General features: G+C 45.9%; 1 protein-coding gene across 9 annotated transcripts; it reads right to left on the bottom strand.

Annotated features, from left to right (window-relative positions):
- Positions 1-50,863: 50,863 nt before the first annotated feature.
- SLC37A1 (solute carrier family 37 member 1) lies at positions 50,864-122,841 on the bottom strand. 9 transcript variants are annotated; one of them, XM_023559131.2, is made up of 21 exons: positions 122,413-122,841; positions 121,823-121,925; positions 115,601-115,833; positions 109,020-109,101; positions 97,238-97,370; positions 96,446-96,524; positions 92,752-92,887; positions 91,118-91,194; positions 89,769-89,935; positions 88,798-88,835; positions 85,066-85,143; positions 80,143-80,274; positions 77,351-77,441; positions 75,472-75,534; positions 74,948-75,033; positions 73,008-73,056; positions 71,563-71,636; positions 64,126-64,204; positions 56,723-56,820; positions 52,393-52,457; positions 50,864-51,896 (listed from the first exon to the last, which is right to left on the bottom strand). In XM_023559131.2, exons 3-21 carry the CDS (start codon positions 115,654-115,656, stop codon positions 51,881-51,883), a joined length of 1,599 nt encoding a protein of 532 aa, XP_023414899.1. In that variant the 5' UTR covers positions 115,657-115,833; positions 121,823-121,925; positions 122,413-122,841; the 3' UTR covers positions 50,864-51,880. The 9 variants fall into 9 exon arrangements, with proteins under 9 accessions (XP_023414899.1, XP_064135573.1, XP_064135574.1 ...); XM_064279503.1 differs by having other exon boundaries at positions 121,823-122,841; XM_064279504.1 differs by lacking the exons at positions 121,823-121,925; positions 122,413-122,841 and adding an exon at positions 121,744-121,767.
- Positions 122,842-144,179: the final 21,338 nt, after the last annotated feature.

Genomic DNA, 144,179 nt, shown 5'->3' with positions numbered 1-144,179 from the left:
AATAAAACAAAAAAGGAATAAATGAGTAAATAATTCAAGGATTTAAGAAAGCAAAGTGTAGCTCAGATGGTGTAAAAACGGCTGGGGGGCCATGTCTGACCTCTTCTAACCCTGCAAGGGGGAAGGAGAACCAAGCTCAACACCGCACAGTTGACTCCCATGAGGCAGAGGCCAGATAAGCCTCCTCTCTCCACCATGTTTACCAACTCTGACACTAGCTGCCCCTCGCACAGCACTCTTTACTGGGTTCAATAACTCACTGCAGTGGCCATACAGAACTCACAGACCATATTCACAATTATGGGGTTTATCAGGGAAGTAACAGTTACAATTCAGGCTCAGGAACACTCAGGATACGGTTGTTTCATCAGGACAATTTCTTCCCAGCTGTGCTCACAGGCATGGCTCTCCCTGGCCCTCAGTCTCTGGCCAAAGTACTCAACTTTCTCTCTCTGTGGGCTGGGAAGCCCACCGAGCCACCTCCTGCTGCCGGGTCTCTGCTACTGGGTCTCCCCTGCTGGTCTCTCCTTCCTTAGTGGTGGTGGGCTCCTCCTTTCTGCTCTGGGATTGGCTCTCCTTTAAGGCAAAACTGACCAAACCCCTTGGTAGGCCACAATTACCCTATTACACAATCACCTGGGCTAGAGTTACAAGACACTAGCTGGAAAGGCCACACACAAAAGTAATTGATAGCACTGCAAATGGAAACCTGAAATTCGTAGACTGGAGAATGATTTCCAATATGTCCCTCATTAGGGACTCTACAGTGTAGAGTCCCTGGTTAGTGCAAACAGTTAATGCACCTGAATGCTGACTTAAAGATTGGAGATTTGTGTCCCCTCAGGGGTGCCTCCGAAAAAAGGCTGGCAATTTACTGAAAAATCAGCCATTGAAAACTGTATGGCGCACTGTTCTGCTTTAACACACATGGGGTCACCATGAGTTGGAATCAACTTGATGGCAACTGGTTTTAGTATAAAGAGAGCCATTGACCACGAGAGAGTAAAGTGGTCAGAGTAGTAATTTAGGAAAATCCACTGGGGCAGCAGCGTGGGGGAGCTAGTAGAAATGGAAACAAACATTTACTGAATACCTATTATGTACCAGTCATTGTTGGGGACTTTGTATTCCTTTTAAACATAACCCTCATTGATTATTCTCCTTTTACAACTAGGGAAACCGAGGCCAGGGAAATGAAATAACTGTCCAGAGACATATAGCTTGTAAGCGGCAGAAATGAGAGTTGAACCTAGGGTTGTCCTAACAAAGCCTGGGCTCTCTCAGATGGTGGAGTGAACGGTGATTGGAAGAGGAAATGGCTAGAGGCAGATATACTGACTTGAAGATATTTTAGCTGGGCAGCCTGAGTCACAAGAAACAGAAAATCTTAGCTCGGGGCTAGATTATTATAAGGGTCCACATATGGAGCCCTGTTGGCCCAGTAGCTCAGTATGGCTGCTAACCAAAAGTCAGCAGTTTGAATCCACCAGCCACTCCTTGGAAACCCTATGGGGCAGTTCTACTCTGTTACATAGGGTCACTATGAGTTGGAATTGACTTGATGGCAATGGGGTATGGTACATAGGATATGTAAAAGGGGACTGTAGGAGAGTCAGGTCTCACATAGAGAGGGCTGGAGAGCAGGTCTGGACTGAATCTGTCAGCAAATGCTATGGAACAAACAGTGCCCAATCACAGAGCCATACAAAGATAGGCATTTATTTCTCATGTGTCTACAAGTTGGCTGGGGTGGCTCTACTGAGCTTAGCTCCTTGCTGCCTGTTGGGCTGAGGTCTGTGCCACCTGTGTTCAACTGCAAACCAGCTCAAGCAAACCAGCAACAGCCACGTGGGAGGCAGCTCCTTCCACAAAAATGGCAGATGTGCAAAAGGGCAAGCCTCACTGCCCAAGCACATCCCAAGGCCCCGCTGACATAATGTCTACCAACGTTCCACGGGGCAAACCAGTCACATGGCTGAACTCAACAAGGACATGTATACCTCCCATGGTGGTAATGGAGTGGTTATGGATTGAATTGTGTCCCCCCCGCCAAGTATGTATTGGAGCCCTAATATCTATACCTGTGGATATAATCCCATTTAGGAATAGGGTTTTCTTTGTGATGTTAATGGGGCCATATCAGTAAACAGTATATCTTAAGTCTAATTACTTTTGAGATATAAAAAGAGCTATCAGGCACAGAGACAAGCAACCTCAAACTGGGGAAGACAGAAGCACATGTGAAGATCACTGTGATGGTTAAAGTTGTGTGTCCACGTGGGTGGGCCACGATTCTGAGTGGATTGGCAGGCATGTAATCATGCAGTTTGGCAGTTACACAATGATGTATGTCTTAGTCATCTAGTGCTGCCGTAATGGAAAATCACAAGTGGATGGCCTTAACAAAGAGGAATTCGTTTTCTCACAGTCTAGTAGGTTACGAGTCCAAATTCAGGGTCTCTGCTCCAAGGGAAGGCTTTCTCTCTCTGTCAGCTCTGAAGGAAGGTCCTTGTTCTCAATATTCCCCTGGTCAAGGAGCTTCTCAGGCGCAGGGGCCCTGTGTCCAAAGAATGCACTCTGCTTCTGGCACTGCTTTCTTGGTGGTATGAGGTCCCCAACTCTCTGCTTGCTTCCCTTTCCTTTTATCTCTTGAGAGGTAAAAGGTGGAGCAGACCACACCCCAGGGAAACTCCCTTTACCTTGGATCAGGGAGGTGACTGGAGCAAGGGTGGTGTTATAATCCCACCCTAATCCTCTCAACATAAAATTACAATCACAAAATGGAGGACAACCACACAATACTGGGAATCATGGCCTAACCAAGTTGATACACACATTTTTGGGGAGACATAATTCAATCCAAGTCAACGTAGTCATTCTCCATGATGTGATCTAATATGATTAGTCAATTAGTTGTAAGATGAGTTTCCTTGAGAGTGTAGCCTTCATCCAGTATGTATACAGACATTCTGGCAAAGCTAACTTGCTTGCTCTGGATCCCACATCTGGCTTGTCATCATCTGACCTCTAGTCCTTGGAATTTGAGCCAGCTGCCTGTTGTGTTGCCTGCTGATGTTGGATTCATCAGCATCACAGCCAGTGAGCCAGCAGCTTACCATCTGGCCTTTGAATCTTGGCTTCCTCAGCCCCTGCAGCTGCATGAGTCAGGAGAAACTTCCACCCTGATGTCTGACCCGCGGACTTAGGACTACCAGCTTCTACAACCGCATGACATATTTCCTTGAGACAAATCTCTCTGTCTCTCTCTGTATCTGTCTGTCTCTCTCTATATATGTTTCACTGGTTTTGCTTCTCCAGAGAACCCAGCCTAAGATATTTGGTACAGAAAGTGGTTCTAGAGAAACAAAATCGTAAGGATGAGGTTTCTAAATTGGTTTTCAAGTCTGACTAGTCTTAAAGGGGCTGATGACTCTGCCTCCAGTAGTAAAGAGAGTACTGCTAATCCATGGTGTGAGGTAGAAATATTAATATGCAAAATATCACTACAATAGATCAAGTATTGGTGGGAAGTGAGGCGCTGGGTAATAGCATGTTGGATACCTTTTACAATTCTGTCAGAATAAGAAGTATAGTGAAGATGATTGGATGGTCCTACTTTCACTAGACAAAGTGATGAAAGAAAGAGTTCAGTGCTCAAGTGCTGCATAAAAGACCTCAAAGTTGCCACTCATGCTCTGAAAAAAAGCCTTAATTCTTTTAGTAACAGAGTTGATATTGCCGAAAACCAAATCCAGAGTCTTCTAGTAAGAGTGGCTGAATGATAATGCCCATTGAATTTGCAACCTTGAATGGTGTCTGTAGTTAAAATGAGGGTATTAATTGGAAATAAATGGGATCATGAAACTTGAGATGGGGACATATGGGCAGATAATCAGGAAGATGAGGACACTGAGCCCCTAATTTCCATGGAATCCCTCCTGCCAACAGAACCAGCCCTCTTACTCCCATCTGAAGAGATCACTCCATCTTTGTCTGCTAAGCCACCCTCCCCAGTAAGACCATTATCCCTTCTACCCCCATCTAATGAGATTAACCCAGAAGTGCCTGAAGAGTCTTTGCCTGAGATATCACCTGAGGTCCCACCTGGGGGCTGCCTAGGGCATTGCCTGAGGTAGACCCTTACAAGACATTGGTGAATGGTCCCAGGACCCACCCCCACCACTCATTTTTGCTTCTAGACAACTTAATCCATAAAAATCTATTGGCCAGTTTTAATCCAGAAGAAGGTCAGAGTCCCAACATAAAATAATTCACTACCCGAACATCTGTAAAATAATGTGACCCATTCCTGAGGATGAGGCGGTGAAGCCCTCTCATTGCCAAAGATGAGACATGGGGGATGTCCCCTATCAGATTCCACTCTCAGCCACAGTGACCTGATTTCATATGTGATCCTCTCTCCCCCTCAGAGGCATTCAGTGTGATACGGTGACGTAGTCTGGATTCAAAGCAAGATGTTGCAGAGATCCCCTCCATCTCTGCATGGCTCCAAATGATTTTCCTGCAAGAGACATACCCCCTCCCTTCCATTTCCTTCACCCTTAAAGCCTCGAGAGCTATTGGGGCTGTCTACACCTTTTCCAACCCTATGTCCTCCTGTCTTTCATACAAATAGAACTTGAGTTCACAGGCTCTCTCCCTCCTGCAACTTGGAGCAATGATAACTTATTTAATTCACCAATTGTACTTTTTCCCTGTTCTAGAAAAGACATCATGTTTGGTAAAGTAGAGGGTCAGCAAAAATGAGGGAAATGCTCAATGAGATGGGCTGACCCAACAGCCACAACAGTGGACTCAAGCACACCAACGATCATGAAATGGTGCAGGATCGAACAAAGTTTCATTCTGTTCTATGCTAGGGCGCCACGAGTCAGAGCTGGCTTGACAGCAACTAACAACAACAACTCCCTCCTTGTTTCTATGCTGCCAGATGACAGGAACAGAAACATTCCTCACCTCTTGCCCAAAGCAGGACACCGGTACCCCTAAAAGAGGAATTCCACAGAGGACTGGCTCTTTGTAGTAAAGGAAGTCATTTTTGACCTTCAGGCTCTTTTTGCCTTTTAGGAAGGGCTGTTTTGGGGTGTGCTGCCTGGTTTCAGTCTTGATTACCAAGTTCCATTGCCTGGGCACCTGTTGTCTCTGCCCTGGTGGCCCCAGAGATCAGCTGGCTGCACCTTCCCCTGGTGCCTTTCTGTTCTTGGTTGGGTTTTGTCCTGTTGATATTCCATGGTGGGTGGGCTGCAGAGGGGAGCTATTCCTGCCATTATCCCAGGCCTGGTAACGCACACATAGTTACAAGTGGAACAAGGTTTGACTCTGCTTCCCTCCTGACCTCTCCTCCTCTCTTTCCTGATAGAGCAAGAGAATCAGGTGGGCCTCTCTGTCCTCCACCACACGGTCCACTCTAGAGGGGTATGGGCAGGCTGGGACCCCTAGGTGTGCTGGACAAAATCCAAGCTAGGGCACCTTAGAGTCCCCAGAAAGAGGGGCTTGCTTGGCAGGTCTCAGCACCGAATCCATCCACTCTGGCTTGCTAAGATCTGGCACCATTGTCTGTCCCTCTCTACATTGGCTGCTGGACTAGAAGAAAAAGGGCCCTGGACCCCAGGCCCAGCACAGTTCTTCCACCAGCCACCTGTGTGACCTTGAGCAAGGTCATGGGCCTCCCTGGACCTTAGCTTTCTCAGCAACCACGTCAACGGATGAAGGAAAATGATGTTGTAGGCCCCTTGCATCATGAAACATCTGCATTGCAATTTGTAAATGTATTTATAACTTTGCATGGGCATTGATATGAGACAGACCGGGGTGGAAATATTGACTCTGCTCTTGGGAAGTCACTTGACATCACTCAGGCTGAGTTTCCTAATCTCTAAGATGGCAACCAGAGTAGGACTTCTCAGTCCTCTGTGAGGATGCAGTGAGATGTCAGCTCAAATAAGCACCTCCCTCCTCTTTTTCTTTCCTCCTTCCTCTTTCCTTCTTTCTCCTCCCCTTCCTTCTCTCCCACCTCCTGCTCCCTCTTCCCTCCTCCTTCCTTCCTCTCCCTCCCCTTGTGCCTGCACTCCTCCTATATCAGTCTCAATACTTTTTTGTTGGCACCTTACTAGATCTCAGGGACAGTGTAAAACACCCTAAAGAGCAAGAGGAGCAGAGGGAAAGCCCAGGCTAGGTGTGGTGTGATGACCATCTCCAAATACAGGAGATTCTCTTTATTCCTGGTAGTTATATAGTCCCCATGAACACTCCCAAGTTCAGTTGCCTTAATGTCAATTCCAGCTCATGGCGACGTATCTGTGTCAGAGTAGAGCTGTGCTCCACAGGGTTTTCATGGCTCATTTTTCAAAAGTAGATCGTCAGGCCTGTCTTCCCAGGCACGTCTTGGTGGACTCGAACCTCCTACCTTTTGGTTAGTAGTCAAATGTGTTAACTATTTGTGCTGCCCAGGGACTCCTCATGAGCACTGCGTTAGGGAATACCAAATTAGCCTTGTTTGACTGCAGCTAGGAGTTTTTGCTGCTCTGTGAGTGCACATGTCTGAGAATGCCAGCTAGAGTCCCTTGAGTGTTTTTAGCAAATAGGCAAATAATGAGGAAAATTAATAATGAGGAAGTTGTGTGGAAGAGAGAATAAACTGTTTCCTGGATGGAAGCTCCAGGGGTCAGATCTTATCTCAACATGATGAAGAACTTTACATTTGGTGTGGGCTGCATTGTATGCCTCAAAAAGATACATTCAAGTCCTAACTGGGAACCTGTGAATGTGACCTTGTTTGGAAATCGGTGTAATTAGGTTAAGATGAGGTCATACTGGAGTAGGATGTGCCCTAATCCCATGACTAATGTCCTTATAAGAAGAGGGAAATTTGAGCACAGAGACTCACAGGAAGGTGGCCATGTGACAATGGAGGCGGAGATCAGAGTGATACAGCCACAAGCTAAGAAATGCCAAGGATTGACAGGAACTACCAGAAGCTGGAAGAAGCAAGGAAAGACGGACGGATCTTCTCCTAGAGCTTTCAGAGGGGGGAGGACAGCCCAGCTGCCACCCTAAATTCAGACTTCTGGCCTCCAGAACTATGAGGACTAAATTTCTGTTGTTTTAAGCCACCAGTTTATGGTACTTTGTTATGACGTCCCAGGAAACCTATATAGCAGCCATCCAAGGCGGCCATCCTTGGTGGGATACATCATGAAGCAGACACACAGATTCCAGAGGGGCCCACTGGGAGCCTCATGTTACTCACCAAGTACGATGTCAATGACAAAGCACATCCTCTGAATCAGCAGAAATCGGTGAATCTCAGTTCCTCCACTCCTTGTCCGAGGGCCTGTGGGCAAACTACTTAACCATGTGGAGATTATTTCCTTTTGTGTTGAACAGCTAATGGTGCCTAACTTGCATGGCTGTAGTGAAGATTGGGGCTAAAGTGTGGGGAAGCCTAGTGCAATGCCTAACTCATTAATGGTAATAATTATCATTATTGTTACTGGCATTGGAGCCGTGGTGGCACAGTGGTTAAGAGCTCGGCTGCTAACCAAAAGGTCAGCAGGTCGAATCCACCAGCCACTCCTTAGAAACCCTATGGGGCATTCTACTCTGTCCAATAGGGTCACTATGAGTCGGAGTTGACTCGATGGCAATGGGTCGGGTTACTGGCATTATTGTTACTACCATAAAGAATCCTTCAATAGGGTAGAATATTAGATTTAATGGCATACAGTTTCTTTTCAACTCTTAGATGATGCAATAGTTAGGGTGGCCTTCAGCTGCAGTCTCATACACGTGATGGCAGTGTTTCATACAAGTCAGGGATTTACTATTCCCATGCAGCTAGAAGAGCAGCTGCACAAATTGGATGTTGGTTAGCAGCTCAAGCAAGTCATCATAATTCCTTCTAGTTTGCTGTTGTGGAATCTTTAGCAAGTTGCTTTGGTCCTTATGGCTGTGAGAAGGCTACTCCACCTTCCAACATCATGTTCATAATCTAGATAAGAATAAGGGGGAGACGAGGGACAAAAGGCACATGATAGCTGAATCTGGTTTTCTAGAAGCCCCAACAAGCAGACGTCTGTTTATATCTCATTGGCTAGAACTACGGCACATGACTCCTCAAGAAGCAAAGGAGTCTGGGGAGGTGGAGCGTTGCTGCCTGGACCAAAATCAGACTTATGGGCTATTGGTCAGTGAGCAGAAGACAAGCTGGAGTTCAGTCCCACCTGTCCCTATCACCAGGCACCCTTGTGTGGGTCACCACCTGCCTGACTGTACACATCAGCCCCTGTTGTGTTACCGTGAAAGAGTGGGAGAATGGATTGAGGGTGGCATCTAGCAGTGCATAATTCTATGAAATAGGAGCTTAATAAGTGTTCCTTGAAGATAAAGGAGTTTAAGGATTTTCTTTTTAGGAAGTTTTTCTTAAAGGCAAGACTCTATTGATGGCAGCTTAAGTGTTGACAAAGCCTTAATGGCTCAGAGGATAGGTCAGGATGTCAGTGCTCTGCAAGGCATGTGTCAGGGGCATCAGGCCTGGTATTATGGGTTAAATTGTCATCCCCAAAAGGACATGTTCAAGTCTTAACCACTGAATCTGTGAATGTGACCCTGTTTGGAAATAGTGTCTTTGAAGATGTTATCAGATTAATACGCGGTCATAATGGAACAGGGTGGCTCCTAATCCTATGTGACTGGTGTCCTTATAAAAAAGGAGAAGAGACACAGACACAGAGACTGACAGAGGAATGATGCCAGTTGCAAGCCAAGGAACAGAAGCTACCAGAAGCTGGGAGAGACATGGGACAGACTCTCTCTCAAAGCCTCAGAAGGAATCAACACAGCTGACATACTGATCTAGGACTCTCAACCTCTAGAACTGTGAGACAATACATTTCTATTGTTTAAAGCTACCAAGTGTATAATATTTTGTTACAGCAGGACTTGGAAACTATTGGAGTCCCTGGGCGATGAAAATGGTTAGTGTGCTTGGCCGCTAAACAAAACGTTGGAGGTTTGAGTCCATCCAGAGGCACCCAGCAAGAAAGGCCTGGCAATCTACTTCTGAGAAATCAGTCACCATAAACCCTATGGAGCACATTTCTACTCTGGCACACATGGGTCACCATGAGTGAGAATCATCTTGACAGCAGCTGGTTTTAGGAAATCAATACATCTGGGCACTTGGATATTCAGTCATCAGATCTGAAGAACCAGCAGGACATTGAATCTGTCAGATCACAACAAGCACCAGTGAGTCAAAGGGGCACCAAAGGAAGCAGAAGCTAGCGTCCAGTGTCTGGATGTAGACTGCCACTATAGAGAGAGACATTCGTCTCAGGATCCGGAAGACCCAGTGGGAGACTCCATCAATCCTCTTCCTTGGAGGAGGGCAGAATAAGCCCATCTTCACAGGTAAAGTGTTGCACTGGGGAGGGAAGTGGGGGGTGCACAGAACAACACACTTTATCTGTGCTTCTGAACCTTATCAATAGACCACAAGTTTCAAGTTTTTTTCCAGCAGTAATGATGGATGGACCTGATGTCCCTGGGTCAGCTTCCTTGTGACCAGGGCCACAGTCGTCATGAAGGATGATCAGTGTTCATGAATATCATCAACCAAAAAGAAGGAAGAAAAAAGAAACAAAAACAAATGATTAGGGACAAAGAGAAAGTCTTATCTGGGGCAGAAAGGAATCTTGAAGTCTTGCCACCAGGGATGTTCACGACAGGAACATCATAACATTCTAACATGAACACATAGTCCAGCTCAGAACCCAGTGGTCCTAACTGCTCCTTTTTACTTTAAGGCTTCATTACCTATGTTTGGAAGACTTCCACCATCAAAAGTGTATCAGTTTCTTTGATATGTCATGGATGCTGTGCTGGTCTGGGAGGATCTATCCCTGGATCAGGTTTTTGTAGAGTCTGTAGGAACTTAGACATTAGGGAAGCAAACCAGGCTCCTCTGACCAATGGGATGGAGTGGTCCTCCCATTACCACATCGTGAGACCCAGATCTGTGGAAGAGAGCGGTTTCAGGTTCATGGTTTTGAGAATAATTGATTGATGTTGAGAATAAATCATTGATGTTGAGAATAACCACTAGGCACCAAGTGACTTGGTTAATTGCATATGACAAGTCTGAGTGTTTGTTTTGCACAGAATTTTCTTTTGTAAATTGGTGGATATGAAAAACAGCCATCTTTTTTTTGTTTGTTTTGGAAAAGAAGTCATAGCTTCTGATGTGAAAATAAGCTAAAGCATTTCAGAAAAAGCCAATATTTTAATTCAAGCAAAGATATTTTTAGGACTGTGCTTTAGACCTCAGAAAAGCCGAGCCCAGGAGGAGCAAACATTTTAGGGCTCTAAGTCCTCAATTTCGAAGGCTTCTTCCAGCAGAGCAGTGGTTCTCGACTCAGGATGCCATTGCTAAGGACCTTTAAAAAATACTGATGCCTGAGCCCCAACCTAGACCAAAGGAATCAGAATTTCTGAGAGTGGGCCTGGGAATTTGTATTTCTTCAAAAGCACCCCAGATGAGCTTTGGGAACCATTGCATAGAGCTTCCTGGTGGCTGCAAATTCAGAATCTAACTGGAGTGCCATAAGTTTGTGGATGAGCTCTGCTTACGGGGATGCTGTGAGGAGTGGGACCTTCTTGCACTGTGGGTCCCAGCCTCCACAGCAAGGCTCAATGGGAAGCCCCCATTATCTGCACTGAAGAACCCTCAAACCAAATACTTCTTTGCCCCTTGAGTCAGGCTTATCCACACTACTGACAACCACATGACAAGAAGAATGTTTTCTACAGAGGGAGGTTATAAAGATGAAGAACACGAACTCGGATGACCCCATTTCAATAGCATCTCACAGTAGACAAGCTCTCATTAATTCTTCTTCAGTATTAGTCATTAGTCAGCTGCCCCTAAATTAGTCTGTGCATATCCACATGCATTTAGGGGAAACAGTGACTGACGGCTTGTCCAAAAATGGAAATGAAAATGACAGAAGCTTAATGAAAATAGAATAGGCAGTATTTTTAAGACCCTACACTTTGAGGCACAGCTTGCACCAGAAATGAAGATGACAGGGCCTTCAATCAAAGAGTGAGTTGAGCTGCGAGAAACATGACTCAACACATATTGAGGAGACAGGCTTTGGCGGCATCTGCATTTCTCTCTGAGTTGCTCCACTGTCTCCTGCTGTAACAGAGTCTAGACATAGAGTTTACCCCCTGCCCCCAGACTATAAACTCCTTGAGGGCTGGAACTATGTCTTATTCATCTTAGTAATCTCATAGCACTCAGCATGATGCCAGGCATATAATAAGAATTTAATTTCTTCTTTCCTTTTTTTTTTTTAAGATATGAGTAAATGAAGTCAGCGGTACCTGGGAGGTAGAAGGCAAAATGAGCCTCCCACAAGGTTAGTGGAAGGCACATCTCATTGGATATCGATAAACATCTCCTACCCCACATGACAGCAAGGGAGAGAGGTATACGCAATTGGCATTTTCAAAATGGCGACCATCCTATACTAAGTTTAGTCACTGGCAGGTAAGGTCAAGAGAGAAAAGTCATTTCTTCAAGTTCAACAGGAATGGGTGTGTTACAATGGCTAAATCTTGAATCTAAGACCAATGTGCGATGCCCTCATGAAGGATGATAGCAAATAGCTTAAGGTATCATTTCTTCACTCATTCAGCAATGTTGTTTCAAATGCCAATATGTGCTGGGCACTGAGCTGGGACCCAGTGATCCAGGCTGAGTAACCACAACTCATGCTCACAGAATTCACAGTCTAGTGTGGAGACAGACTCGAAGACAGGGGCGGGTTAACTAGTAAGCAAGGTACGCATAGGCTTACAGTAAGCAATGTTCTCCAAATTGTGTTTACTTACTAATCTGTAGTGAACAATTTCACATGAGGTTCACCATATCAGTGGTGGGAAACAGGTGAAATTGAGCACTACAGATTAGTAAGTAAGTACAAGTAAGCCCATACATACCTTGTTTATTGGGTAATCCATCCCTGCTCAGAGATAACTCCAACCTCATGCAAGGGATTGAGATGGTACATGAGGGGCACGGAGACGCAGAGGAGAAGCATAAACCCTGCCCAGGGAAGAGGAGCAGCTCACATCCGGAGCTGATCAAGAGGAATTAGGGCAAGGATGGGAGTGGTCTTTCTCCTCCTTGGCATTCTGACCACTTAGCATTCTGCCTAAAAGGGGCTGATTTTAGAAGACAGTGGGTAGAAGGCCTGGAGTGAAAAAGTGTGTATGTTTGCTTTTAGGACATCTGTAAGGAGTCCTGGTGGTACAGCGGTTAAGTGCTCAGTTGCGCACTGAAAAGTTTGCGGTTGGAAACCACCCCGCTGCTCCACAGAAGAAAGGCCCGGTGAGCTTCTCCCGTAAAGATTACACCTAGAAAACCCTATGGGGCAGTTCTACTCTATCACAGGAGGTCGCTATGAGGTCAAAACCGACTCGATGGAATCCAACAACAACAGAGCATCTATGCAGAACCGAACCGCAGAATTGTCCAGCAAGAGTATTGGACTACCACTTATGATGGTGCAGAATAAGATGTCTAGCATCTACAGAACCACTTAGAATGCCATCTAATCAGTACTCGTGGGTAACAAGAACAAGTGGGTTTTTCCTGGTTCCTTTCAGTCGAGGATGGAGAGCATATGTCTTCCGTGATCGGTTTTTGACACCTTCAGTATCTAACCCACGCCTGGTCTACAGTAAGTTCTTAATAAATTGCTGGGGATCAACTGATAAGCTTCTTACCCAAGCATGTGTATATCCTGAACTGTGACAGTGGCAGCTGCCTTTGTAAATTTCTGTGTTTTTTATGGCACATTTTCTTATTTTTAGCTTTTAATTGCGTTTCATTAGGATACTAATACAAAAGAAGATGGCTTAAATTTTTGAACGTGCTCTAACTCGTCCATATGGGAGATCGTCTGCCTTGGAACAGATGTTTACATTTATTCCTGAAATCTGTTATTTCTGCCAGTTTTCTGCTGCCAAAGCCAGTGCCTTGTAATCTTTCCGCAGCAAGAATGCATACCATATTTTTTTCATCAGTATCACAAAGGACATACAAGTACTGGAGAGAAAAAAGCTTATTTGACTCAAAGGAGCACAACCATGTAATAATGGTCCCATTTTTAGGGAGGGTTGATATTAACTCTTTTTTGACAATTGTTCTGGTGAGTCACGGCCTAATCAACCTTCACCTCTAGATGACTTTGAAAAAAGAGACCAGGGCTTTTTAGAGTGTCTGCTTTGAACGAATCACCTTCACATTTGAGAATTTCTCCAGCAGGCAATCGGCTGTGACAACAGGTCAAAGCTGAGTGCTGTTCCTAAGAGAACAATGGACAGTGTGCTCTGCTGGCAAGGGGGCAAGTTGAGGGTTATTCTTTATAGGGCTCATGAGTAGATTTCTCTAATTTGAGAAGTCTGCACGAGTAAAGAAGCCCATGCGAGATCTTTATTTAAGTACACTCTGAAGAACTCTCCGTGAAGTTCTGGCTGGGTATGGTTGTTGTTAGTTACTGTGGACTTGGCTCTGACCCATGGCAACCCCGTGTACAGAGAACGAAACATTGCCCAGTTCTGTACCGTCTTCGCGGTCATTGGTATACTTGAGTCTTCTATTGCAGCCCCTGTGTATTTTGATGGAGCCCTGGTGGCGTAGTGGTTAAGAGCTACAGCTGCTAACCAAAAGGCTGGCAGTTCAAATCTACCAGCCACTCCTTGAAAACATTATGGGGCAGTTCTACTCTGTCCTGTAGGGTTGCTGTAAGTCAGAATTGACTTGATGGCAATGAGTTTGGTTTGGTCTTTGAGTATTTTGAGTGCTATCCAACCTAGAGGGCTCATCTTCTAGCATTATATCAGATGGACAATATTCTGTTGTGATCCATACGGTTTTCACTGGCTGATTTTCAAAAGTATATCATCAGTCCTTTCTTCCTAATCTGCCTTAGTCTGGAAGCTCCTCTGAAGCCTGTCCACCATGAATTGACCCTCCTGGTATTTGAAATACCAGTGGCATAGCTTCCAGCATCAGAGTAACACACAAGCCACCACAGTAGGACAAACTGACAGATGGGTAGTGATCTGGGTATTTACTATCAGCAGGCTGATTCTGACCCATAGTGACCCACATGTTTCGGTGGACTGTGCTCCAGTTTTCAAGGCTGTGCCCTTTCAGAAGCAGATCACCAGGTCTTTTTTCTGCGATTACCCTGGGTGAGTTTGAACCGCCAACTTTGCAGCTAGCAGCTGAGTGCTTAACCATTTGCATTGCCTGGAGATTCCAGTTTGGGTATTAGGTCCCACCATTTTGAAGACAACAACTCACAATATGCTAAAATGTTTGTTTTGCCTGGGTACCCCATGACAAGAAGTGAATTTATCAAAAAAGAGCGTTGCTGTCTATGAGGATGGTGTAAAGTATAACTTACTTACTGAGGGAGACACTTGGAAGTCCCTAGAGATCTTGTACAAATAGACTTATGGTGGTGAAACCCACTTTAAATTGCCACTTAAATCCTTAAGTCTTCTCTGTAAAAGTTTTTCAAGAGGTAACGTTTTATGGAGAAGATGCAAGCCTTTGTACCAAGACACGCTGTGGCATTTATGCGCTGCAGGGGAGCCGTTAGCGCAGAGCACTGTATTGTAAAACAAGCAATGATTTGTGTCTAGAAAGCAGCTCCGAATGCAGCCTGTTTCTCTCCTTTTTAACAGACATCAGCAGGTTACCTCTTTCTGATGAGAAAAATAATCCATCGCAGGAGGGCCCCCACGTGACAAAAATCTCTCCGTACCGCATGCATTGAGGAGTAATAGAAGTTTAATGAATGCTCCGTGAAGTCCAGTGTGGGTATGGTTGTTGATAGTTACTATGGAGTCGGCTTTCATGGCAACCCCATGTATAAAGACCGAAACGTTGCTTGGTCCTGTGCCATCTTCATGATTGTTCAAGATCGTAAGGGTTGGTCTGAAACCTAGAAATAGAAACAGAACTAATTATTTCAACATGGCAAAAAGACTGCAGCTATGAAGAAAGTGTTCCAGTCAGGGTACCAGTCCAGTAGTATACAAGACACATGTATTTGCCCAGTATACTATTAGGGGTACCAGCCTGTTATACAGCCAGGGGTACTGGCCCAGTGCATAGTAAGGGGTACCAGCCCAGTATATAGTCAGAGGTACCAGTCTGGATAATGTGGAGGGTACTAGCTTGGTGTACAGTCAGGAGTACTGGCCCAATGTATAGTTAGGGGCACCAGTCAGAGGTACCAGCCTGGAGCATTGTGGGGGGTACTAGCCTGGGATGCATTCAGGGAAACACTCAGAGTAACTCTTAGGTGGGTGCACTGGCAAAGAGGATCTGAGTGCAACAAAATAACACCTACTACAGTCCACCCCTTACGCTGCTCAGATACACTTGCTTCTCACGTTAAGTTCACTTCACTCTATCCAGTCAGAGGTTCTCCAATGTTTTAGCTGGTCAAACTTTCTGAGAAAACTTAAAATAGGAGAGTTAGAGTAAAAAACTACAGCTCACACTGCTGAGTTTATCCTGAGACTCTGGCTGACACTCATCATCTCCTTCCTTTTCCTCTGTTCTAGGTTCTCCTTGCCCTTGCTTAGCATTTCTGCAGGTGTATGTGGCTTGATTGACCCTTATCAGGCCATGTTTGCTGTTCTTGTCTATTTACAATTAAAACTGGTCATGGGAAAAGGAAGAGATGCCCTAGGAAATCATATGGGTACCAAGCAGATTTTTTCTTAGCCTTTTTATGTATAAGCTTTCTTTGTCTGCTTGTCTACTGGCCTCGAGGAACCCAATTTGACCAGGCAGAAACTACAGCTTTGAGTTTAGTGGGACTCTTACTATGTTCTCTGATGAAGCATTTCTCCCCTGGTAACCGGGGCCTCCAGACTCACAGAGTCTAAGAGTATAGAAATGGGAAACACAAATTCCCTAAGTGAATCAGTGGGTGTGATAGAGAGCACGGTCACTCTACTTCTATCCCTTCGTTCTTGGTCTCATGTATTCAGCCTATTGGGGGATACAGCACAACACAATCGTAATTTGTTCAAGTTGTGTAATGCATTCTAAAGGACAGTGCACATACTCGTATCCTTTACATTTATGAGAGTGGCACAAATCTCTGCCATTCCTGCTGGGAATGTGATATTGCTTTTGATTTACTATACGAGCAGCGGAATTGGGTGAAGTTTTGGGGTCTTCCTCCTGGCAGGGTGTTATCGCCAAGTTATTATTCAGCTATGGTTTTAAGATAATATTCAATTGCTGTATTGAGCCAGAAGTTTCTGAATGGTAAAGCTTGTGATAGAACCAGTGGATTCCATGGTCATATGCCCACTTCCACATCTTCTGTGCTCTAAAGTGGCCCTTCAGTCCAAGGCAATTTTATAGGGATCCCATGTTCATAGGTCAGACACTCTGATCCCTCCTGATAATAGTGCTGTAGTCAAGAAAGGAACATTCACATAAATCCCAGTGATGATGAAATTTTGTCCTTTCCAGAATGGTCTCCTCAAGGAATGAATCTTCTTGAGGGATGGTACTATATTAGTAGCTCAGCATTGGTCCCTGTTTCAAAAGTCTGAATATCCATCAATGGCAGTAGCCAGCTCAGCCTTGGTGACCAGGGACACCATGCTGTTGCACCCATAGCCTCCATCTATGGTTGGAGGTTACTCCATTCCTGAGCCCATTTTACAATCCCAGGAATGGCCAAAGACAGAGGCTAGATGGTATCTACTGGCCAAGTCATCCTGTCTGTCTGGTTGCTTAGCTCTTCTTTGGCAGTGCATGTTCTCTTGTTGTTGTGACACTGTATAAACAAAACTAAACACTACCAAGTCATGCACCATCTTCACAATTATTGCTATGTTTGAGTCCATTTTTGCAGCCTGTGATGGTTATGGTTGTGTGTCAAAGTGGCTGGGCCATAACTCTCAGTGGTTTGGCAGTTTTTAATGATAGAGTTTGGCAGTTACATAATAATGTAGTCATCTAACATGATGTGATCTGATGTGATCACCCAATCAGTTGTAAGGGGAGTTTCCTCAGGGAAGTGGCCTACATCCTATATATATACAGACATCCTGGCGAAGCTCGTTTGCTTGCTCTGGATCCTGCATTTGACTCATCATCATCTGTCCTCTGGTTCTTGGGACTCGAGCCAGTGGTCTGCTACACTTCCAGCTGATCTACAGATTCATCAGCGTCTAAAGTCTGGTGTGACTGACCCTGACTACCAAGGGGAAATCAGATTGATATTATATAATGGAGGTAAAGAAGAATATATTTGGAATATAGGAGAGGTCTTAGGGCATCTCTCAGTACTACCAGGCCCTGTGACTAAAGTCAATGGAAAACTATAGCAACCCAATTCCGACATGACTACTAATGGCCCAGACCCTTCAGGAATGAAGGTTTGGGTCAACCCACCAGTCAATGAACCATGACCAGCTAGGTGATTTCTGAGGGTAAAGGGAATACAGAATGGGTGGTGGAAGAAGGTAATTCTAAATACCAGTTATTACCACATGATCAGTTGTAGAAATGAAGACTGTAATTGTTAGGAGTATTTCTTCCTTGTATGTGTGCGTCAAATATTTTTGTTTTCTTCACTTATAAAATATAAGATATAAATGGCGTTAGTGTGTTTTTGGTTGTACGCATGTTAGTTGTATCATGTTAGGTTCACTATGACTTGGTAATTTTATTTAGAGATTGTGTGTGGTTTAAGGAGAAGTGTACAGGTGCCAAGTTGATAAGAGGTGGACTGTGATGGTTAAGATTGTGTGATGGTTGAGGTTGGCTGGGCTACGATTCTCAGTGGTTTGGCAGTTATGTAATGATGTAGTTTTGCAATTATGTCTGATGTGATTTGACAGTTATGTAATGATGTAATGGTCTGATATGATCAGTCAATCAGTTGTAAGGATCATTTCCTCAGGGGTGCGGTCTGCATCATATATGTGTATATACATATGTTCTGGCAGAGTTCTCTTACTTGCTCTGGATCCTGCGTCTGGCTAATCATTATGTAACCTCTGGTTCTTTGGACTTGAAGCAGCAGACTGCGGCATTGCCTGCCAGTCTTGCGGTTCATCAGCCTCCACAGCCCCGTGATTCAGCAGTCTGCCATCTGACATGCAGATATAGGGTTCATCAGCCTCTGCAGCTCTGTATGGCAGGAGAAGCCTCCATTCTGATGCCTGCGGTGGATTAATTACTTTTGCATGTTGCCTTCATAGCCATGGTCTTGGAACTCCCACCCAGGTGATTGTGTGATAGGGTAATTTTGGCCTACCAATGGAACTGGTCAGTTTTGCCTTGAAAAAGAGCCAAGTCCAGAGTAGAGAAGAGAGCCCACCACCTCCACAAAGAAGGAGAGACCTGCATCAGAGTCCCACAGGAAACGGTGCAGTGGGCTTCCCAGCCCATGGAGCAAGAAAGCTGAGTGCCCTTGGGCAGAGACTGAGGGTCAGGGAGAAGTCTACAGCTGACCTACAAATTTGGGGCTTGCCAGCCTCCAAAACCTTGTAAGCCACTTGTTCTATATGGTCCATGAGTTCTGTGAGATGTTGCAAGAAATTAGGGAACCCAAAGACAGGAAGAGAATACTGAGGCAAGAGGGAGTACTTGATGTTAGAGATGATGAAGTGGTACAGCAGCTTGAAAAAGCTAGACATGTGGAACACCTTGAACCTCTGCCTCAAAGGGACCAGCTTTGTACCGATCCTTATAACAGAAATTATTCATTTAATGCCTGACCCACAGACTTGTGACTTGTGAGTCTCTGCAACCATGGATTGACACAGTGGCTGCAACTATGGGCTCAAGCATAACAACGATTGTGAGGATGGGCAGGACCTGGCAGTATTTCATTCCGTTGTACATAGGTCACTATGAGTCAAAACTGACTCAATGGCACCTAACAACAACACCAATAATCATGTGAGCCACTTCCTTGAGATAAATCGCTCTCTATGTATATATGCTTCACTGGTTTTGCTTCTCTAGAGACCCCAGCCTAAGACACAGCCACTGTGTCAATCTAACTGCTTGAGGGTCTTCCTCTTTTTGGCTGACCCTATGCTTCACCAAACATGATGTCCTTCTCTAGTGACTAGTCCCTCCTGATAACAAGTCAAAGCATGTGACATGAAGTCTCCCCATCCTCCCTTGTAAGGAGCATTCTGGCTGTACTTCTTCCAAGACAGATTTGTTTGTTTTTCTGGCAGTCCGTGGTATAGTCAATATTCTTTACCAATTCACGAATTCATCTTCAGTCTTCCCTATTCATTGTCCAGCATTTGCATGCATATGAGGTGATTGAAAATGCCATAACTTAGGTCAGGCACACTTTAGTCCTCAAGGTGACATCTTTGCTTTTAACAGTTTAAAGAGATCTTCTGCAGCAGATTTGCCCAATGCAATACATTGATTTCTTGACTGCTGCTTCCATGGGCGTTGACTGTGGATCCAAGTAAAATAAAATCCTTGACAACTTCAATTTTTTCTCCATTAATCATGATGTTGCTTATTGGTTTAGTTGTATGCTTGTTTTCTTTATGTTGCAGTCCAATCCATACTGAAGGCTGTAGTCTTTGATCTTCATCAGTAAATGCTTCAAGGAAGGAAGTTTGTGCCATCTGCATATTCAGATTGTTAATTAGTCTTCCTCTAATCCTGATGCTCCATTCTTCTTCATATAGTCCAGCTTCTTGGATTATTTGCTAGCATACAGATTGAATAAATATGGTGAAACGGTACAACCCCAACACACACATTTTCTGATTTGAAACCGTGCAGTATCCGCTTGTATACCCTCTTGGCCTATGTACAGGTTTCACATAAACACAATTAGGTGTTCTGGAATTTTCATTCTTCATAGTGTTATCCATATTTTGTTATGATCCACACAATCAAATGCCTTTGCATAGTCAATAAAACACAGGTAAACATCTTTCTGGTATTCTCTGCTTTCAGGCAAGAGTCACCTGACATCAGCAATTCTATCCCTTGTTCCATGTCCTCTTCTACATCTGGCTTGAATTTCTGGCAGTTCCCTAACAATGTGCTGCTGCAACTGTTTTTGAATTATCTTCAGCAAAATTTTACTCTTCTGTAATAGTAATGATATTATTTGATAATTTTTGCACTGTATTGGACCACCTTTCTTTGCAATGAGCACAAATATGGATTTCTTCCAGTTGGTTGGCCAGGCCAGGTAGCTGTCTTCCAAATTTCTTCACATAGACAAGTGAGTGCTTCCAGCGCTGCACCCATTTGTTGAAACATCTCAGTTGGTATTCTGTCAATTCCTGGAGCCTTTTTTTTTTTTGCCAATGCCTTCAGTGCAGCTTGGGCTTCTTCCTTTAATACCATCAATTCTTGATCATTTGCTGCCTCCTGAAGTGGTTGAACATTGACCAATTCCTTTTGGTACAGCGATTCTGTGTATTCCTTCCATCTTCTTTTGATGCATTCTGTGTCGTTCAATATTTTGCCCATAGGATCCTTCAATATTGAAACTCAAGGCTTGCATTTTTTCCTCAGTTCTTTCTGCTTGGACCATGCCTAGGGTGTTTCTTCTCTTTTGGTTTTCCAACTCCAGGTCCTTGCACATTTCATTATAATACTTCATCTTCTTGAACCACCCTTTGAAATCTTCTGTTCTGCTCTTTTACTTCATCATCTTTTCTGTTTGCTTTAGTTATTCTACATTCAAGAGCAAGTTTCAGAGTCTCTTCTGACAAGCCACTACAGTATGACAAACTGACAGATGAGTGGTGGCATGTTCTCTGGTAAACATTAATTTGTGATACAAAGACCCATACTCATTGCTTCTTCCCTGGACCTCACTATACCATATCCTCCAATTTTGCTTCTTTCGGTCCCTGGATCAGCCAACCAAGTCATTGGCTACTGCCCATGAGTCTGTGTATATTCTTTCCTTGGGCTACCTCCCTCTTTACACAAAGTGGTTGACCAGGTAAACTGTCCAAATCTCTGTTCACTCTCTTTGAAGGCCACCTCTGAGTAGGGCTTTAATGCAGCAGAGCCATAAATTTTGGGTTGCATTAATACTGAACCAATCTGCCTGTGAACCACGCTCACTCAGGCTTCTCCTTTTTCAGGTGGTCAAAGGAAATTCCCTTCCCCCAATGAATTCATAAGTGTGAACCAAGGAAGACACATTTGTGTGCAACCGTGATAGGTAACATAGGGATCTGGGCACGTGTTTGTGCAGCTTACTTGTGCCTCTGGCTCTGACTGAGCCTGTACCATGTGTGGTGCCATATGTACCACTTCCACTTTATGATATATTGCTGCTGGACTTACCCAATGCTTGATTTGGTGGTTATGACAATACCCGGATCATGATGGGCAGACCTGGCCACATAACTACCTGATGTTCCGCAGTCAGTCTCTACCAGAACCCAGGACCAGAAGCATGCCAGGAGCTGTTTCAATGGGTGTAGAGTTCTCTACTGCATATGGAATACCTTACTTTAGAACTAAAGGGGTCTGCATTGTGACTCTTCTACTTGTGCTTGCCAGAGCTTCTGCAGCATCTTTGTTTACCATACGGTCTGCCCAGTCATGTGGTCCAAGTGGCAGGGCTGTTTGTACTGCAGCCTGGGCAGGCTTGAAGAGCGGTTTCTTGCTCTGGGCTGGAGCAGTATTCCCAAGTGCAGAATATGCTGCCTCCACAGGGATGGGTGAGCACTGGGACAAGCTTTTCCCACGGGAGGACTGGTCTGGGTCTACATATGGAGCCCACCCCATCTGGGCACAATTCACTAATGACTCCCTAAGTCGTGCTACCTGGAGCTCCAGGTCAAGTCCTGGGAAAGGCCAGCTGAGAAAACAGACACAGGAACTACCTGGAATGGTCTATCTGGCCCACACCTGAGGACCTTCCTTTCTCCTGGACTCTCTGCCGAGTTTGCCAGGTTGTGTTCAGAATCCATAATTCAGACCTGCAACAGGTCATAAATGTCAAATATTATCTTAAAGCCCGAGAAGTCCTTTGTGGAAAAAAAAAATCCCAAAGTTTGTCTTACTTTCCTAGGGCTGCCATAACAAAATACCAAAAAGTGGGTGGTTTTGAAAAACAGAAATTTACTTTCTCACAGTTCCAGAGGCTAGTCAGGGCACCATCACGGCTACGGTCTCTCTCTGTTGGCTCTAGAAGAAGATCTTCCCTTGCCTCTTCCAGCTTCTGGTGGCCTCAGACATTTCTTGGCATTCCTTGGCTCATAGATGAATCCTTCTCTTTTATAAGACACCAGTCATACAGAGTTAGGACTCATTCTACTCTGGTATGACCTCATTCACTTGAGTGACAACATCTGCAAATAAAAACTCTATTTTCTCAAACAAGGTCCCATTCACAGGTATAGGTGCTAGAACACCAACACATCTTTTTGGGGGACACAATTCAGTCCATAACAGCCTCTTGGTAAGCATGGTTTTATGCTAAAGATCCTTTGGTCAAACAAACTCTGTTATTTATGAACATGGAGTTTTACAGAGAAATGCAAAAAAAAAAAAAAAAAAGCTGTAAATCTGTGAAGAAAGCATCAAACATGTGGTCAATAGCCTTGGACTGACCTGACCAGTACTGTGACTTGTGCAAGGATTCTGGGCTCATTTTCTTCTTATGTAAAATGGGAAAAGCAACATTCACTGTGCAAGGTGGTTGTGAGGATTAAAAGGGATATTCTGTATGATTTACCACCCATCTGTCAGTGTGTCATACTGTGGTGGCTGTCGTGCTGCTATGAAGCTATGTCACTGGTATTTCAAATCTAGTAGGGTCATCCATGATGGACAGGTTTCAGCCGAATTTCCAGACTAAGACAGACTAGGAAGAAAGGCCTAGCTATCTACTTCCCAAAATTAGCCAATGAAAACGCTATGGATTACAAGAGAATAGTGTCCAATATCATACTAGAAGATGAGGTTGGAAGGTACTCAAAATACACAATGGCCACAAAAATGGACTTGAGCACACCAACGATCAAGATGATAGCTCAGAAAATTTCGTTCTTGGTTGAAACCAGCGTGGGGTTGCCATGAGTCAGAGCCAACTGGACAGTCACTAACAACACCAACCAACAATGAATCTATGTGATCAAGCTTGGCTAGCAGTAAAGCTATGTATAGCTGTAAAGTATTTTAATAATTCTTTACTTTCTTATAATGTGAGTTTCTTTTTGTGGCAACATTAAAACTAGAAAAGTTTTCTGTTTTATAGAAAAATTGCATGTAACCGAATCATTGGTTAAAGTAAAATTTAGGCAACCAAATCCTACCAGGAATGGAAATTTCACTTGATTTATTATTAAATTGATAATTAAAAAAAAAAAAAAGCAGCAATGCTGTAGAATGTAAAACTATTTGATTTATCTGAGGCAAAAATCTTAAAAATATGATTTCAGGGTATCCTAGTCATATGGGTGCCCAATTTATAAACTCTCACAAATAGTCCCAGAGGCCTCGGTGTGGCTTCTGCTGTCTCCTATCCCCTTGTTTTCTCTGTCACTGATGTTCCCTTGATACAACACCAAAACTTCTCCACCTCAAAGCCATTGTAAAAAATTAAAAAATACCCGAACACAGAACTTTGAGAGATTCCTATGTTTCAGAATCAAAGGGAGGAAAGGAGATGGAAGCATAAAGATGGTTAATAGAACACATCACCCTTGGCGGCATAAGGTATGTGTAGCCAGTAAAGGTACTACTCAGCTTAGACCATCAGAAGAAAGCAAGAATGGATGACTAGGAGGATGATGACATTCATCCTCTTAAAAATTCATGATCTTTTGTCTAGTTTCTAGACCTGGGTTAGTTTTTAGACTGGGACCTGTTGATTGAAGAGAAGACTGGGTCACTAGGAGAGTGAACTGTGCAATATCATGGAAAGTAAACTTGATATCAACTGTCCAATTCCTTCTCCAAAGAGATAATTGGAGAAAAGGGAATATCTAAATATTTTAAGAACTGTTAGACACAGGGTTGGAGTTGACACTGATAATTAAAGGCCTCAAGCTTCACCATGGCTTTTCTATTTAAGTAGAAGTATATGGGGTCTGGAAACCCTGGTGGTGTAGTGGTTAAATGCTACGGCTGCTCACCAAAGGGTCTGCAGTTCAAGTCTGCCAGGCGCTCCTTGGAAACTCTATGGGGGCAGTTCTACTCTGTCCTATAGGGTCGCTATGAGTCGGAATCGACTCGAAGGCACTGGGTTTGGTTTTTGGTTTGGTTTAACATGGGGTCTAGGCAAAAATTGGAGTCTTGGCCTAAGACTGGCTTACAATGGATCCGCTTGATGTATTAACTCACCTGGTAGACATGTTCTCAGTTCCCACATTATAATTAAAAAAAAATTTTTTTTAATTTTTTTTTATTAGGGTAGGCAAACTTGGCAGTTGGCGCAACCTCACTTGGGTCTTTGGCCTATGGGATAAGAACAAGCAATTGTAGTGTGGGATGACAAATGAAAGGCTATGAAACTGCCCCTACTCTTGGCCAATATAGTAAATAAGAAACAATATTGCATCCCGGGGAGGGGTGGGGGGGTTGGTAGTGGAAATTAGTACTACTGATAAGGATCTAAAGGATGCAATGGAAATGATCTCCCTCATCTCTCCATTTAATATACCAGGCTGACTCCTGCAGAAATCAAAAGAATCTCGGAGAATGACAGCAGACTACAGCAAGCTAAACCAAGGAGTTGCCTCAGTTGCAGCTGCCCTGCCATATGTGGTATTTTTACTAGAGCAGATTAGCACAGCCTTAGCTATATGGTATGCTCCCACTGATTTGATTAACGCATTCTTTTCGATCTTTATGAGAAAAGATCAGAAACAACTTGCATTCACATGGAATGAATAACAACATACATTTTGTTTTGCCCTAGAGCCATGGTAACTCAGCCACTCTATGTCCAAGGAGATCTGGACAACCCAGGCTTCCCGAAGAACACATCTATCTACTACATTGATGCTATCATGCTAACTGGGTGATAAACAAGAAGTGGCTAGTGATTTTTGCAACAATAAAAACAAAACAAACAAACAAAAATCCAGGACCTCAAACACTTACCATATGATCCAGCAATCCCACTTTCAGATATTTCTCTAGAGAAATGAAAACCTGTATTCACACAAAGACCTGTACGTGAATATAACAGTGCTGTTCATAATTGGCAAAAACTGGAAATGACCCAAATGTCCTTTGTGGGTGAATGGATAAACAAACTGTGGTATGTCCACACAATGGAATACTACTCAGTAGTAAAAAACAAACAAAATATAGATACACAAAAAGGAACAAACAATAGATACATACAACAGCATAGAAGAATCTCAAATGTACTGTGCTAAGTGAAAGAACCCAGTAGTCTCAAAAGATTACATGCTGTATAATTCCATTTATATGACATTCTGGAAAAGGCAAAAATATAGAAAAAGAGCACAAATCAGTGGTTGCCAGGGGTTGGGGACAGGATCTGAATAAAAAGGGGCAGCACAAGGGAATTGTGGATGTGGGAATTTTTCCATATCCTGTCTGTGGTGGTGGTTACAAGAGTCTATGCATGTGTAAAAGCTCAGAGAATTGTACACCAGAAAAAGTGGATGTTTGAAAACTGAAAGCATTAAAAGAAAAAAAAGTGGCTAATGCATTGGAAGTCTTGGTAAGATATATGATTTGCAGCAGGTGCGAGGTAAATCCTAAGAAGTTTTAGAGGACTATCACGGTATTAAGATTCTTAGGGGTCCCATAACCATGGCCATGCTGGAACCTCTTGTCCAGAATAAAGGACCAGCGATTGCATCTTGAGGCTTTCACCACAAAAAGAGAGGCACAATGCCTGGTAGGCCTCAATGGATTCTGGAGGCAGCACATTCCGCCCCTGGGGATACTGCTCCAGCCCATAGACTGTTGACATGGAGAACTGTCAGCTTCGAGTGAGCCCAGAGCAAGAAGGGGCTTTGCAGTGGGTCTAGGCCGCAATGAAAGAAGCCCTGCCACCGAAGCCATATAACCAAAATGTTGTATGTTGAGAGGTGACAGTGATGGGAAAAATGCTGCATGGAATTTATGGCAAACCCCTATGTAAGAATCACAACATAAGCCCCTAGGATTCTAGAACAAAGTTATGCCATCTGCAGCAGAGAAAAACAACACCTGGTGAGCTACTGGGTCCCAGTGGAGACATAATGCCGGCTGTGCATCTGAACCTACTCAGATGAGCCCAATTCTGTCACACCCACAAGGCTGGCAGGCTCAGGAATGATCCCTCCTGAGATGAGAGTGTCTATCTGGGACCAACACGCAGGGACCAGCATAAGCAGAGAGTACGAACAAGCTGCATGAGCATGCTGCCCAGCACCCTACCACCCTCCATTACGGAACGCTCACCCCTCAGCTCACCTATGGCCCAGTGGAGAAGCTCGTACAACCTACTGATGGAGGAGGAGAAAGCTGGATCTTGGTTTATGGGTGGGTTCATAAAGTCTGCAGCCACATGGGTTGGCCTTGTAAGCTAGCGATGAGGAAAACTCTCCCAAGGAACAGAGTTTTGGGTTCACCTGGTATTTGGGGTTGAATTGTGTCCCTCCAAAATATATGCTGAAACTATTAACTCTGGTACCTGTGAACATGACCTTGTTTGGAAAGAGGGTCTTTGAAGATGTTAGTAGTTTAGTTCACATATGGTCTCACTGGGGTAGGGTGGGTCCTAATATTACTGATGTCTTATAAAAGAGGAAAAGAGACACAGACACAGAGAAGGAAAACGGCCATGTGGCGACAGAGGCAGAGGTTGGAGTGATGCATCTACAAGCAAAGGGACGCCAAGGATTGCCAGGAACCACCGGAACCTAGAAGAGACAAGAAAGAGTCCTCCCCTACAGTCTTCAGAGACAGCATGGCCTTGCCAACAGCCTGAACTTGGACTTCTGGCCTCCAGACCTGTGAGGCAATACATTTCTGTTGTTTTAAGCTGCCTGCTGTATGGGGCAGGGTGTATGGTACTTTGTTATAGCAGCCCCAGGAAACTCAAACACTGGTCATCACAGTGTGGAAAGAGTAGTGGCCCCGAAGCTAGGAGATATTCGAACTCACGGGCAGCGGTGATGACCTGGCCAGCTGCACAGGGGCCTGGGAGGGCACAAGGTGAAGAGCAGGGACAAGGAGGTATTGAGTTGGGACAGATGGAAGGGCAGGGGGAGTGGGCAGGAAGTGTGAGGACCTCTGTCCTCACTCACCAGAGAGCACACACCACGGAAGAGGCAGAAGCCACCAACTCAGAGGCATAACAGCTGGCCATTTCAGCTAATGTGGGCCAGCTCTGATGAGGATATTTACTTCAGACCTCTCCATGGAGTAAGCCAAGGCTATTGTCTGGCCTGCATCGTGGTTCAACTCTCCCTCTGCCAAGTCCTTCTCTGTACCTCCTTTCCAAAGGTATCAATCTCGGGGTACTTCCTAATACACATCCATCTCAGAGTGTACTTCCTGGGACTCACCTGGGATGTCTCCCATGTTCCTAGAGTGGGGAGAACCAGAAATACCGGTGAGCAGAACTAATACCCACACAGTGCCCTCTGCTGGCCAAAGATCACTCTCCGTACATGTAAAATATATTCCCTCCTCCCCACTACTAGCCCTGGTTGAGCAGTGGTTAAGAGCTTGGCTGCTATCATGGATTGAATTGTGTCCCCCCAGAATATGTGTGGCTGTCCTCCATTTTGTGATTTTCCTATGTGTTCTAAATCATAATCTCTGCCTGTGGTTAAAGAGGATCAGGGTGGGATTGTAACACCCTTGTTCAAGTCATATCCATGATCCAGTGTAAAGGGAGTTTCACGGGGATGTGGCCTGTACCATCTTTTACCTTACAAGAAATAAAAGGAAAGAGAAGCAAGCAGAGAGTTGGGGACCTCATACCACCAAGAAAGCGGTGCCAGGAGCAGAGTGTGTCCTTTGGACCTGGGGTTCCTGTGCAGAGAAGCTCCTAGTCCAGGGAAGAATGATGAAAACAACCTTCCTCCAGAGGCGACAGAGAAAGCCTTTGCCTGGAGCTGATGCCCTGAATTTGAAATTCTAGCCTACTAGACTGTGAGAATAAATTTCTCACTGTTGAAGATATCCACTTGTGGTTTTTTTTTGTTATAGCAGCACTAGATGACTAAGACAGGTTGGCAGTTCTAACCCACCAGTTGCTCCTTGTAAAACCTATGGGGGCAGTTCTACTCTGTCCTATAGGGTCGCTATGAGTCGGAATCAACTCAATGGCAACGGGTTTTTGTTTGGTTTTCCCCACTCCCGGTTTCCATTCTGTCCTGCTACCAAGCTCGAAGACTCCCTGGGCAATACGTGCATTAAGGGGCTGATGCCCAGTAGTCCCCATTGGGTCTGGACAGGCATCTTCTTGATCTAGAGATCTATGAAATGAAAAGACAAGTTATTTCCCTGCTCAAATTTATTTATTTGGAAAGGGGCAGAATGGCAGACACACAGTAGGCACGAGTCTTTAAAAAACAGTAAAAGCAAACCAGTTGTCTCTGACTCATAACGACACCATGCGTGTCAGAATAGAACTGTGCTCCATGGGGTTTTTAGTGGCTGATTTTTCAGAAGTAGATTACTAGGCCTTTCTTCTGAGGTGCCTCTGGGTGGACTTGAACCTCCAACCTTTCAGTTAGCAGCTGAGTGCCTAGCCATTGTACTCCGGGATACCTCACAGGTATGTAGCTATCCTGAAATCCCACTGGGGGAAAAGAAAAAAGTTGCTGTTGAGTCAATCCCGACTCACAGTGACCCACTGGATGGAGGATAAGGCTTGACTTGGCCCTGATTCTCTTCCCTTGGAGTGGGTCCCAATTCTTTGTTCTCTGTGGCCCCAGGCTCTGCCTTCTGGGTGGTTCTTCCCTTTCCATTATCCTCCTGGGCTTTGTCGGAATTGAGCTTTGGAGATTTCTCTCCTAGACAGCTGAGCTGCCTTCTGAATCTGCCTCTTGCACCTAGAAGAATGGGGACACAAGCATTATCTTTAACTTTTCAGTGGTCACGTTCTCTTAAAATTGTAGCTGAATTCTGTCTTCGTTACCTAGTGCTGCCGTAACAAAAAAAACCACAAAGTGGGTGGCTTTAAAGAACAGAAATTTATTACCTCACAGTCAGGAGACCAGAAGTCCGAATTCAGAGAGTGGCTCTAGGGGAATGTCCTTCCTGTCTAATTCCTCTTCTTGTAGTTGCTGTCAATCCTTGGGCTTGCAGTTGCTTTGGACGTCTGTGTCTGGACCCCCAAGTGTGTGCCTCTGAATCTATTCTGCTCTTTTTGTAATTCAGAAATACTTAGGTTTTGGACCCATCCTACTTTGCCATGACCTCATTAACATAAAAGAAATATAAAGGATCCGAATCCAAATGCCAACAGCATTCTTTAACAAGATGGAAAAATGAATCACCAAATCTATATGGAAAGAAAAGAGGCCCTAGATTGGCAAAGCATTATATAAGAAAAAGAACACAGGAGGTCTCACATTACCTGATCTCAGAAACTGCTATACAGCCTGGTACTGGTACAATGACAGACACATAGACCAACGGAACAGAATCAAGAACCCAGACGTAGGTCCATCCACTTATGGTCAGCTGATCTTTGACAAAGGACCAAAGTTCATCAAATGGGGAAAAGACAATCTCTTTAACTCATGGTGCTGGCAAAACTGGATGTCCATCTGTAAAAAAATGGAACGGGACCCATGCCTCACACCACACAAAAAAACTAACTCAAAATGGATCGAAGACCTAAATATAAAACCTTAAAAATGATAAAGATCATGGAAAAAAAAATGGAGATAATGCTAGGGCCCCTAATATATGGCGTAAATACAATACAAACCATAACTAACAATGCACAAACACTGGGAGAGAAAACTAGATAACTGGGAGCTCCTAAAAATCAAACACTTATACTCTTTAAAAGACTTCACCAAAAGAGTAAAAAGAGAACCTATAGACTTGGAAAAAAAATTTGGCTATGACATATCCGACAAGAGTCTAATCTCTAAAATCTAGAAAATATCTCAACACTTCAACAACAAAAGACAAATGATCCAATTAAAAAATGGGCAAAAGGTATGAACAGACACTTCACCAAAGAAGACATTCAGGCGGCTAATAGGCACATGAGGAAGTGCTCGAGATCATTAGCCATCAGAGAAATACAAATCAAAACTATTATGAGATACCATCTCACCCCGACATTACTGGCACTCATGAAAAAAGCAGATAATAACAAATGTTGGAGAGGCTGCGGGGAGACTGGAACTCTTACACGCAGCTGGTGGAAATATAAAATGGTACATCCACAGTGGAAAACAATAAGGTGCCTCCTTAAAAAGCTAGAAATAGAAATACATACAATCCAGCAATCCTACTCCCAGGAATATACCCTAGAGAATTAAGAGCCGTATCATGAACAGACATACGCACCGCCATGTTCATTGTAGCATTATTCACAAAAGCAAAAATATGGAAACAGTGTAGATGCCCATCAACAGATGAAGGAGCAAATTATGGTACATATGCAATCTTAGTCACCTAGTGCTGCTATAACAGAAATACCACAAGTGGATGGCTTTAACAAAGAGAAGTTTATCTCCTCACAGTAAAGTAGGCTAAAAGTCCAGACTCAGGGTGTCAACTCCAGGGGAAGGCATTCTCTCCCTGTTGGCTTTCTCATCAATCTTCTCCTGGACTAGGAGCTTCTCTGCACAGGGACCCTGGGTCCAAAGGAAGCCCTCTGCTCCTGGTGCTGCTTTCTTGGTGGTATGAGGTCCCCCTGTCTCTGTGCTAGCTTCTCTCTTTTATGTCTCAAAAGAGATTGCCTCAAGACACAGTCCAATTTTGTAGATTGAGTCCTGCCTCACTAACACAACTCCCACCCATCCTCCCTTAATAACATCATAGAGGCAGGATTTACAACATGTAGGAAAATCACACAATACCTGGAAACATGGCCCAGCCAAATTGATACACACATTTTTGGGGGGACATGATTCAATCCATGACACACAACGGAATACTATGCAACAATGAAGAGCAATAATGAACCTGTGAAACATCTCACAACATGGATGAATCTGAAGGGCATTATGCTGAGTGAAAAAAGTCAATCACAAAAGGGCAAATTTTGTATGAGACCACTATTATAAAAATTCAAGAAAAGGTTTACATGCAGAAAAAACAATCTTTCATGGTTACACAGGAGGGTAGGGGTGGGGAGGAGAAATCACTTGCTGGATAGTTGGCAAATGTTAACTTTGGTGAAGAGAAAGACAACACTCAATATAGGGGAAGTCAGCACAACTTGACCAAGGCAAAGTCATAGAAGCTTCCTAGACACATCCAAACTCCTTGAAGGACCAAGTTGCTGGGGTTGAGGGCTGGGAACATAGTCTCGGGGGACATCTAGGTCAACTGGCATAACATAGTTTATAAAGAAAATGTTCTATATCCTACTTTGGTGAGTAGTATCTAGGGTCTTAAAAGCCTGCAAATGGCCATCTAAGATACATCTATTGGTCCCATCCTTCCAGAGCAAATAAGAGTGAAGAAAACCAAAGACACAAGGAAAGTATTAGTCCGAAGGACTAAAGGACCACATAAACCACAGCTTTTATCAGCCTGAGCTCAGAAGAACTAGATAGTGCCTGGATACCACCACCAATCGCTGTGACAGGGATCACAACAGAGGATCCCGGACACAGCAGGAGAAAAATGTAGAACAAAATCCAAATTCACAAATAAAAAGCAGACTTACTGGTCTGACAGAGACTGGAGGAACCTCGAGACTAGGGCCCCTGGGCACCCTGCTAACTCAGAACTGAAGCCACTCCCAAAGCCCACTTTTCAGCCCAAGATTAGACAGGCCTATAAAACAAACAATAACACATGTGAGGAACGTGCTTCTTAGTTCAATCAAGTATATGAGACCAAATGGGCATACCTGCCCAAAAGCAAAGACAAGTCATCAGGAAGGGACAAGAAATCTGGGCAAATAGACACAGGGAACCCCAGGGTGAAAAGGGGGAGAGTGCTGACACATTGCAGGGATGGTAACCAGTAGTACAAAACAATTCGTGTATAAATTTTTGAATGAGAAACTAATGTGGGCTGTCAACTTTTACCTGGAGCACAATAAAATTAAAAAGAAAAACCCCTATTTCCAAACAGGGAGGTATTTACAGGTGCAGATGTTACAACTTCCACATGACTTTTGGGAGGAAACAATTCAATCTGCCATAGCTTTTTACTTCAGTTATGAAGAGAGAGAACTGACGCACTCTAAGTTCTTTTCCCTGAGCCACTGTGTCTGCCTGAAACTATTCCCCAGGCGCCACCAGTTAGAGGTTGTTCCAGTTAGAGGTTCGGGCAATGGACGGGGGCCACGCAGTGATTTAATTCTTGACAAACAGCCTCAATTTTCTCAGTTTCACCATTTTGCTGTTTGCGTTTGAGAAGCAGTAGCTGCTTTCCAGTCCTCCAAGCTCCTGAGTTTGTTAGTCTCTCGCTGCTTTTATTTCCGGTTTAAACCAGGTCATTACCTTCTGAGCTCATCTTTGTCCTATAACAGCGTTCTACATGGTTCCAGTAGCAACCAGCACACACTACTGAATGAAGCTCCGTTTTCCAGCCACCTCCCCCAGAGCTACAACTTCATCGGCTGTCAGACCTGCTTCCCACGGATTCGCAGGTGTCTATGTCACTGGCCGAGTCACCCACCACCACCATCTTCCCACCTCTGAGGGTAGCTTTGTCACTGTTGTTCCGCAGCGGCTCCCCACATCAACACACTCGGGGCCAGGGCCAGGCTCGCAGGGAAGCGAGTTGTTGAACATCGCCAGGCACTATGGCAGAGGGAAAGAGCTCCGTAGGACCATGCTCTGGCGATGAAAGACCCCAGCCCAGAAGGGACATGTGACCCTTCCCCTCGATCCCTGTTGGCTGAGCAAGGGGGCTGGAAGCGCAATGGCTGCATGTGCTCAGAAGGGGTGAGAATTGGAAATATTTGGCAGAAAACACTCATGATGCTACCTACAGAGGACTAAAGACATGGGAGGATTTTTAGAGGACTCCAGAAAAACAAAAGTTGCTATCAAGTCTACTCCGACTCATGGTGACCCCCTGTATGTCAGAGTAGAGCTGTGCTCCACAGGGTTTTCAGTGGCTAGTTTTCCAGAAGTAGATTGCCAGGCCTTTCTTCCGAGCCGTCTCTGGGTGGACTTGGACCTCCAATGCATTAGCCATTTGCACCACACAGGGACGCCTTGGAGGGCTTAAGGGGGACAGATACATTATAGGGTCTACTTGAAGTATCATCCAGGATAGGGGCTGGGGGGAGTCCCAGGGTGGGCTTGAGAGGTGGTTAGGAGTTGATACACATTTGTCTCACATCCTGCATTGCTCTGCGATGGTGCGCACTGCACATTTGATGGTATCCTTGAGACGGTGATTCCCAGGCTTGAGCAAACCTTAAAACCAAAAAACCAAACCTAGGGCTGTCGAGTCAATTTCGACTCATAGCAACCTTGTAGGGCACAGTAGAACTGCTCCGTAGGGTTTCCAAGGCTGTAAATCTTTATGGAAACAGAACGCCACATCTTCCTCCCTCGGAGTGGCAGGTGAGTTCGAACCGCCTATCTTTCAGCTAGCAGCCAAGCGCTTTAAGAACCTTGCAGCAGGTCAAATGCCTGACAGCCCTTTGCAGCCCCTCTACCACCTCCGAGCGCCCTAATTCAGGGAGAAGATACTGGATTTTAGCTGCTGCTGCCTCATTTTTGAGCCCTGAAGTGTAAAACCTTTCTGCTCGCCACATGGCCTTTCCCAGTGATCTGGAAAGCTTTGACGGAGCTGTATTTTTCCTGGAGGGTGCCAGTAACACATCAATTGTTCACCAAACTGAAAGCCCACCAGCCATCACTGGTCCCTGATGAAATCCCCCTCTCTGAGCTCCTCTCTGAGCACCAGCCTTGGGTGGGCGTCTGGGATGGAACAGGCTTTCTTGCACATTGCAAGCATGGATTTATCATTTCCCCCACTTGGTATTCTCGAGACATTCATTTTTCATTTCATACCTCAGTTTCTAAAAATAAAGTTAGTGGTAACTTCAGTTTCTTACTCATTTCTCTTCCCTTTCAACGAGGCAATTGGGTTTGTAAGATCCTGTGGCTGAGGAAACGGGGTGTGAGACTCTCAGCTTGTTCTTTTCACACATGCCAGCCCTTCCGTTTCAGTCAGGGGGCACATGTGTGATTGCCTGGGTGGGGAAGTGGCCAAAAAGGGCTCAGTCCCTCCTCACATCCATTAGGGCACAACCATGGAGGAACAGTGTCCTGAGGGCTCGTCCGCTGATCACAGTGGAGTGGGGCTCAGGCGGGCTTTCCTCCCCACCAGGATTTAGGGGTGCAAACAGCTCTCATAGCACTGGCATCGGACTTGTTTCATTTTGAGCAAGATCTAGGGGCAGGGTGTTGACCCAGGGACACAGCACACAGTGGGTCTCTCTCAGGCTCTGGGAGCCGTGTGAAGTCCTTCATCTCTCTGGACTTCATACTCCCTCTGTAAAATGGAGAACGGTGTGTGACCTCTCCTTCTGTAGAGCTAGAAGCAGAACTAGATGACTTGTTAAGACACTGAAGTCATTTGGAGTGAATGATATGAATTTAGGATTTGCTTAAATATACTTAAAGTTATAAAATGAAGTAAAATGGCTGGGTAGAGATAAATCAAGAACAGCAGACTGTCGGTTGCCGTTGAGGTTGGGCAATGAGTACCTGGGGGCTCGTATGTTGTTTTGTTTGTCTTTGTGTACACATGGAAATTCCAGAATAAGAAGCGTAAGAAAACCCACAAAACAAAATCGCAAGGAAAACCCACTTATTCCACCTTCTTTGGGGTCTGAGGTAGGTGAGTCTGGGCCTCCCAGCCTGACTGGGGGCAGGAGGGTGAACTGTATTCTTAGGCTGGGATTCTAGCATTACTTGGGTTGGTCTCAGAATGGCAAAAGGAGTAGGAGTATGTAGGTCTCTCTGAACCTCGGTCTCTTCATTTTTTTATTTAAAAGAGGGAATAACAGACTAGACCTCACAAGAAGGGTTGCAGGGAGTAGGTGGTGAATGAACATGAAAGAGCTAGATGTGGGCTGACTTCTGCCCTCCATCCCTTCCTTGCGCGGTCCTCCCAGCTGCTCCTGCCCACTCCCCCCACCACCCACCCTCTTTCAGTTCTGCCTGCTAGGCTCCAAGCTCAGGCCCACTTGGTTCCTCGCCCAGGCTGCTCATCTGCATATGCTCCTACACCTTTGATTTCCTCCTAAAACATGAAATGAGACCAGCTAAGCCAGTGGAGGAAACCCTGGTGGCGTAGTGGTTAAGTGCTACGGATGCTAACCAAAGGGTCGGCAGTTCGAATCCACAGGCGCTCCTTGGAAGCTCTATGGGGCAGTTCTACTCTGTCCTATAGGGTCGCTATGAGTTGGATTCAACTCGATGGCACTGGGTTTGGTTTGGTTTTGGTTAAGCCAGTGGAGCACTCTGGCACCCCTCACCCTGGTGAGGTGCCAGGAGGGACTTGCTGGGTAGTGGGGAGGAGTGCGAGGTAGGGCTGGCCAGTCTGGCCTGTGCCTGGCAGAGGTGCAAGGTTGTGCTCCCAGGAGTGTATTTAAGCCAGCTCTGAGAGGCCCGAAGCCCAGACTCAGGGAAAAAAACAAAACAAAGCAAACCCATTGCTGTCCAGTTGATTCTGACTCACAGAGACCTTATAGGACAGAGTAGAACTGCCCCACAGAGTTTCCAAGGTGCCGCTGATGAATTTGAACTGCCAGCCTTTTGGTTAGTAGCTGAGCTCTTATCCACTGCAGGGCTGAAGTACACGCACCCTGGAGTACTGCCATGGAGATATCCCACAGACCATTGCGACCCTTCAGAGCTCTCTCCTTCCACTGCTAGGAAGCAAAGCCCTGTCCGGCCTGCTGGAGTGAATCAGCACTGCACGGCCCTCTTGTGGCAGTAAAGCTGTACAACAGAACAAAACGTCACCAGGTCCCACGCCATTTTCACCGTCATTGCTGTGCTCCAGCTCTTTGTTGCTGCCACTGCGTATTTTGAGCCCCTTCCAACCTAGGGGGTTGGTCGCCTAGTGTTATATAGGACAGTGTTCTCTTGTGATCCATAGCATTTTCATAGGCTGATTTTTGGAAGTAGATCACCAGGCTTTTCTTCCTAGTCTGCCTTAGTTTAGAAGCTCCACTGAAACCTGCCCACCACGAGTGACCCTGCTGCTACTTGAAATACCTGTGACATAGCTTCCAGCCTCATAACAACAAGGAAGCCACCACAGTTTGACACACTGACAGTTGGATAGGGGGGCATTAAAATAACTGAGTTATATATAAAAAAACAATGGGGCCCCAGGCAGGACTACTTCTGGTCCCCTGAGCATCACCAACCCTGCTGGCTGAGGTGGGAGGGGGGCCTGCCTTCCTATCAGCTCTCGAGGCTGTGCAAAAGCCCCTCTGTGGGGATCGGGCGCCAAGCAGAGCCCACCTCGAGGTCTGCAGAGATGACCAGGTCATGGACTGGGGACAGCGTGGTGGCTTTGGGGGCATGAGAATCACACTCATCCCACCCATGGTGGCTGAAGGAGCTTTCTAAAGACGAGGGGCTGTCTCCAAGTTTCTTTCAAACAAAGAGCAGGATCAGCATAAGTCTGGGGACATGAACCAAGGATAGTGGTGGAGACCCTGGGTTTGCCCTTGTGCCTCGTGGAGTCTCAGTTTCCTTAGCTGTCAGCTCAAAAATTGTGGTTATATGAGTGCTGTTGAGGCTGTTACTCTTCCACTCTTTCCTCAGGCCTTTCCATTTCCGAGTCTGTCCATTTTCTCTTGTTCAACAATATTCCATCTTCCACCTCTCCCCTACCCTGCTTCAACCCTTCATTTCCATGGTCATACCCTAGCCTTTGTCATTGCCAGTATCTGCCCCACCTCCAAAATCTCTGTTCCAAGGTCCCCGCTGACTGTCAAAGAAACAGTTGCCACGGAGTGGATCCCAATTCATGGCAACCTCATGTGTGTCACAGTAAGACTGTGCTCCATAGGGTTTTCAATTGTTGGTTTTTTCAGGAGATCACCAGGCCTTTCTTCCAAGGCACCTTTTGATTAGTAGCTTAGTATATTAACCATTTGTACCACCCAGGGACCAATGACCACCACTGCCTACTTTTCCAGATCATGGGTCCAGCACTGCCCTCCAACAAGTCTCCAGTCCCAATGGGATGGACAATCCATCAAGTCCACTCAACTTCACACTCCATCTTCCAGCTCTTTACCAAGCTTTGATTCAGCTTAGAGCTGGCCTGTCATCATTCCAATCTTCCTTGCCTTCTTTTTCAACCCCCTTGTCCCTCACTCTTTCAGTTCTCTTTACCTGGAAAACTCCAGTCTTGGTTGAATTCAGTGCCCCATGGCCCTTGCTCACTCCCCTTCAGCCACATGGATCTCCCTGCTGTTCTCGCACTCACCCAGCTTCTCTGTCTGGGATGGGCTTTCCCTAGATCTTTGCAGGGTTTGCCCCATCATGCCACTGAATCCTCTGCTCAATTATTCTTTCCTTTGCACCCAGTGCAAATTAATAGACTCTTCTTTCCTGTTCTCTTATCCTGTTTTAGTTCCTTTATAGAGCTTGTCATTACCTGAAACGGTACTAGTCACTGGGTTACTTGTCTATTACTCCCACCAGAATGTATTTCATGAGGGCAGGGATTCTGCTTATCTGTTTATTGCTGATTCTTAGTGCTTGGCAGTATTTGTTGAATGAATGAGTGAGTAAACTAGTGAACGACACTAATCTACCACCCAGGTAGACCCTGGCTTTAGATTTAGGTAGGTTTCATGACACCAAGCACCTGAGAGGAGTCTTTGTGGGGTTTGGACTTCAAGGGTAGTGGTTCTGAAGGTAGAAATTCTAGGCTTGGTGACTTATTTTTCTTTTGTACTTTAGACGAAGGTTTACAGAACAAACTAGCTTCTCATTAAACAATTAGTGCACATCTTGTTTTGTGACATTGGTTACCAACCCCACGACATGTCAACACTCTCCCTTCTTGACCTTGGGTCCCCTATTACCAGCTTTCCTGTCCCCTTCTACCTTCTAATACTTGCCCCTGGTCTGGTGTGCCCCTTTTGTCTCATTTTGTTTTATGGGCCTTTCAAATCTTTGGCTGAAGGGTGAACCTCAGGAGTGACTGCATTACTGAGCTAAAAAGCTGTCCAGGGGCCATATTCCCTCAGTTTCTCCAGTCTCTGACAGGCCAGCAAGTCTGTTTTTTTGTGAGTTAGCATTTTGTTCTACAATTTCCTCCAGCTCTGTCCGGGACCCTCTACTGTGATCCCTGTCGAGCAGTCAGTGGTGGTAGCTGGGCACTATCTTGTTGTGCTGGACTCAGTCTGGTGGAGGCCGTGGTAGATGTGGTCCATTAGTCCATCGGACTAATCTTTCCCTCATGTCTTTGGTTTTCTTCATTCTCCCTTGCTCCTGACAGGGTGAGACCAGTGGAGTATCTCATATGGCCGCTCACAGGCTTTTAAGACCTCAGACACTACTCTAAGGTTGGTGACATTTTGGATGTCACTAGGGTGTGGTGGAGCCCTGGTGGTGCAGTGGTTAATCATTGGGGTGCTGACCAAAAGGTCAGCAGTTCGAATCCTCTAGCAGCTCCTTGGAAACCCTATGGGGTATTTCTACTCTGTTCTATAGGGTCACTATGAGTTGGAATCCACTCAACGGCAACAGGTTTGATTTTGGGTTAAGGGTGTGGCAGGATGCTGGGCTCAACATTCAGCTGCTACTGCATCATCTGTTGGAACAATCTACTCAAAACACAACAACCCCAAGAAGAAGTCATTCCTGGCATAGAGTGTTTTTTTTTTTTTCTTTTAACTTTCTTTATTACTTTTCCAGATTATAAAAATAAACATGTCCACAGTAAAATACGTAGACAACACAGAAAGATGTGAAGGAAGGAAACATTATCCACGTAAAACATGTGTTGGTGGCGGTGTTGGTGCCGTTGAGTTGGTTCTGACTCTTAGCGACCCTACGTACAACAGAATGAAACTCCGCCATCTTCTGTGTCATCCTCACAATCACTGCTATGTTTAAGCCCATTGTCGCAGCCACTGTGTCAATCCATCTCATTGAGGGTCTTATTTTTCACTGACCCTGTACTTCACCAAGCATGATATCCTTCTCCATGGATTGGTCCCTCCTGATAACATATCCAAAGTATGTGAGACGAAGTCTTGCCTTTCTTGCTTCTAACAAGCATTCTGGTTGTACTTCTTCCAAGACAGACTTGTTCGTTCTGGCAGCCCAGAACTCTCCACCAACACCATAACTCAAATGCATCAATTCTTCGGTCTTCCTTATTCATTATCCACTTTTCACATGCATGTGAGGTGATTGAAAACATCATGGCTTGGGTCATGCATACCTTAGTCTTCAAGGTGACATCTTTGCCTTTAACACTCTAAAGACATCTTTTGCAGCAGACTTGCCCAATGCAATCTTTGATATCTTGACTGCTGTTTCTATGGGCATTGATTGTGGAGCCAAGCAAAATGAAATCCTCGACAACTTCAATATTTTCTCCATTTATCTTAACGTTGCATATTGGTTCAGTTGTGAGTTTTTTTTTTTTTTAATGTTAAGGTATAATCCATACTGAAGGCTATAGTCCTTGATATTCATTAGTAAGTCCTTCAAGTCCTCTTCACTTTCAGCAAGCAAGGTTGTGTCATCTGCATATTGAAGGTTGTTAATTAATCTTCCTCCAATCTTTGGATAGCCCAGCTTCTCATTATTTGATCAGCATACAGACTGAAAGGATACAACCCAGACGCATATCTTTCCTGATTTTAAACCATGCAGTATCCCCTTGTTCTGTTTGAACAACTGCCTCTTGGTCTATGTAAAGGTTCTGCGTGAGCACAATTAAGTGTTCTGGAATTTCCATTCTTCTCAATGTTATCCATAATTTGTTATGATCCACACAGTCAAATGTCTTGGCATAGTCAATAAAACACAGGTAAACATCTTTCTGGTATTCTCTGCTTTCACCCAAAATCCATCTGATGTTAGCAATAACAAAATCCCTTGTTCCATGTCCTCTTCTGAATCCAGTTTGGCAGTTCTGGCAGTGCTCTGTTGATGTACTCCTGCAACCACTTTTGAATTATCTTCAGCATAAATTTACTTGCATGTGATATTAATGATATTGTTTGATAATTTCTGCATTCCATTGGATCACCTTTCTTTGGAATGGGCACATATATGGATCTCTTCCAGTCGGTTGGTCAGGTAGCTGCCTTTCTAAATCTCTTGGCATAGATGAGCGAGTGCTTCCAGAGTCCCATCTATTTGTTGAAACATCTCAATTGATAATCCATCAGATCTGGAGCCTTATTTTTCACCCAATGCCTTCAGTGTAGCTTGGATTTCTTCCTTCAGCATCATCGGTTCTTGACCATTTGCATAGTGGTTAAGAGGTACAGGTGCAGGTTGGCAGTTCAAATCCACCAAGTGCTCCTTGGAAACAGCATAGGGCAGTTCTACTGTGTCTTATAGGGTCACTATGACTTGGAGTCAACCCGATGGCAATGAGCTTGGTTTTTGGTTTAAATGGCTGAACATCAACCAATTCTTTTTGGCACAGTGACTCTGTGTTTTCCTTTTATCTTCTTTTGATCCTTCCTGCATCATTCAATTCTTTGCCCATAGAATCCTTTAATATTGCAACTCGAGACTTGAATTTTTTCTTCAGTTCTTTTAGCTAGAGTCATGCCAAGCGTGTTTGCACAGAAAACCTTTTGGTTTTCTAACTTCAGGTATTTGCACATTTCATTATAATACTTTACTTTGTCTTCTTGAGCCAAACTTTAAAATCTTCTGTTCAGCTCATTTACTTCATCATTTCTTTAGCTACTCTATGTTCAAGAATAAGTTTCAGTGTCTCTTCTGACATTCGTTTCGGTCTTTTCTTTCTTTTTAATGACGTTTTGCTTTCTTCATGTTATATGTCCTTGATGGCATCCCACACCTTGTCTGGTATTCAATCATTAGTGTTCAATGCATCAAATTTATTCTTGGGATGCTTTCTAAATTCAGGTGGGATATACTCAAAGTCATACTTTGGCTCTCATGGACTTGTTTTAATTTTCTTCATCTTCAACTTGAACCTGCATATGAGCAATTGCACAATCAGCCCCTGGCCTTGTTCTGGCTGATGATTTTGAGCTTCGCCATTGGCTCTTTCCATAGATGTGGCCAATTTGATTCCTGTATATTTCATACTGTAACGTTCACATGTATAGTCGCCATTTATGTTGTTGAAAAGGTATTTGCAATGAATAAGCCAATTGTCATGCAAATTCTATCATGAGATCTAAAGCTTCATTTCTATCACCAAGGCTATTTTCCAACTACTGGTCCTTCTTTGGAAACCCTCGTGGCAGAGTGGTTAGGAGCTATGGCTGCTAACCAAAAGGTTGGCAGCTCGAGTCCACCAGGCGCTCCCTGGAAATCCTATGGGACAGTTCTACTCTGTCCTATAGGGTGCTATGAATTGACTCCAAGGCAATGGGTTTGGTTTTTTGGTTTTGGATCCTTCTTCGTTTCCAATTTTTGCATCTCAATCACCAGTAATTATCAATGTATTGGGTTGTATGTTTGATCAATTTCAGGCTGCAAAAGTTGGTAAAAAATCTTCAGTTTCTTCATTTTTGGCATTAGTGCGTAAATTTGAATAATAGTCATTAATAGTCTTCTTTGTAGATGTATAGATATTATCCTATCACTGACAGCGTTGTATCTCAGGATAGATCTTGAAAGGTTCTTTTTGCAATGCTATTCCTCTTCAATTTGTCATTCCTGGTATAATATTCCCTACAATTGCCCAATTCGAGATGGCCAGTACCAGTCCATTTCAGCTCACTAGTGCCTAGGATATTGATCTTCAAGCATTCTGCTTCATTTTGACAACTTCCAATTTCCCTTGTTTCATACTTCATACATTTCACATTCTGATTATTTATGAGCGAATGTTTGCAGCCATTTCTTCTCATTTCGAGTCCTGCCACATCAGCAAATGAAGGTCCTGAGAGCTTTGCTCCATCCCTGTCATTAAAGCTGATTCTGCTCTGAGGAGGCAGCTCTTCCCCAGTCATCTTTTGAGTGCCTTCCAAACTGAGGGGCCCATCTTCCAGCACCATATCAGACAATGTTCCACGCTATTCATAAGGTTTTCACTGGTCAATTTTTTCAGAAGTCGATAGCCAGGTCCTTCTTCCCAGTCTGTCTTTGGAAGCTCCTTTGAAACCTGTCCACCATGGGTGACCCGGTGGTGGAAGCTATGCCGATCATGCATGGTGGATAGGTTTCAGCAGAGCTCCCAGACTAAGGCAGACTGGGAAGAAGGACCCAGCTACCTACTTCTGAAAAAATTGGCCAGTGAAAATCTTATGTATCCACCACTTGTCTGTCAGTTGGTCATACTGTAGAGGCTTCCATGTTTGTAAAACATTTAGCATTGTGTTTTCCCAAGAAATTAAACTAATATTATTCCATGGTTTCTGAGGGCCATGAGAGTGGGAACCATGGTTGCTTCGCCCACCTCTGTAGCCACAGTCACTACTTGAGTGGATAAATTAATGCATGAGCAGACAGAAGCTCTGGTAATGCTTTTATTTGTATCCTTCCAGGGTTTTTCTTATACAGGACCTTTAAAAAAAAAAAAAGAAAAAAGACCATACCCTGTATGCTGCTTTCTACCAACCTGCTTTTCACTTGGCACTTTAATTTGTACATTTTTCTATGTCAAGAAATACGGATTCCCCATAATGTCAAGAAATAGATTCTCAACAATGAAATAATCGGTCTAAGCAACAATCATTAGTGGCTGTTGAAACCACTCCATGAACAGCTGATGGAGGGCTTTATAATGGGTGGAACACGCTGATGTCTTAACATCACAGAGAAGAAGCCGGGCACTATGTGACCCCGAGGGAAGAGCACCCCACCACTGATGAAGAGTTGTGCCAAAATCCAATTCGAGTCAAGCCAAGCCTCCAGCTCTAGCTGACAGTTTCCAGGAAACCAGGGCATTGAAAACGTGGTAAACACCACCATTGCAACGCAGTCAGAAAAATCTGGAGTGTGGGCAGTCCTACCAGACAAATAGCCTGCACACTGCAAAATGAGAAAGGAAAAAGAGGAAACTGATAGAAGTGCTGTATGCGACGTAGGAACCCAGTGCAGTGTGTAGGCCTTTTGGACCTTGATTTGAACAAACGAAAAGTAGAAACATTTATGAGACAATTGGGGACAATTTGATTGAATGCAGGCTGCATATTCAATGATGTCAAGAGTTATTGTTTTTTCTTTGACCTGTTACTGGTATTTGTTTATATGTTTTTTTTTTTTTTAAAGGTGTTATATTAAAAAAGAGAAAGACACCATAACGTGAAAAGACAGCCCCTGATTGGGAGAAAATGTACACAAAACCTATAACCAATGAAATGTTTAGATCCAAAATATAGAAGATACACTTACAAGCCAGTAAGGAAATGACAGACCACCCCACAGAAAAAATGGGCAAAGGATATAAAGAGGACATAGCCGTTAAGTGCTAAAGCTGCTAAACAAAAGATTGCAGTTCTAATTCACCAGATGCTCCTTGGAAACTCTATGGGGCAATTCTATCTACTCTGTCCTATAGGGTCGCTATGAATTGGAATGGACTCGATGGCAATGGGCTTGGGCTTGTCACAGAAAAGGGAACCTGAGTAGCCAACAAGCATATGAAAAGATGCTCAGCCTCATTAATCAGTAAATCAAAACCCTTGAGAGGGTCACAATAATGTTTACAGTACTTCTAGGGACAGAGTTAAAATCCAGGAAGGGGCTACCTCTGACATGCTGGTAAGACTCTATTACTTGCCCTGGATAATGGTAATGAGACCAGCAGTAAACTGGCCACGTTGAACAAACAAGGGGCTGTGCCTAGGGGGCGAGCCTGCCATCCTCAGTAACAAAAAGAGTTAACTACCAGCATGGAAGCTATCCCCTTATTAGGCAAAACTAATCTCTGCATTCAGAGTATCTCCCTATTTAGGTATACTTCCAGCTCCTGTTCCCACTCAGTTAAAGCTGGTCTTCAGTCCAGCTAAAACCAGTCTTGGACCAGCTCAGGCCCTCCTGAACTGCCCAGTACTGATGACCTTGCCCCTCAGATGTCTTATTGACGTCAGAGGCCAAAAAACACACCCCCATTTACACCCCAGATGTGGGCAAAATGCCATCTTTGTGGTCCCCCTTTCAGACTGCACAGGCATAGAAGACTGCCCCAAGAATGCCCTCTCATGTCAAACCAATCAGAAAGCTGGCCTCACGTGGGGGTGCTCCTGAGGACCCCAGACCCGATTTACTCTATTCATATAAACCACTTAGACTATTGTTCTGGGAGGCACCTTGCCGACCTGAGCGAGTCCTGGTATTCTCCTTTACTTGGACAGCTCCCTGGGTCTCCACAGCCGCAACCAGTAGACCTTGGAGTGTCAGGTTACAGTTACACGGGTGTTTAATTTATAATCACTGTTAAACCTACTTAAAGTCTGTATGTACTAGTCAGTGTGTATAGTTCAATTTTTTTTTAAGCTTTTTTAAAAGAAATAAAGATCAATATCACTGTTTTGGAAACCCTGGTAGCATAGTAGTTAAGAACTACAGCTGCTAACCAAAAGGTCGGCAGTTCGAATCCACCAGGCGCTCCTTGGAAACCGTATGGGGCAGTTCTACTCCGTCCTATGGGGTCGCTATGAGTCGGAATCGACTCAACAGCAATGAGTTCTGGTTATCACTGTTTTAGTGGCGGTATGGATTGCACTTAAATAATTCTATAATACATTAAAAGGCCCGCACTGATGGACTTTTAGGTTGGTTTTTTACTAGAAACAATTTTAGGTGAATGCCGCTCTACCAGATTTTTTTCTTTAACTCTTCTGATTACTCCCTTAGGATAAATTCCTGGATCTAGACTTGCTTAGTCAAAATGGACTCACACTTAGGAGCCCTGGTAGCGTGGTGCATAAGCACTCAGCTGCTAACCAAAATGTTGGCAGCTCAAACCCACCCAGTGGCTCCTCGGGAGAAAGACCTGGCATTCTGCTTCCGTAAAGAATACAGCCAAGAAAACCCTCTGGGGCAGTTCTGCTGTGTCACGTGGGGTCTCTGTGAAAATGGACTCACGGCACCTAACAACAGCAACAAAATGGATACGCACTTACATTTTTTTTTTTTTAATTTTGATTCATTTTGTAAGAGAAAATGTGTGCCAATTTATGCTGTGTAGGCCTGGTTTCTGATAGGAAACACATTCCTACTCATGCACACACACCTCTCCACAGCTCTGGGAAGTTACAGAAAAAAGGAATTTTTATCAGAAAAGACCCCGTGCCTGCTGACCACTCTTGTCCACCCAAGGGAGACTGCATCTCCCGTTGCTGACACAGTGGTGGTCGCTTGGGACCCCACAAGCTGGTGGGCTCTGAGAGGCCTCCTCCTTCTACATCCCCTTGGCTCCCAGGCCTCCTTCCTCCTGGCTGTCCCAGCCTGGGGCTTAGAGGAGCCCCCTGCGGCAGAGGCTGGTAGCTGGGAAGTCACACCCGCGAAGGCAGCTGAGAGAACCAAGAGGTGTTCGTTCTGATCTGATCGTGTCACTTCTAAAGTAAGGGTGGCAGGGTGGGCTCGTGGGCTGCTGGTAAGGGTGTGGGCGAGGTGGGTTGTAAAACCAGTTGCCATTGACTCCAACTCACGGCGACCCCATGTGTGTCAGAGTAGAACTGTTATCCCTAGGGTTTTCATGACTGTGACCTTCTGGAAGCAGATTGCTGGGTCTTTCTGGATGGACTTAAACCCCCAACCTTTCAATTAGCAGCTGAGCTCATGTCATGTCATCCCACCTGTGGGGAGTGTGGGTCCTTCCCCCTGTGAGAGGCTTTACCCCCAGCAGCAGCTGGAGAGAGAAGGAGACACAGGAGAAAGAGTGAAGACAGTGGGAGAGAGAAGAAACCAAAGCTGAAGCCCACCGAGGCCTGTGGAGCCCACTGCATAGAGCCCACTGCGGCTTCTGGGATGGTGACAATCTCAGTAGCGGCTCTGCAGGACATGGCCCACAGTGGGCTACAGAAGAGCAGACCACCCAGGGTTAGCAGTAGACCCAAGGCCATGATTTCCCAGGAGGCATCTCAGAAGGGTCGGGGGGCTGCTCCCTCGCGAGCTAACGACAGTGCAATTTACAGTGCCCACAGTTTCACATGACGTGCTAAAAATGTGCCAGGGGACCCTCAGAACGTCTGTTGAACGAATGGGTGGATTAGTGTGGAAATGTAAGCAGCACAATTTTGCAGACATGTAGCTCTAGAATGTGAGTGGTAGGAAGAGCCCCAGAGCCCATCTACTTTAAAGACGAGGGGCTTGAGAGCCAAGATTGGCCTCCAGGACTGCCCAGCTTCTTGTGTGGGACCCACGGACATTTGGGGTGTTGGTGTCATGTCTCAGGACCCTGAACCTCTTCAGGACGCAGGGCACAGGGGCTCAACAAAAGCACACCCAACACCTGTGTCTACTCAATGTGTCAAAGTGCCTTTTAGAGAGGACGGAATGTGAACTAGGGTCCCTAGGTGGCACAGTTTGCGTTGGACTACTAACCTAAAGGTTGGCAGTTCAGCCCACCCAGCAGCACTGTGGAAGAAAGGCCTGGAGGTCTGCCTCTGTTAAGGTTACAGCCAAAAAAAGCCCTGTAGAACAGTTCTGTTCTGTAACACGTGGGGTCGCCATGAGTCAAAATTGACTCGACAGCAATGGGATTGAGAGTAGTATTATCCCAAAAGATAGACTATCCAATTAGTGCCTCATGTTAAAACCCCAGAGAGGGAAAGGGCAGTTCTGGTGACTGACAAATCAAGGAGGCAGGTGACAGAATACTCAGTTTTTTGATTCCGTTAACCAAAACCGTCTCCAAGCAGTTTTCATTAATAGCCCAAGGCCTTTCCCTCCCACTCTCTGATACTGTTTGGCCAAACGCGAGCCATTTCAACCAAACCCCCGAGCTGTCAAAGCTGCTTCCTCCCCTTGCGCCTGTCCAGGCTGGGCCTGCTGAGGCCCCGAGTTCCCCCCTCTGGCCAGCCCACCTCCCAGATACTCCAAGTGTGCTCTACGGGCCACCAGGTTACAGTCCATGCTGAGGTGAGCAGACACATAGCTATGAAATGAGCATTTAAAAACTTGTATAGCAATTTGACAGGGCGAGTTTTATGTCCTTTGGATTTAGTAAAAAATGAGGACTTTTTTTAGTGATCAATTTATTTCTAGTCATTTATCTTTACTGAATTTTACAAACCAGTGGGTAAGGGGGAGGTCCTGGCCCTTGCCCACAGCCAGTTTGAGAAACAAAGATCAACAGCCTCCAGAAGAGGAAGGACAAAGACCAGCCTGCACCTGAGCACAAGGAAGGATTTGAAGCCTTCCAGGGTGTTTTCTGTAGGGTCGCTATGAGTAGAAATTGACTATGGCAACAGGTTTATTTATTTACTTATAGGGTGTTTTTACTAAGGCGGCTTCCAGGAGCGACTTTCCTGTCCTTTGTGATGGGAGAGGTGGGGTCCCCTCTTTGGCACTTTCCACTGGACTGGACACAGCGTGCATAAAATTTCAATCACCCTGGGCATTCTTGCTGACTTGAATAGGACAATCTCCAAGACATGCAAATTTATGAGCACAGAGCCTCATTTCCATATGAATGCCAACACAGTGCTCCCCAACCGGCTGTTTGCAGAGGGAAGTGAGCTCAGCTAGGCCGGGGATAAAATTAAGATGTATTTTTATGCTGAAATCATGTACTCTTCCCCTTAATGGTTACAATGAAATCTTCCATTCATGGGTTGAAGATGTATCTTGGCTTTAAAAAGCTGTTACCATCGAGTCAACTCTTGACTCCTGGCAACCCCACGAGTGCAGGGTAGAACTGCTCCATAGGGTTTTCATGGCTGTGACCTTTGCAAAGCAGATCTCCAGGCCTTTCTTCCACTGCACTGCTAGGCAGGTTCAAATTGCCAGCCTTTTGGCTAGCAGTCAAGTGCTTAATCATTTGAGCCACCCAGGGGCTCCTGCTTTGAAAAATAACTGGGTGTATACCTCATTTTCAAAAAAGATCGACAACCCGTTTCAAAAGGTATTAATAGGATTTAGCTTAGACGGTTCAGGAGCACAAAATTCTTCTTCCTTTGTGGGTTGTCTAAGATTCTCTTCTGATACTTTACCAAGTTGAGGAAAAGCAACTCTGATCACCTAAGAGCCTTCTATTTGCTGAATAACAAACAAACGATAGTGGTCACTGGCTGGGGTGGGGGGTGGGGGGAGGGTGCAGGGAGGGAACAGACGTGAATTCAGTCTACCTAGGACTGCGCCATGGAGCCCTGGTGGTGCAGTGGTTGAGAGCTCGGCTGCTAACCAAAACACAGGCAGTTCAAACCCACCAACTGCTCCTTGGAAACCCTACGGGTCGGTTCTATTCTGTCCTACTGGATCGCTATGAATTGGAACCGGCTCAATGGCACCTTACAACAAGACTGCCCCATAGAAGCCAGACTCCTCAGAGCTCCTTAGAAGCAAGGATGGCGAGACTTCGGCTCACTTATTTTGGACATGTCATTAGGAAAGACCAGTTGTTGGAGAAGGACATCATGTTTGGCAACGTAGAGGGTCAGAAAAAATGAGGGCAATCTTCCATGGGATGGATTGATACAACCGCCACAACAATGGACTCAGATGTACCCCCAGTCATGAAGATGGCACAGGCAACGTTTTGTTCTGTTATACATAAGGCTGCCATGAGTCAGAGCCAACTGGATAGCAGCTAGCCAAAACAGGAGCCCCGTACTGGGCTAGAGGAGGCCTCAGAGAGACCAGCTCTGTAGAGGCAGAGAAGCAGTGGGTTCAAAAGACCTTATTTTTAAAGAAAATTCTCTGTGCATCACCAAATACCAGTTACCAGTTGCTGTTGACTCAGACTCATGGCAACCCCATGTCTGTCCGAGCAGAACTGTGTTCCATAGGGGTTTCAATGGCTGTTTGTTCAAAAGCAGATTGCCAGGCCTTTCTTCCAAGGCATCTCTGGGTAGACTCGACCCTCCAACCTTTTGGCTGTGTTAATCATTTGCACTACCAAGGGGCTTTGCATTACCAAATATGGTGAAATCTGTGAGAGCCACAACTCGATGGGACTGCCTTGTTTTTCTGTATCTCGGAAGTTTTTCACCTTTCACAGGCTCTTGTCTTACCACTTTTCTATCACTATTGGTGGAAAATATTTGAGTTTTCCTTCTCTCACAGGTCTCTGCCTTACAGAGGTTCCAGCTTTCACAGGTTTTACTGTAGCACATTTATATTGGTCTCATTTTCCCCTTACACTATTCAATTTAATGTCAACAGCGAACACCTAGAAAGAGACATGCAGGGTGGATGCTGGGAACTCGGAGGTGAGGGTGCCGATCAGCAGGCCTCTGTGATACCTGGTGGGGTGAGGAAGTACTGGTGGGGTGCTTAAGGCTGGGGAAGGGAAGGAGGTGGGCTAAAGGCAGAAGAGGAAACTCAGGATGGAAGAGAACAGGAGGAAGAGGAATGTGAGGGCTGTTGTCGTTAGGTGCCATCAAGCTGGTTCCAACTCAGCCACTGGTCCTGCACCATCTGCACAATTGTTGCTACGCTGAGACGTGTGTGTCAGAGACCTGCAGATACTCCATTCAGTGTTGATGAAACTTTTATTTTAGTAGGAGGAAAATTTTAAATGTATAAATAACTTTCTTTTAGAAAGGCCCACTCTGCCTCGGAAAAAAGGCCTGGCAATCCGCTTCCAAAAAATCAGCCACTGAAAACCCTGCGGAGCATAGTTCTACTCTGACACGCATGGATTGGCTGTGAGTCAGAGTCTACCCCATGGAAACTGGTTTTCACCCAGTGGGACCAGGGACGTGGAGAACCTGCCTTCCATGCCTCGCACCCTGCCTGGGCTCCTCTGGAGGGCTGGCGTGGCCCACCCTGGGACGGCAGCAGTGGAGAAGCCCTTCTAACCTCCCCCCTTTCCTAGTGAGAGGCCGGCACAGAGCTACCTTTGAAAGGTATTTAAGTATTTAAATATATTGGATATTCTGTTCCCTTTTTTTTTTTTTTCTCTTTGCTCAAACACAGGAGCTCCAACTCTGAGGAAAATGTGTACCGTGCAAACCTGGGAAATACCTAAGAAGAAAGCTGTGAAGCCAGATCTCCACTGTTGGGTGAGTTAGAAGTGTAGGAAAATCATTTTCAAGTGCAACTCTGCCCCCACTTGGTGTGTGGCGTTTCCCAAGGAAGGGTTTACAACATATGCAGCCGCCTGGGTTTAGGCTTCTGTGTAAATGCCAGCCTATTCCTGAGCAGGGGTGACCCCTTTTCTGGGGGAAACTGCCTTAGCCTGGCTGCAAAACTGCGGTGGGTGTCCAATCCTGAGAAAACCAAAAGCACACACTGTACCTGGGAGTTTTCTCTTTATAATGTGATGGAAACGGGCCCAGAAATAATCAACATTCTCCGAGCATTCTGCTGGAGGTTTTTCTTTTTTTTTTTTTTTCTAAAAACATTTATTTCAAAGGGCAGGTAAGTGTTTTGCTAGGCAACAGCCAGGAAAACAAACAGCCCGAGAGCAGTCGGAGTTTGTCTTAATAAATAATGAAATGCCCTTTACAGTTTCTAAACCTCATATACACATCACGTATTTTAAATAAATAACATCCACTCTGCTGCCGTGTACCTAGAGACCATCCCCAGATGTGTGCGGATCCGGAGTGAAGCAGATTGCTGCGCTTGAGATGTGTGGCTCACAGCCCTGAGTGTGACGCCCCCACCCCATGCCGCCCCCACCCCATGCCGGGGCCCCTCTGAGAGGGCTCAGGTGGGCCCCGCTGTGCCTGGCGCTTCCCAACGTGCCTGGGCCCCATCGCCAGCGTGGGGAGTTTCACTGTTGTTCAGTTTTCAGGTCATACAGAATGAGAGGAAGCCCTGGGAAAATCTTTTGGGTAATGTGAGGAGTCATTTTAGAGGCTGAGTTGTTATTTGCTTCCTAACACCAGCTTCTTTGCTAGCTGGTGGGTTCTGATATTCTTCCATTCGCTTTAGGCAGCACCTTTGGGGTCTCTGGAAGTGACGGACACATTTGTGGTCAGGGGTCCTGCTGGCAGAGCGTCATGTCCCTTTAACATTCTAGTACCTAAATACCTGAGAGAGGGGGTCTGCATCTAAGAACTCATTGTGTCGCCATTGGTTTTCATCCATCCAGTGGAGCAATGGGGTGAGACCTGCCACGAGGCACTTGGTTGTCAGAGTCTGTGTTTTCCTGGTTTGGGTAAGGCAGCCGGGCAGCAGCGCCCACCGACGTACTCACTGCTGTCCTAGGCTCTGCATGTCGTGGCAATGGCACCAGGGATTCGCCAGTTTGAATCTGCGTTTCACCTAGGTGCCTGTGCAAAAGGCAAGGGTACGTCATTCTTCTCAACCCAGGAGGCTCTGTTTGAACTTTTCCAGGAAAGATGGCTTGTGAAGGATGAGATTTACACAGTCAGTGTTCCTTAAACCTGAAAGATATGATAAAGTAAAACTGCAAGCCACTGTTAAATAGATGCTTAATCTCATAGAACACACACACAGCCCTCAGACAGCACGTCTGTCTCTCTCCGCCACAGCTTTTTCTGGAAGCGGAGTCTGAAGGTGGATAAGGCCTGACACCATCCCCACAGCCTGATGGTGGGCGGAGAGGAGAGAGCAGGCAAGGCAGGGGCAGGCGCGGGCGGGCGGGGGCAGCTCGGGGAGCTGTCACTGCTGCAGGGAAGCTGCGGCTCCCAGGGCCAAGGACAAAGGAGGCAATTTCCCTCACACGTCTCCGTTTGGATCCGAGGAGCGATGGCCAGGATCATACACACACAGGGGCGCCTTATCAGTGAAGGGAAGAACCAGAGACATGCCATGGAAAGGACGGCTCCCCATTTTTCTTTTTCAGGAAAAGCCCGGTGTGGAAGGCAGATAAGGCAGAAAGACATCCTAAGGCTGAGCAGAGGCCGGTGGTGGACTTACGGAACTTGGTCCCCCGTCGGTGTCCCCGTGCAGCCCAGCTCCTTGTGGATGAGGCGGATCAGGCACTGCACCCAAAACAGAGGGAGACGAAACCCGTCACTGCAGCCCAGGTCCCACAGAGGCCGGCAGACACCTGCCGGGGCCCTGCCGCCCCACCTGGGCCTGCAGTCTCCCCCATGGCGCACCCTAGCATGTCTGCTCCAGGAGATGGTTTTTTTCTGAAGAGAAAGGGACGTAAAAGCCTCCAGAGGGAGACAGCCGCAGGCCGCCTCTGGCCAATTGCTCAGCTTGAGGCATGGTTGTTTCTTGGGAAGCCCTAACAAGCAAGGTTTCAAGGCTGCGGCTCTGAAAGAAAGGTGTTTCGGGCAGTTTTCAGCAGCCTGAATGACTTCTGGGTTCAAGTAATGGCTAAAATAAAATTAGTACAATAATAAGATGTCCAAATTGGGCGAAGACAGAAAACAAAGATGAAGTGACAAGTGGACTGCAGGGATGCTGGGGAGAACCTGAGAGCGTGGGGGGTCAGCCTGAACACCAGATGGGCATCTCCTCAGCTGAGGTGTGGGAGGCTCAGGAGGGCGTCTGGGGAACAGCCGAGTTGCATCAGGAAGCTTCTCAGAGAGCACCTCAGACCTTCACAAACAGGCCGTCAGTGAGTGCAGCTGCCCTGACCCTGAACAACCATGGCCAGCTCTGGTCGTGATCCAGCGCCTTCTCTTCACAGTTCTTTAAAAGCTGAGACCAAGTTTACAAGTCTAGACTAATGACCAAGTGTCACAGAAAACTTAATTGTTTTTTTCTGCATTTCAAGTGTGGCTCTAGTCTTTCCCCCAGCATTACCCAGCCACACAGAAGGCTGCCCTGGAATGTATACTTGAGGGACATCCTGCTGCTTCTTGGAAGGCAGCAAGTACCCACAGGCCCCAAGGCATGTGAAAGGCCCAGCAGTGGGGGTGCTAGAGGCAAATCTTGGGGGAGGAGGGGGTCTTCATAAACATACACACACACAGCTACATTATCAAGTCTCAGGTAGAAACTCTGGAAGGCATAAGAGTTTCTATTTTCTTAGATGCTTATCATCCAAGCAGGACCTTAGAAGCCGCACGTATGATATAAGTTCAGGTTAAAGAGAACAGGTATTTCTCCTACAGATAAAATGCAGCTTTGCCTGATACACATAGCATAGCAGTGTTTATTACTGTCACGAGGGGTAAAAGTAATCGGAACATTTCAGATGCTACAGATAGCATTGGTGGCAACAGAATAAAGGACAGGAATACTACTGTTAAATGATTTGATCACTGTGAATTTGAAACTGTAGCTCCAACTACTACATGTTTGCTAAGTTTGAGCCGGTACCTCGTCGACATTATGAATTTTATCAAGTCCAATGTGTGCGGTGTTAGTAGGAAGAGGTGTCTGATTATGAAAAGGAGATCAATAGGAGAAATGGAAAAGAAGAAAACAAGTGTTGTTGGGCCATCTCATTTGGTCATCCATTTAATATTTAATCTCTTTTTAATATTTGCCATCTCTTCTTTCCGAGCTACATTCTAGGTAATTTTCTTATTTATTTACACTCTACTTAAGTAATTCTCTCTTTAGAGATATCTAATTTGCTTTATGAACCCATCCATCAAGGATTTTTTCTGCTAAAGACCAACCACATTTTTCACTTCCAGAATTTCTATTTGGTTGTTTTTAAAACATGCAGTGTTTTTTGATAGTGTTTTGTTCTTTTCCCATGAGTCCAGCTTTTTCTTTTATGTCTTTAGAAATGTTAAATATATTTATTTTTACAGTTTATCTGATAATATTTTTATCTGCAGTATTAGGAGGTCTGCTTTTGCTGGTTGTTGTGCCCGATAACACTCCTTCACAGTGGATTGCTTTCTCATGTTTCATAATTTTGGATTTTGAGCTCTTCTTCAGGAGCATGTTAACATTCCTTCACAGTGGATTGCTTTCTCATGTTTCAAAATTTTGGATTTTGAGCTCATCTTCAGGAGCATGTTAACACTCCTTCACAGTGGATTCCTTTCTCATGTTTCAAAAGTTTGGATTTTGAGCTTATCTTCAGGAGCATGTTAACACTCCTTCACAGTGGATTGCTTTCTCATGTTTCATAATTTTGGAATTTGAGCTCATCTTCAGGGGCGTATTAGTTGTAAGAATCCTGTGCATCTGGATTTGTCCCACTCAAATGGTTTTGGATTTGCTTGTGCCTAATATCACACTGACCACTCCAGGGCCAATTTTATTCTTTTGTGTGTGAGCATGTGTGTGTGTATTTCAGTAATGTAAATTCAAAAATTAAATGTAACTGTGGGCAAGTCCAAAATACCAGTGAATATTTTCCCACATCTGGTGTCCAGGCTAAGACAGACACAAATTCTTACTGTCTTCCTGTGCCAATGTGCAGATGTTGTCTAATACACCCCTTCACTGCAAGCACAGTCCTTTGAAGGTCCTGGCTCCAGTTTCAACTCCTCACCTTGTACCAGCCCAACACTTCATCTCTTATTCCCTACGAACACACTGTATTTTTATGCAAATAATGCATGCCTTCTATGTTTGTTTGCCAATGGTGCCCTCTCCCTGTGAGGTATTTTCTAAGTGTCCCTATGCCAAGATATTTGTGGAGGGAGGGTGCAGTTGGCAAACAAATGTACAAGGCACACATTATTTGTGTAAAAATACGATAACCATCCCAGCCCTAGATTCCTAAGATTGGTAACTCACTTCAGGGCTGCTCTGCATCAACCTGTGAACTAGTTTTATGTTGTCTCACGTTTTTGGCTCCTGGGGATTTCCTAACTTCCTTGTGAGTTCAGCTATGCATTTAAAATGATTTCCAATACATATAACCCAGTATTTCTGAAGCAGAATTATCAGGGACTCTAAACAGCTGTAAGAATGGAAATTTTGCTGCTACTTAGTGGAAATACATCTGGGGATATAACTAAAATCCTTAGCCATTTAAAGAAAAAATGGTCTGAGAGTCAGCCTTTTAAAACTTAATAGGTTCATAACTGAAAGATGGTATTTGATTCTGTATGCATTGGGGAAGCTCTGTTTTAGGAATCCCTGGGATTAAAATATAGAATTTTTGTTTAATTAATATAGTTGATATTTTCATCAAGATTTTTATCAGGATCAATCTCAGTGTTTCTTCTAGCAAAGCAAGAGGAGCAGCATGGCTTTAAGGTTTGGGGGCTTTGTATAGCAAGATGACATGTAATGATAAGAATACTCTAACCACCCTCGATGTATGTGTCTGTGTAACTGTCACATACTTAATCACCCTCAGATGTATACACCTGTGTGACGGTCACATATCCTAATCACCCTTGGATGTATATGTCTGTGTGACTGTCACATACTCTAATCACCCTTGATGTATATGTCTGTGTGACTGTCACACTCTAATCACCCTCAGATGTATACACCTGTGTGACGGTCACATATCCTAATCACCCTTGGATGTATATGTCTGTGTGACTGTCACATACTCTAATCACCCTTGATGTATATGTCTGTGTGACTGTCACACTCTAATCACCCTCAGATATATGCATCTGTGTGACAGTCACATACTTTAATCACCCTCAGACGTATACGTCTGTGTGATGGTCACATACTCTAATCACCCTCGGATGTATATGCCTGTATGACAGTCCCATCATCACTGGTCTTCTCTGTCCTGAAGGAGCCCTTGAGTCTTGTCAAGTCAGGAAGGGTTGAGAAGCAGGACTCCAGGGAAGAGGCAAACAGAAGGCAGCTCAGTGCCCACACTGGCAGCCTCTTTGCTCCTCTTTTCCTCTCCCATCCCTTTGGGTAAAAGGGAGTCAGGGGGCTCCTCCTTGTGAGGACTTGATGGAAGGAGGGACACCAGAACAACAATGGCCACCAGTGATGTAGCCAAGCACCAGGCATTATTTTCTTTAATTCCCACAATGATCCTGTCATTGGGCGCCATTATTATACCAATTTTAAAGATGTGGAAGCTGCAGAGCAGAAAGGTTAAGTAAGCTGCTCAACTTGCACATATATGATAGCTGACAAAGTCAGAATTCAAAACTAGGGAGCTCCATCCTCTTAGCAACTACATCATCCTCCCTGAAACTACAGAGCAGCAGGTTGACCTACAGTCTGTTTTCAACATTATTTTTAAACGAGATAGAGGGTCTTCTACCATGAATATTTAGGGAAGGACCATCTGTTGAGATGTATCATTAGAAAAAAGAAAAAATTGTCTACAGGAGTGTTTGGCCAACCACCCTAGATACACTCATTAAGTGCTGGTTGGATTAAAAATAAGATGACTTACCAGTAAGGCACAGGCATCTGCAAACATCAACATGTAAAACACGTTGTTCCATCCAGAGGGGGAGATGAGCCCAGCCAGCAGAGGGCCCAAGGCTGCTCCTGAATGTGGCGAATGGACACACATGGTATGTTTAAGGAAAATTCTGGCACGTGACATTTGAAATACCCAAGCCCAATAAATATACAAAAGATCCTAAATGCCTCACTCATAATGAAAGAAAAACATACTGAAAAAATCAAACCAAACCCGCTGCCGTCGAGCTGACTCCGACTCATAGTGACCCTACAGGACAGAAAAGAACTGCTCCATAGGGTTTCCCAGGCTGCTATCTTTATGGAAGCAGGCTGCTTGGTATTAGTAAGGGTACAATTGGTTCAACCTTTTTCTGGAACTGAATCTAAAAATACTTTCTAGCACCAAATCTAAAAAAGATTTAATGGATGATATTAAAAATGTTAATTCTTTTGATCTAACAATCTCATTATTTAAAAAATTTATTATAAAGAAATACTTTCTGAATCTAATGCACAATTTTGAATATTCCCATGCTATAAAAAATATTACTGGGTAAAATTTGAATAAGGTCTGTCGATACTAATACTTTATCAATGTTAACTTCTTGAAGTTGATAATTGTACTGTGGTTATATCAGATAATTCCTTTTTTAGGAAATAAATATTGAAGTAGGGACATGGGGTAGCATGTCTGCATTTTACTCTCAAGCAGTTCAGGAAAAAATATGTACATGTGCATGCATAAGTATACACGTATGTGTGTATGCGTAAGTATACACATATGCGTGTACATAACGTGCGTGTACAAATATATGAGAGTGGGGGGAGGGAAGGAGGGAGGAAAAGGTGAAAGAGGAAGGGGAGGGTGTAAAATGAATAGTTTGTACAATGAATTCTGTGAATTCTTTGTATTATTTTTACAACTCTTCAGTAAGTCTGAAATTATATCAAACTAAATTTTCAATAACAAAAAACAAAATATTCTGAAAAATGCCCAAAGATATGTGTACAATATTGTTTGTTGAAGCAGTTTGGTCATTTATTTTCCTAGTAGGGCTTGGAATAAATCATGATACATTCATAGATGGTTTATTGTTTTGGGAGATGTATGGTTAAGAAGTGTGAAGGAAGAATTTACACTAAACTGTAAACAGAGATGTAATCTCTGGGACATGAGATTATTAGGGTCACTCATACTTCATACATATTTTTGTTTCAAGTTTTTACAAAGAGCACTTACTACTTTTATAATTGTTTTTAAAAACAACTGTGTGTGTTTAAGCCTCAGAAGAACTTCCAGGTAAATGCAGTAGATTGTTCCTATGTGTTGATCTCTCTACCTCCCAAATACCACGAAATGGACTATAAACTGAATTTAAAAATTATAAGCCCACAAAGAGAAGGGCAGATGAGAGAAGGCATGTGTTCCTGGACAAAGGCTCCAGTTTTCCCTGCTCTACCACATGTCCTCAGAGGGAGGTGGCATAGGGACCCCCCCCCCGCCCAGATCCAGAACTACCCAAGCATGTGAGGCAGACTACCCAAGCACATGGATGGTGGGTGGCGGAGAAAGGGAGATTGGTTGAGTCTTAGATACGTCCCCTCTGCCCCACTCCCACATTCCAGGTTTCTCCTCCTCAGCCTCACTATCTAGTGACCAACCTACCCTGAGCCTCACAGGAGAATTTGAACCAGTGGGCTCTGGGATTGGGGACATTAAGCCCAATGCAGGGCAAATGTGAGGCACTGACTGAGGACAGGGGCATCCAGGAGAAGATGTCACACGCATCCCGTAGCCCTGCCTACCCTCCTACACAATGACAAGAATCCTGGGGGCCCGCACCCCCAGGCAGGCACAGAAGAGTCTTCTCCTCTGGATCCCAGTCAGGTCCCAGTTAAATTCCACTACTGTGAAGACCAGCAGGTGACACGCCCTCCCATGGAGAAAGGACTTCTCATAAGTGTTTAGTGGCTCATTCTTAAATATGAAAATATGACAGATGACAAAGATTCATCTCGTGTCTCAGGAAAGGCCCCAAATGAAAGCAAACAAACCAGGGGGAGGAAGGGCCTAGAGGAACAAGACAAATCAGGGAGAAGAAAATTCTAAGGAAATTATAATACCCTCAGAGGGTTAGTAGAAAATTAGGTTAAACCATGTAAGACTCCCATTTTTGTAGCTGAAAACTAGTTCAGTGTTGGCAGTTTCATGATTCAACATATACCGCATCTAAGAAATAAGAGCAGGATGCACTAAAAGGACAGTAAAACACCAATGAACCTTAAAAACATTACGGCCAAAATGAAAAGTTCAATACAAGGTTGGAAAATAAAGTCACAAAAATCTCTGCAGAACAGAAGGAGAGATGGGCAGGAAGGTGGAGAAAAAAAAAAATTGAAGGATTAACCCAGAAAGTCCAACATTTGATCGATAAGTCTTTCAGAAGGAAAACACAGAAACTGTTAGATAAAACTTATCACTGAAACAACAGAGAATAATTTCCCAGAAATGAAGGGTATGTGTTTCCAGACTGAATAGACCTACTAGGTTCCTGTAGCACAAGTGATGAAAAGGGTCCAGGGATAAAGAAAAGATGCTAAATGATTTCTAAGAGGAGAAAAAGAGTCATAAATGAAGGCCTGGCATAAGAATGACAGCGGACTTCTCAATAGTGGCAATGGAAGTTAGAAGCCATTGGAATTCAGAAGGAAAAGGATTTCCAATCTAGAATCCAAACTGTCCATCAAGTGAGAGAACAGAATACAGACACCACAAACTTGCAAGCTCTCAAGATTTACCTTTTGTGAACTACCACACAAGAAGCTACTAGAAAATGTTTTCCACCACAGAGAAGGGGTAAACATGGGATCTAGCAAACAGGGGTCCAAGGTAGGCCAGAGATGAAAGCCATCTGGAGGCTGGTGGTGAAAGAAAGGTCCTGGACAAGAGCCACGGAGCAGGTGGCTGTGGAGGCCCCTCACAGGAGGGATGGTGTGAATGGAGGTATGGAGAGCAACACTGATGAGGTTGGGGTGGGTGGGAACACCTGTGGCAGAAACTGAAACAAAAGGAAGAACAAAATGTACCTAGTAGAAGATGTATAATTAAAGTTTATTTCCTGGCCCAAGAGTGAACAATATTAACATGGCCATTATAACTGATGAGGATGAGGGGAAGGGAAGTTGGGAGGGTAGAAAAAGAGCTAAGTCCCCATCTTCCTTCATAGGCGGGCAATAGATAATGTCAAAAATGGATGAATTGAGAAATATGTAGGTAATACCAGAAGAAGAAAAAGTTGAAAGTAAGTGCTTCCAGGAAGAGCAGGGTTAGACAGTGTGGGGTTGAGAAGTATCATTTTCATTAGAATAAGCCTATAAAACTATCTGGCTTCTAGAGTTACATGTATGTTTGACAAACTAAAAATTAAAAAGATTCAATTTGATTTTCTCTTCCTAAAACCTATAGAAATGGCAAGCTGTACATCACACCGGGAAGCAGTTCTAAGCACTGCAAATGCCCTGCACAGATAAGCTTGTGCTACTGAGCCATAAGGCACTTCTGTGATTTTTGAGAAAGCACCGGCTTATTGACAACTAGTCAAGCTTTTCTTCCTAAACAAATGCCACTGATGGGTATTTATAATACTTAATACATTGGGACAAACTCCCTGTGAACAGATTTTTTTTTGCTGAAACAATGTGCATTCCCACTTGCGGGTCCCTTTGCTTTTGTCTCGCTGGAAAGCATTTCTGGAAAGAAATGACCAGAGCTCAGTGGTGTACAAGGTGCATGCCGTTTCCATAGCGATCATTACTCAGCCCTCCCTGCACTCAAGCAGCAGGAAGTGTGTGAGAAGTCAGAGTTGCCTAATGAGAACTCTGAGCGTAAGTGCTGCAGAAGTCAACATAGGCTTTGTGGTTTGGGGACAGTCAGTGTTTTCGGCAGATTAATGAAAATGTCAGAGATGGCACCATTCGCACCCTGCCCTTCTTCTAAAAAACTCTTCTGTGTGGCTAAAAAGGCATTTAAAACCATTCTTTGGTCTCTGCTGCCATGGCTCACTGGGCAGTGGCAATGGGCTCCCTCCATTTACAGATGCAATGGGCTCCCGCCATTTATAGATGCAGGGCCCCCCACCCTTAGCCACAAACGTCTGCTTCCCTGTCATTTTGAGAAGCGTACCAAGAAAAATGTGTTTTTCACCTAATTCATAATTTCTCTCTCTCTCTTTTTTTTTACTCCCATCTTCTGCTTTAAAATAGCAATCAGGGCTACCAGCTGAGCTCCAAATTAGCTTTCCAAAAAGGGCTTCACTGTGGGAGTTGGACTGATTCACAGACAAAGACCTCTGTTGGCAGAAGGCGGAGAGAAGGTTGTTCAAAGTCACACAGTTAATTAGAACCACACCCAGCCCAGGAGTCCCCATGACGCCCAGCAAGTGTGTCTTCCAGACGGCGTGGTGTGCCTGCTGCGCTGCCTGGGCCGGAGGTCATGGGTGCACACCGCACAGGGACCCATCACGAGGCACGGTGCCGGCCTCCCTTCATCCCCTGTCCTAGACACATCCCTAGGCCCCAGGAGGTGCCCCATAAGGGAATAGCCTCGCTTGAAATATCAGAGGGATGACCGCTAAAACTGTCCAACAATTCAAAGTCATTTCTGGACCCAACAAAATAAAAGAACCAATATTGAGGGCAAAAACAGGGCTGGTACAATCTGGCAAACCCAGAAGTCAAAGCCTGGCCTTCTGAACAATTGTGTACTCACTTTTTAACCACAGGAGATGGGCTTTACCCTGAGACGGCCCAGTCCTTCTCAGAAAAGGCACATTCTCTCATGGAAGGCATGCTTCTGGAATCTCTGGAAATTGCGGCAGAGCATGGATCTGGGGTTACTGTGACCCTCAGACCAGCCCTGCCCGAGTGAATGTGTGGGCTGAGAGAAGGCCTGGGGCCTCTCTGACCTGACTCACCTGTGAACTCCACAGCCTGGACAGGAGATAGGAGGCCTCTTGGCCCCGTCTGCAATTCTAGGTGTTTTAGACCAGCCAGTCAATTCGTTTAACATTCATTTATCGAGTGCCTACTATGTTGACCTTACTTATTCGATCTGCATGCTGGACATATATTCTGTGCAGCTGGTCTCCATGGAGAATGCAGCATCAGGATTGGAGGAAGACTCATTACCTACCTGAGATATGCAGATAACATAACCTTCCTGGCCAAAAGTGAAGATGAGTTGAAGTACTTAGTGATGAAGAAAGACTACAGCCTGTAGTATGGACCCGTACATGAAGAAAATGAAAATCCTCACAGCTGGACTGATAAACATCATGATAAATGGAGGAAAAATTGAAATTGTCAAGAATTTCATCCTACTTAGATCAACAATCGATGCCTAGGAAGCAGCAGTCAAGAAATCAAACCACATATTGCATTGAGCAAATTTTTAAAAGCAAAGATGTCATTTGGAGGACTAAGTTGTACCTGACCCAGTCCATGGTCTTTTCAATTGCCTCAGAGGCATGCGAAAGCTGGACAAAGAAAATGGAAGTCAGAAGAGAACTGATGCCTTCAAACTGTGGTGTTGATGAAGAATACCGATTATACTGTTTATTGCTAGAAGAATGAACAAATCAGTCTTGGAAGAAATATAACCAGAGTTTTCCTAAGACGCAAGGATGGTGAGACTTTGGCTCTCTTATTTTGGGCATGTCATTAGGAAAGACCAATCGCTAGAAAAGGACATCCTGGTTGGTAAAGTAGAGGGTCAGCAAAAATGAGGGAAACCATCAATGAGATGTATTGACACAACAATGGCCTCAAACACACCAACGGTCCTGAAGATGGCACAGAACCAGGCGACATCTTGGTCTATTAAACATAAGGTGGCCGTAAGTCAGGGCCGACTTGATGGCAATTGACAACAACCATGTTCCCGGCACTGCTTCTGGGAACACAGCAGAGAGCAAAATAGACAAAATCCCTGTCTTCACAGAGACAAAAACTTAGCAAATAAGTCAACGATGTATTTGAGAAGGTGGTAAGTGCTATGGGGAAAAACAGACTAGAAGAGGGGCCTCGAGTATGGGTGAGGAGGGATTCACCGTCTAAACAGGGGGCCTGGGGTGGTCTCACTGAGAGGGTGGTATGTGAGCAAAGACTTCATGACACAAGAGAATGAGGCCTGGGGCCACCTAAGAGAAGAGGGTCTCAGGCACAGGGCACAGCCCATGTGGAGGGCCTGCACTGGGACCATGTTCAGGGCTTTTGAGGTGCAGCAGGGAGGCCACATGGCTGCAAAGTGAGGAGGGGCGAATGGTGGGAAGGACTTGGGATTCTGCATCAGTCAGAGAGGAGCGGGCATCCGAGAAACATTCTGTGGGTGTTTTCTGTCCAGCCACGATAAAGGGCCATGTCGACAGCCCAGAGAAAAGCCTGTTTCCTACAACTGAGCAGAAGGGCTGTCCCGAGCCCTGGGCTCTGGTTCACTGTGTTTTTGCTGATTCACCCAGCAATCTGCCTGTGCTGCCTTTTCTGGTAGACCCTTTGTTTCACCGCTATGAGGGTGCAAGCACAGACCATGTCCCCAATGCCCTCCCTACCGCCCCCCCGCCCCCACTCTTCCCACTGGGGTTTGAGTCTGGAGCAGCAGGAGACAAGCCAGTTCCAATCCCAGACCTTCCTGACCAGCTGTGGGGCTACATTGGTCAACCTCCCTGAGCTTCAACTCCCATACAAAAGGGACAGCCCAGGGTACTGAGGGAGGTGAAGGCCCAACACAGGACAGCTCTTAGGGCCCCAGCAGGGAGGGGCCGCAAAGGCTAAGGGCAAGGATGTGGAGGTCACCCTCACTGACTGGCTGATGAGAACAGGCCTGATGTTTTTTACCAATTCCCACCTGTCCGTTCGCCGAGGGGGTGCGCTGCTTATTTTGCCACCTTTCTTTACTCCAGAAGATGCTACTGAATGCTCTTCAAGAACCTCAACGAGGCTGGTAACATGTAACGTTGAGAATCTTGTATGCTCTTAGACCATTACTTTTTCCGTCATTGCAATAAAACTCTGTCCTTGAAATGGGCTACATTGAGCCCGTGGGCTGTAGTCTGCAATCTGTAGTTTAGATTAAAACCTGACACACCTTCTAATATGCTGAAGAAAACCAGCCCCAATCAGAAATACCCACCTACCTCCTCTGAACCACCCCCCAAAATGAGGACACTCCCCACACGCTGACTTCCCGTGGGCTTGCCAAAGCTTTGCTTCGTCATATTTTAAGAAGGCCAGCCGACACTAGTATCACCAAGGCAATTGGGATCCTGGACATCTGTTCAATGTGGCTTCCCCGGGACTACAAGCACCCTCTTGGAGCTAAAATTCTCCACGTACCTACAGACCCGGTTCCGTCGATGATGGCAGTCACGGTGGCAAGGGCATGGGCGTTCCCTTTCAAACTTTTATGAGTCCCCTAGAAGAAAAGAAAAAATAACGTGAAGCCCACTGCAGCAGCATTACAGCTGAGAAATAAACTTCTGCCTTCCATGCGACAACTTACTCAAGTAACTGCAAAACAATTCAGCATGTGGGATGTTTTCCATTAGAAAATTTAAACTCTACCCTAAACTTAGGTTTCAGTGGTTTTTTAATTTTAATTCTTTATTGTGCTTCAGGTGAATGTTTACAGAATAAATTAGTTTCCCATTCAATGGTTTGTACAGAAAGTGTTCCATGACACTGGTTACATTCCCCATGTGTCAGCACTCTCCCCATTTCCACCCTGGCTTCCCTGTCCTTACGTCTGGATTCTCTACCCCTTCCTGCCTTTTCATCTTTGCTTTTGGGCAAGTGTTGCCTTCTTGATTCCATAAAAATGATTCTTTTAAGGAACACGTTCCTGTCTACTGTTTGGCTGAAAGGTGGTCTCCAGGAATGGCTTTAGCTCCTGGTCAGAAGGGTGTCTTAGGGCCATAGTCTCAGGGCTTCCTCCAGTCTCTGTCAGACCAGTAAGTCTGGTCTTTTTTGTGAATTTGATTTTTTGTTCTACATTTTTCTTCCACTCTGTCCAGAACCCTCTATTATGATCCCAGTCAGAGCAGTCAGTAGCTGTTCTGGTTTCTGGGTCCTGTAGGCTGTGGTTCATGTGGTCCGTCAGTTCTTTGAGCTAACTGCTCCCTTGAGTCTTTGGTTTTCTTCACTCTCCTTTACTCCAGATGAGAAGGGACCAATATTTGTATCTTAGATGGCCACTTGCAAGTTTTTAAGACCCCAGACACTACTCACCAAAGTAGGATGCAGAACTCTGTCTTTATAAACTATGCTACGCCAATTGATGTACATGTCCCCTGAGTGCATAGTCTTTTGCCTTCAAGCCTAGGAACTTCACCTCGAGAGATGTGTGGTTATGTCTAAGAAGTTTCCATGACTGTGCCCTTGTCTGCTCTATTTCTATACTAATATACACGCAGCACCTACAATAACGTATGCAGAAATATCCACAACCAAACCTATATCTGCAGGAGGTGTGCGCCCTTACACCCTCTCCCACACCTCTTTAGCTTACCCAGCTACCTATGTATCCATTTGTAAATTATTGTTTGTTAACACTATTGTTGCAGGATTGTCTATGTTATAGTAATTACCATGTTGGTGTTGTTGTTAGGTGCCGTGGAGTCAGTTCCGACTCATAGTGGCCACATGTACAAGAGAACAAAACACTACCCAGTCCTGCGCCATCCTCACAATCCTAGTTATGCTTGAACCCACTGTTGCAGCCACTATGTCAATCCATCCTGTTGAGGGTCTTCCTCTTTTTCACTGACCATCATACAAGCACGATGTCCTTCTCCAGGGACTGGTCCCTCCTGATAAGATGTCCAAAGTATGTGAGACATAGTTGATTCTAAGGAGCATTCTGGTTGTACTTCTTCCAAGACAGATTTGTTCATTCTTTTGGCAGTCCATGGTATATTAAATATTCTTTGCCAACACCACAATCAAAGGTGTCAGTTCTTCTGTTTTCCTTATTCTCTGTCCAACTTTCACATGCATATGAGGCGAATGAAAACACCATGGCATGCGTCAGGCACACTTTAGTCCTTAAAGTGGTATCTTTGCTTTTTTTTTTTAACACTTTAAAGAGGTCTTTTGCAGCAGATTTGCCCAATGCAATGTGACTTTTGATTTCTTGACTCCTGCTTCCATGGGTGTTGATTGTGGATCCAAGTAAAATGAAATCCTTGACGACGTCAATCTTTTCTCCATTTATCATGATGTTGGTTATTGGTCCAGTTGTGAGGATTTTTGATAATGTTGAAGCATAATCCATACTGAAGGCTGTGGTCTTTGATCTTCATCAGTAAGTGCTTCAAGTCCTCTTCACTTTCAGCAAGCAAGGCTCTGTCATTTGTATATCACAGGTTATCAATGAGTCTTCCTCCAATTTGATGCCCTGTTCTTCTTCACACTGTCCAGCTTCTCAGATTATTTGCTCAGCATACAGATTGAATAGGTATGGTGAAAGAATACAACCCTGGTACACACCTCTCCTGACTTTAAACCATGCAGTATCCCCTTGTCCTTTTCAAACAACTGCCTCTTGATCTACGTACAGGTTCCTCATGAGCACAATTAAGTGTTCTAGGATTCCCATTCTTCGCAACATTATCCATAATTTGTTATGGTCCACACAGTCGAATGCCTTTGCATAATCAATAAAACACAGGTAAATGTCCTTCTGGTATTCTCTGCCTTCAGCCAAGATCCACCTGACATCAGCAATGATATCCCTGGTTCACGCTCTCTTCTGAATCCAGTCTGAATTTCTGGCAGTTCCCTGTCAATATACTGCAGCAGCTCTTGAATGATCCTCAGCAAAATTGTACTTGTGTGTGATATTAATGATATTGTTTGATAATTTCCACATTCGGCTGGACCACTGTTCTTGGGAATAGGCATAAATATGGATCTCTTCCAGTAGGTTGGCCAGGAAGCTGTCTTCCATATTTCTTACATAGACGAGTGAGCACTTCCAGCGCTGCATCCTTTGTTGAAACATCTCAGTTGGTATTCTGTCAGTTCCTGGAGCCTTGTTTTTCACCAGTACCTTCAGTGCAGCTTGGACTTCTTCCTTCAGTACCATCAGGTCCTGATCATATGCTACCTCCTGAGATGGTTGCACGTCGACCAATTATTTTTGGTATAGTGATTCTGTGTATTCCTTCCATCTTCTTTTAATGTTTTCTGCATCTTTTAATATTTCCCTATAGAATCCTTCGATATCGCAGCTCAAGGCTTGAATTTTTTCTTCAGTTCTTTCAGCTTGAGAAATGCTGACTGTGTTCTTCTTTCCTTTTGGTTTTCTACTTCCAGATCTTTGTACATGTCATTATAATACTTTGCCTTCTCAAACCATTCTTTGAAATCTTCTATTCGGCTCTTTTACTTCATCATTTTTTCCTTTCACTTTAGCTACTCGATGTCCAAAAGCAAGTTTCAGAGTCTCTTCTGACACCCATTTTCATCTTTTCTTTCTTTGCTATCTTTTTCATGATCTCTTGCTTTCTTCATGTATGATGTCCTTGATGTCATTCCATAACTTGTCTGGTCTTTGGTCATTAGCTTTCAGTGCGTCAAAGCTATTCTTGACATGGTCTCTGAATTCAGGTGGGATATGCTCAAGCCCATACTTTGGATCTTGTGGACTTGTTCTAATTTTCTTCAGTTTCAACTTGAACTTACATATGAGCAATTGATGGTCTGTTCCACAATCAGCCCTTGGCCTTGTTCTGTCTGATGATATTGAGCTTTTTCATAGTTTCTTTCCACAGATGTAGTCGATTTAATTCTTGTGTATTCCATCTGGCAAGGTCCACGTGTACAGTCACCATTTATGTTGGTGAAAAAAGGTATTTGCAATGAAGAAGTCACTGATCTTACAAAATTCAATCAAACAATCTCTGGCATCATTTCTATCACCAAAGCCATATTTTCCAAGTACCAATCCTTCTCTGTCTCCAACTTTCACATTCCAATCACCAGTAATTATCAAAGCATCCTGACTGCATGTTTGATCAATTTCAGACTGCAGAAGTTGGTAAAAATCTTCAATTTCTTCATCTTTGGCCTTAGTGGTTGGTGCATAAATATGAATAATAGTCATATTAACTGGTCTTCCTTGTAGGCATATGGATATTATCCTATCACTGACAGCACTGTTCTTCAGGACAGAACTTGAAATGACTAGGAAGAAAGGCCTGAAAAGAATTAGCCAAAGAAAGCCTTATGACTAGCAGCAGAACATTGTCTGATACAGTGCTGGAAGATGAGCCCTTCAGGTTGGAAAGCACTCAAAGGATGACTGGGGAAGAGCTGCCTCTTCAAAATAGAGTCGACCTTAATGACGTGGCTGGAGTCAAGCTTTCTGGACCTTCATTTGCTTATGTGGCACAACTCAAAATGAGAAAAAACAGCTGTAAACATCCATAAATAATTGGAACCTCGAACGTATGAAGTATGAATCTAGGAAAATTGTCAAGAATGAAATAGAACCCATAAACATTGTATCTTAGGTATTAGTGAGCTGAAATGGACTGGTATTGGCCATTCTGAATAGGACAATTATATGGTGTACTATGCTGGGAATGACAAATTGAAGAGGAATGGCATTGCATTCATCAACAAAAAGAACATTTCAAGTAATTACCGTAGTTGCCTTTTATTCTTGCCTTCCTTTCAGCGTCTTCCTTTGTCTTGGTCATGTTGTGTTGACTTCCCCCATGGTGTTTACTGCCTATCTCTTCATCGGTATTAACACGTCTTCTATCTAGTTTGTAATTTTCCCTCCCTCCCTTTCCTATGCCTGGTAACCATCAAAGAATGTTTTTTTCTGGGTGTAACCCTTTTCTTGTTTTTTCATAATGGTGGTCTCATACAATATTTGTCCTTTTGTCATTGACTTATTTCACTCAGAATAATATCCTCCAAATTCATTCATGCTGTGAGATGTTTCATGGATTCATCATTATTATTTATCCTTTTGTAATATTCCATTGTGTATACATCCCACAGCCTGTTTATCTAGTCACCTGTTGATGGGCACTTAGCTCGTTTCTATCTTTTCGTTATCGTGAATGATGCTGCAGTGAACATGGCCGTGCATGTCTATTCACATCATAGCTCTTATTTCTTTAGGGTGTATGTCTAGGAATGGGATTGCTAGATTATATGCTATTTCTATGTCCAGCTTTTTAAGGAAGCACCATACCGTTTTCCATCGGGGTTGCAGTTTCACGGGGTCGCTATGAGTCAGAATTGACTTGATGGCAGTGGGTTTGGTTTGGTAGTTTCAGTGGCTTTTAGTAGTAAAAAACCATCAGAAATACCTGTCCAAGTGTATTCTAGTTAATGGAACTCTTTGTCGTCAAATAATTATTTACTCAGCACAATCATATTCTTCACTGGAATATCACACACGTGAATGTGGGAGATAAAAAGATGAACATGTTCCCTAAGCTACACTGGCATTAGTGTCCTCTTCCATGTGTCCGCTGAATTCCTGAGCTGTGACACACGTTGGGTATCTCTGCAGCGTCCAAAACTCCACCAGATTAACATCAAAAGCCAGGGAAGGGTGGAGAAGAGGAGACAACCTAGGAAATCATTGTGGGAGCGCAAGTTCTACATGACAAACCAGTGGGAGCTCCGGTTTTTAAAAAGCCACATATGGAAGGTTAAAAAAACAGCACAAACTGAGGACAATAAAAAAAAAAATAAAGGGGAAAAAAATCAAGAAAAATAGTGCCTGGAAGCCTAAAACTCTAAAAATGGACTAAAGCTTGAAAACACAAATGCTTGTGCATGTGTGTGTACACACCTATACGATACAAGAATAAGGAAAAACATGCATACACAAAACTCAGGGTCTTACACTTTTTGGGGTCTACAAAATAAGTGAAAGTCCCTCCTCTGCCGTCTAATTCCATGAGGACAGATATGTTAATGGTCTGGTGTGGATCCTTCTGGAATTTTCTAAGCTATGCAGACACGAGTATGTACATACTCACGCATACCCAAGGACAGGCTTTGTAAAGGCATTTCAGGTACATTCCAACCACAGGGGTGGTCAAGGCAGGGCTAGACCTGCTTTGGGCCAATGACGTGGTGGAGAGAAAGGAGATGAGAGAAGCTGAACTCCCCAGTGCCGCTGCACTGGACTTCTCTCCTCCAGCCCATCAGGGGCAAGAGCCTCTGGTTCTCTCAGGAAAGAAAATAAACCTGAGATGCCAAGGACATAGCACAAAAGCCTTTTGTTGCTTTAAATGGGGTCGAGTTTCTTGGGCCAGATGACCTGCCTGTAACCCTAAAGGAGAGCGGCCAATGGGACAGGTGTGGAAAGACGGCAGAGGGATGGGGCTGTTATGATTTTTGAGCAGGACAATGAGTGGGTTTCTACAGTTTGGGGATGCTGCCCTTGGGGATGGTTCTAGAAGGGGCTTTAGAGAAGTAGAGGAGAAGTGATCATGGAGTCCAGCAGAAACATCGAAAGAGGACTCAAGTATGTGGGGATGTGCCAAACCGATGGCCCTCAAATCCCTGCCTCCACGAGTCCACAAAACCTCTTTCAAGAACTCCTTTTTGTTTTAAATAAACGTTGAATTTTAGAATAATTTTAGATTTAGAGAAAGCTTGCAAAGATAGTACAGAGTTCCTATACACCCTATGCCCAGTTTCCTCCGTCGTTATGTTTTTCTGTTTTTGTTGCTATTAATGAGCCAATACTGATGCATTATTATTTACTAAAATCCAGACTTTATTTGGATTTCTTTAGTTTTCCCCTAATGTTCTTCTGTTCCAAGATCCATCCAAGACACCACATTACAGTTAGTCATCATGTCTCCTCAGCCTCTTCTTGGCTGCCATGGTTTCTCGGACTCTACTTGTTTTTGATAATTTTGACTGTTTTGACCCCTTAATTGGGGTCTGTCCAGTGGTTTTCTCATAATTATACTGCAGTTATGGGTTTTGGGGAGGAGGACCACAGAAGTAACATACTCCCCTCATCACATTCTGCGGATGACTTATCACTGCTGATGTTGACTTGTGGTTTACCATGGGCAATGTCTGTCTCTCACACCAGGAGATAAGAGTGCCCCTGCTTCCTTTGGGGTTGAACTGAGGTTTCTACAACCAGACACAAAGGCCATCTTGTCAGGACAACCCCCTCACTCTTCCTTCCTCTAGAAGAGTTAGTCAATGGTTCCTTTGGATCCCAAAGCACTGGGTGGTTCTGGTATGACAGCATTCACCACTCTGTGCACTGATCACTTCTTCCCCATGCTGTGGCCCTCCTGGGTAAGGACCCTGTGTGCCTCATCTCTGCAGTCTCACAGACCAGCTGAAGGCTCAGCGCAAGTGGGTACCAAGAGTGGGTAGAACGAGGGGGAAGGGACAGAACATGCTTTGCTGCAGCCCGGAAGTCACCAGCCTTCAGGATGAGCCACGTCCCACCAGTTAACAACAGTAACACAGAGGAACAAGCCCAACTGCCAGCTTCAGACCCAGGGCCAGAGGCTGCCTCTGGGGCCTCAGACGAGGCCCTTCACCTCATCTCAGCCTCTTCGTCTGCAGATGGCAGACTGCCGTCTTCCCTTATTTGCTTCAGAAAACTCTTTTAAGAGGATAGACAGAGGTTATATGTTAAAAAAAAAAAAAAGTTTTTATAAACAGTGTTTTACTAATGCTGAACATCTTTGCCACAGAGAGGACAAGGTGACTACTGCCACCAGCATTTCGTTTCATAGCTTGTGCTACGATGCACGGCCCACTCACCAGGTCAGCGGAGACAGCAGTCGTGATCAGTGCGTATGGCCCGCTGACCAGGGCCCCGCTGAGCAGCAGCATCACTGTGGAAACCAGAAAGGGGATTCAGCCAACAGAAAAGTTCCCCCTGGGAGAGTATGTGCGTTCTTAGAAATCCTCTGGGTGGGGCCTTGGCACTGTGCTCTTGGAGACGCACACCTGGCTACCGCATGGTGGACCTGAGCACATGATCTTCAGGGAGCACCAGTCAAGCCGCTGCAGAAGGTGGCTGAGCAAGTCCCCGGAGATGCTAATTCCCTGGGTGTGCATGAAACCTGCATGCATCGTTATTAACTCCTTAAAGACTTACCTATTGATAATGTTTGTAAGTCAATCACACTTCCCTAAAGATTTAGCTATCGCTCCAGAGGGCACTCAGTTTACTGGTCTTCCATGGGTAGCACCTGTCGGCATGCTGAGAGGAAGAGAGCCTGGTGGGTAGGAGCACAGACCCTAACCTGGGAGGTCACCTGTGTCGGTGGACCCTGGGCTGCCCAGGTTCAGGGTGGCTAAAGCCAGCCACCACTTCTTCTGCAGCAGAATAGCCATCCTCCCGTCACTGACAGCTGCTGGTGGCAGCCCCCAAAGGAAACCCAGGACCCCAGCGCAGCCATGCTTGCCATGGCCAGGACAAACACGCTTAGTTTTGAAATGTGTGGCCTCTTTCCCAAACTGTCCTCTGGACTCACATCCTTTGTGCAGATATTTCTGGGGCAGAGAAACTTAAAGGAAACATCATGCCCTCCTGGCACTGGCAGGCTGCTTTCAGACACCTTGTAAAATGACCAGATACACACATGCACCTGCACTTCCGGTCCCTACTGTTGGCTTGTTGGGGAGAAAACATGTTTACCAAGTGTTAGAGGCTTAGTCTGGCAGCACCGCTGGCAGGAAGTTAAAAATAGCCCCCATTGTTATACCCAGGATGGAGGCAGGACAGCCAGTCAGCTCAGACGGACAGATGGGGAGACCACAGCCAGGCTCCCCTGGACTTTCCACAGTCTAAGAGCCAGCCTGGGCCCAATGCCTCCCGCCCAGGGCCGCCAGAGACTCAGCCGAGCTCCTACAGAGGCCACAGCCAAGGCCCGAGGAGGGGCGGGAGGATCCGCAAGGGGGACGAAGGGCCTTCCACTCCCGTCTGGCTTCTCTCTAAGAGGCTCCCTTCCCACGGGCACCCAGCATGCATCCCTGCTCCGGGCTAGGTCCCTGGCACTCCCCAGGTGCACTCTGAGGCCTACTGACAGTCAGGCCTCACACCTGGGAGCAGGTGTCCTCAGGGGCTTCTCCCAGTGGCCCCACCTCAAGGACTATTTCAGACACACCACATGCTCCTATTACACCAGCTGGATGTTTCTTCGTTGTTTTTTATATTTTACCTCAGCAAACTATGTGAAAGACAGGCTGTAAGTACTCACCTGTTGTGGCTTCTAGGCCCATTTTACTGATGGTGGAGAATATGTAGAGCTGTAAACAGTGGAAAAGCAATGGTTTACTAGAAGCAGCCATGAGATTGTCCATAGCTATCTGTCTGCATTTTGCTATGAGGTCCTGTTTGTCCTGCTTGCCAAGTTGCCCCCTTAGCCAGAGTTGGTGCTAGGTAGATACCACTGTCAGCCCCATTTTTCAGATGAAGAAACTGAGGTGCAGTGAGGTGAAATCGCCTGCTCAAACTCATGAGCTACTACATGCATCAGAAGTTGCATAAACCAAGTGCTATGATGGGAGAGATCAACACTGCCTGGGGAGGGGGCTGGTGTCGGTGATCCTAAAGGATGAGCAGGGGGAGAAGGCTCCCAGAGAGCAGAGCAGAGCAGCTGGGTGAAGCCAGGGAAGGAGAGGCTGGGAGACATGCTGACAGGGGACGCTGGGCTCTGCAGGCCCTGTGGGGCACGCTGAGGAGTCTGGACAGGTTCCAGGCAGTGACGAGTGAAGAAACCATGGCCATGGGTGAGCCAAGCCTGTCAAGAGCCAAGCCTGTCAAGAAAGTGAACGCTGGCCAGGCGGGAAGAATGTTTGCTGGTGGAAGGTTAGCGGGGCGCTGCTTGCAGACATGCTAGGGCCCAGACAAAGGCAGCAGTGGGGGTCCAGGGAGGGTGCACATATTGGAGATTTGGGGTGTCCTAAGACAGATTAGGAGACTTAGAGATGAGGGAAAAGAGACGGTGGAGAAAACTCTGGGGGGCTGTGAGATCCCTAAGAGCTGAAGAATGTAGGAGAAGGACCCAGGTGGATGGGGGACGGACAGCAGCTGAGCATTCTGGTTACTGGTAGGAAGAAAAGGCCCCAACTGCACACAGGCCAGACATGCTGAGGCCTGAGGAATAGGCCAGGGTCCAAAACAAAACGAAAACGGGGGATGCCAGGGAGAGTAAGGTCCGGCAGAAGCCACCTTGGGAGCCAGGAATGCAGGAGCTCGGAGACCGGCAACATACAAGGACTGGACAACAATGTTTTGGGGATGGAGGACCTTTCTGAAAATCAGCAGGAGGGCTGGGTGGGCAGCTCACAAGGCTGCCCTCGAAGGAGACTCCCCAGCCAGGATGAGAGCTTGGCCCAGAGCCTCTACCACACAAGGCTTTACACAGAATGAGATGACTCGCTCCTGGAGCCCCCACCAAAACTGGGCCTTCTTTCTAGTCTCAAGGCCCAGTGAACAACCAGGAGGTGGGGCCTCGCGCACTCTCCTGGACCTGGAACTCCAGTGTGGATCAACTCAGCACTGTACTCCTCACAGGGTGGTCTTGGTACTGGGCTGGGGTAGTGAGGGCTCAGACACAGCAAGGGCCTGTCATGGATTGAATTGTGTCCCCCCCAAAATATGTGTCAACTTAATTAGGCCATGATTCCCAGTATTGTGTGGTTATACTCCATTTTGTGACTGTAATTTTATGTTGAGAGGATTAGGGTGGGATTATAACACCACCCTCACTCAGGTCATCTCCCTGATCGAAGGTAAAAGGGAGTTTCCCTGTGGTGTGATCTGCACCACCTTTTATCTCTCAAAAAATAAAAGGAAAGAGAAACAAGCAGAGAGTTGGGGACCTCATGCCACCAAGAATGCAGCACCAGGAGCAGAGCGCGTCCTTTGGACCTGAGGTCCCTGCGCCTGAGAAGCTCCTTGACCAGGGGAATATTGAGGACAAGGACCTTCCTGCTGAGCTGACAGAGAGAGAAAGCCTTCCCCTGGAGCCGACACCCTGAATTTGGACTTGTAACGTGCTAGACTGTGAGAAAATAAATTTCTCTTTCTTAGAGCCATTCACTTGTGGTATTTCTGTTATGGCAGCACTAGACGACTAAGGCAGGGCCTGAATGCAGACGTGGTTCGGGCACCTCAAAGTCTGAGTGGGCTTACCGTCGGGGCCGCAAGCAGCAGCATCAGGCCGCAGGTGGAGGCCCTCTTCTCCAGGCGGTCTGAGATCAGGCCTGCCAGGATCCCACCTGCAACGAGGACAGGTTCCCATCAGGGGAACGCACATTACTGGACTCGGTGAAAGAGAGCTCTTTTTCCCAGATCCTTCCCCTTCCTCACTGCAAGAAGACCTCCCTTAGTGCCTGGCCCTGTCCCAGGACTTGCTTGGTTGCTGGGTTTGGGGTTTAGGCCAGCCCCATCTATCGCCTCCCTGTGAGGCAGGCTCCTGTCTCTGAGGAAGCGCTAGTTCAAGTTTAGAGGCAGGGCCCAGGAAGAAGGAGAGGAGGCCTTCCCCTGAGTGAGGGCCACAGAGCTGCTGGGCTGAGTCCACTCGGTGCCACAACAGCTCACTCGGGGACACACTCCCTCTCGGCACTTAATCACCTTCCAAGAGATCCTGGGCCACTGGTGCTTACGGTGTGATTGTTAAATTGTCTGTCAATGTAGAACACACATAATGGACTCACCGAAGATTCCGCCCACATCAAACAAGGTTGACAGCACCCCTGCTTTCTGAGCATCAAGGTGATCTAGAAAATAACAGGGGCCTAGTTAGTGAGAGCACTCTCTGCCATCGTGTCACCGGGAGGAAGTCAGGGCATGACAGACCACACAGGAGATTCTTCGGTTTCACACGCATGATTTAAACCAGGTGGTAATTATTAGTTAACTCGCCTTAAAAAAAAAAAAAAAAGCAATTCACTAGGAATAGAAACACAAAGAATGGAAACTCAACCCTCTAACCCAAAAACAAGGATTTATTCTGCTGAGTCAAATTACCATCCCATCTTTGGGTTCTGAAGGCCCTCTGCGGTAGCCAGAAAGTCAGATGCAACATGGGAAAGACAGAAGTAAGGCCTGTGAAAAAGTACCTAGGGAGACAGCCCTCAAATGCCTCTGGTGCTACAGGAGTTTCCTGCAATACAAATCATCTGACCATATGGGGCTGGAACCTTCTATATTTCAGATGAGGAAACTGAGGCCAATGACCTGTCCCTGCACTGAGGTCCCACAATTCTCCCCACTTGACTTGATACAAGTCCGGAACTTAGAAGGAGATTACAGATGACCGTGCAGGAGGAACGAGACTTAGTGAGCATCGAAATGGTTGATCCAGCCCTATCTCTCCTAACGCCCTGAATGGCACGTGTAGAAACTTGCTTTCTTCAATCACTACAACTGAACATGCCAGCAATTCAAGACCCTTGTCCGGACAGTGTCACCCCTTGTGTAATCCCAGGGGAACACAGGAAGGAAGAAGGCACCCTGTCTGTTTACATGGTGACCGCCATGTCTAGATCAAGGGCAGCTCGTGTGCAGATCACCTGCCTTAACGAAGCGGGGGGATGGTACCAGAACCTCAGGGAGCCTGAGCCTATGAGCCCTTCTGTCTGTCTGTTAGTTTTTACCAACCCTGTACCATCACTAACATGACCTCCTCACTGTCTACCACCTCTCCCTCCTACGGACCCCATTCCTGTTCACAAGTGCCCTAGGGGACAGTGCCCTCCCTGTCCCCTCAATTTTCATCCTCAGGTTCATGTCACTTTCAATTTGCACTCATGATACTATTCGGGATATGTGTCTGGGCTCTTTAAACCATCCTACTGTCTCAAGGGTCCCTCCTCTTTGTCCCATCAGCCAGAGCCTGGATCTCCCTCATGACCCTTGTCCCTCCTGGTCTCCCTGATCCCTGGGGCCTGGAGACTTCAGGGCACTCCCTGACCATCCCGTTCCAGCCCACAGTTCCAACACCTACACGCAGCACCCTCTCCTCAGAAGGACTGCTGATTCCCTCCTTGTCGTGGTCACATAGCACAAGGAATGCATACAGTATCGTCCTGGTATTTCTGTTGTAATGTCTTTCTTCAGCCACTGCTGGACTTCAGAATGTAAGACAAACCACTGGCCTTCCCCCAAATTAGAACTCATTTCCAAGAAGAAATTTCCTCGTCAAATCATTAAAGATTTATTAGCTCGGAGCCGCAGAGGCCCTGCTTTGGCTCACTGGCCACTGTGCCCAAGGTCTGACACAGCTCAAATTTAAACACAGGCCGCCCCAGAAGACGAGGCACCTGATGGACCTGGAGGCCAGAGCCAGGACAGAGCATGTCAAAGTTTTCAATGCCAGGAAGGTTGTTATTACAGCAATAAAACTCTCACATCCCAAAATTCTTTTGTCTATATGTTTTTACTAATCGTGTTGTTCGTTTCAAAGTGCGCCTCTCGAATTGCCCTACATCGTTTCTTCTTTCCACGACTACAAAAACTAGCAGATAAAAGTGAGTGCAGATCACAGTCACTGCACAGAGCTTGACATTCCCACCTCCAACAACAGATACTCACCCACATTCGTGATGTACAGTGGAAGCCAAAATAGGAAAGTGTAGCTGACCAGCTTGGCAAACAGCAAGCACAGAGAGAACTCTACCACACCCTAGAAGGGAGACAGGCCAGTGTGAACTTGGCAAATGTGAACTTGGCAGTTTTTTTAAAATATGCAACATGCTCATATAGTATCTTTGGTCTGGTCTCAGCACCTCTAGCTCCCTACAGGGAGAGGATACTGTAGTGCTGTACTGCACAGTCTGACAATGTGAAATACTCGGCGATGGCTGACGGAGCCTCGCCTGTAGCACCTGCTATGGTGTTTCATCTCAGACCACGCAGCTCTGAAAACATGGCTACTGAGGGGTTCCTCGCGGAGCGTGGGTGTGGTGAGCACCATCTAGTTAGGGAGTAGTTCAGGGCTATTTCATTTTTCCCTTGAAAATGAAAGGACTGCAAATTAAACAGTGACCCTGAAACACACAGAACAAATCACTGTGACCATTCTGTGAGGTCCACAGGCTGGTGCACCCTGGTGTGAATAATATGGACCACTGGACGCTGGGAAAACAGTGGAAAGAGAAATTGAGCAGATGTTAATAAGGAAGTCGAGGTCTGAAGTTCCATGGGCACTCTGAAATGTTTGCTCGCCTTTCATAAATAGTATTTTTATTTTGTGTCCACCTTTAATAAGAAGTGGCGCTTGTGAGACAGTAATTGCAGGTATCACTTGGGAAACCCAGTCACACTAAGGCGCTCAGCAGTCCCCTTTCCGTTCCCTACACTGTGTGTGTGTACGACACCCACCAGAACTAGGCAAAGAGCACACACATGCTCAGCTTCCAAAGTTATTTTTAAAAATTCAACAGCTTAATGCTTTCAAAACCGATATACCAGTGTGGATATGTGAGTTGTGTGTGAGTACGTGTGCATGCGTGTAGAGCGTGTATGCACGGGCATATGAGTGTGTGAGTATGTGAATGTGAGTGTACACGAGTTTGAGTGTGAGCATTTTTTTGCACGTGCAAGTGTGTGCATAATTTATTGCATGCTGGCACATGCCTGGCATGGTGCTTAGTGCTGTAATGAAATTATTTTATTTAATCCTCAGAACCACATAAAAAGTGCCCAGCTGGGTACTTAACCTGTATCACAGACGAGGAAATGGAGGCTCAGTGTGGTTAACAAACCTGTTGGGGTACACAGCTAGTTGGTAGCCAGGCGAGTGTCACCGCAGGCCAGGCCTGCAGAGCCTGTAGTCTGGACAACTCCACCGGGAAGACTTTACTTGTGTGTGTTATTAGTGTATACTGCATACTTATATGTATCATAAGTATACACCATGGACTGCCAGAAGAACGAACAAATCTGTCTTGGAAGAAGTACAGCCAGAATACTCCTTAGAAGTGAGGATGGCGAGGCTTTGTCTCATGTAGGTTATCAGGAGGGACCAGTCCCTGGAGAAGGACATCATGCTTGGTAAAGTAGAGGGTCAGCAAAAGACAGGAAGGCCCTCAACGAGATGGGCTGACACGGTGGCTGCCACAATGGGCCCAAGAACAGCAATGACTGTGAGGATGGAGCAGAACTCAGCAGCGTTTCGTTCTGTTGTACACAGGGTTGCTATGAGTCAGAACCGACTTGACAGCACCTAACAACAACGTTACTAGTGTGTACCCTCATTTTAGCAAAATCTTCGAGGCAGAAGCAATGCTTTTTGTTTTCCTTGAACTTCCTTAAGGAGACTGAGACAGGATGTTACGTTAAGGTTCTGGGTTATTCTGGGTTGTACTTATACGTATCACGAGCCTCACAGTCACTGAGGGGTCCCTGGGTCCATGTTCTCTCAGCCCTTTCCCCTGAGGGGGGGCATTAATGAAGCGGTCTTGTCTTGAGGTGAAAGCTATAGTGTCTGAATATCAGCACCCAGGGCTGGAGCCCAGGCTTTTCTGAGCGTGGTCTACCGGCCAGCAACAACAGAGCCTGGACCCCCAGCCTAGCCCATCTGCAGCGACCCCTCCACCCGCTTGTGCTCTTGGCTCTCCACCTTCTGGCATCCTCCGTGGGTCATCATGCTAGAAGGCAACAGCTTAAAAGCCTTCTGCCCAGCTCCTCGGATCCTCTGCCAAGGGAGCCCACGGATTTAGTGGAAGGAAAGCCTAATGCAATAAGAGATGGCACCGTTGCACCTCTCCCTCCCACCTATTTGCAAGCCAAGCCTTGAGCTCTCTCTGCAGGCACTGCAATTGGCTCTTTCCCTTGGCCTCTGCACACGCCGCCCCTTCACCACCCCCCATCCCCCAGGCTCAATCACACACAGCCTGTTACTAAAACCGCTTTCAGAGGCTGGAGCCCAGCTTACCTGTGGCCACAGAACTCAGTACTGGTTCTCGCCCCAGGGCCTTACCCTCAGGCCTTTAGGGGTGAGGCAGGCCAGGTAGGAGGACGATGCCCTGGGGAGCCCTGAGGCCCCCCTAAGGGAGTAGGGGTTACAGCCCTCAGCTCTGACCACTGCCACAGGGATGCAGGCCCAGTGACAGGAAGTCAGATTTGTCTATAAAATTTCTGAATTTCTAAATGGTGGCAACGAGTTCAAAAAAGTTCTAAAAGTAGTCTGAGCCAAGCGAAACATTGCCTGCAGCCACCTTCATGCCAAAGAGGAGTGTTTTGCCACCCCTGGTTTTTGCCAGGTAAGTATCACAGGTTTCTTTTATAAGACTTATTGTCAACGGAGGCCAGTTTTTTTTTTTTTTTCATGGAAGGAACAACAGAGGACACTTTAAAAACTGTTTCCAGGTTTGCTTACTCACTGGAATTCTCAAGGCCCCGGTGAAGCTGATGGCCGCCATGGCACTTCCGCCTTCAGCAGGGAGGATGATGATGTGGTTGGGATGGACGCCACTGCTCCCATCTGATAGCAGCAAGCACTGCGCCTCCGGGTCCTGCGGGTAGCCCAGGAAAAGAACAAGGACAAGATGGTGAAGTGAAGCCAGAGCTCATCAGGACTTTGTTTGACAATTTATCCTCTGCTGAAAGTCTTAGACAACATTCTCCTGGCAGTCATTAGGGCTCACATGTTTTTAGGAAACACTAACTAAAAGTATGCAAAATCCTTCAACTGCTGGAATCTATTTGGTAAAAGTAATTTTGAAAAGTGAAAAAATTACAAATTTTTGAATGAGAAACGAATTTGTGCTGTAAACTTTCACCCAAAGCACCACCATTGTGAGAAATTGTAAACTAAAGTACATCCATAAAAATGGCATGATTACAGCTGTAAAAAGAATGTGGGATTTTAATGACGTGGGAAAATGCTTACGTACTCAAGTAATAAAACCACATTCAAAACTGTATTCTCACTCTGATCTGCAAGGATATTTAAATACCGTGTATATAACTGGGTAACTACAGCATCTATTTCTAGAAAGAAAGACGCTAAATTCTAAACCCTCAATGGCTATCACCGGATGGCAGGATTACATGCAATTTTTATGGACGTGTCAATAAGAAATTCTTTACATGGTCCTGTATTTTTTTTAAGGAGTTTACAATGGACAGGCATTAACAAAAACAGCATTATTTCAAAATCAATAAACCAGTTCCGATATCTTGTGAATTCTGACACTCTGGCCACTCCTAAGGGACCAAGTTTGTGTTCATTAAAACAGAGAAGAGTGGGCCCCAGCTCGGGGTGGGATTTCAAATGAGATCAAGGATGATCTAAACATGGTCTTCGTGAGTGAACTCTGAAGTTCAAGGACTGACACAGAAATGTTCCTATGTATTTCAGACCTCCCACAAAATCAAACAGATTTGACTGCATTTATCTTACCACAGGAGTCCCTGGGTGGTGCAAACACGTAACATGTTTGGCTGCCAACCAAAAGGTTGGAGGTTTGAATCCACTCAGACGTGCCTTGAAAGAAAGGCCTGGGATCTACTTCTGAAAAATACGGCACTGAAAACCCTACAGAGCACAGTTCTTCTCTGACACACACAGGGCCACCGTGAGTGGGAGTCAGCTCCATGGCAACCTTTTTTTTTTTTAAATCTTACTACAACCTATACAAGATGGATTCAAAATGCAGTTAAATAAAAAGAAAGAAAAGAAGGAAATGACAATGCACTGCTATATCCCCCCCTCAGTATTTAGATTAGAGCACTCTTTCAGTAAAAAAAAAGAAATCTGGAACACTGGGTGGCAGGCGACAGGCACCAGCATGTGGCCCAGGAGTGACATCTCCTGAGAAGCCACCTTCCAGACCAGGGCTTCTGCCTGGACAGCTGGACTTTGATAAGCACACTGACATTTAGACATACAGTCTACTGTTTCAGAGTGAAAATGACCAACCCCCAATGTAAAAGTGTAATACTGCCGAATGACAATCCCACAAAGCTATACGAAAATAAAAAACTGTGATTTGGGTTCAGAAGCGCACTTTCCTCTCATGAGCTGTGCTAGCTGTCTAGGTTAGGAGACCAGATCAATAGTTCTCAACCCTGACAAAGCATGTGCATCTCGGGGGGTAGGGGTGGTGGCTGCTCTGAGAGAGCCCGACACCAAGGCTGCGCCCCAGACCAATTATCCCACATCTGCGGCAGCCCCAGGCACCAGTATTTTTAGAAGCTTCCCAGGTGACTCCAAGGTGTAGCCAATGTGGAGGACTGATGGGCTATTAGATTTTTTTTTTTAAACATTAAGTAGGTTAACTAATGGATGAAATGCACCAGATACAGAGAAAATATAAAAAGATTCTGCTTAACCAGGAGCAGGGCGCTCTCTGACTTGGAGAGTAGCAATTGCAACCAACCCAGGACACCACCGCCATCCAGCCCTTTCCTGTTTTGTGCAGTTGCTCAAAGCCACAGACGGAGGGCTGCTCTTTATCCAAACAGGAGGGGACGCTCTAGGCGCGGCTGTTTTCATGGAGAACACGTCCATGCCCACCCACAGATCTGTCACCCACAGTCGGGGGACATGTAGCCACCAAATTAGAGACTACAGTATCTGGAGGAGCAGGGAAAGCATGAGGTCACAGTGTGTTTTCCAGAACAAACAAAGGGTGCCTTGCTGCCTCCTTACACAGCAAACACCAAACCGCTGGGCTGACCAAGATACAAGCGCTGAGGTGAAGGTGGCACCTTTTTCTGCCCACAAACCAGGGCTTTTCAATCTGGGTTCCAAGAACCTCCTGTAGGTTCTGCGGAGCCCTGCGTGGGGCCGGGGCAGGGCTTCTCCAGTCATGGCAGCCCCGCCCTGTGGGTTCACACTTTCACAGGGCTCCAATGCTATTAAAAGAAAAACAAGGTGGTGGGAGGGTGTAATAATGACTGCTCTAATCTAAAAATGAGGGGCAGTGGTAGTCCAGTGGGAGAATTCTCACCTTCTATGCAGGAGACCAGGGTTCGATTCCCAACCAATACACCTCAAGCACAGCCACCACCTGTCTGTCAGTGGAGGCTTGCATGTTGCTATGATGCTGAACAGGTTTCAGCAGAGCTTCCAGCCTAAGACAGACTAGGAAGAAAGGCCTGGCAATCTACTTACAAAAATCAGTCAGTGAAAACCCTCTGGATCACAATGGTCTGATCTGCAGCCAATCATGGGGATGACACAGGACTAAGAAAGTCTCATTCTGTTGTGCGTGGGGTTGCCATGAGTCAGGGGCCAACACCACAGCCGCCAACAACAATCTAAACGCGATAAGCCCCTCCCTGCTCCCTAACAATCCCTGCAGCTACACAGCCAGACAGGCCATCCCAGAGGAGACTTATGGATTCCCACCTGGCACGTGAGCTGGGATAACCGTTAGTATTAAATACACACCCAGAGCTCATTAAGTGTTTGTAGAGGCAGTTTTTGAGCCACAGTCTATCAGAAAAAACCTCAGAGAAGCCAAAGGAAGACCAGGAGGACAAATGACGACAAGGACAACAAATTATGCCTGTCCCCTTGGGCAAACATCAAAAAGACAAACAAAGCTGAGAACATGAAGAAGGTTGGCCACGGAGACAAGTGATACACCTTGCTGCCTGGCTCCCCCCACCCCTTTCTTTGTGTTTTTCTCTACTAAGCCTTCCTGAGTCGGGTGACTACAAAACTTAAGCAGCACTGTGGAGGCGGTGGGGTCTGGAGCTGTGATGCTCCGCTCCGAGCCCCAGTGGGTCACAGCAGGGTCATGCTAGAAAAGGGGGCAGCCAGGGATTCCCACCAAGCACGCTGGGCACCCTGCTGCTGATTCTTGGGCCGGCTCCAGTGTGGGGGCTTTTCCTATGAGTAGTGAGGAGACAGACAAACTGCTGAAGGTGTCTGTGCAGGGGCTGCTGACGGGGACACCTGCCACCGGGCCAGGCCTGCCCGGCAATGTCAGCCTCAAGGTCAGCCTGGAGTGTGGTTGGGCCCGAAGCACGACTTCTCAGGACCCCTATGTATGTAGCTGGCCCTTTGTTACTTAACATGTTAGTGAGCACTCTTTGGCAGAAGGGACAGAAAAGGAAAGACAAGGCTAGCTTTACTAGTTGGTTACTTCAGAAAAAAGGAGTCTATGGTCTTGGTTCAAAAGGACAAAGCAAGTCCTCAATAACCATCAGAGAGGAAGTCCTGCCATTAGATATTAAGACCTAATTTTTTTAAAATGTAAATGTAAATGCATAAGTGGGTAGTGTTTCAGTTGAGTTAATTGCCACCTGTACTTTGCCTAAAATCAGAAGACCAAGACGTACAAGACACCATTTTCCCTCTCCAGTATCTCAACCACCACAAATAAATTTCCCTAGGCAATAAAAGAGGAAAAAATGTAAGAAACTTTAGTGTACTAAATAACCTCTAAGCTATTTGATTAGAAAATAAAAAATGGCTTATAATTTCAGTGATTAAAACAAAACCTAAAAATGCCTCCAGCTGCCCCGCGGTGTGTGAGAAGGAGGCGGAGCAGGTGGGGTGTGAGGCAGGCCTGGTAGAGACCACTGGGCTTGGAGCCTCCCATTTCCCAAGGCAGCCAGGCAGGTAACTTAGCATCTCTGTGCCTCAGTTTCCTCATCTGTAAAATGGGGGGAGTGGAAGACAACTTTTCACTTTATCTCCTTGTCTCTTACCTTTTCTTGGTCACATGACATTAACTTCCTACCTGCGCCTCATACACCTGGCCCACCCAGTGCTCCCCCTGCCCAAAACCCACTTGGCCCAGGTACCTGCCAGGTGCCCCTAACTCCTTCCACATCTCTCCTCAACGCCCCCTCCTGAGGGAAGCCTACCCCCCTACCACCACCAGGCACTCACCCCGCCTCTGCTTGTCATAGTGCCTGCCCATCCCTCTCTTGGCAGATTTGTCTTCCTGGCACCTGATGACATCTGATGTATCATCCCTGCTTGCTTTCTGTCCCCCCCGCCCCCAGAATGTAAGCTCCATGACGGCAGGGTGGGGTGATGCTCACGGCCGGACCCTCACCTGGAGCAGGGCCTGCCAGCATGTTGAATGCTGGCAAACCGTAGCTGAATGAATGAATCGTTTAAAAATCAGATTCGATTAAAAAACTTAAATAAGCTTAGTCTACTATCCAAAGAAATCTAACATAAGCAAAGTCAAATGTTAATGAAGAAACACAATGAGACCAACTTTCTAACAACCCCAGATGTCTGTGGGGACGTGATCGAGGCAGAGGGACAGACGGAGAAAGCTGGGAGTTTTCCTGGTGCTCGGACCGCCACTGAAAGAACATCAGGCGTCACTTACCAGAGGCTTGTTCTTCTCATTTAGGATTTGCTTCTGGATTCTAAATCTGTTTGTACCATTCTCATAGTCTTTGGAATGCTGGGAGAAAACAGTTTAATTAGATCAGTTACCAAGTCAACAACCAGAAATTAAATCTAACTTGACTGCAATAATGATACGATCCTCAGAGAAAGCTACTGAGGGAAAACAGCGGAAATAACAACGGACTAATCATTTTGATCTCAAGGCTCCAGACCCTCCGAAAATGTGAAAATAAAATTCTCCGTTGAAGGATACTCCAAGTCCAGGGTCTACAGAGATGTAAAATGACGATTAAGGCAATTTAACATTTCTTAAGTTCTTGAGGAGCCCCGGTGGCACTGTGGTTAAGAGCTCAGGCTGCTAACCGAACAGTCAGCAGTTCAAATCCACCAGCTGCTCCTTGGAAACCCTATGGGGGAGTTCTGCTCTGTCTTAATGGGTCACTATGAGTCAGAATCGACTGGACAGCAATACCTTTTTGGTTTTTATAGTTCTTGGGTGGTACAACGGTTAACTGAGAGGCTGGTGGTTCGAATCCTAGAGGCACCTTGGGAGAAAGGTCTGGCAATCTACTTCCAAAAAATTGGCCACTGAAAACCCTGTGGAGCACAGTTCTACTTGAACACACATGAGGTTGCCCGAGTCAGAGTCAACTAGACAGCCAATAACAGTGACATTCCTCATAGGCTTTGACATTCAAAAAAAAAAAAAGTTTTTGAAATGAAAAGGCCTTTAGAAATAACAGAGGCCAAAGTTTTTCTCTACCAAGTGAACAGAGGCCCCTCCTGTGTCACAGCCGATTCAGAAGGAAGAGCACACACTCACTACCGAATGAGCGCACAACGCTCATGGACAACGCTCCTGCTCTGCAGAAGTGGATGAAATGCACCCAGAAAGTCCAGGGAGAGGAAGGATGAAGGAGTGTCATCTCCCTGGGCCACCTGGCGCCTAGCACCCCGGGACCAGCTGTGCACCACAGAAGTGCAGGAAGCTGCTTAGGTAGGAGGGAAACAGGAGAAAATAAACCACAGCCTTCAGCCTCCAACGCAGAGAAACAAACAGCAGGACTCCCGCCTTGCACCTAGGGACACTCCCCTTTTCTAAAAGCTGGGTGAGTGGGAGCTACCCCCCAACACGCACATCCACACAAAGTCCCCTGTACAAATGGGGCCTGCTTCCATTCCAGGCCGGGCCGCAGCTAGGAACGGAAATGTTCCAGGATGGAAGGCTGACCCGGGTGAGCGCCAAAGTTCTCTGCAATTCCAGAGGCTGGCTGGGCCCTGCCCTCTAAGGTAGTTCACTGCACAGCTAAAAACGTCATTGATCTGTGCCAGCCTGCAAGTTCAAATTCATGCCTGTGGCAGGAGAATGGCTTTGAGAACACTTTGGAACATCGACTCTAGTTTTAAAAATCTTCATGGTGTGTTTAACTTCCCCAAACGCAGCGGTTTTCAGAACTGATTTCGTCTGCTTCCTTATTATTTTTATTTTGTTTTGTTTAACAAGTGCCAGGACTCTTCTTTTCAAATGAATTGTATTCAAAAGCCCAATGTATACAAAGACGGGCAAGAGGAGACACTGGCTCCACTCCTGTGTGCTCTGCAAGGCTCTGTTCTGGGGACTAGGAATTCTGCAGCAACCAGGACAAGGCCCTGCTCTCTTGGTTCTTACACTCTGATGGGGGAGACACAATAAAGAGGGAAACAGTCAAAGAAACAATATAACTTCAGATAAGTGGAAGGAGCTAGGGCCTGAGCTGGGGGATAGCTCTTTTAATGGGGTGGTCCAGGAAGCTGCCCTGAAGAGGTGACATTTGAGCTGAGACCCACCATGGCCTCATGGTGGAGGACTGCATTCCAGCAGAAGAAACAACAGATGCAGAGGGCCTGAGGCAGAATAGAAAGCCAGAGGCATGACTAGGGTGAGGTGAGCGCCATGGAGAGTGGAGAAATCACACTCACCGAGGTGGTAGTCAGCCCGTCATGTAGGGCTCACAGGCTGTGTATGACCAGGGCTTTGTGCAGAGCAAAGTGGGAGCCACTGCGGGGGTTGGTGAGCAAGACAGTGATGCGAGCTGGCTTGTTTAAGAAAACCTTTCCAGGTGATGTGGGAAGAACAGATTTTAAGGGAACAGAAGTGGATATTTTAGGAGGCTAATGAGTGCTGACTGGGAGGAGAGATGAAGGCAACTTGGACCAGAGTGGTGGCGGCAGAGGTGATGAGAAATGTTTCCATTGTGTGTGCACCACACGTACACACACACACACACACACACACACACACACACACACACACTGAAAGCAGAGCTGATGGAATCCGCCAATGGGCTGGGCACAGGGCTGATGAAGAAGCTGGGATGGCTCCCCCATGACTGAGACGGGAAATGCCAGGGCACTCACAAGTTCATGGGTTGAAACCAAGAGGTCTGCTCTGGTCACCCTAAGTCTGAGATGATAACTATGTGAGTGGGAATGTCACATTGGTAGCTGGATCCTTGACTGTGGATCTCATGGCAGAGGGTCATGCGGAGGATATCCATGGGGGAATTAACACACCCAGACCTGGGGGAGGTCACTAATGGTGAAAGTATGAATTGATGACAGAAGGGGCCAAGGACTGGGCCAGTGTGCCCCCACGTGCAGGGGGTCTGGCAAAGCACTCTGGGCAGGAATGGCAGTGTGTTACAAGAAAACCAGGGCAGCAGGCATCCCAGACCCCAAAGGAAGAGAGCACTTTCAGGAGAGAGAGAACACCTGTGTCCAGCGCTGCAGACAGGCCGAGTGGGAGGAGGCTGGAGCACTGGCTGGGATGAGGTTGCTGCTGACCTTGACCAGGGCCATGTCAACGGGGGCAGGAGCAGGGGCAGGGGCAGGGGCAGGGGCCTATTTGGAGCAGGTAGGGAGAGCAAGAAGCCTGTACTAATGAAGACGGTGAGGAGAGACGGCTTCTCTGGGATCTGCTATGAGTGAGAGCAGAGAACAGGGGTGGGAGCTGCCTGGAGTAGGGCATGATGGTGAGAGGGGCTTTCTTCTGAGATGGGTGGTACCACCAGTAGCTTAGGGCAGAGCAGAGGTGGGCCTTGGGCAGCACAGGTGCAGTTTCCCACCAGCGCCCCAGGAGGGCTGCAGGCATGCACCATGCAGGGATGTGGAAGGGGTGGAGGGGAGCGGGTTAGCACGTGCAAGCTCTCTAATTGCTTCTGTTTTTCTCAACAGTCAGAACACACATCACTGTCAGCTGACTGTGAGGCAGAGGCTGGAGGAGAGGTATACAGCGTGAAGTTAAACTGACCAGGGCAACGTGGTCAGTGGGCTCCGCAGTCCTGCTGGCCCACCTGAGATTAGTGGTCACTGGTTTAAAGTAACCAGTTTAAAGTCTACTCAGCTGCGTGTTCTTTCCCAGTCACACTTCCATACCCCCAAGGGTAAGCCAGGGTGTCCCCACCCCTTGTCAGGCTCCATTGGCCTGCTGGCCTCTGGTCCCCTCCGCACTGAGGTTCTCAGCATGGATCACACCAACCTTCTGCCTGGTTTGTGTGGCTACTGCTACCAAATCTTTCCTAAAACTGCCAGTATTCTGAGGGTGGGGATCACACCCATATCCACTGACACTGCACAGACAGGACAAGGTGGTCACTGGGACAGTCACAAGAACATATGGCACAGACACCCTGCCCTAGCAGATGACAAGGAACAGAGGGCAAGACCTTACCGTTGATGGTGTGGAAGAGCACCTGATATCTTTCGGATCTGAAATACCAAAACACACAAAGACATTTATGAATCCAATGCTTCACATTTCTCCTAGCACAACAAAGTAAAACTAAAATAACAAGACGTCATTTTGTACTTTTATTAAATTAGCAAAACTTTAAGGAAAAAGACAATACCTGACATAGGCCCATCTAGGGAGGGGGGTGGAGGGTGCACCCTGCCTTTGGGAAGCAGGTCGGTCTCCACATCAAGGACCCATGGGTGCCTACCAGGTCATCCAGCCACCCAGGGATGGCTGAATCCTTATGTATTGACGCATTTGAAAAGTTCACCAACAGATAAGGCTTCAGTAGGTTACAGTAGATCGCCAGCAAAAAATGTGAAAAACCATGATTATGAAGATCACTTCGCAATCCGAAAAATATTTTTACACCCACCCAGCAGAGCTCTGAAAGGAAGGCCTGGTGGTTTGCTTCCATAAAGATTACAACCAAGAAAACCATATGGAGCAGTTCTACTTGGTAACACATGGGTTGCCATGAATCAGAATCGACTTGACGGCAACAGGTTACACCTGAACAAGGAGTCCCTAGGTGGTGCAGATGGTTAAGTATGTGACTACTAACTAAAAGGTTGGCTGCTTGACCTCCCCAGAGGCACCTTGGAAGAAAGGCCCGGTGATCTGCTTCTGAGAGGTCACAGCCTTGAAAACCCTATGGAGCACAGTTCTATTCTGTACACATGGGGTTGCCAGGAGTCAGTATCGACTCCAAGCAAGACAACCATCTGAGTAGTGATTACACCTGAATGAGGATGTTGGCATGGCAACGTAGAGGCCAAGTAACCAACCACAGGCGAGCACAGCAAGCAGCAGCAGCCCACTCCTAACAATTCAGCCCCAGAGCCCTCCCAGTGACAGAAGCTAACCGCCTCTCCTGGTGGATCCTCTCCGGGGCCACGTGTACTTACGCTCGATGAGAAAGAGAAAGCACACCATCCCCATGACTGCCATGATGGCCCCGGGCACGACGAAGGACAGGCCCCAGCATGTGGACACCCAGTAGCCAGCAATCAAGGACCCCAAAATGTTGCCCACAGAGGTGTGAGAATTCCAGACGCCCATGATCAAACCTCGCCTGCAACACAACAAAAGACAAGAGGGCAATGACGTGGAGAAGCTGAAATTTGAGTTACCGCAGGTTGCCTGCCCCCTGGAAGAGTCCGTGTAGACACAGACACATGAGCAACAAGACGCGAGACCGGATGTGCTTATGGGAGGACTGCGTTTTCCTTTTCCCTCAGAATTTATAATCACACATTCCTACTTCTCTCTCAGAGCTTATTCTACAATTAAAAAGAAAAAGCCAGATGTAGTCGAGTGGATTCTGACTCATGGCGATCTCACGTGTGTCAGAGTAGAACCGTGCTCCGGAGGGTTTTCGGTGGCTGATGTTTCAGAAATAGATCGCGAGACCTTTCTTTCGAGGCACCTCTGGGTGGACTCGAACCTTTAACCTTTCAGTTAGCAGTCGAGCATGTTAACCATTTGTGCCACCCAAGGACTCCTTAATTAAAAAGAGAAGTCTTTTTCCTGAAATTCTTGGAAGATGCCAAATTTAAATTTGTGCCTCTACCGTCTAAATACAATCATCTGACAAAATTTCATATGAGCAGAAGTTCATGCTAAGAACAGACAAGCGGGTGGAGTATCTAAATAAGGCTCGATGGGTTTGTCTCCCCATCCTGTCTAGTATCCTCCCTATTAGTCAGCCTTTGGCCTGGCTGAGCCGGGTTAACCTCTGTCCCATTTTTCACACAGATATCCATGACTGAACCTGTCTTGGCAGTCAAGTGACCAGACACTGAGTCCCAGCTCTGTGACTTCTGTGCTGGATGACCCAGCTCCGGACTTCTCAAACAACTTCTCAGAGGTGTGAGTTCCCTGGGAGTCTTGTTCAAATGCAGATGCTGCTTTAAAAGGGCTGGGGCAGGGCTGAGACTCTCCATTTCTTGGGAGTTCCCAGGTCAGGGCCAGGCTCTGCAGGTCCTGAGACTCTGTGAGTGACACAGACCTCGCCCCACCCATAATATGGAGGGTTGGGCTCTACTGACTCCCAGGACAAAGGACCATCTGAATTCCAGAGTCCTAAGTCCTCAGTGGAATAAGGTTCCAACAACCTTATTCGAAAGAGTAGAACAGTTACTTAAAAGTGTTTTTTCTACAATCCATCCAAAGGAAACCTAACAGTAAAGTGGTTTTTCATCACCGTCATCTATTTAAGAATAACTGCTGCTGGAACAGAGCTGCAGTGTCTCACCTTCCTTTGCCGAACCAGTTGCCAAGGCAGGTGACCACGCTGGGCCAGCCCGTGGTCTGCACCAGGCCATTGATGATCTGCGAAGAGGGCAACACAGGAACTTAGCACGGATGCGAGTCACACACGGCACTTCTTCAAAGGAAGGAAACGAGCCTACTCTTTACTGTTTGTCTGAAGTTTAGGAGCATAGCGGGGTCTCGCATCAAAGAAGGGGACAGAACTATCTGAGTCTTAAAAGCCAAAGATGTCTTTTAAACAATTTTTTTTTTTAAACTATAATACCTGTCCATTGTAGAAATTTTAGAATAAAGAGAGAAAAGGCAAGACAAGGTGGCCCAGACTAGCTCCCACTGCTCAGCATATAAACTATTGTCACAGTTGGGTGCCAAGCTCCCCAGTCTCCTTCCAATCTAAAAACTTATTAGGATTTCTTCTTCTTTTCATAGACATGGGATTGTACTATAAATGTGGCCTGTATACTGTGTTTTTCACTTACTACATGATGAAGAAGGTATTGTTTTTAATAATTCTCTCACGTGAACATAACTTCGACCTAGCACTGAAAGTATTTGTTTTTCAAGAGTATCTGTAGCCGAAGTTTCCAGAAGGAAATTAGGCATGTATCAGTGAATAGGTCTACTTTAGCTTCATGAGAATCAGGGATAATTTTACATGAAGTCCAGCACTTCCTACAACCTCTGCTAGGACTAACCCAGTTCTCTAGAACACAGTCTGGTCTAGCCTATGGCTGCCTTCTGGGCTCACCAGGCCAGTCTGAGATAGCCCAGTCTCCCAGGCTGGGTCTTCATACCTGCAGCATGCTGGGACTCTGGGCGATTGCTTTTCCTTTCTCCTAGTTTTCTATATTACTATACAAGCATGAGTCACTCTTGCAATTAAAAAGCCAAACTTTTTTTTAAAAAAGTATTACAGTAAAATGTTTTTTGATTAAAAGCAAAGTTAAATAAAATGTCCTTTGGGGATTTTGTAACACCCCTTTAGGCTATCTGGAGAGGCTCAGAAGCATCCCAAAATCAGAGTTGAGCATCATCATTTTAGGTTATTTTACATTTCTAGTGAATGTTTACCCACAGAACTGTTGGGAGGGACAGACCCAGGCATTTCCGGAAGGGCTGGACCAATTCAGGGGCAAAGCCAGCCTGACCTGTCTTAGGTTTTCACTCCCTTGTGGCACCATTAAGCTTGCTCCTTTTCTCCCCACTGACAGCCCCATATCCCACCCCACTGCCAATGGCTCCAAAGTCATCCCTTCTTCTACCTTCCACAGCCCCACCCCCTCCCACTCCTACCACACAGTATAATATCTCAAACTCATCAGATTTAAGAATGATGACTAAAGGCTTCACGTTCAATTCCCCTGTGGGTGGTTCTAACAAATAGGATTCTTTAAGAAGCAACCCTGAAGCTGAGGAACACTTCACAGCTGCTGGAATGTCAGCGTGGACAACAGAGTTGGGGCTTTACCCGCTAGGGCAGACCCTGACTTCTGATAGGACACGGTTCTGACCCCATCCCATTCTCTCTTGGCAGAGGTAGGGTCACATGCGATAAACGCCCTGTCCTATTCATCATGGAAACCCCACACATGGTAAGCCATGGGCCCGAACCTTTACCTGAGTGACCACGTAGAATCCAAAGCTGTGAATATCGTAGAAATATCCTAAGCCAAACAAGGCGGTGAAGGCCCCGCTGGCAAACATCCCAAAGGTCAGGTAATACCTAATTGGCAGGCGTTCTCCTATGATGCCACTGAGGATGGAGAAGAAAGAGAGACAAACATGAGAGCACACACCCGTCCACAGTGCCCATGACCAGCTGCTCCTCTCAGGGCGCTTGCAGGCTGCTCATGGGGCTCTGAGAAGGCAAAAGCACGACAATATCTGGAAAGACTGAGTCGCGAGCATTTCCCTACCGAGCATTTATTAACCAGGACCTGGCAACTGGCGAAATCTTATGAGAAGTTCTGTTTCTAGTGACAGTCGTTAGCTGTCAAATAATAAAGCTCATACATTATGATTTACTTACGATGGCAGCCAATTAAAGAAAACAAAAACTTGTACTGCTAGTTAACCCTGATGTCAAATAAACACTATCCAGGGAATATATACAGCATTTTAAAATGTCAAGTGTCAAACTGACAGACAAGCAACAGGATCACTAAAGACCTTGAGCACATCACACAGGCCAGGTGGGCAGTAATTAAGTCACCTACAGAAACACGTGGAAGGACTGGCACACTCCTGGCCACACCCACTTTCCTCTGCTTTAGACACAGAAGGTTTTCTTTAGGATAGGGTCTGAAACCCAGGGGCAGAAGCTCTAAGGTTCTTCTGAACAACAACAGAACTCAGTAAAAAGGTAACCCCTTTGCAGTCTGGCCTCATAGAGTTATTTGGGGATTAAATGAAATAAGTGCAGGTTAAGCACCTGGTACATGGCGGGGATTCAGTCACAGCTACGATGGTGGTGGGGAGGATGAAAAGTCTCCAGTTTCACAACAGGGCACACATTTCACAGGCTTTTACACTATCACATCACACTACCTGACGCCATATGAAATATATTCCTTACTGCTTCACAGAAAGTGTCACTAGGGAGCACCTGGCCATTGTGATTAACTGGATTAAAGTCGGTACATCTGCCGGGACCTGGCAGGCATGACCTGGGCTAAGGGATGTGCCCATCTGACCTGATTTATCTGATGTATTAAATGAAACAATGCCCATTGTTGGGACCTTGGGCGGTAACTACACACTCAGTTTTACTAGCCATGGAGCCATCCGTCACATCAAAGGCCAGGCAAGGAAGCAGTGTCTGTTTATGGGTCGTGAATCTATTTACTGATTTCATGTTAGACAGTACTTTGTTTTAATGACCCTCGTGTACAAGCTGTGTGAAAAATTATCTTTGCCAATAAAAAAGCAACAATGGAACCACTTTATTTACTTTAACCAGCATTTCTCAACCTTGGCCTATTGACATTTTGGGTGGGATCATTCTTTGTGACGAGGGTCTGTTCTTTTCATCGTAGGAGCCCTAGCAATATCCCTGACCTCTTCCCACTGCCTGCCAGTGGCATCCATCCCCCGCCCCCACCAACGCCTGCTCAAGACCCATGCTCTGATAATGCCCACAGCTCTCATGGTGCCTCTCTTCAGTGGGGCTCACGTCTCGTTGTGTCTGCTGCTTCGGGCTCTGAAACCCCTTATTACTCATTTGCTCATTCAGACATTGTGCAAATATACAAACCCAACGTTGGCCTGAAGGGGGAACTCTCCATTCCACTAGCAGACGCTGCCTAACAGGGCACCAACCGCCCACAAGGGGCCCAGGTCTTGATGGTCCCACACACTGGGTGTGATTCCCTGAGATTCCTAAGCTATAAAGATCTCTAAGTTCCTGAACAAAACCCTCTGGGGGCTAAAGGCCTCAGTCCCTAGAATGCTTTATTTGTTTTAACATGGCTGGACTGACACGACACCCCAGTTTTACACCTGCCAACCCCATGTCCCATTGTCCACACACCACTTACCATCCACCTAGGTCATGCCAAGAATGGGATCAAGAACACGGCCTGGGGTGACAATTACACCTAACAGTTGCTGAGGACGCCCCATGTGTTGGGCACCATTTTAAGCATTTCATATGCATTAACTCGTTTAATCCTCACTGCAACCCTATGAGGTGAGAACTGCTATTTTCCCCATTTTGCAAAGGGGAAACTGAGGCACAAAGAGGCATAGTAACTTGCCCAAGGACATACCCTAACAAGTGGCAGAGCCGGGATTCAAACCCAAGCTGTCGGTCCCCGGAGTCCACACCCTGACCACCAGGCCGTACTCCCACTGCTGCCCTCAGAGAAGACTTACGTTTGGGGCCAAGCTGAGTGCTAGGTATCCAGAAGGCATCCAGGTGGAGACGCCCAGTGCATATGGGGTAAACAGCCCAAACCCAAACAAACCAAATCTGTTATCTTCCAGTCAATTCTAACTCATACAGATCTTATAGGACAGAAGAGAACTGCCGCATAGGGTTTCCAAGGCTGTAACCTTTATGCGGGAGCCCTGGTGACACACTGGTTAAGAGCTACGGCTACTAACCAAAAGGTAGGCAGTTCGAATCCACCAGGCGCTCCTTGGAAACCCTATGGGGCAGTTCTACTCTGTCCTATAGGGTCACTATGAGTTGGAATTGACTCCATAGCAACAGGTTCTTTGGTTATTATTGTATCCCAGTGGCTCACTGTTACGGATTGAATTATGTCCCTCCAAAAACATGGTGTTTTTTTTTTTTTTAAATCTTTATGGGAACTGACTGCCACTTCTTTTTGCCACAGAGCAGCTGGTGGGTTACAACTACTGACCTTTTGGTTAGTGGCCAAGCACTTAACCATTGTGCCACCAGGGCTCCTTAACAAATGTGATGTTACTGCAGAATTCATCACTTGGGCATGTAATCAGATGGTGGCCACTCAGACCACAGGAAAGGACGGGTTCTGCAGGGTACTATGGGGAGCTGCCACCCCACTGTCCCTAGTGACCACACCCTATTTTCCCTAGTGAACACATGCCAAGTAAGACCCAGCGTGCGACGGCAGGATTCACAGGCACAGTGCATCGCAAGCACAGGCCAGGAAGGCCGTGCACAGTCTGCGCCTACTCAGCAGAGCACCAGGGACAAGTGAACCTCTGCTTACCAGTTTACCTCGACAGACTGAGTGCCCAGCACACCTGCTTTCACTGTCCTCACCTCCGAGGAGATACTGGATAGGAAGCGAGTGTGAGCAGGGGCCCCTGCCTGGTGCATGCTTCTGCTGTTGTTTTTGTTAGCTGTTGTCAGTTCCAACTCATGGCGACCCCATGTGTGCAGAGTAGCACTGCTCCATAGGGTTTTCAAGGCTGCGACCTATTGGAAGCAGATCACCAGGACTGTCTTCCAAGGCACCTCTAGGCGGGTTCAAAGTGCCAGCCTTTCAGTTAGTAGTCAAATGCTTAAATGTTTACACCACTAAAAAAAGAAAAAAAAAAAACGAATCCATTGCCATTGAGTTAATTGAGACTCATAGTGATCCTACAGGACAGAGTAGAACTCCCCCACAGCGTTTCCAAGGAGCGGCTGGTGGATTTGAACTTCTGGCCTTTTGGCTGGCAGCCGAGCTCTTAAGCACTGGGCCACCAAGGCTCCGTCTGCACCACACACACACACAAAAAGCCAGTGCCATCTGCACCACAGTGCACCTAAAATCATTTCTGAATTGAACAGGACACATAACTGGTCAAGGGCCTTGGAAAGTGCCAGCCGACCTACCTCAGGTACATGCCCACGGCGTAAGCGCACAGGAAAGAATAATCCAGGGCCCCAAGCAGCTGCTGATAGTTGTCCTTGTCTGCAGAGATTTGAAAATCAACAGGAAAACCCCATCATTGTTTAGTTTTCACTGAACATCAGTTTAGGTTCTGGAGCAGGGGATAAAATACAAAGCACCTGTCCTCGCCATTTGGACAGGTCGCTCCGGAAGTGCAGACGGGTGATCAGAACGCACAAAACATGGCAGCGCGGCTTCCGTTTAGCTTCTTGGCTAAACATTTTGCAAAATAAAGTCCCCACAATATCAAATAATCACTAAACAGACATCATTCAGATTACGTAAAATCCAGCTGATGACGGTGAGCATCTGATTCATTTTGTCTTCAGTGTTAAACTGGGTTTTCCTCAACACCCCACCCCACGCCCCTCAGCTCTTCCTCTTCCTTCCGCCCACAGGTTCATGCTCTACAGGTCCCAGCTTCCAGTTCTGACAAACAGAAAATGCAATTCGCCCTCGGCAGACTCCCTCGGCAGCGACTCTCGTTTCAGGTGGCATGACCTTGCACGCCAGGGCCCCGTCCCTGAATCACGCAGGGCAGGAGCAGCTGCGCTAACGATAACTGTCTGACGGGAGACAGCCGTCACCGGAAACGCGTTACACCTGAGAACGGCATAACGGCTGCTAAAGTCAGCCAGGCCAGCAGAGCCTGGCGACACCACCGACGCTTGCCAGCTCAAGGACGAACTGCTTCAGGAACAGGACCAAGGCAGGGCGGCTGACAGGGAACTCACCAAAGGGCGCCCAGCCGCAGTCGGTCCCATTACTGGGTGGTTGCTGAGGGGGCAGGTAACTGGGTTGTCGGCTCAGGCTGTTGAACTGGACGTCACCCTCGGTCACAGCGGCACAGTCCTTGTGGAGCTCACCCTAGGACATCCGTGGGAGGACGGAGCGAGGAGAGAAAACGTGTACAAAGTGAGCCTCGGTGTGGATGCAGAGCAGAAACAGCTGCCCCTCCCCTCTGACCAGCCTTCCTAGGGCCCCTGAATTTCAGGAGGGGGCTCCTGGGGAAAGTACGCAGGACCCACAAGAACGCCAGTTTGTGACGTCAAAGTTCAGGCAGCACTGCGCAGCAAGTCCACCTGAGTATACACACAACAACAATGAGCACTGATACGGCCACCATGAGACCAATGCCTGCAGCAGCTTTGTTGCTAAGAGGCCCCAGCTGATGGCCTGTGGTCCTCAGATCGCACGCCCATAAAAGAACAGAGAAATGGATGAATTCCTGGAAAAACACTACCTACCTAAACTAACACATTCAGAAGTAGAACAACTAAATAGACCCATAACAAAAAAAGAGATTGAAACGGTAATCAAAAAACTCCCAACAAAAAAAAGCCCTGGCCCGGACGGCTTCACTGCAGAGTTCTACCAAACTTTCAGAGAAGAGTTAACACTGCTACTTCTGAAGGTATTCCAAAGCATAGAAAATGACGGAATACTACCCAACTCATTCTATGAAGCCACCATCTCCCTGATACCAAAACCAGGTAAAGACATTACAAAAAAAGAAAATTATAGACCTATATCCCTCATGAACATTGATGCAAAAATCCTCAACAAAATTCTAGCCAATAGAATCCAACAACACATCAAAAAAATAATTCACCCTGATCAAGTGGGATTTATACCAGGTATGCAAGGCTGGTTTAATATCAGAAAAACCATTAATGTAATCCATCACATAAATAAAACAAAAGACAAAAACCACATGATCTTATCAATTGATGCAGAAAAGGCATTTGACGAAGTCCAACACCCATTCATGATAAAAACTCTTACCAAAATAGGAATTGAAGGAAAATTCCTCAACATAATAAAGGGCATCTATGCAAAGCCAACAGCCAATATCACTCTAAATGGAGAGAACCTGAAAGCATTTCCCTTGAGAACGGGAACCAGACAAGGATGCCCTTTATCACCGCTCTTATTCAACATCGTGCTGGAAGTCCTAGCCAGGGCAATTAGGCTAGACAAAGAAGTAAAAGGTATCCGGATTGGCAAGGAAGAAGTAAAGTTATCACTATTTGCAGATGACATTATTATATACACAGAAAACCCTAAGGAATCCTGCAGAAAACTACTGAAACTAATAGAAGAGTTTGGCAGAGTCTCAGGTTATAAAATAAACATACAAAAATCACTTGGATTCCTCTACATCAACAAAAAGAACACCGAAGAGGAAATAACCAAATCAATACCATTCACAGTAGCCCCCAAGAAGATAAGATACTTAGGAATAAATCTTACCAAGGATGTAAAAGACCTATACAAAGAAAACTACAAAGCTCTACTACAAGAAATTCAAAAGGACATACTTAAGTGGAAAAACATACCCTGCTCATGGATAGGAAGACTTAACACAGTAAAAATGTCTATTCTACCAAAAGCCATCTATACATTTAACGCACTTCTGATCCAAATTCCAATGTCATATTTTAAGGGGATAGAGAAACAAATCACCAATTTCATATGGAAGGGAAAGAAGCCCCGGATAAGCAAAGCACTACTGAAAAAGAAGAAGAAAGTGGGAGGCCTCACTCTACCTGACTTCAGAACCTATTATACAGCCACAATAGTCAAAACAGCCTGGTACTGGTACAACAACAGGCACATAGACCAATGGAACAGAATTGAGAACCCAGACATAGATCCATCCACGTATGAGCAGCTGATATTTGACAAAGGCCCAGTGTCAATTAATTGGGGAAAAGATAGCCTTTTTAACAAATGGTGCTGGCATACCTGGATATCCATTTGCAAAAAAATGAAACAGGACCCATACCTCACACCATGCACAAAAACTAACTCCAAGTGGATCAAAGACCTAAACATAAAGACTAAAACGATAAAGATCATGGAAGAAAAAATTGGGACAACCCTAGGAGCCCTAATACAAGGTATAAACAGAATACAAAACATCACCAAAAATGATGAAGAGAAACCTGATAACTGGGAGCTCCTGAAAATCAAACACCTATGCTCATCTAAAGACTTCTCCAAAAGAGTAAAAAGACCACCTACAGATTGGGAAAGAATTTTCAGCTATGACATCTCCGACCAGCGCCTGATCTCTAAAATCTACATGATTCTGTCAAAACTCAACCACAAAAAGACAAACAACCCAATCAAGAAGTGGGCGAAGGATATGAACACACATTTCACTAAAGAAGATATTCAGGCAGCCAACAGATACATGAGAAAATGCTCTCGATCATTAGCCATTAGAGAAATGCAAATTAAAACTGCGATGAGATTTCATCTCACACCAGCAAGGCTGGCATTAATCCAAAAAACACAAAATAATAAATGTTGGAGACGCTGCGGAGAGATTGGAACTCTTATATACTGCTGGTGGGAATGTAAAATGGTACAACCACTTTGGAAATCTATCTGGCGTTATCTTAAACAGTTAGAAATAGAACTACCATACAACCCAGAAATCCCGCTCCTGGGAATATACCCTAGAGATACAAGAGCCTTCATACAAACAGATATATGCACACCCATGTTTATTGCAGCTCTGTTTACAATAGCAAAAAGTTGGAAGCAACCAAGGTATCCATCAACGGATGAATGGTTAAATAAATTGTGGTATATTCACACAGTGGAATACTACGCATCGATAAAGAACAGTGACGAATCTCTGAAACATTTCATAACATGGAGAAACCTGGAAGGCATTATGCTGAGTGAAATTAGTCAGAGGCAAAAGGACAAATATTGTATAAGACCACTATTATAAAATCTTGAGAAATAGTAAACCTGAGAAGAACACATACTTTTGTGGTTACGAGGGGGGGAGGGAGGGAGGGTGGGAGAGGGTTTTTTATTGATTAATCAGTAGATAAGAACTGCTTTAGGTGAAGGGAAAGACAACACTCAATACATGGAAGGTCAGCTCAACTGGACTGGACCAAAACCAAAGAAGTTTCCGGGATAAAATGAATGCTTCAGAGGTTAGCGGAGCAAGCGCGGGGGTCTGGGGAACATGGTTTGCGGGGACTTCTAAGTCAATTGGCAAAATAATTCTATTATGAAATCATTCTGCATCCCACTTTGAAATGTGGCGTCTGGGGTCTTAAATGCTAACAAGCGGCCATCTAAGATGCATCAATTGGTCTCAACCCACCTGGAGCAAAGGAAAATGAAGAACGCCAAGGCCACACGACAACTAAGAGCCCGAGAGACAGAAAGGGCCACATGAACCAGAGACCTACATCATCCTGAGACCAGAAGAACTAGTTGGTGCCTGGCCACAATTGATGACTGCCCTGACAGGGAGCACAGCAGAGGACCCCTGAGGGAGCAGGAGATCAGTGGGATACAGACCCCAAATTCTCATAAAAAGACCAAACTTAATGGTCTGACTGAGACTGGAGGAATCCCGGCGGCCATGCTCCCCAGACCTTCAGTTGACACAGGACAGGAACCATCCCCAAAGACAACTCATCAGACATGAAAGGGACTGGTCAGCGGGTGGGAGAGAGACGCTGATGAAGAGTGAGCTAATTATATCAGGTGGACACTTGAGATTGTGTTGGCAACTCTTGTCTGGCGGGGGGATGGGAGGATAGCGAGAGAGGGAAGCCGGCAAAATTGTCCAGAAAGGAGAGACTGAAAGGGCTGACTCAAGAGAGGGAGAGCAAGTGGGAGTAGGGAGTGAGATGTATGTAAACTTGTATGTGACAGACTGATTGGATTTGTAAACGTTCACTTGAAGCTTAATAAAAGTTATAAAAAAAAAAAAAAGAACAGAGATATTTGGCCAGATCCAGACAACTGCACACTGCACAGCAGCGAAAGAGAACAAATCGCAGCTATGCACAACACTCAGGATGAGCCTCACAAACGTAATATTAAACCAAAGAAGCCCGACACAAAGGCGTACAAGCTGCATGATTCCATCTGTATGAAGTTGGAGAACAGGAAAACAAATCTACGGTGATGGAGGTGAGAACCATGGCTACCTGGAGGGCAGTGATGGGAACAGGGTACAAGGGAGTCTCCTGGACTCTGTGTCTTAACAGGGCCTATAAAGGGCCTATGTCTTAAAGGGTTCTACACCTTAGCCTAGATGATGATAACCTGGGTACGTATATAAATATTTTTCAGGCCAGATATTTAAGATTTGTGTACTTTACCTATATGCAAATCATACCACAATAAAAACAGATATTTGGGAGAAAGGTCACCAGCCCATCACGTTATCCATGGAGCCAGCAACCAGGGCGCTGGGTGGGCAGAGGAACTCATCTGGGAGGCAGCAGGCAGAAGGGAAAGCACAAGGCCTTGGGAGCTAAAGACCTGTTATCAAACCCCAGCTTGATGGCTAAACTAGCTATGTGAGCTTGAGAAAGTTACCACCCCAGCCTCAGTCCCCTCATCTGCAGACAGGGTTGCTCATACCCACTTAATGCCCACAGGATGGCTGGGGCCCATACTGTTAGAGAGGAAACAGCTGACTGAACAAACAGGGGACCTGCTCTGTAACTACAAGGAGGCAACAGACCAGACTCCACCTTCTACTGGGACGTCTCCTCCAGCCCCTCCCAGGCCTCTCCAGGCAGCCTCTCTCACTCCCACTCGCTCCAGCTGGACGAGCTATTTAATAAAGGCTTTGCACCGCATGTGGCTCAGATGGACAGACCCACCAAGCAGGGGTGAGGGCAGGAAGGAGGGGTCCTCTGTGGTCAGGGAGATGCCCTTTAAGGGGACCAGGTGCCCTTTAAATGACCATGATATTGAGACCAGGGGGGCATCTTTTCGTGAAAGATGCCAGGAGCTCTGAGGAAAGCTGGCTCAGGGGAGGATGGGAACAGGGCGTCTCTCCAGAGTCAGGGCCCAGTGCAGTGGTCAAGGAGGTCCACACCAGGCCTACCGGCAGCAGCAGCAAAGTCCTATCCACTGCCCTTGTGCACTGGCCATTCCACCTCGTCTCCTCTGAAAGGCTGCTCTTCCTGGGACCATGGGCAAGCGCACTGGACACTATCTGCTTTTACAGCTGATGGCACACAGACACATGTCACTGAGTCCTGGCACAGCAGCAGGAGCCAGCCACTCTGGTCATGCTGCTGTGTCCCGTCACGGGGCTACTCTGCTGTAACCTATACATCACCCTGAAAGGCTGGCCAAGGCTCAGCTTCACAGAGTCGAAATAAAGATCTGCTGCACAGCTGTCCTCCACAGAGCCCCACCTGTGGTCCTCAAGGCCTGAGGAGATCTGTCTTGGTCAATGGGCTGATAATTTCTCCCCAAGTGCTCGAGCTCCTTCTCTGCTCCCACCTCTGCTCCTTCTGTGTCCTCCCTCTGTCCCCGCCTGTGCCCCTTCTCTGTGCCCTGCACTCAGCTCAAGTGAGGACTGCGGAGCATCACCCTGAGATCGTGGTGGAGCCCCGGCGGTGAGGCAGCGCCCTTCCTCTCTGCATGAAGCAAGCCTGCTCAGCATGTCCCCATCCCTTTGACTTTATCCTCTCTCCTCCTCCTCTCCCTCAGGCAGCAGGCCGCTCTGCCCACCTTTCCCCGCTGTCTCTCATGGAAGCCAATCTGCCCTGCCATGAGGCCTCACTGCTGCTGCTGTGGTCATTAGTCCCTGACACAGGGAGGATGGTGGATGCGGCAGGCCCTCCCAGCTCCGAGCTTCCAGGGCTAAATTTGAGCACTGAGGCTTCTAGAACAGCCTTGCAGGGAAGCAAGAGGAAAAGGAATTTTGTAGACCACTGCTTAAAAACAAATGTTTACAATCTCTTCCAGTGTTAAATGTTCCCAGGGAGGAACCACCTCGTGAAAACATGAAACACTAGGAACGATCCCCCTGTTTCATAAACAAGCAGAAAGGTTTTCTGGGGTTGGGTTTTGGCATGACGAGAGGCAGCCTAGCACAGGGGTTAGGAACATGAGCTGTGGCACTGACAGATGGGAGCTGGAATCCTAGTGCCCACGGGCTTGCGACCACGCAAAGTGTCACTTAACTCTCCTTGCCACAGGGTGGCTGCAAAGATGAAGAGATAGTGGAGAGCACCTCTCTGGGTCCTCAGCCCCAGGAAAGCGCTCAGGCACTGGTAGCTGTGAGCATACAAGGCCTGACCGTTCCCACAGAGACTCGGCCCCTGGAGGGCCTCCACTGGGCCTTTGCTGACTCTGCCCTCTCAACCTCCATCTCCCCAACGTTTCTCTTTCATATGAGAAAACGTAACTGCCCCGTTGAAGGGCTGCAGCAATAGCAATACCAGGTTTGATGTTACTCTAGCAGAAAGCCTTGGAGGTTATTTCAATACCCACACACGTTAAGTCTTCAACAATATTGTTGTACTTTAATATTTCAGTGAGCTTCATCCCCAGACCCTGGTGTTGGGGGGACAATTAAGGCTTCAATAAACTAAGAAGAACTTATCAGAAAAAGGCTCACAAGGTGACTCACCGTGGTTGCCTCCAGCAAAACAGCTTCACCTCCCCACGGCCACTACATACTTAGAAAAATATTTGTGAGGAGGAGATCAAATCCCTGGAGAAACACTGGCTTTCATAATAGCAGTTTTCTTGGCAAAAATTTTTTACATGAGTGACTTTCAACAAGTTACATATAAAATTAATCAACATGCTATATCAGGCAGTTATGAAAAATTGATCAATCAAAAAACTGGTTGGCAAGGAGGGAAATACAGAATGGAATTTCAAATTCTCATGGAATCCAGACTTTCTGGGAGCACTGAGGCTGGTTGAACCCCTGAAACTATTGCCCTGACATAATATTTAAACCTTCAACCAAAAACATCCCATTAAGTCTTCTTAAAACCAAATAATAATTTAGCTTCTCTAGGAAACCCTGGTGGCATAGTCGTTAAGGGCTATGGCTACTAACCAAAGGGTCTGCAGTTCGAACCCACCAGGCGCTCCTTGGAAACTCTATGGGGCAGTTGTACTCTGTCCTATAGCGTCGCTATGAGTCGGAATCGACTCGATGGCACTGGGTTTGGTTTTGGTTTTTGTTTAGTACAGAATGTCTGCCTTGAGTGTTATGCTTGTTTAATATCTATCTATATGGGATCAAACTGACAACAACTTGGCAAGATTAGATAAACACTTAGGGGTCAGAGAGTTTGTGTTAATGGAGGAGGAACCGCTTAGAAAAGGAGGGAGAGAATGGTTGCACAATTCAAAGAATGTAACAGCTATCACTGAATTGTACATGTAAAAGTTGTTGAATTTAGTGGGTTGGGCGGGGATGGGAGAAGAAAGGTGACAACACAATGACAGGACACAAAACAACTCTGAAGTCATAGTAATGTGTATGCACGGTGGTGAGGGGGAAGTAGGATGCTGTTCTATCTGTGGGGTCCCTGGGTGATAGAAAGAGTTAATACATTTGCTGCTAACTGAAGGGTTGGAGGCTGGAGTCCACCCAGAGGTGCCTCAGAAGAAAGGCCTGGTAACCTACTTTTGAAAAAAATCATTGGAAACCTTATGGAGCACAGTTCTACTGTGGTGCAGAAAGGGTCGCCATGAGTCGGAGTCGACGCCACAACGCCTGGCGTATTCCACCTCCAGATTCCGTCTCCTCCCCCAACACACACACCACACCACTGGGAAGCAAGGAAACCATTTCCAGGGATTGGGAGGCAGATTCAACAGGTAATTTTATTTTCAAAGAATACACTAGAAAAAAAGTGAGCCTCCTTATGTTCTACACCTGGGCAGGTCTGTGCAGTCACTTACATACAAATAGCAGCTATATTAACGTATATTTAATGAAGGCTGTTCTTCAAACTCTGTATGTGAACAGCCAACTTCACATTGAGAATGTCCACTCATTCATTCATTCCAAAGATATCTGTTGAGTACCTCCTAGGTTCTCAGCTCTCTGTGGGCCCTCGGCTACACCCAGGGCTGCTGCTCCTCCTATGTGGCTGGACCCCCTCTAACAGGAAGTCACCAGGCCAACAGAGGAGGGGTACGGAAGACGCTGCAAGGCAACCAGGAGGAGGACAAGGACAGTCAGAGTGGGGATTCAGGCCTCACTGAGCCTCCTTCTCCTTCCTCGCCCCCTGGGAATGGGGTACTGTCGGTTTCACTCCACCTCTGGACTACACGTAAGAGTTCGGTGTGTATGTGTTTAGTAAGCTCTATATGGATCCCTAGGTGGTATGGCTTCATTTATTCTAACAAGTCCTTTATACTCCTTTTATAAGGTTCTGGGTTAAAAAAAATTCTCCAAAGTGTCACCCAGAGGACATCCTAGATGGAAATTAAGGTTTTGGTATCTGAAATAGGAAGGCCAGACACCGGGACTTGAACGTGAATGGATTCTGAATGAGTCTGAATGAGTCAAGGGAGATGCCCAGAGACATACACAAACACCCCACTCACATATGTACACAGGAATAGAATATATAAGGAAATTGCTTGTTCACTATTTATTCTCCAAAAATGGAGTCACGCTTCATATACTTCTGTGTATCTTAACTCCTCTCACTCAGATACTTCCTGGAAATCTTTCTGAGTCAACTGGTTTAGCCCTAACTCCCTCTTTGTAGTAGTTGTACATCTCATAAGATGGATTTACCATCACTTAGTCAACCCCGCCCCTCCTGATGAGGCTCACTCATTATCTAGGTGTTTTGGTTTTTTTCTTTCTGGTCAATACAAACACGGCTGCAATAAAGATGCTTATGCAGATATCCCTAAGTATGGGCAGATTTATTTTTATGGACGAAATTCCCAGAAGTAATACTGAGCAGCATGTGTAATCTTTAATTTCAATGGATGTTACCAGATTTCCTTCCAAAGGGCGAGACACTTCCCATTTCTGTCAGCAATACATGAAAGTACTCCCCAGTCACTGGCCGAAATAGGGGTTATCATTCTCTTAAATGTTCTGCCAGGTGATGACTATAAAGTGATATAGCATCACTTGAATTTGCATCTGTGAAAGCTAATAAACTTGAACATAGTTGATGTGCATCTTGGAAATTTGAATTCCAAGCCTGTGAACTGCCTATTCATAGCCTTTGTCCATTGTTCCTGGGTTTCCTAACTTCACACTCCTAAGACGATCATAATTTTATTTTAAGATTTTTAATTTACATTTAAATCTTTACTCCCTTTGTAATCTATTTTTCATGATGGGAGGGGATTCTCGGGAAGAGGTTAGGCCACAGAGTCCCTGAACCCCAGAGGAAAATGGTGACATGGACTTGGTGTGAGCATGGCCAGGTCTCTCCAGCCACACACAGCTTGTAAAAAGAAAATTATAAACCCTCAGGGGCAGTTGGAAAACATAGTTTGAAACACTGGAAGTACATGTGGTTTGGGGTGGGAAAACTTGCTATCTTGAAAGTTCGAATGCTTTCTGTATTAATATATAAATATAATGCAACTCCAATGAAAATCTCAGCAGTTTTTTTTAATGGAATACAATAATCTTAAGGTTTATAAAAGATAATATCTAAGAAGTATCTATGAAAAACATATTTTAAGCCACTGTAATAAAATTATTGGAGTCCCTGGGTGGTAAAAACCAAAAACCAAACCCGCTGCTGTCAAGTTGATTCCGATTCATAGCGACCCTATAGAACAGACTAGAACTGCCCCATAGAGTTTTCAAGGAGCACCTGGCGGATTCGAACTGCTGAACTCTTGGTTAGTAGCTGCAGCACTTAACCACTACGTCACCAGGGTTTCCCCTGGGTGCTACCAATGGTTAATGTTCTTGGCTGCTAACCAAAAGGTTGGAGGTTCGAGTTCACCCAGAAGCTGCTCAAAACAAAGTGCCTGGCGATCTACTTCCAAAAAATCAGCCATTGAACATCCTATGGAGCATGGATCTACTCTGACACACTTGGGGTCACCATGAGTCAGAATCAAGTCCACAGCAACGGGTTTTAATCAAATTATTATGGTATTGGCACGGGAACAGGTCAGTAGAACAGAATAAAAAATCTAGAATATTTGACAGAGATGATCGGAAAAACGTAGCCTACTTAATAAATGTTGTTGGTACCACTGGTTATCCACCTGGAAGAAACAAAGTTGAATGTCCACTTAACATCATAAAACAGACTTTAGAGTCACTTGTCTGGTAAAGGAAAAGTTTCTTACAGCACCGCCCCTTTCCTCTTCCTTATCTCTCTTTTGTGCCACCATCAGCTAAAACCTGGAGGGCCTGGACAATCCCTTCTTCCTAAAGGTCAAGAAGGAATTTCAGGATATTTTGAGTAAATGATTAAAGCTTCACACCAACTGGAAGTTTCTGGAAACAGGGAATGCATTCGTGTCCAGAGAAGTGACAGGTCTGTGCTGCCTCTCCCACCGGCCTGAGGACAGAGAGCAGCTATCTGGAGCTGAGCCGCCCGGTGGGCGTGGAGGAAGCACAGACGCGAAGGTCAATGTGATTAGAGGCCTGGATCTGATGTCTTGCCAACTTCTGGAAAGTGATGGAATGGGCCACGCAAGTGACAAGGAGCTACCTCTGGCACTGGACAATTTCCTTGTTCCTTCTACAATAAAGAGTCAAAAGCCATTCAAGTCTGTAGACCAGTCTATAGGCAAAGTAATGTATTTTAATGACGATGAGAAAATTATCCTGTTTTTTTTCCAAGTCATAACTAGTTATCATGCAGGGTTCTCTAATCTTCTTTTCAAAAAGTCTAGCTAAATACCTAGTTAACCATCTTCTTTCCTGCTTACCCATCATTCAAAAAGAAACTCAGTGTTTTAATGGTGACTCACCACCACAGGCCAATTTAGGATCAAAATGTAATAACGTTTGAAGCAATTTAGGAAACAATATACCTTGAACGTATTTGAGGGTGAAATTTACACAAAAGAAAATAAATATTTAATTAACCTTTAGAGTTCTGAAACTGTCAACTGCTATAACTAAAATTATTTCCAGTTCCAGCTGCCAGTGAATCAACTCTAACTCATGGCGACCCCATGTGTGTCACAGTAGAACTGTGCTCCATAGGGTTTTCAACGGCTGGTTTTTCAGAAGTAGATCACTAGGCCTTTCTTCTGAGGTGCCTCTAGGTGGACTTGAACCTCCAACCTTTTGGTCAACAGCTGAGCACTTAACAATCTGCAGCACCCAGGGGCTCCTCTATAAAAGTATAAAACCACCTGTTGCCATCGAGTTGATTCTGACTCATAGTGACCTCTCAGGACAGAGTAGAACTGCCCCATAGGGTTTCCAAGGAGCCCCTGGTAGATTCAAACTGCCAACCTTTTGGTTAGCACACGAGCTCTTAACCACTGTGCCACCATGGTTCCAATAATACCTCCAAAATTATAAATCCTAAAATACAAATTTGAAGATTTTTAATTTCAGAAAAGGGAAACTAAAAATCCAAGCAGTGAAATAATTTGCTGCTTTTCCTTGCACACAAATCTGTTTTCTCCAATTCTCTAACCATCCACCTCTTCCCCCTGAATGACCCCAGGAAAGTAACTAGTTCCTTATACAGATTACAGGCAGGATATGAAACTGAGTTTTTTTTTTTCCTAATGACTGCTTACCTTAACTATGCTGATAGGCTTCCGAGATAAGTGAAAACTTGCGTACAGCAAAAACGTCAAAAAAAAAGTAAAGGCTCTGTACCTGAAACAAAACAGTGATAGAGCATGACATAAGATACATTGAGAATGCATTTCAACTGTATCGTTCAATCGTATTATGCTATTTATAATTTATTCAGTCAATCTCAATCCTATTTATATCGCTATAATAGTACATTAAAAAATTTACCACTTTTGCTTTGTCCAAACTGAAGAATTCATTAAAAAAAAAAAGAAAAAGAAAGCGATAATCAAAGAGAAATTTGACATCAGAGCCTGTACACACACATTTACAAGGCAGACAAAATGGAATGATTATTCAGTTTACAACAAAATTACCCACAAGCTTCTTGGGCAGCCTGCTATCCTGGGCATTTCAGATCATATTTATTTTTAACTTTTTTATTTCTGTGCAACTTTTCAGAAGCACACAGGCAAGGCAGAAATAGAAATATTTGACTGACCTCAATGAGAAAAACTTGGTGATGCTGACAAACTATGAATAAGGTCAGTGACATAAAAAACTCTGGCACCGAGCCATCTTGCTCCCCTGGTTTATGAGAAGAAGAGTTTAAGAGTAAGCACTGAAATATGAAAAGCTAAAGAAAAGACTTCAGGACGAAGGTAAATGTTAACTCAGGTCAAAATTAAAAAGCATTTCTCTGGAGGATACAAAGCGTAGGGGAAAAGGTATCTGGCAAGAGGTGACAGAAAAAGAGCTCCAGCCAAGGAGGCCGGTCCTTCTCTGTCCTGAGGCAGTGCCCTGAGTCCTGAAGATCAACCAGCTTGTCTGGTTTCTCAAATTGTGTGAAGCTTGAATCAGTAGTTCTCTGAGGCAGGAAGCACTATATACAGAAGAAAGGAAAGGCAAGGCCTCTCCCTAGGGAGGACCCGTTTCTGGGCACAGCCCGGTGCATTCTAACTCCTACCCACAAGTGATGCTGGGCTCACTTCCTCAAATCTCAAGTCTCAATCTTAAACCTTGATTTACTGCTGGGTGGAAGCTTTACGTGAATAACACACAGAACCACAGGGGTGCCTGCTTCTCTGGCCACAGGAAATGGTAGGGGTCAGGCAAACTTTTCCAGATCTTTTTTTTTAGTAAAGGCCATTAAAAAAAAAAAAAAAACCCATTGCCATCAAGCTGATTCTGACTCTTAATGAACCCATAGGACAGAGTAGAACTGCCCCATAGGGGTTTCCAAAGAGTGCCTGGTGGATTTGAACTACTCAGGTGGAAAAACAGGATCAGCGAAACCCTGAGATGCAAACCTACAACCTTGGAACAACTGTGACTTAAACAAAGGAACAAAAACCAATTTGCTAGGTACTCAGTAAGTCCTTCTAAATGAATAAAGGAATGCCCTGATACTCCCTGCTTCATCAAAAAAAAGTCATGGCCTTTTCTAGGATTCTTTGCTCCCCAAACCCATGCCAATAACCCAGTAGGGAAAAAGTCAGACAAGAAAAATGAGTGTGTAATTTGTCCAAAAGCCCAAAGAACAAAGGCTATGCAGATAAGATGACTCTGTTACATAAGGCTGGGCTCTGTCCTTGTGTTCCAGAAAACCATCCATTTGGGGAGAAATGAAAGTCTCTTGATCCTTTGGTTTACCTCTCTGTTATACTACCCACTACTCCTACAAGCATAGTCCCTGGAGGCCAAATAATTAACGCTCTCATCTGCATCCACAGAGGGCACCTCAGAAGAAAGGTCTCGCGATCTGCTTCAGGAAAAGTCAGCCATCGAAAATCCTACGGAATTACTGAACATTTTGACCAAACAGTCTATCGAAGAATCTTGGAGCATTGGGGCTGAGTGAACCCTCGAAACTATTCCCCTGAGATAATATTTAAACCTTAAACCCCTGAACTCTTCTTAAAAGCAAACAATAAAAAAAAAATAGTTTAGCTTAATTAGTAAAGAATGTCCAATCAGTAAAGAATTAATGTCTTCATTAGTAAAGAATTGTGCTCTCTTAAGAACTATATGGGATCGAACTGACAAGAGCAACTCGAAAGATCAGGTAGGAAACGTAGGGGGCAGTGAGTTTATGTCCTGTAGGGTTGCTATGAGTCAGAATCAACTCCACGGCAATGGTTTTTTTTTTTTTTTTTTTTGAGTTTATGTTAATGAGGGAGGAACAACTTGGAAAAAGAGGGTGAGAATAGTTGCATAACTGGAAGAATATAATCAAAGTCACAGAAGTGTAATAGTAGAAATCGTTGGATTGGTGTACGTTCTGCTGTGTTTGCTCTCAACAACAAGAAAAAATAAGTTAAAAACCCAATGGAGCACAGGAAACCCTGGTGGCGCAGTGGTTAAGAGTTATGGCTGCTAACCAAAAGGCTGGCAGTTCAAATCCAACAGGCACTCCTTGGAAACCCTATGGGGCAGTTCTACTCTGCCCTATAGGGTCGCTATGAGTCGGAATTGACTCAACAGCAATGGGTTTGGTTTGGGTTTTGGTATGGAGCACAGTTCCACTCTAACACACACAGGGTTGCCATGACTCAGAATCAACTCCAGGGCAACAGGAGGCCCCTCTACGCCTCAGGTCGCTAGTATAGAAGGATCCCAGGTGACGGAGCTTCACAAGCCCCCAATCGCAGCCCACAGCTGGACTCACCGATCACTTAAGTTCCCAGTTGCTATAAGTTATTAGCAAATGTAGCCCACTGATGACTCTGACCTGCCCATTCAGGTACACGGTTCCCTTTTTCCCATCTCCACCAGAAAAGCAAAGTTACCAGACGAGTTACCTCAGGAACCTCCCAAAGCAGCATTTGAGGGAAGACTTTGGACCATCTCTCATGAGCCCTTGGGGATACCAGGAGCCACCAGCTTTACAGCTGTATCAGCAACCTCAAGGATCTGAGTTTCATGAACACTTAGCTAAGAAGGTGTCTGAGAGGGTAGCTCTACGTAAGTGGGTACTTAGGTGCTGCTCTCCACTCTCACCCAGGTGGCCCAGGAATAAAGATCTCTCTCTGTTACCAGATAAGGTCTAAAGAGTCCTAGGGCCCTGGGACTGCATTCCTAGATCGGCAAGTCTGTTAGGTTATCAGTCCTGGCCGTCATTTCCCAGCTGCTCCTCTCCTTCTCCATCCAGCTGGTGGCTTTGCAAGCACTGCTCGGTGGCCCCAGCCTGGTAGGGCTTTGGGCTCTTCTCGTGGCTGGCCCTCGCTGGGGGTGGCCGAGCTGCTGCCCACACCCAGGGTGCCAGGTGAACACTGAGGACCAGAGAGAGTGGCCTGTGCGTCCGGAATGCTCAGTGCCACTCTGTGTGGAGGTGAAGATGACTTGGCCCATCTGGGAAGAGAAACCGCCCGCAGGTTCACAGGGTTCTCTGAGAGAAGCTGTCCCACAGAATCAGGTAAAGGGCCCACTGACACAGCAATCTGGAATTTTCCTAGAGTCAGAAGACAGATCTCCAAATGAGGAAAACCTTTTAGCTGGAATCAGGACAATTCTCCTTCCTCTGTTTCCAAATTCTTCCTTCTTCCCTAACTTCCCACATCTTATTTAAACAGAGTTTGAGGAGTGGGGAGGAGTGAGTAACCTGAGGTTGGGTGTCCCCCTTGAACAACGTCTTCCCCCCAGGCCCGTTTAAACCAGAGCAGCAGCTCTGGGCCTGGTGCTGTCTTGGTAGCCACCTCAATAGCCTGTCTGGACAGCGAGCAGACCTTCGTTTCTGTAGGAGCGCCCTGGGCTCTGGGGTCACATCTAACATTCTAAACAACCCTCCTGAAGTCCTTTTCCCATTTTGTAATTCCATCCTCATTTTGCTCTTTCTTCTTTTATTATTTACAAAGCCAGGGTTTTGGATTTATCCATCCACTACTTTTATTGTTGTCTGGTATTGCATTTAGGTTTATAAACATAATAGCAAATGCAGTTAAAAATATATTCTCTGATCCTCTCATTCATCACTGTCCCACTTACTTTTGGTATTTCTGTCAAACGGTAGCATTCCTTGCAGCCACTGACATGACAAGAACAGTGGGTTAACCTTAAGTTTCCAGCAAAAAAAGCACGGCTCAGCAATGACCACGCAGAACAGAAATGTCCCAGACCATCACAGGTGTTCTCAGACTCAAAGGCAACCTGCTCCAAGCTCAGAGACTCAAGGCAGAAATCTGTCGCCTTGCTTGAGTGGTTATTTACCTCAGTCATACGCAAATGAGGGGGAAAAAAAAAACACACTTTCGATGAGAGTTACTGAGCAACATTATTTGGTGTAGAAATTGGTCCAAAGTGACATCCACAATTTAAAAAAGAGAAATGAAACCCAGATGCGAAGCCACGTCCTTTTCAGAGTGTCCTATCAGGAGACTCCTACGTCAGTGACGTCACCGCTGCCCACTTGACTAAGACACTGCCCACCACACTGTTCCCCACGAAGCTACTGTTTTCCCAAATAATTAATAAAGAATTTGTGGGAATGTGAGGTCATGTAGATGCCCTGTCCGTCAAACGTTCACCAGCAGTTTTTGGGTCCGTTGATGATGTTTGCCAGAACTAACTACTGCTCTAATGGCCACAGAATGGTGATGTTCTGACTCCAACTGTCCTTCTCCATTTATTAGCTGACATTCTCCTATGATGAAGAGCTTGCCATTCTCCCATTTATCCACTGATTTACAGCAGTATGGACTCACTAGATTCTTACGGTATTCGATGGGCTATAATCCACTGCTATTAACGTTTGTTTAAAATCTCAAGTTATCCCAGACCTGGCCAGTGATGGTCCCTTCACTGCTAAGCACTTCCTTATCTTCTGGCACAGGATGCTCCAGGCTCATCTTTTACTTTCTCTGCCCCACTCCCGGCACCAACCATGTCCCCAAGGATCCCTGGCTCCGTGTGGTGGGAAGGGCATGTAGGAACCAAATTCTGGTGCTAGGTGTGCCACTGGGCATTGCTGTTCCCAGGTCCTCTCAGTTTGCTGACTAGGACCTTGTACGCACACATGTACACACACACGTCCATAAATGTCTATTCCTGTTTCTATACCCACCTACCTATCTATTTATATACGAAAATGCAAGACTTTACCCTGGTACCTTTAATTCTAACCCACCACCACATGATGCATGCTAGACCCCCTCCCTTCCCTACCTGACTCCCTTCATCGGCAGTGATATTCCTGCCAAAAATGCATAATCTGAATGCAATCATGAAGAAATATAGGACATATCTAAAACAAGAGACATTTTATAAAATAAATGGCCTGCTCCCTTCAAAAATGTCCAGGTCATGAAAGACAAAAGAAAGCTGAGGAACTGTTCCAGATTAAAGGAACTAAACCCACGGGACAACTGAATCTAACATGTGATTCTGGACGAGATCCTGGACGGGGAAGAAAAGTCTATGGAGGACATTACTGAACATTTGATAATTTTGAATATATGTGTGGATTAGATAACAGTATTGGATCAGTGCGAAATTTCCTGATCTTGATGATGGTGCTGTGGTTTTGTAAGAGAATGCCTTGCTCTTTGGAAATACACACTGACGTATTTAGATATTAAAAGGCATGATGTCTGCAACTTACTCTCAACAGTTCAGAAAAAGTGGTGGGGGGGGGGTGGGTGAAGTAAGAAGCAAATGATAAAACAGATGAGGCAAAATGTTAACAGGCCTGCATTCTACGGGCATTGTTTGTAACATTCTTACAACTTTCTTCTGTGAGTTTCAAACTATATCAAAATAAAGTTACAAAAGTAAAGAAGCTAATGATAAAAATGCTCTAAATAAAACGTTAACTATCCAACCATGTCTTTGTGGCTAGATCAGCAGTAGACAGGAACTAAAAGTCAGCAAGGACACCCTCTGGTTAAAGGCAGTTGCTTTCAAGTCAAACCCCAGAGACCTGGAGGCTCTTGAATCAAGCTCTAACAACCAGCAGGAGCCCAAGAAGCAGCAAAGTGTGTGGAGGCCATGAGTGGGTTGGTGGCAGGAGATGGACCGGGGAGGGAAACCTCCGAGACAGCGTGGGTAGGAGGCCAGAGTGCCAGCTCCAGACTCTGCCCCGCCGTATGCTTCCTTCACAGACTGAGAGATCAACGAATCCACCCCAAGAAGGTCTTCCAGAGCGTTTAAGGAGAGGTGCTCTCTGAACAGAACCTGGTGTTGTGGCCTGCATATAACTCTGTTTGGATTTTATTTCCTCCCTGAAAGCACTGAAAGCCAGGCCACTCATTTGAGCTCAGAGTTAACACACACACTTTACCTACAGCCATTTTATAAAACTGCTGGTTGAGAGTTACTATGCTCCTGAGGAGACCACGATTATTACAAAAAGCACTAAACCACACAAGAGTCCAGACACCACCTGTCACCTCCAGTGCCAAAGACCGATGGACAACTCAATGCTCCCAACCCCTGCTTCTACACCACCAAGCAATTCAACAGTTACCAGGGAAGCAAGTCAACACCGTGTGTTTTACGGTGACATCAGGAAGCGAAAGCTGGCCTGCATGGCGCACCCACATCTGTACACAGCCCCACACCAAAGATACTCAACACCAGGACTTACCATTGGTCCCTTGAGAACGAGATGAGGAAGCGAATGCCAATAGGGAGCCGAGCCATTGACGTCACTGCTGACCACAGAGCTTCAGGCAGAAAGAGGGTGCTTCACATATGGGTGATTAATCTTTGCCCCAAGTTACCTCTCTATTGCTCCTAGAGCATGCACAGGCTGGGGACATGCACAGACAGTGTCCTGGGGTCGCGTGTCCCCTCTTCTTCCAGCAATGGCTCAGTACTCTGCAAGGAGAAAGTGAGATGTCACTTGCAGAAGTCGCTACAAGTATGGCTGTGACCCGGTCTGGGTTAGAGCAGTATGAAAGAGAGCTCTTACCATGGGCACTACCAGGTAGAGGCAGTGTCTGCCCTCACGGCAGTTTGTTCAAAGGAAACTGAAATTAATTTCACTTGCTATTCTGATTAACTATTAAAGGGACCACAGAGGTCATCTGCATCTGGACGGTACCTAGAGATCAACACATTTGCTCTGAAGCAGAACACACTACAGAGGTAGAATTAATATTCATGTGAAACCAAGTATGTGCCCGGCGGTTATGCCACGTGCTCAATTATACAGCATGCCAGGGCAACTGGACCAGGCCACTTTTGAACCACAGAGAGGAGCACAGGCCTGTTCAAGATGGCAAGTTGTCAAGCCAATCACTTCATCGTGGCTTTGCAGTTTGAATCTAAACCTATGTGATGTGGTTGGAGCTAACTCCATCTATGTACCACTTCCTTTTTTAACTCCTGTAGGTCACCATAAAGATCAGGGAAATCACAAAGTGAAGGCTGAAGGCAGAGTTAAGAACAGGTAGGGAGGATGAGAGCCATAGGGTCCCCAGCTCCCCAGGCCTGGCTTCCCCTTCTGCCTTTGGTGACAAGAACTCTGTGGAGCAAAACTTTACATAATACACAGTAACTTGTACATGTCATAACATGGATTTTCTACCTCCATGTTCATAGTCACAGGTCTTATATATATATATATATATGTATGTATTTTTTTTAACAAAGCTATCATTGAGTAAAAACCAATCTGGATTTAAAGAAACTGGAATTTATTTAGTGTCTTTGCACAACTTGCTTTTGGATAAGTAATAGCAAACACCTTCCATTCAGATTTATTGTTCTTATTAGCTGCCGACGAGTCGATTCTGACTCATAGCAACCCTACGTATAAGAGAATGAAACGTTGCTCAGTGTTGGTGAAGCCACTGTGTCTTCCAAAACAGAACTGGTCTTGGCACATTCACTCGTACCCTCCCTTCAGAGTGAGCTTTCAAAACATGTACCTTCTTTAATGATTTTCCTTTGTATGGCTTTTTTAGAAAAAAGTTCAAAACCCTTGACAAGCTTTCATCCCAGAGCCACACCAGCTGCCTCATCTCCTCCAGGCATCTCATAACGGAGGGCTGAGTGCTGGAGGCCTACTCCTTCCTGCCAGGAGAGCCAACTGCCTGTGTCCCATGGGGCCCTCAGCACCTACCACATCTTAACAGATGCTATCCGTTCACCTCAGGGCCTCCCAAATGACCTCAGGCACTTAAACTCAGGCATGTTACTTAACGTTTCTGCTTTTCTCCCCTTCCCTGGCTAAAAAATGGGGACATAAGCACCTATATTTCAGGGCTGTTATAAAGATGAAATAAGATAACACATGGAAAGCACTTGGCACGGGGCTTGGTGTGTAGTAAATGCTCAATATAGATCAGCTGGCACTGTCCTTGTTGTAAATTCAGGATGGCAAGGTCTGAGACGGCAGGGGGCTGCCCTATTCCCAATGCCTGGCTCAGAACCTAACCCAGAGCAACTGCTCAAGAAACTCGTGTTGACTGAATGGCCACGAATGCTGCATGACTGCTTGTGCTTGAATCTCTAGATGTAAAAAATTTTTTACTCAAATTTTGTTCAAAATGAACGGGCTCCTTGATTGGACCTGGATCTATGCTGAGAAAAAAATTCTGCAATGATGTCTTCTAAGTAAAGGATTTGGTTTAAACTTTACAAGGCCTGAAAATGGACGTTCAGAATCAAAGGTCTTCCTCCGTCCAAATACCGCTTCCCTACTCACGCCTAAAAACCAAACCAGCTGCCATCAGTTCAGTTCCAACTCATAGTGACCCCACGTGTGTCAGAGTAGAACTGGCCTATAGGGTTTCTAATGGCTGATTGCTCAGAAGTAGATCTCTAGGCTTTTCTTCCAAGGCGCACCTAGGCGAGTTTGAACCACCAACCTTTTGATTAGTAGTGGAGCACTTAAGTTTGCGCCACCAAGGGACTCCTTTCTATGCACAGGTTGTTCTTACTCAAGTCTAGAAAGGTTCAATTACCACCTACTAAGCCCATCAATCAATAAACCTCAATTCAATTGTTAAAACCTGTAACAGCAACAAAAAAGGCCCCAAGGCACTAAGAAACCAGGAGGAGAAAAGTAGAAACTCCTTGGTTTCCTTTTAAAACAATGAAAGTAATTGCTATAAATTCTCAAAGCAGGTGAAATTAAGATGCATAAAGAGAGTGACTTCACATCTGAGAAATTAACAGCCACGCAATGAGGCCCCTTCCCACTGAAAACCACTCATTTAGAGCTGGTGGAGACCTTGAGATCCTTAACGACAATGATGTAGCTGACCTCATCTTAGCCCTTCAACCATGCAGAAGAAAAGGCACCGTCCACATTTCGCAGATGAGGAGAAATGAGGCCAGTGGCTTGGCCGGGTTGGCTGGATGTGATGGGGGCAAATTCCAGTTCTGTTTCCTGAAGTCCATGCCTCCCACCAGCCTTGCTTCCACTGGCCCAAATGGGCCTAGATATACTTACCACATGTTACGGACTGAACTGTGTCCCCTAAAATGTGTGCCAACTTGGCTAAGCCATGATTCCCAGTATTGTGTGACTGTGCACCATTTTGTCATCTGATCTGATTTTTCTATGTGTTATAAATCCTACCTCTGTGTTGTTAATGAGGCAGGATTAGAGGCGGTTATATTAATGAGGCAGGACTCAATCTACAATATTAGGTTGTATCTTCAGTCAGTCTCTTTTGAGATATAAAAGGGCAACGAGCAGAGAGATAAGGGGACCTCATACCACCAAGAAAGCAATGCCGGGAGCAGAGCGTGTCCTTTGGACCTGAGGTTCCTGTGCTGAGAAGCAACTAGACCAGAGAAGACTGATGACAAGGACCTGCCCCCAGAGCCAACAGAGAGAAAGCCTTCCCCTGGAGCTGGAGCCCTGAATTCGGGACCCCTAGCCTCCTAGATTGCAGGAGAATAAACTTCTCTTTGTTAAAGCCATTCACCTGTGGTATTTCTGTCGTACCAGCACTAGATGACCACGACACCACGGAGAGGGCAGCAGAACAGGAGCAAGTCACTTGGCTATGGCACACAGCCAGGTACACAAAAAGAAAATATTCTTTTATTAAGTCGCCTTTTATAGGCACCCCTTGAACTTACAAACTCGCTAAGGGAAAACTGTCAGGGTTTCATTCTACTGTCCAAGGTGTCAAGAAACACCCCATTAGAGCATTTTCATGAAACCCTGGGAAACACAAGTTGTACGCCCATCTTCTGAAAGAGCCCAAACTGGTCAACCCTAGAAGCCTGGGTGGCACAAGCAGTTTGCGTTTGACTACTAACCTAAAGGCTGGCTGTTCAAACCCACGCAGTGGCTTCGAGCAACAAAGGCCTGGGGATCTGCTTCCATAAAGATGACAGCCAAGAAAACCCCAGGGAGCACAGCTCTTCTCTTTAACACACGAGGTCACCATGAGTCAGTGGCCACCTGGTCGGCAGCTAACAGCCAACAGTGAAAGGGACTAACTTGAGAAGATATACATCCCCAAGCCCCACCCTCAGGCACACCCACGTGGTGATCTCTGTGCCTAGAACATTTCAGAGCACTCCGTGGAGACTCAGGTAATGAGGTCAAAAACAAACAACAGCAAGAGTGAGATCTAAGAGGTGTTTTCCAGGGTCTGAGCTGCCGCCATAAATAATCAAATCGGCCCCATGTGCATTTTAAATAATTTACTCAAAGATAAAAAATGTTTAATGTGTGTCTCATTTTAAAGGTAAAGGTGGGTGAAAAATGCATCCCCCCCCGAAACGTTTTCATAATTTTTTTTCACCAAGAGATAAAGACAACTTCCATTCCAGAGTAAACACTTTCTATGGTTTTGTGCTTTTAAAGGCTATTAAAGATTAACGCAAGCAGCCTTTCCTTTCCCTTGGCTTAAGTACAAGAAACCCCACTGCCCTCGAGTCGATTCGACTCATAGCGACCCTATAGGACAGAGAAGAACTGCCCCATAGAGTTTCCAAGGAGTGCCTGGCAGATTTGAACTGCAGACCTAAGTACAAGTAGGCATCTGAATTCTATTCGGGCCACTATCCCTCCCCTCACCCAGAACACCGAAGATGGTCTGCACAGAAGGACCTCCAGCTCCACAAACACACGAATCCACACAGACGGTCTAAGAACCCCGGGTTTTTAACTTGATCTGAAAAGGGATTAATGAAGGGGGTCCTAATTCAGTGACCAACTCAAACAGCTGCACCCAATTTCAGTTCCAGAGTAGGCGGCACCTTCCTGGCAGTCAGATGTGGGAGAGTTAGAGACAGCAGGCTTTGGAATTTCTCTTCAGAAATGCAAACCTGGGGAGTTGGTGAGGGGCTTTCTCAGCATCCTCCGTTCAAACGCAAATCCTCAGACCCCTAAGCTCCTTCGGCTGCCGGTACTGTAGCAGCGGTGAGGGTTCGAGGATACCGTGTGGGATGAGGGGGCAAAAGAGCCAGACGCTAGTGGCCAGCAGTGAAAGGACTCGCCTGCGTTCTAAGACCCATAAGCCCGGAGGTGGCTGTCATTCCCGGCTGGCCGGAGGGTCACGGGCGCAGGAACCAGCTGCTCAACAACCAACTACCCAGAGGCCCGGGTGCTGGCGCTGGAGCCCGTGGGGAGGTTTTGTGTTGGCTCCTCCCCGGGCGTCTGGTCCCGGCAGGGGGCGAGTTCAGCGGGCACCGCCACGTCCCAATCGTGCGGGCGACAATGCGCGGGGTGGCTTTTCGCGGGGTCCCCAGACCCCCGCTGTCACTGCGGCCGGGGCGGGGGCTCACTCCTCCGGGACAGTGAGGCTCGCCCCGGTCCGGGGCTCCAGTGCGGCCGCCGGTCTCCCTGACTTTACTTCCCTGGAGCCCCCGCGGCGCAGGGTTCGAGAACGCCCGGCATTGTCACCTAGGGCTACTCTTCCAGATCCTTATTTCAGGCATTTCCCTCAAGGAAAGGAGCGCTGGAGACCTTACTGCCCCCCCTCCCAAAAGAGGCAGAGGGAGGGGACAGCCCGGAGAGAACAGGGACTCCGCCTCCTGGCTCCCAGCGGGGGCGGTGCCCCTGTCCCCCCGGGTCCCCGCTCGTCGCCGAGGTGTCAGGTGCGGTGGGCGGCGGCGCCCGAGTCCCAGCGGCGGGCAGGTGCTGGGAAGGGTCCTGCACGCCCTCCCAGTCCCCGCGTCTCACCTGCGCCGCCGAGGCCCCGTGTCCCCGCGTTCCGGCACGGCCCCGCGGGCGCTTCCTGCTCGCGACTTCCTGGAGCCGCCGCTCCGCCGCCGCCCTTTCACTTTTCTCGGGGCCGCGGGGCTCCGGGCCGGGCACGGTGACGACTGGCCGGCGGGCCCTCCCCGCCCCCACCGGCCCCAGGCGAGCGCCCGGCCGCCCGGCCCCCCGCGCCCCGCCCACCGCGGTGCCCGCGCCCCGCGCTCCGCCCACCGGGGGTCCCCGCGCCCCGCACCTGCCCGCCGGCGGCCCGAGCTCCCGCGCGCTCACTGCTTGCTCCCGGCCGCACACGGAGCCTCCAGGGCCGGCAGCGCGTCGCCCCTTTGTCTTAAAGGCAGGTCGTCCCCAACGGCGGCAAGACTGGCGCTCCCCAGGGAAGGGCCGGCGCCGCCGTGCGCGGCGCCGAGGGGCTCGTCCTCGCCTCCTGGGTTTGCATTCGCATTGTGTCCCGCCAAGGGTCAGGATGGCGAAGCCCGAGCCTTGGATTAAATAGTGGACGCGGGTGCGGGAACGCGTCTGGGCTGAGCCATTTTGACCGCACCAGGTATGCCTGTGACGCTCATCTCTTTTGGAAAAGCCCCGGTTGGCTCCATCACCTGCTTCAGGTGCACCCTCGCTGTCACCGGGCAGTTTTCACTTCACCCCACGAACAATTGTTCTCCGAATCGCACTCACTTCGTGCAGACCCAGAGAGGGGCCTGATTATTTCCCGAGGGGTGCCGTAGACCGCCCACTGTGGACAAGGTGCCAAGTCAGCTGCTCCCCGATCACCTCCTCCCTGGAAGAGAGAAGTGCCGCAGAAAACACGTTTTGCAAAAGAAATTCTGGGAAGAATCCTGCTCAGTTACAGTGCTTAAGGCTAAAACCAATCAAGGGCCTGTATGTAAACACCCACAGTGGGGAGTGTGGGAGACCTCCTAGGGACTCCCCGAGAACTCCTCTCCTGACCCTCCTAGCCCTCTTCAGACCCTTCTGGAGACGGCCTGCTCCCCTGCCCCTCGCCAGACTCCCAGTTTCCGCCAGGGCTCTGTTCTGTTTCCTGGAAGCCCAGATGTGGGCGTGTTTGTTTGCTGAATTGGGGAGCATCAACTGCACCACTTCTTTAAGCTTTTGAGAAATGTTCTCCACAGAAAGGAAACCTGCCCACCCCACTGTGGCCCCACTGCTCAGCCACAGGAAGCCTGCCTGGGCCCCCTTCATCTGCAAATGAGGCAGCCTTCTGCAGCAGCGGCAAGCCTCTCCTCTCCAGGCCAGTTCCTCCTCACCTCCTTCCTTTCCTAACCCTCCATTCCACGTGAACGCTGGTGAAGCAGCGGGTCTGTCTCACGGTCATCACTCCTTTTCCAGGCACGCTGCCGAAGTCTGTTCGGGGCTTTCCTCTCTCACCTCTCCCCATGGCCTCCTCAAGCTCTCCCTCAGGCAACCCACTCTCTTAGCTGCCTCAAACTGCCCTTCTTAAAACAAAATTCGATCCTACCATTCCTGACCTAAAAGCCTTCAAGATACACCATCACCTAGAGAAATGTGAGCAAATTTCTCAGCAGCTAGAAAACAAGGCCTGAAACCACGGTTCCTGCTGAATTTCTCTTAATGCCCACAGCTTCGGGACAGCTTAATAGTGTCCCAGAACATGTACTTTTATCCTGGGTATTTCTGCCTGGGCCCTCCTAACCCCAGCTCTTCCTAGTGAGACCAAACCCTGAGACCTACTTCAAATTTGACCCCCTCAGAGGCACCTTTCCCTTGGGCAATCTAGCATATTTCCGGGGCATTGTATCAACCTCTGTATACAAATGTATGATAATGAATTCTTTGTACTTATTTCTAAATCTACCTCCTGGCCCCTAGAAGGGAGTTGGGGGGACTCTTGGTGTCCTGGCTGATCAGAAATCACTCATCCACTTTTGCTAGTTGCATGAATGGATACATTGTGATACAGTAGAGTGTATCCCAGCATTTTCACAATTTCTCACACAAAAAAATGATCATGTTTGTATAGTACATTGGAATAAATCAGAGGGGCTTTGGGACAGTCCATATAATGCTTGGAAACCCTGGTGCAGCAGTGGTTAAGTGCAAAGGCTGCTCACCAATGGTCGGCATTGGAATCCACCAGGCGCTCCTTGGAAACTCTATGGGGCAGTTCTACTCTGTCATACAGGGTTGCTAGGAGTTGGAATCAACTCAACGGCAATGGGGTGGGTTGGGGTGGGGATACAATGCTTGCTGAAAATATTAATCTTTTCTATTGTATGATTAAGGAGTCCCTGGGTGGTACAAATGATTAAGGCATTCACCTGCTTACCAAAAGGCTGGAGGTTTGAGTCTACCCAGAGGTACATCTGAAGAAAGGCCTGGCAATTGACTTCTGAAAAATCAGCCATTGAAAACACATGGAGCACAGTTCTACCCTGACACATGTGGGGATGCCAAGAGTCAGCGTCAACCTGACGGCAACTGATTTATACGATAAAGCCTGTGCAAGCCGGAACCTGTGTAAGGTGGAAACCTGTTGGTGAAGGAAAACTCAAAATACTTTCCACTAATAGAGAGCTACAGCAAAGTGGTAAGATGTACCCTACTACAGGTGAAAAACTTCTGAGACCCAGGAAAGCAAGGCAGTCCTGACCAGTCCTGTATCTCACAGGTTTCACTATTATATGATGATAAAAGAATTTTTTCATGTGTCAAAGGAGACAGCAAATAAAGTATTTCACATTTTTAAATGAAAGCCTGTGATTGCTTCAATGAACATAATGGTGCAAACGTTGAAGTGCTCAACTACTAGCTGAAAACTGGCTATTCAAACCTATACCCAGAGGCGCCTCAGAAGACAGGCCGGGTGATCTGCTTCCATAAGGTCACTGTCTTTAAAACCCTATAGATCAGATCTACTCCGCACACATGGGGTCGCCATGAGTCAGAACTGACTCGAGGGCTACTAACAACAACAATACTTGAAGTGGCTCTATACAATTTCTCATCAAAACTTTAAAATGATGAACTCTTGAAATTCTTGATGTTACCATCGTTGAGACAGTTTCTTTGTACAAGTACAGGATAACTTTAAAGCCATTTTTTACAATCACCCAAATTTCATAACAGTTGACATTACATTGAAACAATCGAACAACTCTTCCTGTTCTCTAATGGATATATAATGTTGACATTTCACGTGAAAATCCAGCAGAGTTCCAATCTGATCCAACTTTTCATGTCCAGTATATTTCAGAATAATGAGATGTGTCCCCAGCCAGCGGTGGCACGTTCAGGCTGCCTGCAGGCACAGCTGGATGTCCAGGGTCCGATGAGACTTGCCCAGGGTGGCCAGGCTCAGGACTCTCAGCCGAGCAGGCCTGCTGAGGCCGGCTTCTCTACCCATAATCTGAAACGTCCATGCTTGGCTTGAATTTGTTTTGATTTCATTTCAGTAAAAGAAGAGGAACAAAAATAAAGCTGAGAGGCACGATGAGTCTATTCAGGTGACATTTACTGACTGCCTGCTAGAGGTCACCGAATCCCTGGGTGATGCAAACAGTTAAGCGCTTGGCTACTAACTGAAAGGTTGATGGTTTGAACTTACCCGGAGGAGCCATGGAAGGAAGCCCTGGCAATCTGCTTCCCAAAGGTCACACCTTGAAAACCCATGGACGACAGTTCTTTCTTCTCTGCACCCATGAGGTCACCAGGATTTGAAATCAACTCAATGGCAACTGGTTTGGGCTTTTTTTTTTTTTTTGGTTTACTTAGGGGCCAGCCCTGTGCCAGGCCCTGAGGTCCCAAAGACAAAAAGAGGCCCTGGCCTTTGAAGAGTTCACAGTGCAAGAGATGTGTGGCTGCAAGAAACCGTCCACGCAAAGAGGGAAGTGATACGAGCCTGAGGAAGGGGCTGCTGCACCGGGAGGGGAAAGCCTGAAGACGCTGCAGTCGCTGACTGGAGAAGCTGAAGTGCAGGGAAAGAACACAGCTCCTGCTGAACACAACTACTGCCCCTGGTGGTGTGACGGTTGGCGGTTTAAACCACCCAGCAGATCTGCGGGAGAAAGACCTGGTGATCTGCTCCCATACAGATCACAGCCTAGAAAATCCTATGGGGAAGTTCTACTCTGTCACATGGGGTCACTATGAGTCAGAACCGACACCCCGGCACCTAACAACAACCACCTCTCCTCTTGCCCTTGGATCATCTGCTGAGCCTCCCACTGAGCCCACCCAACAGGAAAGCAGAGGCCAAGGGAGTCCCACAGCACACAGCCCAGGGACACGAAAACAAGGGCAGATGCCATTCCACCCTCAAAGAGCTTCTGACAGGGAACCCGAAATAACAACACTGTGTAATTACAGACAGGGACAGGTTACTCAGTAAGTAAGGTAAGCACGTGCTTAGGGCATCAACAAAACAGGGGCAGCAGATGTCCAAAGCAAAGATCCAGAGATGCCAAGCGGATATGACACAAGGAAACTTGAGCAGCCCAGTGGCCAAAGGGAAATGGCAGGGCACTAAATTAAACTGATACCAGCTCCGCGACATGAGAACATGCAGTAACTCAGCCAGAGAGGGCGGCTCTCAGAGCACAGATCTGAGAAAGGTCTAAGAGGTGAGAGAACGGAGGTGAGAAGAGGAGGGGTCAGGCGAGCTCTGTGTCTGGCTTGGCAGCTGCATGGTGGAGTCTTTTGTGGAAACAGGGAGCATACAGAGAACTCCCCCTCTATCTTTGCCCCTAGCCATTTGCTGTTGTTGAAGAGGCCAGGCCATTTGTCTTGCTGAGCTTCCCACAACCTCATTTTTGCTGACTATATCCCTGCCACCTGGTCAAACATGTTCTTTTGCCCTCTGAATTTCCTCAAATTGGCAATTAGGTCGAGAGGCTTAATTCGACTCAGGTTCAATTTTTTTGGACAAACCTGCTTCGCAGGTACTGAGGCATACATCCCTCATTCTGTGATGGTAGCTGCCCCGGCGTTCATTAATTTCTTAGTCGTTGTAAGATGGTGATATTCTAATCCTATTATTTCTTCATCATTTATTTTCTAGACTACATCTATAAAGAGAAACTTCCTCATGTCAATTATTTAGTTGACCTTCAGGTACAGTTCATATAAGAGAGGCAGGATAAATACAGAATTCCTTCCTTGATTCAGCACTTTTCAAAATAATGAGTTGGTTTCCTGGTAGCCTAGAAAAGTTATCAGCCCATTTTATTTGGGTTTTTATTTGTTATTATTATATGCAGGAATGGTCCGAGTCATGGTTGAGCCGTTTGACCACTGCAGTGGCTATCTTCATTGAATCTCATCTACCCGTCTTGGGCTAGTGGGATCCTCTGCAAATTGATTCCCGAGCCCTCCTGAAACCCCCCTTGTACCTTTGAGAGCTCCCTTGCTTTCTGGTGGGACAAGATGTTCTAATTCATTCATGTTATTCATTTCTGCCCCAGACCTGGAGTCAGCCGTTTCTCCTCGGAGGCAGGGTCCTGCTAGTGGGAAACGGGATTTTGAGACCACAATGTAGGCTCCTTTGGTTGTTTTCACTTAAGCCACTTAAATGCTGTAGGAAAAGAAGGTCAAAGAGAGGGTGGGAGTGGACATATATAAGACAGGAGAGTATCTGCCCAAAGGACTCAGGCCCCTCAGGCAGAAAGACACGGAATCCAAACTATGTGGGGGGAATGAGCCTTGGACTGAGAAGGGACACTGGAGAAAGCCTTGGTGTAGACAAAGGTGATTCTGTAGGTGGGAAGGCTGGAGCTGAGAGATCTTAGCTATTTTCCCTTTGTTACAGAAGGTAAAGTCTCAGTGGCTGAGAGTAAAGAGGAAGGAGGTGGTCTGGCCTGTGTCATCTTAGGAAAATTAGAGGATTTGAGGTAACCACTGACTGGACAATCAGCAGGGGCTGCCAGGGGCACTGCTGTAGAAGGTGTCTTAGTCATCTAGCGCTGCTATAACAGAAATACCATAATGGGTGGCTTTAACAAACAGAATTTATTCTCTCATAGTTTAGGAGGCTAGAAGTTCAAATTCAGGGTGCCAGCTCTAGGGGAAGGCTTTCTCTCTCTGTTGGCTCTGGAAGAAGGTCCTAGTCTCTTCTGAGCGTCTGCTTCTGGGCAATCTTCTTGTGGCTTGGCATCTCTCTTCCCCCATCTCGACTTCTTGCTTGTTTATTTAATCTCTTTTGTAGGGTCGCTATGAGTCAGAATCGACTCGATGGCACTGGGTTGTGGGGTATCTCAAGAGACTGACTCAAGATACAACCTCATCCTGCCTTCTTAACATAACTAACATAACCTAATTCTCATTAACATAACTTAACCTGCCTCATGAAAACCTTGGTGGCTAGTGGTTAAGAGCTACCCTATGACTGCTAACCACAAGGTCGGCGGTTCAAATCCACCAGGCGCTCCTTGGAAACCACATAGGGCAGTTCTATTCTGTCCTACAGGGTTGCTATGAGTCGGAATCAACTCAAAAGCAACAGGTTTTTTTTTGTTGTTGTTAACCTGCCTTATTAACACAACTCATTCACAAATGGGATTATAACCACAGGCAGAGTTTAGATTTACGACACAGAGTTTTGGGGGACACAATTCAATCCATAACATTCCACCGTTTGGCCCCCTAAAATTCATGTCTTTGCCACATGCAAAACACATTTACCCCATCACATTATCCCAAAAGTTTAAAACCAACTCCAAGTCCAAAATCTCATCTTTGGAATCATCTAAATCAAATATGAGTGAGACTTTAGGCATATTCCATCCTGGGGTGAAATTCCTCTGCATCGGTAAACCTGTGAAATCTAGACTACAAATTTCCAAAGTACAATGGTGGAACAGGCATATGGTAGACATTTCCATTACAAATGGGGAAACTGGAGGGAAGAAAGGGATAACAGGCACCAAGCAAGTCCAAAACCCAGCAGAGCAAATTATATTAGTTCTCAAGGTCTGAAAATAACCTTCTCTTCTCTGAGACCATCTAGGCAATGGCCCTGCCCTCCAAAATCTGGGTGTTGGCCTTGCCCTCTGGATTCTCAGTGGAGCCCCCTTCCTCCTGGGCTTCAGCTCTGCCTTCCAGGCTCACTGGAGTGGCAACTCTGCTCCCTTGGCTTTGGTTGGCCCCATTCTCCTAGTCTATCTGAGAGGAGACCCCACTCCCTTGGCCCCAGCAGGCCCCATTCTTCTATTGCTTTGATATGGCAGCCCCACCCTCTCAGATTTGGGTGGCGGCTCCACCCCCCTAGTAGTCCCACCACACTCTGGAATTGGTGAAGATCCAACTCTTTGAAACCTAGGAGGCCATCACCCCACCCTTTGAGATCCAGGAGATCATGGCTTCACCCTTTGAAATCAGGGCAGCCCTGCTTCCTGTGCTCCTTTCAACAGTTCTGCTGATCCCTGAGCTGCGTCAGGGATGGTCCTTTTCTTTTCTTTGAGGACAACAGATGTAGCTTAACTCATTTGGCCTGTTTCCTGCCTGGCCTGTTTCCTGGAATTCTTGTAAAATTTCAAGAGGCAGACAGTATTCTGTCCTTTCATTCTTTCTCTGTCCCCTTCAGTCTAAGCTGATGGGTTTCTGCTGTGGTAACTGGTTAGAGCCATTAGTCACAGGCTGAATCTCTTTAACAAAAGATTGTGTAGCTATGTCCTTGGTGAAAATTCTAGGACATGTGTCCTTAGTTTTGTTCCATTTTGCACAGTTCATTTTTAAGTGCATCTCTTTCTTCTCGCATTTTGCTATAAGCAGCAAGGAGAAATTATGCAGCCCCTTTAAGATCTTGCTTAGAAATATCCTCAGCCAGAATCCGTCACTTCCAACTTCTGCCTTCCATCAAACATTTGAACATAATCCAGACAAGTTCTTTGCCACTGCATAAAAAGCACTGTCCTTCTTCCGCTGTCCGATCACATGCTCATCATTTTCTTTTAGAGCCTCACCAGGAGCACGTTTAACCTACGCATATCTAGCAACATTCTGTTGCTGGCGCCATATGTATTCTCTAGGACAACAGAGACTTTATAGCTCTCCTCACTTCCTTCTGAACTCTTCTCATCAGAATCACCTTTGACGTCCATAATTCTACCAACAGTCTCAAGACAATCCAGGCTTTTACTATTCCAAACCAAAAACCAAACCCATTGCTACAGAGTCAATTCCAACTCACAGCAAACCTATAAGACAGAGTAGAACCATCCCATAGGGTTTCCAAGGAGTGGCTAGTGGATTTGAACTGCCAATCTTTTTGGTTAGTAGCTGTAGCTCTGAACCACTGCACCACCCGGGCTTCAGACTTTTACTATTAGGCACCTTAAAACTCTTCCAGCCTCTATTACCCAATTCCAAAACCGCTTTCACATTTTAGGAATCTGTTAGAACAGAACCCCACTCCTGGCACCAAATTCTGTCTTAGTTATCTAGTGCTGCTATAACAGAAATACCATAAATTGGTGGTTTAAACAAATAGAAATTTATTCTCTCAGGGTTTAGGAGGCTAGAAGTCCAAATTTAGGGTGCTAGCTCTAGGGGAAGGCTTTCTTTCTCTGTTAGCTCTGGAGGAAGGACCTTGTCTCTTCTGAGCTTCTGCTCCTGGGCAATCTTTTTGGCTTGACATCTCTCTTCCCCCATCTCTACTTCTCACTTGCTTACTTACTTAACCTCTTTTACGTCTCAAAAGAGATTCACTCAGGATAAAACCTAATCCTGCCTTGGATTATAACTACCGGCAAAGGTTAGGATTTACAGCACGTGTTTTGGGGGAACACAATTCAATCCTTAACAGAAGGCAATGAGGTGATAAATTGATAATAAATGGCTATTTCGCACTGATCAGGTGCAATTGTGTGAATGGGTTTCTAGCACAAGTGGGGGCCTAGAGAGAGGACACACAGTGGAGAGATCCAACTTCAGAATCAAGTTTTGGTAATGACCACCCCCATTTGACCAGCACAGTGCAGGGCCCCCCTTTTCCCTGGTCTTAAGAAGGGCAACTCTGACACCTACTGGAGGGCCACATTTGGCCTTTTATGTGATTGAGCCAGTAAGAATGAGAACCTACTCTGTGAGGATGGTGAGACTTCAACTCGCTGACTTTAGTCACGTCATCAGGAAAGACCAACTGCTAGAAAAGGACATCTTATTTGGTAAAGTAGAGGCCCAACAAAATCAAGGGAAACCTTCAATGAGATGGATTGTCACAGTAGCTGCAAAAATGGGCTCAAACACGCCCACAATGAAAATGGCGCAGGACCAGGCAATGTTTCATTCTGTTATACAAAAGATCCCCTCGAATCAGAGCTCACTCAATGGCAATAAAAACCATGTGCAAAGTGCAAAATGGGCCCTGGGCTAGCAGCTGGGATTGCTATGGGAAACAAGGTTAAAAAAATAAAAACAGCTCTGCTGACAAGGAGCTGGGCCTCTTCACGGGACTCAGCACACTCCCACAGAACACAACAGACAGGTGTGTGGTACAGCACCAAGGCTCCGGGAGCGAGCATTCCCGCAGAGGGCGAGGTGGGTGGATGGCAGGGCCTCTCGGGGAGGAGCTTTGGGGATACCCTGCTTCATAGCTCAAGAAAAGGCCTCACGCTTGGGAAGCATTCAACATTAATAACAGGTTTAAAAAAAAAAAGCTATTGCTGTCAAGTCGATTCTGATCCATGGCAACCCGTTAGGACAGAGTAGAACTGCCCCATAGGGTTTCCTAGGAGCAGCTGGTGGATTTGAACTGCCGACCTTTTGATTAGCAGCCACTAAAGAGACAGGGGAAGGTAAGACAGAACCTGATGACTTAACCCAGAGAAGAGAGGTGCCACTTTATCTCTACTGATAAAAAGACAAGATTTCTAGCCCTCTGGTGAGCTAACAGGGAGCCTGATGGTACAGTGGTTAAAGTGCTCAGCTGCTAACTGAAAGGGCAGTGGTTAGAACCCACGAGCTGCTCCATGAAAGACAGATGTGGCAGCCTGCTTCTGTTAAGATGTATAACCTCGGAAACCCTATGGGGTAGTTCTACTCTGTCTTGCAGGGTTGCTATGAGGTGTAATTGACTTAACGCAGTGGGTTTGGTTTGGCGAGCTACCTGGTAAGGAGGGATGACTGATGTTTAGTCACTAACGTGGCTGATAACAAACAAAATGAAAAGTCTCCCATTAATCAGCATGTCTTAGTGGTGCAGCGGTTAAGAGCTCAGCTGCTAACCAAAACGTCGGCACTTGGAATCCACCAGCCACTCCTTGGAAACCCTATGGGACTCAACGGCAATGGGTTTTGGCTTTGTAGTGCCAGCACATGCTAGGCCACTGGACATAAGAGAGACAAGAGTCCTTACCTCAAGGAGCCACGTGCAGTGTGGCCTTTCAGGCCCTACAGGAGCCTGGGGAGGAAGCTTTCCCTGTCCTTGCCCCATGCCATGCCTTGCCTGCGGTACTCTTGATTGGCTCCTCGTTGACTCAAGTACAACAATTCTGTCTCCCCTGAAAGGCTCTCCTCCATGATCAGAAGGACACAGGCGCGGCCATGAACAACACTTACAGTGTCAGGGTTAGGTGGGACCCACCTGTTGAGAGCATTGGGTCAGGGGAAATGGGAGAGATGTAAAAGAGCGAGGTTCTTGTTCCAAAAGCAAGAGATCCAAGAAGAGGTCTAACACTAGACAGAAAAACTGCAGTGCACTTGTATTAGAAGCACTGAGAAGAAAGGCGACAGAGTCAAAAGCAATTGCCTCCAGGGAGAGGGAGGGAGCACTTGAACGGGTGAAGGCAAGCCTAGCTGTTTGTCCTAATGTGCCTTTTAGCACCATCTGATGATAAAACTATAGAGAGTAATTTAAAATAAATATTAATTTAAAAAAGAAGGCTGTGCTTAGCCTAGGTAATGGCTTCTGAGTGGTAGAATTTAAGACACTGTGATATCTGCATGGAGACAACCACCCATTTATAAGGGTGACTGTTGTTAAATTACCCAGGTAAAATAGGATTGGCAAATGTTCTTGCTTCCAAAACCCCTTGGCAATGTTTCGTAGGAGAGTATCTTTCTTGCTTTTCTTCTAATCGTGTTGTAAGGGACGTGGTTGCTGGGAAAATGCCCAAGTGCCTTTGGGAATGGGGCTACACACAGAGGCTTCATTCAAATTCAGGGACTCAGGCTTCTTTAAGTCACTTGGTCCTCAGCAGCCAGTTCTCCAGTCCTGGGGCTAACTTGTTACCTAAGCACTTCTGTCGTAAGTTCCCCTGAGTTAAGCCCGTGGGCAGTGTCAGGTCAGCTATGTGGAAATAGGGAACTGGCCTATAAATGAAGAAGTCATTCCCTCGGCTGAGCTAGCACAGAGACATGTGATAAGGAAGTTGGAAATATATTTATGAGGTCTTCAAAATGGCTCCACACTCTTCAGGCCAGCTGTGGTTCAATAAAATATGTGGCTTACATCAAGGTGATGTACTTTAAGGCTCTTTCCGGGCCTATACTTTGATGATTTATGAAGAAAGGGAGCTTTCATTGAAAACACTATGCTAACAGCCCAGTGGAAGAGTGCAGTCACTCATAGCCTCTTTACCAAACCTGTGTGTTTTCACTGGGGACCTGTCATGGGTTGAACTGTGACTTGCAAAAATATATGTTGAAGTCCTCACCCCTGGTATCTATGAATGTCACCTTATTTGGAAATAGGATCTTTGCAGATAGAATCAGGTTAACATGAGGTCATACTGGAGCAGGGTGGGTCCTAATCTAATCTGAGTGGTATCCTTATAAAAGGAGGAGAAGAGACTCAGACATGACAGACACAGAGGGAAGAGGGCCATGTGACGACAGAGGCAGAGACTGGAGCGATGCTGCCACAAGCCAAGGAGTGTCTGGAGCTACCAGAAGCTGGGAGAGAAGGAAGAATCCTTCCCTAAAGCCTTTAGAGATATCACAGCCCTGCTAGCACCCTTAAGTCAGACTTCTGGCCTCCAGACTGGAAGAGAATCATCTTCGTTGTTTGTAGCCACCCAGTTTGTGGTACTTTGTTGCGGCAGTCCCAGGAAACTCACACAGTTGCCCATCTTTTCCCACCCAACATGGAGCGTGGGAAAAGATGGCCTTGAGAGCAAGGCTCCTTGCTCAATTGGCTGAATCCACCTCATCAGAGGGGTGATGGCTGAAGCCCATCCCCCCTCAACCTGCGTTGATGACCTGGGTCACTGTAGCCACAGGAAGGCTTGGGCACCAGCTCATCATCCAGGCAACAGCCTCTTCCAGTTTGCTTATCGCTTTAACTTCTATAGTTAAAACCATTAGTTTCTAACTCTTAAAACCAAGATCTTTCCTAAAAGTAGACTTGTATAACTCAATTAATAAATGCGATTTTCTGAATATGGCATTTTTTCTCAGGATCATCGTTCTGAACATCAGTTACGATTGCACAGTGCCTTTTCATCAGTTTATTTTCTTGATTTGCCATTTTCCTCTAAAAATGGTATTTGACACCCTCCCACTTTAATATAAACCTTGTTTGTTGTTGTTGTTAGGTGCTGTCAAGTCATTTCTGACTCACAGCGACCCAATGTGTTACAGAGTAGAACTGCCCCATAGGGTTTTCTTGGCTGTAATCCTTATGGAAGCAAATCCCAACGGGTGGGTTCAAATGGCCAACCTTTTGGTTAGCAGCCAAGTGTGTAACTGTTTGTACCACGAGGGCTCCCTACATCTTGTTTAGGTTTGGTTATTTGGCTGAAACTTTAACAGAGGTTTTAAAATCAAATGTGCCCATGAAGTTCCTATGGGTTACTTCAGAGCTACCCTGCTGGCCAGTGCAGAAGTCACTGTCAAGGTACACAGCAATGCCACCATAAATTGAAGTGGGCTGAGAAAGTGTGTGTTACAATGTGAGACGGATAGTGTGACTATCAGGCTGAACCAGGCCCACACCTGAGTCAATATTCTCCCCTCAAGGGTCTGACAGCGTTTCTCCTGACGCTGGCACAGTTAGTAAAGTTGCTTAGCTACTTTGTGCCTCAGTTTCTTCTCTAACATAGGTCACTGAGTGCTTCAACCTGTAAGACACTGTCCCGGCTACAAGGATGAATATAACAGAACCCATTTTCAGGGAACACACAATCTAGTTGGTTCAAAACACTAGAGAGCCTCAAATCACATAACCTAAAGATCCTGCCAAATCTTGAAGATGTTACGAGTTTTCTGGTTTTAACTTAAATTTCTTTTTCTTTCTTTTTTTACAAAAGCTTTTTCAGGAAAAACAAATCATGTATTTTTTGATATTGTAATTTTTACAAACCAAATTAATATTTTGCACATACTTTTTTTTTTAACGGAGCTAACGAACCAAAGGAATGCAATGTAACTCACATTCTAAATGAAATAATCTCATTTATTGTTGTAGATTGAATTGTCTCCCTCAAAAAGATATGTTGAAGTCCTAACCCCACCCCCCATACCTGTGACCATGACCTTATTTGGAAATAGGATCTTTGCAAATGTATTCAAGTAAAAATGAAGTTATACTGGATCAGGGTGGGCCCTCAAGCCATGACTGGTATTCTTATAATATGAGAGAGATCTGAAGACCTGGAAGAGACGCAGAGAAGACAGCCATGTGAAAAGAGAGGCAGAGACTGAAGTGATGTGACCACAAGCCAAGAAATGCCAAGGACTGCCGGCAACCACCAGAAGCTGGAAGAGACAAGGGAGAATCCTTCCCTAAAGCCCCAGAGGGAGCGCGGCCCTGCCAACACCTTGATTTTGGACTTCTGGCCTCTAAAACTGTGAAAGCATAAATTCCCGTTGTCTTAAATCACCCAATCCCCTCTAAAAACCAAACTCGTCGCCGTCGAGTTGATCCCGACTTGTAGTGATCCTATAGGACAGAGTAGAACGGCCCCATAGGGTTTCCAAGGACCGCCTGGTGGATTCAAACTGCCGACCTCTTGGTTAGCAGCCGTAGCTCTTAATCACTGCGCCACCAGGGTTTCCTAAGTCACCCAGCTTGTGGTAATTTGCTATGGCAGCCCTAGAAAACTCTTATCTTTTTAAATACATTCGCATTTTTACATGCCCATTTTTGCTCAATGGGGAAACTTTTTCATGGCCCTCCAGTGTCACCGGCAAGCACCACTAAGCTGATGGAGTCTCAGCACTCCCCGGAGGTGGCTGTCAGGGCACAGTGTGGCGGAGGAGGAACCCAGTTGTGTTTCTCTTTCTAGTGCCTGGTCTCAGTGCTCAGATGGCACAGAAACCTAAAACTACACACCTGGTTTAAAATCTCCCTGGCTCTTCTCTTTGTAGAGTGGGAGGGACAAGATTTGTTCAGTTGTCCAAGCAGCTAGATAATTAACAACAGCTTGGGGACAAGAAGAGGAAGGATCATGAAAATGTGCAGGTGTGCAGAAGCCATAAGAGGACAGCAACAGTGCCCAGAGCTGAGGAAGTATCTTTGGGAGTCCCCCAAGAAGTACCTGTTGAATAATTGAGAGACTGTGAAAAGACATCTGAGACATTATTTTCTTGAAAACTAAACGGAGTATAGTTTCCTTAAGTAATGCAGAACCTGTGTTAAATATTTTCATCATCCAAACATTTATTGAGTCAAAATCATTTTGGTATATCCTTCAGGTGAACAACTACTCAGTCTTTTAAAACACTTCTGAAAACAATTTGCCATATTCACCATATAATGGTAAGTGATAATGGTAGGCATAAATGGAACAATGCCAGTTAAAGTCACTCTGTAGATGGATTTAGAAAGCCTGGATGGATTTACACCAAAATGCCAGCGGCTGCCTCTGGGTGGGGGGATTATGAGTGATCATTTCTTATCTTCTTTATATTTTCCTGTCATTTCCCTGTTTTCTAAGAAGAAAGCATTCAGTAATTTTTAATTACTTTGACTCTACTCTGTTGTCGGTTCTGTGCTGGACTCTGGGGGTAGAGGTCCTGGCGGAGGGGGGAGGGTGGTGCTTAGAGAGGCTGGCCTGGAAACGGTCACAACTGTGGAGGGAGTAGAACAGAGGCACATTCAGAGGGAGGTGAGAAGAGGCTTGTTAAGACCTGTAGCCCCCCAAAAGATATAAATTCCTAACCCCTGCCCAGGTGACTGTGACTCTGTTCGAGGAACTAGCGTTTTTCTTAACAGATGTTATCGGTTAACAAAATCATACCTAAGTAGGGTAGGTCGTACTCCTTAATTTCTTCTGAGTGTTTTATAAACGAGGACAGACATGGCAACAGTTAGTTACACAGGGGAAGACAGCATGTGAGGATCCCTCCATAAGACAAAGAATGCCAAAGACTGCCATCAGCCACCAGAAACTCTGAGAGAGGCAAGGAACAGGTCTTCTCTCAAAGCCCCCGGAAGGAATCAACATGGCTGAAAACCTGAACTGGACTTCTAGCCTCCAGAACTGTGAGAAAACACAGTTTTGTTCTTTAAAGTTACCTATTTTGTGGTATTTGGTATTGCAGCCCTAGGAGACTAATGCAGGACGTAAAGCAGTTAGGAGAGGTGTCCTGAGGTCACATTTGGGTAAGGTATTAAAGCCTGAACAAGCATTCACCAAGCAGAGAAATGGGAACAGCATTCCGGAAAGAGGGAATGGCATATGCGGAGGTCTGAGGGAAACCTGTAGAACCACGCTCTAAATAGTTAACAAGAACCACGCTCTAAATAGTTAACAGTAGTTAACACAGATGAAGAATGAGCCTTTGGGGGGGTCTCAGAGGGTCACTATGAGTCAGAAGTGATTCGATAGCAATGGGTTTTTAGCCTCACAAATAATCAAAGAAATACGAACTACAGCCACTGTAAGTACAGTACAATGGGTTTCTCTTTCTATATGGCCTTTCTGACGCTGGGTTTGTGGTTCTGCCAAGATGATCTGCTAGGCCACGATGTTGCAAAGGGATTGGGTAGTCTACTATTAGCTGTGGAAAGCCCTGTGGGGATCGGTTGATTACTATGCAAATTAGGTGACTGTGGCCTAGTGAGGGGATTGGTTAGTTTGTGGTGTTGGTGGGAGGAGGAGGCTTATAAAAGAGCCAGTCCCAGAAAGATTCAGGGAGACCTTACTACCATCAAGAAGAACCTGGAGCAGAGTACATCCCTGGACCCAGAGAATGTGTGCTGAGAACCTCCTAGACATAGGAGAGAGCTGTAACACTAGAGACGGCGTGAGATGGTGGGAACCAGGAGATCAGCTTGAGCTGCAGTGAGCTTCCCATTCCATGGAGTGAGGCGGCTGCAGTGGGCATGGCCTACCCATGGTGCAAGAGAGGGCTGAGTGCCTTCGGGCAGGAGGCTTGCCGGCAGAGCAGGGAGCCTCCAGGCAGTTGTCAGCAGAGCTAAGGAGCTGCAACACTTGCCTGAGCAGGGCAGAGGCCAGGCCCGAGCAGGGCCCAGCTTGTGGACATGGCTGAGAGTAGGGTCACTGGTTAATACAACCGAGAAGGAGCTGGGAGCCGTCTTGGCTGGAAGCCACCCTGACTGATGAACCGTATGTTGTCTCCTGAGTTGTATCCTGTTAACTCTAAGGTGATCCTGATCCTGAGTTGTAGCCTGTTAACGTCTCTGAGAAACCACATAATCGTGAGTATGGTCTGCGAGTTGTGTGTGGCCGCTGCAATGAATCATGGAACCCAGGAGAGAAGGTGGCTGGGGAATGGCTGGTATCAGAAATGATGACAAAGTTGGAGAGGGGAGGTATGTCTACCCTCGACCTCATGGGAATCAGCTTTGGGCTGAGCCTGACTCTCTCCCCTCCTCCTGAATATATATGAGGTCTGATCCCACTAGATTACAGTAAGGTATTGTTTAGCCCCTTAAATTAGCAAAGAGAAAACTACTTAGAGCAGCAGAGGGGGCAGCATGAGTCACTCATTCTATGCTGGTGAGACTGGGAACAGGCACTGCCATCCTAGGAGGCAATGTGGCAAGATGTTCCTCCCCACTGGTCCAATAACTTCATTTTACATAAAGTTGAATTTGAGATGTGGACAAAGATCCATGCACCCAGATGTCCACCATAATTTTATTCACTCATTCATTTTTGGCAGTGAGTTTGCAGGTGTTCATTGCATTACTTTGCTATATAACTGACATGTGAACACTTACTTTTTGTATGCATCATATATTATATAATAAAAATATTTAAAATATATACATTTTTATAGCATCTGGCATTCTCAGAGCATTTTCATCCTCAGTACATTATTTGATCTTCATGATCTTCCATAAATTGGGCAGGGCAAACTTTATTCCAGGAAAACAGTAGACATATTCGTCAGTTTGTCACTTCCTTCCCTGCCCCTTTTCTCAGGGAACCTTGATCCATCCTTAGCCCCTGGAGGTGAAGCCCCATGTACCATGAGATCTCCCAGTCCTATCCTTGGCCATAGTGATGTTATTTGTAATGTCACAAATAGAAACAACCTTGTATATCCACCAGGAGGGGAAAGAGGCATTCATTTTAGAATAAGGGACCAATATGGGGCCATAGTTTTGGCTAATTTTTTTAACAGCACAGACTAATGTCAAATTTGTCCCAAATGGGTCTATAATTTCTCTTTTCCTCACTGCCCCCTAGAGTTTGACCCAGAGACCCTGCAGACACTCAGATGCAGTTATCTAACTGATATACTGAGAGAGCTCCTGGAAAATGGAATCTGATTTGAGAGTACAACTAATAATAAAAAAGATACAAAGCAGAAGGAAGAATACAAAATTAATATACTTTGTTTTCCCCCTATTCCAATAAAGTTGTTTTGTTACAAAAGACTCTCTAACATCCCCTCGATAAGCCATGTTGAGTGAGCACCTACTCTGTGTCACATGGTGAGGGAGGGAGGGAGGGAGGGCAAAGGTGAGCCAGGCTCTCTCCTGGAGGTGCATTTGCTCAGCGTGAAATGGGAGGCTGCTCCATTTTCTGACATATCTTGTCTCCGCCCTGGCTGACTTCCACTAAACTGCCTGTTCTACTGGTTGTGATGAATAAGTCAGTAATCCCATGTCCTGGGTGAAAAAGAATTTATTTTTCTCTCTTGACAACTGTTCTCAATATCCTTCCATTAAACCACATACTACAGGTAGGTGTGTGTGTGTATCTGGTTATTTCCTCCTGTTAGTTGCCAATCTTATGAGACATAATCCTCAGTTAAAGTACTTATACTTAAGAATGTACATTTCTATATATTTCTAGACATTCCCATTACTGTCCACCCTCAGGTGTATTAGTGCTAATGAAAATCAGCATTAAAAACGATCTGTTCACGTTAGCTAGGTCCTTATCAAAAGGAGAGAAAATGTTCCTATGGGAACCAGACTTACTGGATCCATTGAGACTGGGGGGACTCCCCAATTTATCATCCTGAAATAGTCTTTAAACCTTGAACCAAAACTATCCCATGAAGTCATCGACAAACAAAACAACAGCTTAGCTCAATTAATAATGTTGGCCTTGAACATTTTGTTCTCTTAAAGAATTACCTGTATAGGATCAAACTGACAATCGTTAACTCTAAAGCACAGATAAGAACTTTACGGAGGCAGAGAGGGTAAAAGTTAACAGTGGTGAAACAATGGGGTAGAAACAGTAAGACTGCTGACACGTGTGAAAAATGTAACCAGTGGCACTGATCTGTATAGGTAGAAATTGTTGAACGGGTAAAGGTTTTGTTGTGTATATTTTCACCAAAAAAAAAAAGTAATCTGTTCATCATAGACTAATTTCTGATTCATCTTTAGCCTTTTGATTCTCTTCAAGAAGAAAACAATTGAAAAAGGGTAAACTGGAGTTAATACTCCACCAAATACCTATTAAGACAAAAGGTGCTTAGAAACAAACAAACAAACAGACCCATTGCCGTTGAGTTGATTCCAACTCATACCTACCCTATATGACAGAGAAGAACTGCCCCGTAGGGTTTCCAAGGAGTGACTGGTGGATTCGAACTGCCAACCTTTCGGTTAGCAGCTGTAGCTCTTAATCACTACACCACCAGGGTTTCCAAAAGGTGCTTAACTTGCTATAAATACTAACAACAGCATAATTATTTTTTTTATAATTTATTTTTGTTCTTGTTGAGAATATACACAGAACATACACCAACTCAACAACTTCTATATGTACAATTCTGTTACAGTGATTACGTTCTTTGAGTTGTGCAACCATTCTCAGTCCTTTTCTGAGTTGTTCTTCCCTCATTAATATCAACTCACTGCTCCCTAAGGTTCCTATCTAATCTTTCAAGTTGCTGTTGTCAGTTTGATCCCATACAGCTAGTTCTTAGAAGAGCACAATGATCAATGCAGACATTCTCTATTAAACTAAGCTATTTTTGGTTTTAAAAAGACTTCAGGGGATATTTTTGGTTTAAGATTTAAAGATCATCTCAGGGAATAGTTTCAGGGGTTCATTCCGCTTACGGCTCCAGAAAGTCTGGATTCCAAGGACAGTATAAGTATTAATAGTAGCTAACATTTTCTAAGTGCTAACTGTGTGCTCATTATAAATATCTCATTTAGGCCTCCCAGGAGTGCTAAGAGGTCAGTCATATCATTACCCCCATTTTATAGACATGAAAACTGACTTCAGAAAGAAGTAAACTGAGCTAGGACTCCCACCTGGATCTGACTCCTACCCACTAAATGCCAATGTGTAATACCATGAAGACTTTGTTCTTAAAAAAGAAGTTTCAATTCCTGTGTTATTTTTATCTATGTATATACCCATATCTATATATGTATGCAGAAACCCTGGCAGCGTAGTGGTTAAGAACTAGGGGTGCTAACCAAAAGGCTGGCAGTTCAAATCTACCAGGCACTCCTTGGAAACTGTGTGGGGCAGTTTTACTCTGTCCTATAGGGTCGCCATGAGTCGGAATTGACTCGACGGCAAAGGGTTTGGTTTTTTTGTTTGCTTTATACATGTTATACATGTATATATATTTATACGTGTGTTCATATAGACATACATGTAAATACAAAAATAGCTAATATAAATATATGACAGTGCAGTTATTTCAATAAATCACCTCATATTTCCATAGTTAAGATGGGCCTAAATTCATTTTGTTGAAAGTTTTTACTTAAGCAGTTGCAACATTTTTTTAAAAATCTGTATTTTTTTCTAATCCACCTCAGTTCTAAAGGTTATAAGAGTTAAAAGCCCACTTTCTCCAAGTTGTCCTTGTCCCGAAAGGACATGCTCAGGGACTCTGCCAGTCGCCATGGCAACAGCCAGTTTGACCCAGCCCCCAGGTTGGAGGCTGGTGTGAAAGGCTGTTGAAGATGTGGAAGCAGAGCCCAGAAGGTACTCCCAGGGTCCTCTGGGGCAACCTCAACGTGGGAGCAGAAGCAGAAGGCACCCTCTGCAGCGCCTCAGCTGAGACCAACCTTGGCCAGCCAGGGACCGTTTTTTGTTTTTCTTTTGTTTTTTTTGCGGGGGATGGGTAGTTAGAGGCAAAGATGGGAATTGGGTCTTTCTCATTTATACTTAAGAAAGCAAAGAAGGTAATTTCTTACTGGGGGAACTGAGCTAGGCTAAACCGTGGGCACTCACCCAAGGCCCAGTCGCTTTGGCCCTCACTTCTCCCCGAGGGGCTCCCTCTGCCACTGCTGCAGGATGGGAAGACCCCCGGGGGATGATGGGAGACCCCTGCCAGTGGATTATGCGAAGCCCTTCCTGGTGGATGATGGGAAGGGCCCCCTTGTGGAATGATGGGAAGTTCCTTCCCGACAAGGTTTTTAAGAAGTGGAAAATTTCCTCCCTTTTCCAGTGACTAAACCCCTCCTAGTGATATCCTCGAAACCCTGGTGGCGTAGTGGTTAAGTGCTACGGCTGCTAACCAAGAGGTCAGCAGTTCAAATCTGCCAGGCGCCCCTTGGAAACTCTATGAGGCAGTTCTACTCTGTCCTATAGGGTCGCCAGGAGTTGGAATCGACTCGATGGCAGTGGGTTTGGTTTGGTTGGTTTAGCGATATCCTTGAAACCTGGTGGCATAGTGGTTAAGTGCTAAGGCTGTTAACCAAAAGGTTGGCAGTTCGAATCCACCAGGCCCTCCTTGGAAACTCTATGGGGCAGCTCTACTCTTGTCCTGTAGGGTCACAATGAGTTGGAATCATCTCAGCGGCTACGGGTTTTTATTTATTTTTAGTGACATCCTCACCTTTCTGCTTTTCATCCTCCAAAGAAAGGAGGAAGGTGGTCTGAGCGACTGTTCGGGGGGCTTTAAGAGTTTGAAAGCGCTGCTTCCGTGATCTCCAAGCACTGCCGGGTCACCCAGGGGTTAAGGGTTATAGGAAGTGGGGGGGGGCGGGGCACCCAGCACCTAAACTGCCTCTGGGCAGCTGAGGCTCTGGGCCTGACCTGAGCTGAAGTAGGGAGCAGCCTGTCTCTGGAAGGGGCGGAGGGTTTGGAATCCAATCCATTGATCCCCCCAGAGGTTGGGAGGCTACTCCCGTTATTTAGCCTTCCTTTGGTGGCATAGTGGTTAAGTGCTCCACCGCTAACAGAAAGGTCGACAGTTCCAACCCACCTGTGCTCCTCTGGAGAATGTGGCAGTCTGCTTCCCGAAAGATTACAGTCTTGGAAACCCTATGGGGCAGTTCCACTCTATCCTATAGGGTTGCTGTCCAGAATCGACTGGACATTAATGGAACGGTGTCAATTATTTGGAAATCGCTCAACCTGCAAGGTAGTGATATTACTGTAGATTGACTGGAAGATTGTTTGGGGAGCAAAAATCAAATTGTATGGGCCATAATTGTAAACTTTATGATTCTGTAGCGCTCTGACTTGGCATCCAGCTGCTACTGACATGGCCCAGAACAAGGTTGGCTTAACCACTCCTTTGCTTAAACCACTTTGTGGTCTCTTCAGTCCAAGGCTCACTGAGCCATTGGTTCTCTGCTTGGCAGCATAAGTTAAGGTCACTCACAGAAAACATGGTTATCCCTTAAAACCCGAGCCCTAGGGGGCAGTTAAGTGTAGTGATTAGGAACAGAGGTTCTTGAGTCAGCCCGCTTGGTTTGCAGCCTACTGGTTGTATCATCTTGAGCAATTACTTTACCTCATCATGACTCAGTTTCCAAATTTATACAACAGAGGAATGATAGTGAAGATTTAAGGAGACAGCACAGGTAAAACACTTAAAAAAGTACTGGCACCAAGTCTGCATTTAGCGAACACTAGTACTGTCATTGTTAGAGCAAATTTGAAAGTTGAATTTCTGATATTTTTCTTTGCAGAAAAGCTACCATTTTTTGCATATCTGTGATTCTTTTACAATTCCAGATTTCCAACATTTAAAAATGTGTTTGATGTTCTATCATAAAAATAAGACAGGCTTAATTGTAATAGATGTATAAACTGCTAACAAGTATTTTTTAAAAAGTTAATGATTGCCCTTTATCCCAGACTTCTTCCTCCTCTCCCAGAAAGCCTGTTAAGTTTTGGTTTCATCTTTGCAATTATAAAAACAACATAATTGTGGAGTCTTGTTAGTTTGCTTGTTAATTGTTTCTTTATTCAATAAGTGATGTGTTTGGGCCCAAGGATTTGGTTGAGAGGGCAACCTTCCATTATGTCCTTGTTTCTGAGGGAAAAGTCTGTGGGGGGTGTGTGTGCTCTGGAAGATGTGTGGATTATTCACCCCATGGATTTGGCATCTGATGCTGTCAGCAGGACCAAACACTGTTTACTCAGACATTCCTCCCCAGGTCCCTATAGCAAAAACAAACACACACATTGGGGTGGTTATGGAGGGAACTTTTTATTAATGTGATTTCTTTGTAATGTCTTCTTTGTTAACATTATGTAACTATGGTAATAGATAACAAAACATTAATAAAATATTGTTGCTACTATGTGCAAAACCCTTGTGTGTGCTGTGGGAAGGAAAAAGATGAGGGCAGCATGGCTCCTGATATCCACAAATCAGACAGCCACCCAGATGACTACGACAGGAGGCAGAATTTAGTGTGTATGCTAAAAAGTGGTTCAAGGTGTTATGGGAGTTAATAGCACACCTAGCTTGAGGCATCCAT

This window comes from Loxodonta africana, chromosome 2 (genome assembly GCF_030014295.1).
Source record: "Loxodonta africana isolate mLoxAfr1 chromosome 2, mLoxAfr1.hap2, whole genome shotgun sequence".
NCBI lineage: Eukaryota > Metazoa > Chordata > Mammalia > Proboscidea > Elephantidae > Loxodonta > Loxodonta africana.
Note: the sequence above shows the minus strand (reverse complement) of the source record. Positions and strands in the feature narration are given on the sequence as shown.

What these genes read in the sequence shown, in the direction of transcription:
- SLC37A1 (XM_064279503.1), bottom strand. Translation starts at nt 115,656, where the DNA reads ATGGCTCGGCTCCCTATTGGCATTCGCTTCCTCATCTCGTTCTCAAGG. An exon ending in GATTCTACGTGGTCACTCAG is followed by an intron (nt 91,195 to 92,751) that starts GTAAAGGTTCGG and finishes CCCTCTTCGCAG; the next exon opens with ATCATCAATGGCCTGGTGCA. An exon ending in AACTGGTTCGGCAAAGGAAG is followed by an intron (nt 89,936 to 91,117) that starts GTGAGACACTGC and finishes GTTGTGTTGCAG; the next exon opens with GCGAGGTTTGATCATGGGCG.